Source organism: Osmerus mordax, chromosome 8 (genome assembly GCF_038355195.1).
Source record: "Osmerus mordax isolate fOsmMor3 chromosome 8, fOsmMor3.pri, whole genome shotgun sequence".
NCBI classification, from domain to species: domain Eukaryota; kingdom Metazoa; phylum Chordata; class Actinopteri; order Osmeriformes; family Osmeridae; genus Osmerus; species Osmerus mordax.
Genome location: NC_090057.1, coordinates 16,116,615 through 16,260,793, shown reverse-complemented (window position 1 = coordinate 16,260,793; position 144,179 = coordinate 16,116,615). Strand labels below are relative to the sequence as shown.

Here is a 144,179-nt window from a genome sequence, read left to right as displayed (position 1 = left end):
ACTTGTCAGAGTAAAGATCGTCGCCCAAGCGTCGCCCGAGTGTCGCCGAGTGGTCTTTCGGCCAAAGTAACTTTCCTATATTATTTAGACATGTAAACGTCCATATATGTTCATGAAATTTTACACGTAGATTGTTTGGTATGCCTAAAATAATACTACTTACACTTTGCTGGCGATAGCAAAAGAAAATGCTGGCAAAAAGACCGGAAACTGAGTGTCCAAACCCCGTTCAGGTTTGGACACTCAACTCATGTGTCCAACTCATGAGTTGAAAAATCCCAGGACATCCCAACTCGGACTTTTCACAGCTAATAATAAAACCCTCCGCGATGAAACATTCGCGTTGATACAAGTAACCATAACAACAGGGACGAGTCAAAGCCTCCATTTACAATTTCGAAAGACTTTAACAAGCTAACTTGTATTTACAACAATGAGTGACTTCAATATTGATTTTAACCTATTTGAAAAATGTTTCTTTTCAGAATGTACTGTGTCAGTGTCACGTAACCGCTCATCTCACATCCCATTCACTATTCACCTCGCTAGTCAATCTACTTCAGACAGGCTGCGGCCAACACGACAGTAGCAGCAACTCTACACATGGCCGATTATTTTCTTCTTAAAAATCTTGATTTTATTTGGGGACAATGACATGGCTCGATAGCTGGCTAGTCTTGTTGTTAAACATACTGTCAAATTATAATTACTGTTTGGAGAAAATTTCAACTTTGATGCGGTCATCTCACATCCATTTGCTGTACTGTACTGTATTCAACTCGCTCCACAGGCTGCGGCCGTACTGTACTAGTAGCCTAGCTAACTATATGGCCGATACTTTTTTCGTGAAAATCTTGATATCGATTTTGGGACAGTGACATGGCTGGTTAGCTAGCAAATCTTCTCGTCAAACGTACTGTAATGTTTCAATTGGTTCTCAGGCACGGTAAACTTTAGTAAATGTATATGTCTCGGTTACAATAGTTTGCGTCTCATTGTAACACCGCCATATTTATTTTTCTTCTCCCGCTGCTTCTGCAGTCTCAACACCACAAACCAAACTAAAACGCCCTCTTGTGGACGAAATAAAACAATGTCTCCTTACAAACTGAGACACATCACATGTGGAGATATTCTAACAATTCTAACACCACATGTTATAAATCATGAACATTACACATACTGTAAAATTATATTTACTGTTTGTCAACCGTACACAATGTTATTGCCTTTGAATCTTGCTAGCATAACGTTAGCTTTCGGGCTAATAGCTCACTCAGCTGACGTTGACAATTGAACTATTTTTTTTCGTTGCGGAGGAACAATGGCGAAATAAACATGTTTTTAATCAATAACTTTGTGTTTAAATGTTACCAAGTATCTCATAATTATGACTTACGTATCTCATAATTTCGATTTAGTATCTCATAATTATGATTTACGTATCTCATAATTTCGATTTAGTATCTCATAATTATGACTTAATTAGTGGACACGCACTGTATCTCATAATTGTTGGAATCTTTTTTTTTTTTACTGGCGGAAATGGGCTTCCATAGTTTGAATATTCATACTGCAAAAATAAAGCATCCATTAGGTTTTTAAAATACAAACAGCCTACAATAATAGCCTATTATTTAGGAATATTAGGTCAATTGTATGTATCTAATCCATACATATCGTTAATGTATCTGAAGTATTTACAATTAGTGAATAAGTTGTAAATTGCTTAAAATGTATTGTATTATAGGCTAGTTGAACTATACTAGTAATATACTAGTATTTATTTTTGTCACGGTGCGACTTGTCAGTTTGAAGATTCACACTGCAAAAAGAAAGCATCCACTAGGTTTTAAAAATACAAACAGCCCTACTATGGCTTAGCATACATATCATAACATATTGAAATGTATCTAAGTAGTGAATAAGTTGTACATTGCTTAAAATGAATTGTATTATAGGCTAGTTGAACTGTAGGGAAACCGTGTCAGAATTTATATCTTCATGGAATATATTTACATTTAGTCATTTAGCAGACGCTCTTATCCAGAGCGAATACAGTAAGTACAGGGACATTCCCCCGAGACAAGTAGTGTGAAGTGCCTTGCCCAAGGACACAACATCATTTTGATTACTAGCCCGATTCCCTTACCGCTCAGCCACCTGACATATTGAACAGTTTACAGTATTATAGCCTACAGACTTTGTTGATACACTTTTAATGTAAAGTGCTAAAGGAACTGTATGGTCTCCCTCATCTTTGTCATTCATTATAGTAACATGTACAGTGCGTCCACTTTTCATCTGTTTATATTTATTCTATTAAATTAATTTTAATCATTAATATCTAAATAATTAGATATAGATTAGTCTGTTGCATTATTTAAACGCAACGGTGCAAAACACAGTCTTGTCAGCTAGTAATAGCTTGGATTTAGATTTAAAGCCATTGACCACTACTTTCTCACTGACAGAGGTGGGCTGAACTGGCTGCCAGACACATTTCCTTCAGTACATTTAGCTGTAGGACATTCAGTCAGTATTGGGCTTGCATTTTACAGCAGCCCTTGCAGTGTCCCCTCAAGGTGTATGGCGTGGTTGGGCAGGCACAGAAAGAACAGGTGGTGGAGGTTAGCAACAGCTCATCAGGCTGTCCACCCACACATCTCCTGTTCTGGGGGCCCTATCTCCCCTTGGCAGTGACCAGTCGCACTAACACATGCCAGGGCTAGTGAGAAAGAGCATTTTGTGTTCCATGACAGGTGAACCTAGAATTTCAACGGCTGTCATTGTGCTCAGGAACAATGTCTTCCTCTTTCTCTTACACACATTACACAAATGACATTGCATTACATTACATACATTTAGTCATTTAGCAGACGCTCTTATCCAGAGCGAATACAGTAAGTACAGGGACATTCCCCCGAGGAAAGTAGGGTGAAGTGCCTTGCCCAAGGACACAATATCATTTTGCACGGTCAGGAATCGAACCGGCAACCTTCTGATAAATAGCCTGATTCCCTAACCATGTATACACTTACAGAAAGTACACATGCAAGTGCACAAATGTAAATTTATGGACACACACATTTCAGACACACAGTGTCTCTACTACTGTATAAACAGACGCTCACAAACAAACTTTCTGCTACACATGAACAACACTGTGATACTGTATGGACTATCACCTCGTGATTTCTCTTGAACTGACATTGATTGCATTGTACATGTCAGTGCAATAGCCAGAGGCATATCAAACAAGGTCAGCACTCAGGACCACACTCAGTCACCAGCCAACAGAAACCCACACATTGCCTCCGAAAATACATTTAGACAGTTTAATAAACAGACCATCTTGCCAAAAAGGAAAATATACTGTACATAGTTATCATACAGTAATCATTACATTTTAAGAATCTTTCAAACAGGTCCCTCTTCCTAGATAAAATGCACAAGTCTTGTCTAGCTAAAGTACTGGACTGCTTTTCAGTTACATAGATTGGTGTTGAATTACACACCAACAATTGTGGCAACAGGACACAGGACACTTAATCCCTTACCCTCCCTTTCCCCTCTCTCAATTTAGGATTTGGATTTTCAACCAATGACTGTCTATAAATAAGGAGAGCCCTTCTGGTTATCCTTGGAAAATAAACTGCAGAGAATACAGTGGTGCAGCATTATAGATAGATTTTAGATTTTTGACAGTGTGCACAAAACCAGGGGTTGGGTGATTCAGAATCACATGTTTTTTGGAGTGCAATTTGAAGAGGTCTATCCTTAAACCATTGATCAGTTAACAACAATTAAAGATAGTGATTACTTTATTACTTCTATATTGTTTCAAATGTTCTGAATATAATAAACAATGTTTGATCTATACCTTGCAATATTAAGCTCATGAGCACATAACCCTTGGTTATGTCCAGGAGAGAAATATGCCTATCTATAAATTATGTTTCTTGTATCATTGATAGAATTATACTGTTTTATAATGCCTGCATAGCCATAAGTTGAGTCTTTGTAAGAAGCAACTAGGAAATGCCTGTGACACTAGGGTAGATCAGAGGTGACAATATTACCAAAGTGTATAATGCCATGCAACTTTGAATGAGGAAAATAGGAGTGGCAAGGCCATTTCTAGGAGCCCTATCTAAAGACCTAAACAAAAGCTATCTAGCATACAGTGTCCTTTTTCAGTGCCTGCATGGCAATGTTAAATCATCTTGTATCCTCCCATATTGTGATACCATATACTCTCTTGATTTCCTGTATGCATTGTCCAGTTTTCTGTGATACTCAACTTCAGTGTACCAGACACTTGCACCACACATTTGTGTAATAAATACATTGATTTTGTCTTGAACTTGTCTTGAACTCATCTTAACAATTCCTTTCATTGACTAATACGGCTTCATTTGGCGAGCCGTGCTAGGAGTGCAACATCCATGGTTGGTGATTTCCCATCGAATTCCTCAAAGCCCGCTTAGTCGTATACGCACCATTAAAAAAAGGTAAGAACTTTCTTGAGCTTGTGGACAGTACCTGTTGATTTCGAATACTGTTTTAGAAGGGCTGAGAGAAAGGAGAAGGGGAAGTCCCACTGTGGTGACGCACAGCGAACTATATTTCTGTGGTCCTAATTGTGCCGGGTCAATGTGGGATTGTTGAAGTGGAGAGTGTGTTTTGTTGTGCTACATTTTAGTTTTATTTGGGAAACTGCAAAGAAGGCAACTCGAGATAACCGCAAAAACTGTGGGCTCGAGAGACCGCACATAGATTGCGGCTGGTGTGTTATGTGTATACGGAATCTGCAAAGGCAGCTTGAGTTTGAGAAGGATTCAAGAGACCGCAGAAGAAAGGTCTGAGATTGATGTTTTGGATTACTCTTTAAAAGGCTTGAGTTCATCATAGGTTCTGGACTGCTCTGAGCTTTGGGTTTTGTTTAGTTACATTGTATTTTGGATAATAGCTATTGTGGATACATGGATATTGTGATTCTGTACTAAGCTTTGTGGATTACATATTCTGTTAGGCCGTATTGAAGATACATAGTTATTGTGATACTGTACTAAGCTTTGTGGATTAAATATTGACATTGTAGCTGTTGTGTTCAGACTGTACAGTGCCATAAACACAGTGTGTTAGAATATAATAGTTAAAAAAACTGTCAGACACCTGAGTGTAATACAGGCAGAAAGAGGATTTGTATACTAGCAGGAGCTTGTGAATGAGTTTCTTATATACTAGTGTAATAATTGGACCAATACGCTGTTCCTATTGGTCCAGAAGACGTTCTCAAAAGTTAATAAATCCGTTTATATACCTCCTGAAAGTTCGCAGAGGTAAATAAGAATGTCGAATGTCGAATAAGAAATTAACTTCACCTCGCTAGGTAAATAAACGTTTTTACGGACATAGCAACAAGCGGTTGCCTTGGAGATGTAGCCATTGACCTTAACAACGTGGCATCTGCTCGGCAAGAAAGTAGCCTAAATTGCAAAAAAAAAAAAAACTAAAACAACTACATATGTTTTTTGCACAGGTCCGCAAACTCCCCGCAATCGCTTCCCGTTTTAAAGAAGTATCTGAAGCAGACAGAAGAATTGATGTTGTTGATATGTTGCCTTGGAGATGTAGTTACGTCACCAGTGCAAGTGCAGCTGATTGCTCTGACAACATGCACTCACAGAAATATTTAAGCCTAATCTTTTAGATTTATGTAATTTAATTGCATATAGAATTTCCATTCATTTACATTACATAGTTTGAATTTAAACAAACTAATAAACTTAATATGATTCGTATGTGTCAATGTAATAAAACGTATTAGTTTGAAATGCATAAAAGCAGGTTTATGTTAATAAAGACTATTTGTTTAAAATGCATTATAGGCAGGTTTACAGGATAAACCCTATTTATTCAAAATGGATAAGATGCATGTACTTTTTATTAATAGCCTAAGGATTTTAAATCCCATAAAATTTACGCTAAAAAACTGGCAGCTGTGGTTGCCTGAAATCTACTGTAAAAAATATGGTCGAAATGTTCTTCTGTTAACAGTATACTTAAAAGTGAACTGTAACATTTACAGTAAAAACTGGCAGTTTTGGTTGCTACAAAAAACATTAAAAACTGGTATGAAAAGCAAATACTTTTTTATTTACATTTATTCATTATTTAAATACCACAAAGTCAATACATACTTTGGACGTTGGCTTCAGCTTGCAGAACAAACATTTTGAATAATTGCAATCTTTACCAGAAAGCCACACATTCAATAACCTTAAGACAACGCATTTTACCGAATGGATTAATGAACCAAATTCTTGGGTTAGGGTTAGAACTTTGTTATGGGCGGGTGGTGGGGGGTTCGGACAGACCTTCCCCAACTGCTAAAAAAAATTATAGGAAACACTGCATAAGTACACATAAACATAACTTGCTATAGCCATCCTTTTCTAAACCAAACACTGCAATATAAAGGAAAACCCAGGCCCATTCCAACCTATTGAGTTTACAGGCTTACGATAAACAGCCTGCTGTAAAAGCATTTAGGACACACAATATGCTATAACTTATAACAGTGATATATTCTCAGGCTAAACATATTTTTATGCATCTTCACCCCAACTGATGTTCTGGGCGTTGATGGTTGTTTGTTGTGTGGTCAAGGCCAGAGGTAACATCTGACGCACTCTCCCTAGTAGGCTACATAAATGTTGGCTGCTCAAATACCATACCATTAGTACTATAGAATAGAATATCTTTTCTAAGTTTAATCTTTTGTACAATGACAATAAAGATATTCTATTCTACTAATGGTATGGTACTATAAGGAAAACCATAAAATACATAAAAACATGTCTTCACTGTGGGAATCTGAAGCCAAGAGAAAGAGAGAGTTGAGTATTGGGGGGTCAGATGGATGAGCGGTTAGGGAAGCGGGCTATTAATCTGAAGGTTGCCGGTTTGATTCCTGGCTGTGCCAATGACTGTGTCCTTGGGCAAGGCACTTCACCCTACTTGCCTCGGGGGAATGTCCTGTACTTTCTGTAAGTCACTCTGGATAAGAGTGTCTGCTAAATGTAAATGTATTGCAAAAAAAAATCTAAGGAGACCTGTTGCTAACGACTATAAAAAATCCATAAAAAAACAATGTGCCAAGATTTTTGAACAATGTATCTACATATATATATATCTGGTAAAGGGCCGTAGCATGGGCCAACATAATTATGACCATGATTCGTCATTAGGCTCCTTAACATCACTGCAAAAGAGCTGCAGTTCCTGTGCAGCCAGGAGAACCTAGCAGAACAACCATCTCTCCAACTCTCCATCGCAGCCAAAGCCCACCTGAGAGATCACGACAGCTAGCCAGACTCGTTAGATCAGAGAGGTATATTACCATCGCATCGTTTGAGTATCATAAAAGTCGAGACTTCAGGACCCCGGGTTCTGGACTGAATGGAGTGCTACAGAGATGGCGTTCTGCTAGGTTCTCCTGTCTGCACAGGAACACTGAAGCTATGTAGGAGTGTCTCTTTTTAGTACAGGTTTACTGTGCAACACTAGTTCACTCCATACAAATATATATATATATATATATACACATGGAATAGTAAAATTCTAATTGTCTAGAGCTGTACTGTAATTACAACTCTAAAACACTGTACTGGTTGTACCAAAACCAGTCTGCAACACCACTCAGTCCTGGAATGTAGAGTCTACAATGTACCATGTTCTCTACTCATACTGGAACAGAAGGGAAAGAAGGGGTGGGGGGGAGAACAATAAGGTCTCTTCACTGGCATAGCTTTGTTTTCCAGCTATGAGCCTTTCTTGACAGTTCACCCGCATCCAGCTCCATGATGATCTTCTGAAATGTCTTAAACGTGTAGCAGAGCTTTGTAGGGTACTGCATGTTCAAGGTAGCCTGACGTTGTCATACTCATAATTCTAGTCAGAATATTAGTCTGATACCGCTCAGTTGGGCTGTGAGTATGGGGCGTGTTTCAACCGAACTCAGAAAAAAATGCCTCTTCGCTCAATTGGATAGACCTACAACCAATTAGAGCAACGTAGTATGTTGTTTGCTGAAAACGAATTCAACCCAAGCGCTCTTTGGTGATGTGGTTGATTACGTTTCTGTTGATCATCTGTCCATCATCGTATAAAGCCCACCCTGACAATTCGATTGGTCCGAACAGCTCTTGTTCGGACATAGTTTTCCCCTAACCGAGCGACCCCAGACCCAACTTCCTGACCAATTGTTTTGTGGGCGGGGCTAAGTTCGGCTGGCACCCAGGCTATTTTCAAGGCATAAAAGAGCCCAAACAACATTGCAGAAGCAAGTGCTACACTCTCAAGATCTTGAAGCACCATCACACCCTCGAGGACTATCCTGACGTCAGAAGGTTCACTGCTGGCAGTGTCTTTCACGACATAGATCCCCACTGTCATTCTCTCTGTGGCACTGAGGAAATCGTCTCAGCCATTTCTTGGTGAAAAGAACATACAATGCAATTCTTTAATGATGGGTTCAGCATTTTGTCACTTGGCTTGTAAACAATCCAACAGGGTGATCATTTCTACCTTTAGCAAGGATAAACTTTATCTTATCTGAAAATAGACAAAAAACTTAAATAAATCCACTGTTTATAACCTCCTACCCAGGCAAAACCGCTGCAGGTCGGAAGGTATGTTTTCTCTCCTGTGTGTGTTTGAATGTTGGTCTGTATGTGTGTGAACACATAAAAAAAACTACCAGACCGATTTGTATGAAACTTGGTGAAGGGGTGTAGCATGGGCCAACATAATTATGACCATGATTCTTCATTAGGCTCCTTAACAATCACTGCAAAAGAGATGCAGTTCCTGTGCAGACAGGAGAACCTAGCAGAACAACCATCTCTCCAGCTCTCCATCGTAGCCAAAGCCCACCTGAGAGGTCACGACAGCTAGCCAGACTCGTTAGATCAGAGAGGTATATTAACATCGCATCGTTTGAGTATCGTAAAAGTCGAGACTTCAGGACCCCGGGTTCTGGACTGGATGGAGTGCTACAGAGATGGCGTTCTGCTAGGTTCTCCTGTCTGCACAGGAACTGCAGCTCTTCTGCAGTGATTGTCTCCTATGTATGCACAAGAACACTGAAGTTCTACAGAGACACGTGTCTCTGTAGTACAGGTTTACAGTAAACCTGTAAAGTTCACTCCAATGTTAATACTTAGCTCTAAAAATAGCATTTTCATTCGCCTGACCCACAGCTGAGTTAGCTAATAGTTAATCCTAAATTTGGAGCCGGGAAAACCTACACATTTGTATATATAATTTGAACAGTACTTGCTACGAGTCTCTAGCTCAGGCAACATACTCTATGTTCCTATTTTACTGACGCCAGACGCAAATTAGCCACCCTATCTGAAGGTTCTAGCATCGACCATGTGAGACTTAGAGTTAGCTATGAATTTCCTACTTGTGGATAATAAAGTTTACCTAGATATCAAACTAGACGAAAATGTTTGGTATCATGACGGATTTACTGGATTTGATTATTCAAAATAATGTTGTACGGTATTAACTGCACAAGTAAAACATAAGTACGCACACGGATTACTAGCAGATAAATTGGATGACTGCAGATATCTTACCGTTACAGAGCAAAAGTCACGATCCCGGCAGGCAGAGCTGAGTTGAAATGGTGGAAAAGAAAAACGGTTGGGAAAGCGCGAAATCTGACGTAATTTCCACCTCAAAACGATTTCACTTCCCGAAAATTGCATGTGAACCAATCTCATACGTTTTAACCACTTGAATCTTGCTTGTTTCACAGTTAACCATATTTAAAACATTTTAGTATGTTTTAATTGATTATGTTTAATATATTTAAGAATTAATAGACTTATGCTATATCTAAGGAATTTTAATGAATATATTTTGAGACAATGACTATTTAAATAAAATCTAATAGATGTAAATACTTAATTATAAAATATGCCATGATTCATTTCTGTGAGTGTGGCGTCTGCTCCAGATTCGACGTGTTTGATTTGGGATCTTCCCACGTATTGTTGTAGAATATAAGAAACCAAATGTTTACTCCTCGACAGGTCAACAAACACTTTGTCGCCTCGATTTGTTAAAACGTTTGTTAACCGAGACCGTAGGATCTCGGTTTACAAAGGCGTTTGCAGACCTGTCGAGGAGTAAACATTTGCTGTTTATTGAATAAGAAGAGTAGATCTTTAGAGATATGGCAACAAGCAAATTTAAAATGGAGACTAAACCTTTGGAGTTTTTGAAAACTACTATTCCATCTGAAGAAGCCAGGAAAAAGTTACAGAAAACTAGTCTAAAGTGGGCTAGGTGGACCAGAGACAAACCCTGCCCCTGGCCAAAAGAAGGATCATTTGAGACCAGTGATGCGTTACTAAGTAACGCGTTACTCTAATCTGACCACTTTTTTCAGTAACGAGTACTCTAACGCGTTACTATTTCCAAACCAGTAATCAGATTAAAGTTACTTGTCCAAGTCACTGTGCGTTACTATTTTGTCATTAATAGTAAAATATATATTTGATTTTTTCTTGCGTCTCTGGGAGTGAAGTCATGTAGCCTATGCGACAATTAAAGGCCGAATTATACTACTCCGGGTCCGTTACGGAGAGACGGACGGAGTCAGACGGATTCGTTGAATTTATAGTACTCCGAAGGCTGTGGGTGCTGAAAACAATTCACCGCCAGAAGAGTAGGTGGCGCTGCACTGCGATCAGTGGTGTAGTGGTAAAAATAGAGGTGGGTGAATTTGATTATTTATTTACAGGGTCGTCAAGCACCCCCCCCCCCCCCCCCGAGACGAGCTTTCACGTCTGTTTCAACCCCCCCCCCCCCCCCACACACACACATTGACCGTGAGACACACACATTTCAGCCCCTTCACAGAGGCTTGAGAACCCAGTTTATTTATTCATTTTTACGTTTCATTAGGCCTATTTGGATGGAACCGGTAAGGTTGGCTTGTATCTGCATCATCGTATTTAAAAGAACGTTAATAATAGTAGGCTAGACGTTTGTCCCTGTGTTAATGCGATGTTGTGCAAACCAAAACAAGGTTTACAAACGTGAATTGATCTTACTCTGTACTTGAGGCCTTCTGCGGGCATCTGTGGGAGTGGGAGCACTCGATGGTCTCTTCAAAAATAGCCTGATATCCATGGCTAATTAATCCATTCTGAACAGGTAGACTAATCCACAACGTGTATGTGTGTACATACTTCGTGGATCCTGATTGGTGTCGCCGCCGCAGCCGCAACGCATTGATTGTAGGGTCACAGACCATACAGCGCAGATGAAATGATTCAGACTACAGCGTTTATATGTTAAACAATATGAAATTTATTCTTTGGTGTTTTAAAATTACACCAAATTTATTTAGGATAATTCCAATGGCAGAATACGAGGCGCAGGGAACTTAGATGTGTGTAAACGCGCATAAATGCAATTTAGAGGTGGATAAACGCTATTTCCGAATTTCGGGAGGTGCGTAAATGACGTTTACGTGCGTTTAGCCCCCACTATATCCCTGACTGCGATGCTAGCTAGGTTATCGAAAAGTATGAGCAAATTTACAAACTATCCGTTTCATCTATAAAATAAGCACATTTTCAGCAACTACACTGCCCATTTCTCATCACATTTTAATTCAGATGCTGATTTACATGTACTGTTTAGCTGAAATATGAATTGTAAACACTTACAGCAATGGCGGTCAAAGGATTCTGTTCGTCTTGTTGGTCACGACAACCCTGACGCAAGCGGTTCTTAATACGGACCAATCACAGCCAAGGGGTATCCGTAAAATGACATAGGGACGGATAGTCAGGAAAATCAGGAGGTGCACTTAGAGCTCTCCGAGGGGCTCGGAGAGGGCGTTCCACGCCGGAGAGGGCGTTCCCTTTGTTCCTTGAAAACGGAGTAGTATAAATCGGCCTTTAGTCACGTTTTCAGCATGAGGGTCACGTCACGTGTATATACATAGACCTACCACTCCCAGTGACTCTTGAGTCGCCACTTTCTTCAAGCCATTTTGCTCCGGTGCCATCTCGATTTGATTATATGTGACACATAAGAAAGACAAACAAGCTTAATAAACGATTACATCAACAAATGCAACGAACCGCAACTAAATCCATGTTTTTTCTAAAAGTAATGGTTCGCAAATGATCTCAGATTTACTGTACTCGGCGCGTTTTTTATGGTTTGTTTTTTTCCCCAAGTAGGCCTACGACTTGAGTCGTTTTTCCAAGTGCGTTCTTAGGTCAACATTTCAAAAGAAACTCTTGTCTATAAATCAGCATTACACTTGTGTCTTGCTTCATCGGCTAAGTTACAGTGGAGATGTTTGGAGACAATTGAAGTACCACGCAGCGACACAAACAACAATGGAGGAGGAGAGAGATGCGCATTTTCGAGTTGGAAATACAATCAATATTTTGAGTATTTGTCAGCTAAAGATGGAAATATCAAGGTTCGTTGTTCACATTCATTGTTGTTGTGTACATTACTGTTAAAAATGCACTTCGAATAAAGTGAGTGTTGGCAAAACCGGTTGTCATTTTTATGTTGAGGCGGCGGGGGTGTTGTCGGCAGCTGTAACTAATAAAGTAACTTGTAATCTAATTAGTCACTTTTAAAATCAAGTAATCTGTAAAGTAACTAAGTTACTTTTTAAAGGAGTAATCAGTAATCACATTACTTTTTCAAAGTAACTGTGGCAACACTGTTTGAGAGACAGACACTAGCAACCTTGGCAAAATACTTAGATAAGAGAGGAACAGATAGTTCAAAAACAAAGAAGAAATATTGGTTGTGAAGTGAGTGCTTTTATTGCATGTGGATGACGGAAATCAGAAACAGCAGGGACACCCATTGCAGAGAGGGAAAGGAAGAGATAAAGCCTTGCCCCCACCCGGATATGCAATCTACTACCCTTTTGCCAGTCACAAAAGGTGGCCCGTCTGACGTCACAGTATGTGGCACTCTGAAGACCAGAGATGCAGGGAGAAACACAGTCCATCTTGATGCATGTGAACAGGCCTGAACCCAGCAGGGCCGTACTCAGGGCCTCTATGAGTTCTCTGGTGACCCCTGAACTTGACCGAATCCTCTCCGGGGTCCCTGATACCTTGTGGGCAGAGACAGGAAATGATGTTGGCCTGATGAAACCTGATTAAATCAGCAACACCTATACATGTTACCTTGCAGGAATTATTATATTCAGACAGGACCTAGAAAGAACCAGGCCCCATGTCCCCAGAGGGAAAGCTATGTATTAAGGAAACTATCAATGGGTTGCTAGAGGCTGGTGTCCTGGTACACACTGTTAGCACATGTAACACCCCCATCCTGCCAGTGGCCAAGCCAAACGGGAAGTGACGGATGGTCCAAGACCTCCGCATGTTAAACGATGCAGTGATATCAGAATACCCCATTGTAGCCGACCCCACCACCATTTTGTCAAACATTCCACCGACCGCTAATACTTTCACAGTTGTAGATTAGTACTCCACCTTCTTTTCCATACCATTAGCACAGGAGTCACAGTATCTCTTTGCATTCACCTATGATGGGAGACAATACACACATACTAGACTCCCACAGTGGTTCCGTGATTCGCCATCCATCTTCCACCGTGTTCTCCAGGAAGACTTGGCAGGGTTGGAGTTGCCTAACAACTCGGTTCTCGTATCATATGTAGATGATCTATTAATCTCTACAGAAAACCCAGAGTCATGCCAAGCAGACTCACTGGCACTGCTAAAAATCCTAGCGGACAAGGGACATAGAGTAGTCAAGACAAAGATGGTGCCAGGAGGAGGTATTGTTCCTTGATTAGCCATAACGCTAAGCGCTTCTCCCCAGATAGGATATCAGCCATCCAAAACATGCCAAAACCATGCACCATTAAAGAACTCCAGTCGTTTCTAGAATGTTGCAATTACTGTAGAGTGTGGGTCTGTGATTATGTCAGGAATATTAATCTATCAAGCATTGCACAGTCAGCCGGTGAACAAGTTTAAGAAAGCTTTATTGCTTGCGGCCGGCCCACAAGGAGACAAAAACATCACACGCCATTGTGCTACAAAGTTTGTCTGCTAGCATGTTGCGCTAGCTACCTATTTATGCAGCCCCGCTCTTTACAGTCATTGGTTAAGACAAAGGCATGCAAATGTCCCATGGCTCTTCTTCATTGGCTCCTTGCATAGACCTGGCGCGCGTGTGTGTGCGTGCGTGTTAGAGTGTGTGCGTGTTTACGACATCAACCCTGATTGAAACAACAGGATCTCCGGTCCTGGGGTCATAAAAGTTCCTTCACATAGGTGTCAACAAATGGTCACCAGACCTTGCGTCTCCACCTATAGTCCTTGTCACAAAGTATTTCCTTAAAACAACCAAACCAACCCCCTTCTTCCTAGTCCTCAGCCCCAAGATAAGGGTCTTGTATGTTTACCCAGAGTTCAGATTTGGGGTTAGGCCTCTCTTTGCACCCAAGGAATACTGAACACAGAATCATTCTTAAACAGGATAATGTGTTACATCTTCAATTTTTCCAACAGATTATGCTGAGATAGCCAGGCCCTTTCGAGAACTTACTACTGGTAAGGAATGTCCGACAACCTTAACATGGTCACCCAAGACAGAGGAGGCTTTTATGACATTGTTGTTTTATGACAACAGTTGGCAAGTGTACCTGCGTTAGGACTACTAAACTACTCAAAAGATTTGAACCTCTTTGTAGCAGAGAAACAGGGTATCTGTAACTCAGTTTTAGCTCAGAAAGAACAGGAAAAGTACAGACCGATAGGTTACTACTCGACCAGGCTAGACGGGACAGCCAGAGGGCTACACACATGTGAGAGGGCCTTGGCAACAACAGCAGTCGCAGTGGAGAAAACAGCATGTCTAGTGATGGGCCACCTGTTGACAGTCTATGTAAGCCATGCTGTACTCGCCCTACTAAACTCCAGACTTTCACTTCTCACCCCAAGGTGGCACGCTGCTCATGAGGTGATTTTGACTCAGACACACATCACATTGAGATGATGCACTGTAGTAAACCCGGCAGAGTTACTGACAACAGAAGACGAGGGTGATGATCATCAGAGACATGACTGCCTGGCCACCATGGAAAAGGAATCAAAGGCCCGACCAGACTTATCCACCATAGCATTAAAGGATTCTGACTTTACCTTGTTTGTAGACGGATCATCATGGATAGACCAGGCCTCAGGGATAAGCTACACAGGTTATGGGATTGTAGACAGTGTGGGGGACAGTGAGTGAGTTGTAAAGAATGTATAATACATTACAACACATATTCTAGAACTGTAATCACCAGCTGCATATCAGGCACGACACTAACTATGATCCCAGTTATTAATATGTGTGGCATTTTAATCACTGAATGCATCACGGGCACTGTGCACGAGTGAATATAACAACAGGATTTATGAAGGAGGCATGTCTTAAAGAATATATTGTGCTTATTAAAGTTATGCATTGTGCTTATTAAAGTTATGAACTTAGAAGTGTGCCCAGGCTTAAACATTGGATCTCACACTGAGTGTGGGAAGCAGGCTGTTCTTTGTGTCTCTATCTTTTCATTTTCAGAAACAACCTTGAATCTGGGTGGAGATGGCACCCGAGCAGGTGGGACGCGGAGGCAAGAACAACTCCCTGATGCAGGAGAGAACAAGCTCAACCCTCTTTTCATCTTTCTGTTTTAATTGCACTGTATATGCTGGGGATGGACAGATAGCCAGTTGGACTTCGTGAACCAGCCCAAACTCTGTTGCGGGTAGGGAAACGTAGACAACCCCAGAGCTCTGTACTTGTTGATTTCCAACTGCTGCATTAAAGCTGATATTATGGGACCTCTGCGACTCCAGACCACTCTTTCTAGAACACAGATTTGTGTCATTGAATACTATCATTACATATTGGAATAGACACATAGATATATGAATCCTTCAAATGGTGACCCCGACGCTGAAAAGAGGGAGTCCAGAGAGTTCCGGCCCGACCGACAGATCGGGAGAAAGATCCATACACCGGTACGAGGAGGCAGACGTAATCGTCAGAGGCGCCTCAACATAAAAAAAAAGGTAAGCAGACACCTGTTAATTCAAAGTACTGCTATTCGGAACTGAGAACCAAATTTAGACGATTACTATGTTTCATCGTACCTAGTCAAACGAACAGTGGTGGGAAATCAACCGTTTTTAAGTTTTGTCTTCGTCAAGGGGAGGTTAGAGTCCTCTCCAAAAGGGTGGAAGTCCCTACACGTTTGTCTTCGTCAAGGGGAGGTTAGAGTCCTCTCCAAAAGGGTGGAAGTCCCTACACGTGTTTTGTCTTGTCAAGGAGAGGTTAGAGTCCTCTTCAAATGGGTGAGAGTCCCTATATATGTTTTGTCTTGTCAAGGAGAGGTTAGAGTCCTCTTCAAAGGGGTGAGAGTCCTAACACGTGGTTTGTCTTTGTCAAGGAGAGGTTAGAGTCCTCTTCAAAAAGGGTGAGAGTCCCTGTAGGCCTACGTGTTTTATGTTTAAAAAAGGAGAGGTTAAAATACACTCCAAGGGTTAGAGTCCCTGAACTTGTTTTGTGTTTAAAAAAGGAGCACTCCAAGGGTTAGAGTCCCTGAATTTGTTGTGTGTGTGTTTATTTTTCCTTTGTCCTCTCCGGTACAAAAGGGTCACAGTCCCTGAAAAAGTAATATTTGTGTGGAATCGGGTTGAGTTGAATGGTATTTTAAACAGATCTGTCGTTCTTTATAAATAAATAAATCCACTAGGTGCCCTCCAAGGACCATAATTGCCTTCACTGCAAAGTCTAACAAGTTTTCAAATTGTGAAATCACTCACTTATCAATCTTGTGCTTTTTTCTTGTGCAATCACTCACTTTTATCAATCTCGTGCTTTTTTCTTGTGCAATCACTCACTTTTACTAATCTCGTGCTTTTTTCTTTGACCAAGAAGTTACAGAAATCCCGAGGAGAGTTGGAGAAAGGTGGGGGCTAAAAGAGTCCAGTTACGTTGAGATCTTACAAAGGTGATCCCAGAGGGTATACCCCTGGTTTATAAATTGGTTCGAATACAATTGGAAGAGTTATACTAGAGCAAACCAGCTGTGTTGGTCAAAGAATGGTTTGAGGAAATGTATGTGAAAAATTATGAGGAAGCAATTGGAAAGGTATATGGATAACATTTTAAGTCAAAATAGTAAAATCTAGGGTTTTTAAGAGTTTTGATAAAGGTATTAGATATAATTTGGTTAAAAATGAGAAAGAGAAAATAACTAAATGTACTTTTATTTGGAGTTTAATTGTAATTTGGTTTTAAGTTTTATTTGAGAGTTTTATCAGAGCCTGGCATACTGTTTGGGATAAACAGTTAGGCTGTGATAATGTTGTATTATGAAGAGGGTTATTATAACATTCAGTTCTGAAATAATTTGGGAAGACTCATCAAGTCTGATAAATTGTGGTTATGATGGTTTGAGCTAATTGGCTCGTTTTGAACTGCAGCAAAACGAGTTATGAAGTTCTACCTATCTGACCTTTATAGAAAATATAGTTGGGAAAAATGTTTGGTTAATAGCTACATTAAGAACATTATTTGGTTTATATTTCATTTAACCCTTGTGTTATCTTCGGGTCGTTCTGACCCATCAGTCATTGTGACCCACCGTCGTATTGCGACAACTTTACCGCATACAAAAACAAAGTGAAGCATTTTCTTTTAACCGTTGGGCTGTCTCAGACCCCCCACATTGCGAATGTTAAAAGAAAATTATTTTTATTTGTTTTTGTATTGGGTAAAATTGGGTAAACACAACGATGGTTCGTTATGAACCTTTGGGTCATGTGACCCGAAGGCAGCACGAGGGTTAAGAAGCATACGGATTCTGGTTTGGCATAATGAAAATTGCTTTGATCATATCTTTGATAAAAAGAGCTGTGATTTGGTAAAATAGAGAATCTAAAACAATATTGGTCTTAAACTTAACTGTTTTAAAAGACAGAAAAGGTTTTTTGGAGTGAAAGAAATTAGACTAACAGTTGATTTTCTAAAGAAGGGAACAAAGAAACAGATTGTCATTTCTAGGCATGACTAATAGGAGTTGACTATCAAATGATGATGTATGGTCTTATTAGATGCTGTTACATGTGTTTGCTCAACAATAAGAAAACTGAAGGGTCAATACTGCCTGGTAATTATAGATACAGTATGTTTACTATGTGAATTGAAGTCTTTCCCAGTCCTATACCAGATGCATAACACCATTTGAATTGATTTATTGGAGATCATATGTAATACCACAACTTAAACCTTTCACATAGCATGATGAAGAGGCGAATCAAATGGTTAACCAATTTTATAAAAAATGCTAACTAGAAAAGAGATGTCTTCTGCTAAATTCTGTTCCAGGTGAAGCAGTAAACCAAAGAGTGGAGGAGTCAAACGAGGAGATTGGGTATTGATTAAAGTTATCAATGAAAGGAGGGATCTTATGAAAACTTTAAAATATCCTGTCTAATTTCTGGTTTTTCTATTTGTTTCGAATTTATTTTATTTTATTACAATTCTAAAAGCTTGGCTGAAGTTGTATGTATGTGGTGAAGGGGGCCTGTGAGCATGTCCAGGTCTGCCGTGGATACATGGATGTCGAATGTCCACTCTGTGGAGTGACGGTGGGTTTTCCCCTATAACATCATTAGGGTTTTCCCACTGTGTCCAGTGTGTCCTCACCACTTGGCCATAACGCTGCATAGTCTCATCATTATTGTTGATTTGTATGCCAACATTGTGTAATCAGTAATGGGATATTTTTAAATTTGTGTTTGTTGTCACACCCTAAAAGGGTGTGAAAGGAGGGATTTATTTGAACTTTAAAAATATCCACTTTAAATCCTTAAATGGGTTCTTGATTTCAATATCTGTGTTTAATCATTGGTGTTCGACTGTTCGCATCTCATTTGACTCAGTTACTGCTTGATCATGGGAGATAAGGTGATGCTGGGACTGTAACTCTTTTCTGCCTCAGGACGAGTCAGACCGGTGGGTCTGACTACCTAACCCCTGTTCTAAGGCCCCATTCCCCTGGAGACCCTGCCCCATCTGCCCCTATGCCTCATCAGACCTATGAGTGGTCTGCCCCCCCCTTCCCCTTGAAGACCCTGTCCCACCTGCCCCAATACATCATCAGATGTTCGGGGAAGCCTGTTGTACATTTATGGACAAGACCATTCAAGGTCATCGAGAGAACCTTGCACGCCCTAAGGGTGCTGGGGAAAGGAAGTACGTGGTACCACTGGAGCATGTGTTGTGCTGCTCCAGAATCCAGTTGTACGTTGCAGGAGTTGGTGGAGAAGGGCCAGTGAACCTTTTGCTATTGCTACGAATGTGAGAGTCCGGAAAAGAGGGTTACGACTAGGCCAAGAGTGATACTGCTTGACCACACTAGAATTGTACTGGACTAAGAAGGTTTCCGCTATTTTACTTAAGAGTGTGCTATATCAATATCAACATGACTGTTGCTGTATCCCATGTATCAGGTCCCTGTGTAACAGGATCATTGTCTCGGCTGAGGATAACCCGACGAAGGGGTTCCAAATGCCGTTGCTGGGGCTGGCTGACCAGGACAAGGAGGCGGTGGTTGGTCCGGGCTATGTTGATTGATCTCTGGTGTTTTCAGAGATCAAAAGAGGGATTAAAGAATGTATAATACATTACAACACATATTCTAGAACTGTAATCACCAGCTGCATATCAGGCACGACACTAACTATGATCCCAGTTATTAATATGTGTGGCATTTTAATCACTGAATGCATCACGGGCACTGTGCACGAGTGAATATAACAACAGGATTTATGAAGGAGGCATGTCTTAAAGAATATATTGTGCTTATTAAAGTTATGCATTGTGCTTATTAAAGTTATGAACTTAGAAGTGTGCCCAGGCTTAAACATTGGATCTCACACTGAGTGTGGGAAGCAGGCTGTTCTTTGTGTCTCTATCTTTTCATTTTCAGAAACAACCTTGAATCTGGGTGGAGATGGCACCCGAGCAGGTGGGACGCGGAGGCAAGAACAACTCCCTGATGCAGGAGAGAACAAGCTCAACCCTCTTTTCATCTTTCTGTTTTAATTGCACTGTATAAATATATGCTGGGGATGGACAGATAGCCAGTTGGACTTCGTGAACCAGCCCAAACTCTGTTGCGGGTAGGGAAACGTAGACAACCCCAGAGCTCTGTACTTGTTGATTTCCAACTGCTGCATTAAAGCTGATATTATGGGACCTCTGCGACTCCAGACCACTCTTTCTAGAACACAGATTTGTGTCATTGAATACTATCATTACATATTGGAATAGACACATAGATATATGAATCCTTCAGTTGGCTATGTGTATTTACACATAGCCAACTCACTGCCGGCCTATTACTCTGCACAAGCAGCAGAACTAATAGTGTTAACAGAAGTTTGTAGGTTGGCACAAGGAAAGGATTTGACTGTTTATTCTGATTCATCTTATGCCACAGGTGTAGTGTGTAGCTGGGCCCAGGTTCGGGCAGCAACAGATTTCAAAACAGCATCTACATTTACATTTATAAATTCAGCAGACGCTTTTATCCAAAGCGACTTCCAAGAGAGAGCTTTACAAAAGTGCATAGGTCACTGAACATAACAACAAGATAGCCCCAAACATTGTGGGTAACCGAACATGAAGCATACATTGTGAAAACCAAATAAGTCCCAAAGGGAAGAACCATAAGAGCATGTAGTTAGACAAGTTACAATTAAACAGCATGAACCTCAAAAGTGCAAGGGTGTACCTGTGGAAAAAGCAAGCAACAATAATATATTTCACAGCATCTGGAACAAAGATCAAGAATGCTAGCTTGGTTAAGGAGCTTTTGACTGCAATGCGACTTCCCAGCAAACTATCCATAGTGAAGTGCGCAGCCCACACCAATGCAACTGACCCCATTTCAGAGGGGAACGCAAGGGCTGACAGGGCCACAAAAGAGGGGAGTCAGTATCCCTCACTCATGACCATGACTCCTGATTCTCACAGATTGCCTAGATGTCTCTCACATTTTAGACTTACATAACAAGACTGATGAAGCGCAGAAAACGTTTTGGGCCTCACAAGGCTGTGCTCTGGATCCCCAAACAGGCCTTTGGTTGCACTATCCTACAAGAAGGGTGGTGGCACCGACTGATTTGATTAGTGAACTTTGCAGCGATGCCCGCAGTGTAACACATCGTGGAAGAGGGGAGATGGTGGAGATACTGAGTAAAAATTGGTTTATCCCTTTCTGTCGAGACCACTGTGACAACCACCTTAGAAGCTGTACAATATGCTTAGCATACAATGTAAAGAAAGGGATTAAGGTAAAACCTGGACAGGTACCACCACCAAAAGGCCCATTTACAAATCTCTGCATGGATTTCATAGATTTAGCAGATAGAAAGGAAGGGAAGAGATATTGTCTGGTGATATTAGATGAGTTTACAAGGTGGATAGAGGCCTTTCCCTGTAACAAAGCAGACGCTTTGTTGCTAAAGCACAAACACGCGAGATCTTCCCTCGCTTTGGCAGACACCAAAGCACTTGCATTCTGACAATGGCACTCACTTCACTGGCATGGACGTGGTAAAACCATGCCAGCAATTGGGCATCCGACAAACATTTTCCTGTGTCTACCACCCTGAAGTCAACGGGATGGTAGATCGAGCAAATAGAACGTTAAAGGCGACACTCTCTAAGTGCTGCAAAGAGACAGGTCTAGCATGGCCAGCCTGTCTGCCTTTAGCACTAATGCGAATGAGAAGCGCCGTGAGTAGAGGAACGGGACTTTCCCCAAACAAAATTATAAGACCACCAGCTCCATCCTCCAAAAATCTGGAAGAGCTAAGTACAGATTTGTCTGAATATGTTAGGGCTCTAACATTGTCTTTGAGGTGTCTGTTTGCCAATGTTTACCAGGCACAGGAGAAAGGCGCACCTGATGACCCAGACAAAACCATCAGATTCATCCCAGGTGACCAGGTGTACGTGAAGGTGTCCAAACAGAAATTTAATCAACCTCAATGGACGGGTCCTCACAGAGTGAACTTGGACATTCCATCCAACGTCAAGCTGGTAGGTCGGAGTGGGTGGATTCACTTAGCACGTCTAAGTGAATCTATAGGTCTACAGGTCGCCGCCGTTGTCTTCCTCATCGGAGGCATAGCATGCCTCCACATCACCACTGATGAGCATGAAAGGAGACTTCACCCCCCCTCTTCCGGATGCCACCGTTGTAGCCCCCACCCCTGGTTTCGACACCCCACTTCCCCTTGTCGACAGCCCCCACCCCAGAAAGAAGAGACATAGTAGTGACCAGTTCACCACCAAAAAATGTATTAAACTGAACGTGACTGATGGGTTTGGATGTCCGATCACCTGTAACTATAAACCTACAAATCGAACCTTTTCCAGTATACCTCCTGTATCTCTTGCCAATGATGTAATCAAAGATGTAATGCCTCCGCTGTGTGTGTGTAGTATAGGGGAAATACCATAAACACAAAATAAAACTTCTATCTGAAGTGTGGTGAAGTAGGACAACGTTTTTTGTTCCCGGGGGTGCCATGGTGGATCCTAGTATCGGAGCTCCATTGATGTTGGCTTTTAATAGTTCTCATGCCCGCGCTTAACTCAGAGTTGACGTAGTCCAAGTTGAGTTAACAAATTCAAATCCGCTTTTCTGGAACCGAGTTTTCGGAATTTCCCATTTTAGAGTAACTCAACTCAGTTCAGAGTTCAGGGTTAGGCTCAGAGTTTGTTAAACCCGCTACCTGGAATTTCCCCCAGATGTGTTGTAGACCATAGTATATGTAAAGAATCATGTATACAGATACAACAAAATCTAAAAAAGAACTTAATACATTCCTATGTTGGAGACTAAGGAGCCGGACTCTGAACAATGCGTTGTTGATGTGGGTTTTGAGTAGGTGGATGGACAATAAATTTATCGTATCTCAAATATGCAATGTAACCTCTCTCTCGAGCTGCCTTCATTGCTGGGAGTAGTTATTTTCTTCTTCGGCGGATGGATTCAGGGAAGTCCTCGTTGATAAAGATGCCTGAGCCCTTCAGATGTTTAGCTTTATGTAGAACAGAGAGTTTATCCTGTAGCCTTAGAAATCTGACCACAATGGGTCGGGGCCTGTGTGCAGCTGGAATCTGCTTTCCAACCCGATGGGTCCCATCCAACTTTATTTTCAGATGATCCAATCTTAGTTTTTCACTGAAGAGTTTTCTCACCTTTTCTTCACACTCTTTGATGCCATCCACCACAATATTATCAGATTTGTCTGAGATTGAGATCAAACTTTTGCAGATTGTGTCCAAACCTGTCTTGGTTTCATTAACAATTTTGAAAACAGTTTTACATGACATTTTTAAATCATCAAAATCCTTTTGAGTCATTTCTAGACTCACTTTAAGACCATAGGCCTGTTTTGAGAGATCAATCAACTATGATCTGTACACATGTTTTGAAGCTTTTTTCCTGTTGTTCAAGCAACGTTTTATAGAAGTCTTTTTGCTGGTCCAACAATTCACGCACTTTAGCCATGGTGACGTATTCCTCAGTGGCATTGTTAGAAGCTTTGGGTGGCATGGCGTGGTCCTTAGGCTTCACGGTCTACCAGACCTGAAGATCAGCAGGATGAAGCCTGAAACCTGTAACAAAGTTCGTGTTCGGGACTCCGTCAAGTTTCCTCTCCCGCACAGGTGAAGCCGCGGAGCGTGAACAGGTGAACAATGAACGCTTCTTTAGCTGAACAATGGCGTTAGCCGGGTAGCTTCGTCAACCAGCTTGAGAGAGAAAGCGAACTTCCTCAAGCTACAATTTCGTAAACCTTCCCTGTGTTATAGAAAGCTATCTTTTTCCAAAACGAGTGAAGAACGAACAGTTGGGTCTGTACATTTGAACAGTTTCGTTGGTTCCTTGGTTATGTCCAGGAGAGAAATATGTATTGAAATATCTATTACCGTATTTCTTCAAATAAACGCTGCGGCGTTTATTTAATAACGTTCATTTTTGGTGCAGATTTTATTCGAGAGCGGCATTTATTCAAGGGCGGCATTTAATTAGTAAGGGTGATCTTGTTAATTGTAGCTGCAGTGCAGCCATAGACAACTTTGTTGCTGGCATTGTGACAAATGAATCATGCTGCTAAAAACACAGGTTTCATTTACTACCGTTGACCTCCTTGTCTATTCTTTGTTTGTCTATGAGTGCGGCAACTGACTTTCTCATTGGCTATCAATTAGGTGTGCGTTGGTAGTACAACTGTCTGAAATACAGGTGTTCTACGTTGTGTAGAAATCTGAAGCAGCATTCCTAAATGTTCATACACGTTAGCTTTCAAACAGAAAGTTATGTACATGTGTAATAAATACTGGTGTTGAATTTAACCAATTAAATAACCGTTTTCAGATTTTTTTGGTTTATTACACAACGTTCATTTTTGGTGCAGCGTTTATTCAAGGGCGCCGTTTATTCGAGGGCGGCATTTATTCGAAGAAATACGGTAATTATGTTTCTTGTATCATTGATAAACTGTCATTATCCTTTTTTTTATGCCTGCATAGCCATAAGTTGGGTCTTTGTAAGAAGCGACTAAGAAATGCCTGTGACACTAGGGTAGATCAGAGGTCACAATATTACCAAAGTGCATAATGCCATGCAACTTTGAATGAGGAAAATAGGAGTGACAAGGCCATTTCTAGGAGCCCTATCTAAAGACCTAAACAAAAGCTATCTAGCATACAGTGTCCTTTTTCAGTGCCTGTGAAGGCAATGTTAAATCATCTTGTATCCTCCCATATTGTGATACCATATACTCTCTTGATTTCCTGTATGCATTGTCCAGTCTTCTGTGATACTCAACTTCAGTGTACCATACACCTGCACCACACATTTGTGTAATAAATACATTGATTTTGTGTTGAACTTGTCTTGAACTCATCTTAACAATTATTTTCATTGACTTGGTACTTTCAGACCAATTGGGTATTATCTAATACGTCTTCAAATTTCAAAGCTTAAAGTTCCAGATTCCTTTTCAGCATTTTCCTCCTCATCTTGGTTTGACATATATTTTCAGAAGTGAGAATGGAAAAAGTAATCTCCTGCCAGATTTTTGCATTGTGAAAACTTCTGCAGAAGCTGTTACAATTACTTCTTTTTTTTCCCCAGAAAAAAAGTTTAAAAGCTTGAACAGGTGTCCTATGGAGCGGTTTGACTCAGCTAGAGTCAAACTGTCTCACATTGCGAGACAATAATTATGAAGATTAAATCTGACCTTTCTGAAAGCAGTGAAATTATATAGTAGACTAGACCTCCAAGAAAACAATTGCATGCCATTATCTCAAACAATTCTCTAGTCTTTCTCTGTCCAAATCCTTTATGGTAGAGCGATTTCTTCCTCTTGGCCAAGGTTTAAAAACAGCCCATGGGTACAGTAGAAATGTATAGAGAGGGCTGTTGTACAAAATACAAATCCATTCCACAAGAAGTATTAAGGACGTGAGCAGTACCGGTCCTAGCACATTTGGCAAGATTTATCACGAGCACCCCCCCCCAGATAATCAGATCAAATAAATGTAATAAAATCCATAATAAGGACCATCAAAACATAAGTTCCAGACTGAGAATACTGTTAATACAGCACTCATTTGAAACCAACACTTTACTAGACACATTTAAATGTAATAGGTGCATGAGCATAAAACATCCAACATGAATTGTTGTAAATTGCCAGTTGGATTGATTAATATCTATATTTCTATACCGTTTATACCAAGTTTTGTCAGAAGAGAAAAACAAGTGCACATGGCTAGTTGACATGTCTTTGCAGCTAGGAAATGGTACAAGGAACAGTCCCACAGGATACCACCATATAAAACCAACTTTATTGGACAGCTATATGAAGACTTTGTGTAAAGATAAGTGATCAGTCCCATCAAAATATTAAAATGACTTGTACAATTTGCTTAAAATGTGTCTCCAAAATATTCACTTTAAAAGAAGCAAACTTTGCTGTCAAACATCAAGTCATGGACAATTAACCACCCACACATGTATTTGCACAAATGCATTTACACCAATTGCTGTACAGCTCTAAAGGTGTCTGAGCATTTAGTCTTCTGTCACCTATCTGACCCACATCTCTCCTTCCCACAGCTTGTTGTGTTGCACTCTTGACAGACAGACAGTTTGAAAATGCTTTATAGAAGGCATATTTCATAGAAGGCATATTGGAGTCAGTTGGCTGAGCAGTGAGGGAATCGGGCTAGTAATCCGAAGGTTGCCAGTTCGATTCCCGGTCATGCCTCTCACACCAGGCATGTTGTCCGAATGGTATTTCAATTCACCTGATAAATGGATAGACATCTTATTAAGAAAATGGACCATGATAGATTGAGACTGTCATGATGGATCAAGTTGCTAATCATTCTACTGCCAAAGTTTCACATTTTATATACTGTAACATCGCTTTCCAATCTCTTTTTGTATTGCACAATGATTCATAATTATTCATTGCAGGCATATAAGCAAATTGAGTTTGTTTCATATAACTTATTCCTCCTATGGGCCTCTCAAATTTACAAGCAATGTGTTAACCAGAAGTGAAAGTGTTACAACCACGTTTGCATGCATGTAAACAGCTCCAGGCTATTGCTAGAGGGTAATCTAACGTCTCCCTAACTCTGGATGCAAATGGGCAAACTATGTAAACTAGAGAGGGTACAATTTCTGGGGAAATTGTAGGGTGTGCTTGCTTGCGTCGGTTGCACAGGGGTCCGTTTTTGAATGACATTTTTACAACTGATATTTCTGTATATTTTATATAAAAATGCATACTTATTATTTATAAAGATTAAATAGATTTAAAAGCATTTTTTTTTTGCTGCTCATTTACAACTGAAAATACGAGTGAAGTATAGAATGAAATAGATGTCTTCTCATTTCCCCTGCAAGAGGCAGCCTCAACGTTGAATCAAAACGAATACATTTGGCAGACCGGTGTAAAAATTGACCTAATCTCTATGACTTAAACGTCATATTTTCAGGCATTTAGCCTACTCATTGCATTCATTCATTAATAAAGAACCCCCTTTGAAGATTATTCTACGACGTTACCCGGTAGTAGAAGATGGAATCGCGATTCAAACAGTACCATCTGCTAACTGAAAATATGCCCCCCAAAACGTAAATAAGCTTGACATTTATTTAGTGGAAAATCACTCATTCATAAAAAGCTCACTGGTAGCGATCATTGTCAGTAACAACGCAAAATGCGATATAGCCCTGTGTGGAGAATCTGCCCCAGTAAATTGTACTACTACTGTACAGTACTAGACTACTGCTGTGTTCGTCTTGGTAGCGATTGCGTTGGTTGAATTGGATTTAACGTTCCGTTGTACAGTTTAAGCTGAAATTAATTATTTTCATGAACAGATTGACAACGTTTAGGCTGTGGCAATGAAGTTTAGGTTAGTAGTTAGACTTTTGATTTAAGTAAGGGGAGTGCCGAACATGTTCTGTCGCTGTTTGACTTCCTAAACAGCTGTGTAGTGTATATGTTTTTGTAGTGTGTCTCGCGTAAGCTACAGCGTTGCAGTGAGCTACACTGGTTTGAAACCACAGGTAATGGTAATTTCACCAACAAATCGTTTTCTAATGTCAGAATAAATCCTACAACGAAAATGTATATGTGAGGAATGTTTATTTTAACGATTGAAAACAGATAACGCTACATCATAGACCACTGTAGTATGTGTTGCCCGGGCAACACAGGCTAATGTCATGATGCTAATACTTCAGTGAAATAGTAGACTACTGTTTCCGAAAGTAGATGTACTTCCTTAATAATATCAGCTTATATTGTACATTACACATCACAATTGTGTGTCATATCACAAAGTAAAATGAGTAAATAGTTATCACCTTGGCCTCTTTTCTTGTGGCGTTTCTGCAGCTGCCTTGCAGTAAAGCTATAGTTAGCCTAGCTATCCCCCAAGTTAACAGATGCGAAACGAATGTTCTGCCAAAGGTAGTCACGCGTGTTTTCGTGACGTTAGTGACGCAGTGACGTTAGTAACGTCAGTGACTGTGGCTAGCTAATTAGCCACCGTTAGCTTCACTTTTCGCCACAAAAACTTAACTGAAGCCTAAACCATGCAACGGAACGTAAATTCCAATAGAAGCAACTCAATCGCTACCAAGACGAAACTTTTGACACCTACGTTGTCTATGTAGGCCAAATATTGACTGAGTTTTAGGGGGGCAAAAAGAAAAAAAATAAATAATAATAATATATATGTGAGAGAACAAAGGTTGTGCTCTCGCCGAAGGCTTGAGCACACCCAATAACACTTTAGCAAATGCATGGGAAGAGAACATCTCTGTCGCACATACCAGGGGACCTCAGTATCCTAAAAACAAGAACCATACCGTAGAAGACCAAAGAGGCCACAAACTGACTGCAATAAGACAGCATCAACAACAGCTTAGAGGTCAGATATAGACAACTGGGTAAATCCCAACAGGATAAAAGATTTCAAAGACAGTCACATTTATAGGACATTCTACAAGACGAGCTTGGTGGTCAAGCACCAGATCTACCTAATCTCAGTATTACAAAAGACAAAAACATGACTCCCAGTAGTCCTTTCCTACTTATCCCAAATCTATCTAACAAAGGGCACAGGGAAGAGTTAAAAGCCCAGCTAAGCTGTATCATTGCTTGAGTGAAACTCGACTAAACTGACAAAGCTTTGTCCTTCTACAGTGTTTTTAACAGGATGTTTACAGATGGACACCAATATGGAAATCTGCCTACCCTTAGGAGTAGTAGGGGAAGTGGCCCCAATAAGTGGCCCCATAAAGGTGGATACAAAAAAATAATAACAATCTTGGTAGATGTAGAATCTATGTTTGAGACTGAAGTGACATTCGAAAGGGGTCGATACATAGAAACTTAAATGCCAATTACAGGGGAAACAATAAAAGAGCTGCATGGTCATTCATCAATTGGATTCAATAAAAATAGGGGTGGAAGAAGTCCAGACTGTGCTTCTTGTTTCTTTGTTGGAGAGAGAGAATGAAGAGGGTCTTATGTTTTTTTGTGTTGAAACGGCGGCATTGATCCCTCCAAGAATAGTTCTTTAAAGCTTTACACTTCTCCTCTCCAGTTACAGCATGTCCTCTGACAGTCTATGATGGTGTTAAATTCCAAGTCCAACATCCCCTGTCTCATCAGGTGATTGTTTTGGCAGCGTTTAGCTGTGCAAGGGTAAATGATATGATAATGCCTGGGTAAAATGATATTTTTTGCATATCTTTTATAAGTGGCAACTGCAAAAACAGTATTTTCAATCAATCAATTTGTGCAGAAATATTTACACTCACTATGACACAATTAATTGACACACTTGAGATACATGCAATTAGAGATCATAACTGTAATGGCCCTCTTGTTACATACCTGTGTATGAGACTAAAAATTGCTAATATTTTTACTGACAAATTAATAGATTAGTAGTTGGAGGTTATAAAGACAGATTGATCATCCTCAACGTTAATAGTGTATTAATGTGTCTTACTCTGTCTGTGGCAATTTAAAAGCCTTCATCAAAGCTGTTTTCCCTTCCATAAAACTGGCCAGATTTGTTTTGTGGTGTAACAAGCACCCTTAATGGACTGGATGCAATACCTCCATTTCTCATTGGTCATTTAGAATATTCAGTTAATGGGTGATGGAGCCTACCGTCCTCTCTTTCTGAAGTTAACTGTTAATTGTTAAAAATACTTAAATGTTCTGCTGTTTTTACATGGATTGACGGTTAATGACAATGACACATGGAAGTTAAGCATGAAAAAAAATGAAACCAAACTGGATAAAACATTTTTTGACATTAGCGTCTGATATGCAGATTTTCTATACATATGTGAGGTTGTCTCTTGCTGTGGTCAAGAGGTCACGTAGCAGGCCTTTGACAATACACATATAGATCAGGGAATGTGCTCCGTTCAACCAGAGTTCAGATTTGGGGGTAGGCCTCTCTCACCCAAGGCATACTGAACACAGAATCATTCTTATACAGGATAACAGTTACATCTTCAATTTTCCTAACAATAAGTAAAAGGTTTCTCATAATTGTCCCTTAGACGCTGATCAAAAATGTGAATGCAAAATGCTACCATTTAACATATTGTAACGACATCGCTCTTGGTTCCTAGCATGCCTTTTGGCAAGACAAAAGGGACACATTTGCGGGATTTACCATTTACTTATGGTATAAGGAGTGTACGTGCCTTAGAGTTTTTTTGTGATTATGGGATGTGTATAGTCAGCTAGGTGGGTGGTACCGTAAGGGGGGAGGCTATCCAAGCTAAACACAAGTTGAACAAATGGCTGTGCGTGGGTTATTATGCAGAGTTAATTCACTTGGTACAAAAAAACCTGGCACCATTATCAAACCTTGAAAGAACAGGATTAGCTTGTACATCTTAAACCAATATACAATATAAATCACATTTCCAACTTTTCACAAGTTACAACTCTAGCATGGAGATGCCTGTAGATGCACAGCGTAGTCAGTGTGTCATGTGGTTGGGGAAAGTAAGGGAGAGTGTGTGAGGGTGGAGGGGCACAGTTTCTGAGGGGGCTTCAATTTCTCTTCTTGCATTGTAATGCACAGAAACTCCTTGAAGCAGCAACTACTCTCACTCAGCTGCAGGTAGGGTTTTAATGAGTCTGACATCCCCCAACAATTTTTAAGAGAGCTTTGAACATTGCCAACGCAAAAGGTGACCGTCATCCCAAGGTCGATGACAGCAGACGTGTGTAGTTATAATTTATGTTTTGCTGCAGTGCAGCTGAAGACAATGAAGTTCCTTTTCTTCGCCGCAGAGATACCTTGAAAAACATATCGTACTGGTACACGTTAGCCCTTGAACCCATACGCTTGTTGTCTTTTGTTGTGTATTTATATCAGCGTGTCTGGTAATTGGGTGTGCTTTACCTTCGGCAAGGGCACAACCCTTGTTAAATTTAGTCATTTAGCAGACACTTTAGCAGACATCAAGAGCGACTTACAGTAAGTACAGGGACATTCCCCCCAAGGCAAGTAGGGTGGCACAGCCGGAAATTGAACCAGCAACCTTCTGATTACTAGCCCGATTCCCTAACCATTCAGCCATCTGACATCACATGTATATTATTATTCTTTCTTTCCCCACCCCTAAGCCTCAGTCAATATTTGGACTACATAGACAACGTAGGTGTCAAAAGTTTCATCTTGGTAGCAATTGAGTTGCTTGTATTTTTAATTAAGTTTCGTTGCATGGTTTAAGTTTAAATTAAGTTTTTGAGGCAAAAAAGTGCCTTATGTCAACGAAGAGTACTCAGTAATAGCCTACGTCACAATGTCGGCACACGTTAGCAACGACGCATTAGATACGACGTGCATGATAGAGACTGTTGCACAGCAAGTATCGTATCGTGCCGTGGTGTACTAGCAGCATTATACATTTAAGCAATTCAAGACTTGCATGTACAGTAAGTAATGTCACATTAAAGAATGTATTTAAACTCAAGCTTATGTGGTGCGTCGCTGTCTTCAATGCCACAGCCTAAACTTTATGTAAAAAAGAAAGGTTTAATTTCTGTCGCATTCAAACAATCCCCTCCATGTAGTTTGGCTAGCAACAGCAGCTAGGCTACAGTAGCTTGCTCGTAGCACAATTCAGCTGCTCCAGGCAGGGCTCTAGACTGAGACCAAAAAGTCGCTTTTGGCTTTGTTACTGACAATGATCGCTTCCAGCAAACTTTTTTTGAATTAGTCATTACCCCTAAATAAATATCAAGCTTATTTACGTGTTTGGGGGCATATTTTCAGTCAGCAGATGGTACAGTTTGAATCGCGATTCCATCTGAGATAGCTCTACTGCCGGTAACGTCGTTGTTGGAATAATCTTCAAAGGGGGTTCTTTATTAATGAATGAGTGCAATATGAGTAGGCTAAATGCCTGAAAATATCACGAGAAAGGAAAAACTTGAAAGGACGTTTAAGTCATAGAGTCATTTTACACCGGTCTAATATATTCGTTTTACATTTACATTTACATTTATTCATTTAGCAGACGCTTTTATCCAAAGCGACTTCCAAGAGAGAGCTTTACAAAGTGCATAGGTCACTGATCATAACAACAAGATAGCCAAAAAACATCGCGAGTAGCCAAAACATGAAGCACACATTGTGAACAACCAAAGTAAGTGCCAAAGGGAAGAACCATAAGAGCATGTAGTTAAACAAGTCACAACCAAACAACATGAACAGCTATAAGTGCAAGTGTACCTGTGGAAAAAAGCAAGAAACAGTAATAAAACAATATATCACAGCGAGAACCAAAAATTTAAATCAGTTACCACTAACCACAAGAGCAACAAGTCTCTAAGCAAGAGTCATTGTGATCCTTGAGGAAACTAGTTTTGATCCAACTATGAGGCTTCTGATCACCATTCCCTCTTGGGAAATGAGAAGACAACTATTTCATTCTACACTTCCCTCTTAGTATTTTGAGCTGTAAATTAGCAGCAAAAAAAAATATGCTTTTAAATCTATGTAATCTTTATAAATAATAAGTATGCGTTTTTATATAAAATATACTGAAATATCAGTTGTAAAAATGTCATTAAAAAAATTGTACCCTCTCTAGTTTGTTATACAATGACACCACGTTATCAAACTGGAGCCAAAAACATAATGAAGATTAAACTTTAAATTAAAACTTGTCTTCTATAAATGTATTTTTTCAACTGACTGACCTTGTTGTCCCTGATCACACATGCAAAGTTTGATAACCCAGCAAACCCATCCAGCAAATGTAATTTTACTTCACCTTGTCTTCCAAGGGGTGGAAATTCAGTATGGCCAGACATTTTATGGACATGAAAAATAGTGACAAATAGTGAATGAAAACTCAAATTAAAATGTATTTCCATTGTCATTAGAGCGTACACCATAGCTGCCAAAATCCATGTTCCATCTGTCCATGCTGATCAGCAAGGAAGGTCACCATTGAGTATAGCAAGGGTAACTGAATTGGGTAAACTCACTCCATAGTATAAATAACGCCCATCACACCATCAAAGAGCTAGCTTTTTGGGTGGTGTAGCTGGTTAAATCTGTGTTTATATAAGGTGGTTGTCATGTTCATAGGTCAGAGGGCCCAAGTTTGAACCTGGTGTGGGCAGGATCGGGAGAAAACAATACTGATGGCCTACTTAACTACATCTGTGACATAAAGTTGGATAGGAAATGAGAGCTGCTCCGTGCCTCCATATATGGACTCCAAGTTTCCTCCCTGACAGCATTTATGATCAGGGTTTAATTTTCTTAAGTAGCCGCCTTAGGAGAAAGCTAGGAGAAAGCCCTCTTTACAGGAATCATAAATAATTGGCTTTCTCACTCACTGTGATCAGGGCTTCTTAAGAACACAGAGGCACGTACCTACTTAGAGGACAAAGACATGCACACATACACACTTAAATACACCACACTTCACAAATACACACACACACACACAGGCAGGGATGACGGGAGTTAGAGAGTTATGAAAAGAGTGAGATGCAAACAAACAGAGGCCTACATTTCCGTAAAAAAAAATAATCATGACCTGCCCACAAATTGCTCACACACTCCCACACACACATGGATTCTAACATCATTAAAGACAAAATAGGAGAAAGCTTTTGTTCAAGGAGAAAATTAGGACAAACATTTTTTTTATCAAAGAGAAGACAAATATGTACTTCTTGAGACTGAACCAATGCTTTATTGGGCAAAATATTATATTATACAATACATTTTTGTTGTATTTACCGATCGTCTTTCCTCAGACATTTCTCTTGCAAAAAACATTAAGCATCTAATTCCATCTAGTGGCTTGAGAAATAGCTTTCCTTATTTTCTATTTATTTGTATATATATATTTTTTTTTTATAAGTACGTTTTTCAAAAAGGGTATGGGACAGTCAATCAATTACAGATATTCACTGACACAGTCAAGTTTTCAAATCCAGCAGCAAAACTTATCTACTTTAGATCAGTATGAGTTTGATATAGTATTGATAAAATAGGAATAGAAAAAATAAGAGTGGGTATGTATTCTTGACTTAAACAAGCTCACTTTTGGTCAATGATAGAACTGGACGCTCTTTTAAGGACTTGGGACTGGCACATGTGGTGTTTTCTACCAGGAAGGTTTTCTCCTTGTTCTTCTGCAGCCACCTCCAAAGGTACTCCATCTTTCCATCACACACCCATGGGTTGAGAGTAAGGTCCAGTCCAATACATTCCAGAGATATGAGATGGTCCAGGACACCAGGAGGGATGTGACTTAACCGGTTGTCATTCAGACTAAGGTCCTTAAGACTGTGGAGCCCTTCGAAGACATCTAGGGGAAGCTTCTCCAGTCGGTTTTCTGACAGGTACAGGTGAGTCAGATTCCCGTTGGTGCTGAAGGTTCCTGGCTCTAGACTGCTCAGTTTGTTTCCCTGCAAGTTGAGTCTCTCAAGCTTGGTCAGAGGGCTTAGTGAATCACTAGCCAACTTCTCCAGGCGGTTGTGGGAGAGGTCTAGAATCTCTAGGTGGTGAAGCCTCTACAGAAGGGCTGTTGGTGCAGCATTTAAGCGGTTCTTTGATAAATCCAGCCAGGTTGTTGTGGAGACTATGTTCTCTGGTCAGTAATGCTTAGAAGCCACTGTGGTGCATCTGATTAAAATGCCGGAGATGATGTACTGTTCCAAAGTTTTTTTATTGTAAAGTTGAGAGGAATGGTGTTGGTTAGATTTGCCTTTAAGGGTGTGTTTTGTGTGTGTGTCTGTGTGTGTGTGTGTGTGTGTGTGGTTCTGTAAAGAAACAGCATACAACGGATAATTAGCATAATACAATAATAGGCATCTCAATATATATTGCTAGTGAATACCTCACATCAATAATAGCCATATTATTATAACATTCTTGTAACGACGTTACTGCAGTGACACTACTGTCTATACTGTCTGTTGTTCCACGTAGACATACCAGCCGCTAAAACAGCGCGAGTAAACATGTCGCTTGCTGGCTAACAACGATTACATAGCATTGCTACAGTAACCACCACTCCGGCATCAGAAAACACATTTAACTGCTACAATAACGTATCTAACAAACACAGACTCATAATGACATAACTAGACATAACAAGAAGAATCAGAAATACTTACATGTATATGAACGCACACAATACAACATTTTTTTACTCTCCTCAATAAACTAATGTCCGCACCAGAAACAAGGCAGTCCACTACTCCGCTATTCCCGCCACTGGGTATCGTCAGCGCGAGCATCCCCAAAACTGCATTCCGATTGGCTATACCAGTGGAGCCATAAGGGGTGCATGCACTAACGGCATGACCCAACAGCAGCGAAAGGGGCTGTTCACGTGCACAGCCTAAGGGGGCAAAACCATCAGTCCTTCGCAACACAGGTGACATTACTGTCCTCTGGCAACCACCCAGCATCTGCACTCTGGATCAAGTTTCTTTTGAGCACCAGACTTTTCAGTGGAGCATGACTGAAGACCTTTTCGGGGAGATGATTTAGCTGGTTTCCTGTGAGGTCCACAATGCGCAGGCGTGGAACCCCACGGAAAAGATTGGAGGGAAGCCTCTTCAGTTGGTTGTGATACAGGTGCAGCTCTTCCAAAGCAGGTAGAGCAGTGAGTTGGTCTTCAGAGATGAAGCTGATGTTGGTGAACTGGATGGACAAAGAAGTGGTGTTTCTGGAGAGATCTTCAGAAGGAAAGTCTGTGAGAGGGACCTCATTACAGACCACCTCAGCCCTTCTTGGGTAGCATGTGCAAAGTTCTGGACATGAGATAGTTCCATGGCAACAGTATACCAAGAGCAACAGAACAAGGAGGAATTTCATTGCTAAAATTTGAAAAAAGAAGTAGACACATTTAACCTCTGACCTATTTACTCTCCATGATGATCATAAAGATTAAATTTTAACAAACAAAAAAATTACCAAACTAATTCAAACAGCCTGGTATGATACAGAAACTAATCCAACTGAAAAATAAAACACATCCTTGATCGATTTTTGTATGTATCTCTATGTATTTTTACATGTCGTGGCATTATGGAAGCCCATAGAGGACTATATTCAAATGATACTGCAATTTCAGAAATGCATGATCATTTTCAATATATGTAAGTGTTATTTGAGACAGTATTCAAATGCCCATGTCATATGGGCGTTCTATGACAAACTGAAAAAGATGTACCCCTCTTTGCAGTAGACTATATTCAAACGTTAATGCAAATGTGAAAATATAAATGAAATATAAACAAGGTAACCAATTTTTCCATTTGTGCAAGACTTATTTGTATCTCAATTAAAATTCAAATGCAGTTTTTAACTATTTGAAAATGGAAATTAAAACGGCATTTGAAAGACTAGAAAGTGCTGTACAGCTTACCACGGTAATGCAGTAAACTGAATAGCGCCATTTCTTTTGAATATTGTCTCTAATAACACCTACATATATTTTCCCTTATGGACTTCCATATGGCATTAAGTAACATTTCTTTAGACAAAACTTACTTTCCTATTATAGTTCAAAGGGAAATAGTTGTTTCACCTACTTCAGTTTTATGCTAAAACTGCACAACTGGCCCTTTATATAAACAGACCACAGTCATTATTTGATTACGCAAATATTGACATTTCAGTGGACTTTAGATTTGTGCCAAACAAGCTCTTTGCATGAACATGCAAACATGCACACACACAGAGGGAATAAATACAATGTTAAAAAACAAGGTTATAATGTAGAGCTCATCCAATAAATAATAATAAATGTCCACATCCATGAATAAATACATAAATACATAAATAAAATGAATACATACATCGATTTAAACCTAAGTAAGGATAACATTTTTGAGTGAGAAAATGTAAAAAAGATTATAGATAATTGGTTCCCTTTAACACCAATATTTCTATATTTTTATATTCATATATTTTTTTATTTCTGCATTTATTTTGTTATTTATTCATTCATTCATTTCTGTATTTCTTCATCTCAATATGTTAATAAGATCTGTCAATCAAAAATAGGTAGGCGGTATTTGACACACCATTGGCTAATCGTTGTATTCGATTATGTCCATACATCCATCCTTGCTGTCCTGGACGACATAAATAGAGCAATTGCCAGAGACTTGGCCAGGCTGGCCGACCTCGTTGAAAACGAAGATTTATGTTCCGGCTTCCTACTGTTCCGTGTAATGCCTGGGACACCAGTGGCGATTTTAAACTCTTTTTAGGGGTGCTCAAGCACACCTAAATTTAATCTCAGCACCCCTAAAAATAATAATATTAAAAAATATATATATATTATCATGAATTATTATCTTAAATAAGTTTTAGTTCTCTAACGTGTTAAAACAATGTTTATTTATTGTTGACAAATCTTTGTCGTTTCATTTGATGAAGAAAGGGACTTTCTTCATTTTTTCATTCATTCAATATTTTGCATAATATTATTATTATTATTATTATGCAATAAAATAATGTATTAATTGTTATCCAGTAAAATTAGTGATTTATTAGCAAGGGGGTTTAACACTTTTGCAAAGCACTGTATCCATGTCACATTCTCATTGAGGGCTGAGTCCCCCTAAAGGTCTGAGAATCGCCTAGAATCGCCCCTGTGGGACACACTGGCTGCCAAGTGCCGCGATTAGCTGCGAAGTGTCTGGAAGCACCGCCTATGTTATCAAATTGGACCGGCCACACAGGCTGCGTGGCGTGGCGCTGCGTGGCGCTTGAAAAAAAAAAAGGTTTTCATTCAAATATAGATTTTACTACATTAATTGTAGACTACGGTGAACATTTGTAAAGTTGTAGACTTTATAATAATTTTTTTAATATTACTTTGGAGGCCTACGTATACTTTATCAATATTCACCCTATATAAAAACTAACTAGGGCCTACACAATGTTGGTAACGAACGGCCGTTCCATGTGGTTACCCTGATAAAAACAAATGAATATAGACAAATTTACCTGTTGAGCCAGCATGCCCGTAGTTGTTTTGTTTGTTTGAGAGAAACGAGTTGTCATGCGTTGCACACAATGCTCACGCGTGCAGACATAGCCTACCGAGAGAGAACCCCCAAGTCGATTTTGAAAATCAGCGAGAAATTCAAGTAGATGGACGACATCAAATTAATTCTCGAAGTTGAAAAGCACAGGGAGTTGTATGACCCCCAGCACCAATTTTACAAGGACAACGTAGAGAAGGATCAATGCTGGGATGCTGTTGGGGCGGCTGAATAACACATATACATTATACAAATATATAAATACATTAACATGTACTTATGTATTTATTTGTGTATTTATGTATGTATTTATTTATTAATTTGTGTATTTATTTGTGTATTTATTTGTGTATTTATTTGTGTATTTATTTGTGTATTTATTTGTGTATTTATTTGTGTATTTATTTGTGTTTTTATTTGTGTATTTATTTGTGTATTCATTTATTTATTCGTTCATTCATTCAGTCATTCATTCATTGTTCCCAATAGGGAAGGCCAGACAGTGTGGAAACTGGCTTTCAGACATTGCAATAAATCCAGAGATTCAATCTAGCTAACGCCTGGGACACACTATCTGCTCAACATTTTATAGCCAATTCCTTGGCCTTAATACGTCCACTGCAAATATTTATAATATTCTCATGTATATGTTAGTGCATGTAAACCAGCAGATACTATTTTAAAAGAAAAATTCCCGCATTAAAGTAATGCATCATGACAGTTTTTATGATTTGAAATGGTCATTTATTGGGTGTGCTCAAGCCTTCGGCGAGAGCACAACCTTTGTTCTCTCACATATATATTATTGGGTGTGCTCAAGCCTTCGGCGAGAGCACAACCTTTGTTCTCTCACATATATATTATTATTATTATTATTTTTTATTTTATTTCTTTTTGCCCCCCTAAAACTCAGTAAATACTTGGCCTACATAGACAACGTAGGTGTCAAAAGTTTCGTCTTGGTAGCGATTGAGTTGCTTCTATTGGAATTTACGTTCCGTTGCATGGTTTAAGCTTAAGTTAAGTTTTTGTGGCGAAAAGTGAAGCTAACGGTGGCTAATTTGCTAGCCACAGTCACTGACGTTACTAACGTCACTGCGTCACTAACGTCACGAAAACACGCGTGACTACCTTTGCCAGAACATTCGTTTAGCATCTGTTAACTTGGGGGATAGCTAGGCTAACTATAGCTTTACTGCAAGGCAGCTGCAGAAACGCCACAAGAAAAGAGGCCAGGGTGATAACTATTTACTCATTTTACTTTGTGATATGACACACAATTGTGATGTGTAATGTACAATATAAGCTGATATTATTAAGGAAGTACATCTACTTTCGGAAACAGTAGTCTACTATTTCACTGAAGTATTAGCATCATGACATTAGCCTGTGTTGCCCGGGCAACACATACTACAGTGGTCTATGATGTAGCGTTATCTGTTTTCAATCGTTAAAATAAACATTCCTCACATATACATTTTCGTTGTAGGATTTATTCTGACATTAGAAAACGAATTGTTGGTGAAATTACCATTACCTGTGGTTTCAAACCTGTGTAGCTCACTGCAACGCTGTAGTTTACGCGAGACACACTACAAAAACATCTACACTAAACAGCTGTTTAGGAAGTCAAACGGCGACAGAACATGTTTGGCACTCCCCTTACTTAAATCAAAAGTCTATCTAACTACTAACCTGAACTTCATTGCCACAGCCTAAACGTTGTCAATCTGTTCATGAAAATAATTAATTTCAGCTTAAACCGTGCAACGGAACGTTAAATCCAATTCAACCAACGCAATCGCTACCAAGACGAACACAGCAGTAGTCTAGTACTGTACCGTAGTAGTACAATTTACCGGGGCAGCTTCTCCACACAGGGCTATATCGCATTTTGCGTTGTTACTGACAATGATCGCTACCACTGAGCTTTTTATGAATGAGCGATTTTCCACTAAATAAATGTCAAGCTTATTTACGTTTTGGGGGGCATATTTTCAGTTAGCAGATGGTACTGTTTGAATCGCGATTCCATCTTCTACTGCCGGGTAACGTTGTAGAATAATCTTCAAAGGGGGTTCTTTATTAATTAATTAATGCAATGAGTAGGCTAAATGCCTGAATGAATGCAATGAGTAGGCTAAATGCCTGAAAATATCATGAGAAGGGAAAACTTAAAATGACGTTTAAGTCATAGAGATTAGGTCAATTTTTACACCGGTCTGCCCAATTTATTCGTTTTGTTTCAACGATGAGGCTGCCTCTTGCAGGGGAAATGAGAAGACATCTATTTCATTCTACACTTCACTAGTATTTTCAGTTTTAAATGAGCAGCAAAAAAAATATGCTTTTAAATCTATGTCATCTTTATAAATAATCAGTATGCATTTTTATATAAAATATACAGAAATATCAGTTGTAAAAATGTCATTCAAAAACGGACCCCTGTGCAACCGACGCAAGCAAGCACACCCTACAATTTCCCCAGAAATTGTACCCTCTCTAGTTACACTAGCATTTAATTATCATGGCAAACAATTACACTGCACTGAACTGTAAGTAAAGTACAAAAAAGTTAAAATAACAAAACCTTTTATTACTTGTGAACGAATATCATTCACGTCTTAGTCACCTGAAAGTGAATGAGGTAACGTGTTTTATAATGTATAAATTACAAGTAACTATTGATTGACAATTGTGCAATCATTAATAAATTAATTCATTTATTTATGTCTAAATGCATGGACCAGCAACTATCAGCACATTTGTTCTGTGTCTGGTTATCAAACTCCCTCAGATAATTATTGTGATGAAAACCAAGACATCTAAATGGGTTTGCCTGGGAGGCTTGCTATTGGAATTAACTGGCGAACTCTCTCCGATCACAATGCATGTTCAAAAAGATCATAAATTTTTTAATCCTGTAGTGTCGCATGTAATTTATGATGTAAAACCAGCCTTTCCCACCCATGAAGGACTGTACATTGTGTGCTACTAGTGTTTATATTACTCAAAGTTTTTACTTTTAGGACTACATTAAGCAGAGGTTCAAGACATTCTAATGCCCCCTCCCCTGTATGAAATGTGAGATCATATTTACTGTCACCCAGATGTCCTCTACTGTCATTTTGAAATAAAGTTATTTTTAAAAAAGTTGTTAACTCCACCAGAGATGAAAAGCGGAGAGGAGCCTTAACTGGGGGGTTAAACTGTGTATTCTATACCGTTCTAAGTATAGCCATGCAGCTAGGGTGACTGTCACACTCCCCAAAAGATGAGAAGTGGGGGTAGTATCAGCTGACAACATTGTAAGGGCAAGACCACAGATCATGTTCCCCCAGGCTGCCATCTGACTCCCTCATTCTAATGCCACCCACTGAGCCTCACAATTATGTGTGTTGGCATCCAAGCTCCCACATGTGTTATGTGGCTGTGTAGTAAGTTCCTGAATAGTCAAAACACTGTTTGTCTCGTTCTTTGATTTCAGATACATTGTGTTTGTCTCTTACCAGCTTTACCATGATTATCCAACCTCCACGTATCTGGAATACCCTATACTATTTGTTAGGTATTTTCTATTTGTAAGGTACTGTAACCTGTAGTCTACATTTCCCATCAAGCGTAGAGCCCAAAATCAATAAGAGTCAAGGAGTGAATATGCATGTAACTCTAAACCAATCTGTAGATGATTGAGAAATGCTCAATGTACTCAATAACCTATCAACACATAGTTATAGGTAAGTTACCATCAACTAACCCTTAATTCATACCCTAATTAACCAGTTTTTGAGTATCAGTATAATTGTAGCTGACAATCTGTTTAAGTGTAACCTCAATGGGTTTCATGTGAATGTGTTTTTCTACAACCAAGTCCTGTATGGTGTGCTTAATGCCTGAGTGGTCAAAAAGTGTTTGATTTGGGGATTTTATTATTATGAAAAATGTATGGCCTATTGTGTATTTTGATTTGTTCTAGTCACCACCCTGCTTCTTCTCATCCTTCACTATAATGGCAATTTTACAATTTATCATGACTGAAATGAATTTTTGTTTTCTGTTGGTAGTTAGCTAACAATTAGAGTGAGCCCTGAAAGACAGGTACTGGACATAACCTGACATAAATGTGGTTTATAAAAGTTTATAAACTCCTTCACCGGACTCTTATTTGTAACAGGTACGAGTCTGTAACAAGTATATGTCAGTAGTCCACATACTAAAACTTATATATAGTCACAACATAAATTTAAGCTGTGTGTGTGTATTTCTTGCCAGGACTTGCCACTGTTCAACAGAATGATGTCTTTAAGTTACATCACTGATTTTGAATAAAAATACAAGGAATTTGGCAGGGATCAAATAACTGAAAACTATACATCAGTTGCAAAATATTTATGTACTAAAAGTAACTCGAACATAATAATTTCTCCCCAAAAGATCAATCAAAAGTATCCACCACACATTATATATCTTCATATGCTTGTTCTATATTTATTATTAGGGTTCCTCCGGTAGGAGGGAACCTATTGTTTTTGATAGTATTCCTATTATTATTATTTTTCCTCTTCTCCACTAAATGGCTCAATAGCTCAAAAAGTCCTCGACCCGATTTTTTCCAATTTGTCCCAATGATACAACAGGTCACTCACTACTCCCAGACGGCTAGTGGCCCATGTACGCCCATAGGTAGCGATATAAGCCACGCCCAAAGTGAAGAAAGAAAATTGGTATACTTGCCTTATTTCTCATGGTGAACAAAAAAGCCTCAAGGACCCATAAGGTCCGTCATGATTTTTTTTGCTGTACTGTCCCAATTTGGTACAACCTTCAAAACCCTTCTCCTCATGAACCATAGATCCAATCGACTTGAAATTTGTTAGAAATTTGTAGAATACATGTTTTTCTATATGGTCAAATTGAATAAGGAATGCAATACAAAATGGCTGAAAGAAGTGTATTTATGTAAATGTACACATTGCCACAATATATTTGTGTTAATACATCAAATATAAATTTGACTGATGGTTTTTCAAATGTTAGTGCCTTCAAGTTGACATCATTCTGAAGTACCATATGCAATTTCACCTTGATATGTCAATATATGATTGAATTCAATTGAATTGCTCCACAGCACGCGTGCTCCAAATTCTCAGACTCATCCTGCCCCTTGACACTAGGGTGACCACCTGTCGCGCTTTGCGTTGTGTCGCACAGCATTTTCACCCCTTGTCCCTCACGTCCCATATTGAAAATGCTGTACGATACAGCGCAAAGCGGGACATGTGGTCACCCTACTTGACACACGCGCGAGCTTGGCGAGACGCACACACATCCTTTCTGGAAATTGTGTGCTGACCAAGCCCCCACCCTTTTTAGCTCCTGTTTCATTTCGCTTCCAATCGCAGCTCGCCGTTACGAATATAAATAATTTTTCGGCGGCCATTGTTGTTTTAAACTGGAATCGCCTGATAGTGTTGGAGGCCGCCACGTTCGGTAAGTCCTATTTTTACACATTTTAAGCAAGAATCAATGATTGGTTTCATGAAAGTACACTACTCTTGAATTATGGTGAAGGTTTTAGCACTTTTAGACCTTTAGATCGTGAGTCTGAAGTGACGGAAAACCGAACTCGAAAAGTAGCTACTGTAGCTCAAGCTTTTTTCCTCTGTGTTTCTAATTAGTGAGTCATTTTGCATCTCGGCGAATTGTTCATCAAAAAGGTCGAGGAGGGCAGCCTTTAGGAGAAAAAGCAATTCCCCACAGACCTGTCGGCTCAGAATTTTGATTTGGGGCGTGAAAGTCTTTGTAATAAGCCTATGTGCCAGGGAGACCGCATAGGCTTGAGCGGCAGCCATGTTTTGGTCGCATCATCTTCATAAGTTCACCATTTTACAGTAAGGTCTACACGAAAAAGGTCGAGGAGGGCAGCCTTTAGGAGATGTGGGAATTGTGCTTTTAGCCAGATGCTCCGATTATTTTTGTGATTTGTGGACTTGCAATTGGAGTGATACTGCGTCCCGGGGGTACATTGTTTTGACGTTAGCCTCAGAGTCAGACTCGGCTTGCCCACTGGCAGTGTGTAAACAATTTTGTATTTCACACAATTCTACTCCAAAAACGTCAGGAAGGACTGCTTATTGTAGACAAGGGCCTGCTAAAGATGGCCAGTATATCTGATTTTTCAAGGCGAGCCTGTTTCATTCGTCATATGCCCTGAGAAAGCGACCTACGTTAGCCAGGCTAGTTTTGCCAATTTCAGTAAGTCAGGCTATTTAAAGGTCTCTGACAGTCAGAATCAATGTTTACAGGCAAAGGTCGAGCTGGTCTTTTGTCAGATGTGTATATATTGACCAGTTTAGAGCTAAATACTCTTGCCGGAGCCTGGAATCGAACCCGTGTTTTGAGTGACTTTGCATGGATCTCCATCAGGTCAACATATTTGGACTCAAGTTCAAGTAATGCCACTGCATTTCACAGTCAAAACTGTAGTTTTTGTCAAGTGTAGATGGAAAAAGCTGCATTTTTCACAACTGAACTGACATGGATCCTTTCTTCACTTTTACAGGTCTGGAGGGTCATGCAGAGACCTGCTCAACAGAGTTCAATAGAGGATGCTGAGAGCAACAACAGAGAATGCTGAGAGCATCACAGACCCCTTGCTGGACTATCCCTCTCTAGCTGGACAGCTTCATTCAGCTGGCCTGCCCTCCTTGCCCCTGCCTGCCAGCCCTCCAGAGACAGACAGTCACCCCACAGACACAGTAGCTCTGCAGACTGCTTTTTTGAGGACATTGATGAAAAAGGACAAACCAGCATGTTTTACTTTGATGAAAGTCTAAATGTTTAATCCTTTCCATGTCCCAGTATGCCAAGCTGCTGACTTTGAGTGTCTTAAGTGATGAAACCAGTTTAAGTGATAGACTTTTGACCTGAATCCAATGATTATTCATATGAATAAAAACCACTCAAGAGAAGTACTGCTTCTTTATAACTAGTATTTATGTATATATAATTGCGCAGCTACCCTGTCAATGATCTAGCACCTCCTCAGCACCTGTATGAAAAATTCTCTGGCGCTGTCCCTGACCAGGGTTGATTGTAACTGGTGTTGGAAAACACATGTAGTAGGGCAGAATAGAGGGACTGGGCAAAGGGTGCTGGTGTGCAAAGTCCCCAAAAACTGTGCAGAATGGGCAGAAAATATTAGATGACATTGTATCGAGGCCCAATTGGAGAAGAAGCCATAGGATATTTACAATTGTAGAAGGCCATTAGATCTGTTTTAAAAGTTCAGGGGTGTAGTTTGTTGGATATGAAGCCCCCACCCTCCACTCCAGAGACAGTTGGTGACGGAGAGTTGCAGACATTAAGTTAAACATAGTCATGCGTTAAGAGTAGAGTCAAAAATACATATCCCCCTTTTCTGAATAAAGAAAGGGGCTTGACTGATCTGATTTGTTTCTGTTGCTATGAAAACTAAGCTAACTAACATTGTTTTTAGCTAGCTTGCATTACCATTCAATAGCTCACAAAACACTAAAAATAGCTTGCTAATCGAGCAGAACTTGTTAATGCAGGAGACTCAGAGACCTTAGCGCGTCACTAGCATCTCGTCATATCACGCAGTAGGAACACAGCTAGATAATCCGCTGTCAGCGCTCTTGAGTATCCAGCATGCAGTGTGGCATGTCAAAAAACGCAAAGACTTGTGGAAAATAGTTCGGTTACAACGGCGAGGGATTTCAGTTGTTGTCTTCGTTCAGTTAGATGTTTGTAATGTTATTGTTTGTTAGTTAATATAATCTTGTTGGTCACCCTGAGTGTGCATGTCGTGTAGTTTAATGGGAAGAGTCTGCTATTTCACTATCAGAGGCTACACTCGCAAGGAGCTCGACGTGGGCTGTACCCTAGCCAGTTGCCTATGAGGCTATTCTTGAGATCTACTCAAAGAAAGTGAACATCCGTGGTTTTCAAGCCATCTTTGAGAAAGTTTGAAAACAATGTTGCGGGTTGATATGTATTGATTGTGGGAGGTAATTTTTGGACTACATCTAAACCTCATGCGGCTGCTGCAGCATTTCTGCTTTGGCATGACCTGCGCTGGGAGAGAGGGAAATAGCATGGATGGGGATAGTGTGCGGGCAGATGTGTCTTTATATAGGGTGAAATGGAATGAGAAATGCAATACAAAATGTCTGAAAGGGGTGTATTTATGTAAGTGTCCACATTGCCTCGATATCTTTGTGTCAATAAATCAAATATAATTTTGACTGATGGTTTTTCAAACCTTATTGGCTTCAGGTGACATCATTCTGATGTACCATGCGCAATTTTATGCAATTTTACCTTGAAATGTCAACCGTTTCTTAACCCTTGTCTCAAAGCTGACCAAAGCTAATACTCTTCCCTTTCTATTCATAAAAGCTCAACAGTTGGTGTCTAGCAGAGAGGATAGAGAGACTGACTTGTAACCTCATGTTCATGAGTTCAAATCTCCATTCAGCCTATTGTTGTTGGCCAAACATGAAGTAGTTTTGCTCTCGTGTTCCAACTCTTGACCTTCTACAATGTACATTTTTGTAATATTTTGCCATTTTGCGGAGGAACCCGCATCGCTGCTTGCAGCTATATTTTTATATTGTTATTATTATTGTTATAAAATGTCATTGCGGAGCTCTGGTAGGCTACCTTTTGCGCTGTTCACGGCTGTACTAACAACCAGAAATACAAACGGCTGGGTGATCATGTGTTGCTGGACCAGGGCACTACTAACCCACAAAAATTCCTAAATGAACACTTGCATCCCACCTTTACTGGCAGTACTGCAACTAAATCTGTGAAGGTCTTTCGTAGCCCAAACACAAAGTAGGATGCACATTTCCTCCGTCGGCTTTTAGTCCACAAAATGAAACGAGTACACATAAGATACAGTGTTTAGGGTGGTCTCTTCAAGGCTAGGTTTTTCAGCTACATTATTTGGTATTCCTCATCTGTTGGCAGGCGATGGAAACTGTACCGTTTGTCACAAGAACAATCCCTTTTTGTTGTGAGTGTGTGTTCAACACACTGTCGTTGAAGCCACAGAAGCTAGTCTGGTTAGTCTGGTTGTTAGTAAGCCACGAACAGCGCAACAGGTACCAGAGCTCCGCAATTACATTTTATAACAATAATAATAACAATATAAATAACATATGTTTAAACACAAACCAGTTTTAGTTAAATTATAGTAGAAATTACTTTAGAAAGAATCACTGTTAACAGATGGGTGGGACTAACGTATAGCAAACCGCAACTTCTGCTATCTCAGCGGAAGTTGCACCCATAATCATTTCTACAGTAGACCCCTTGAGAATAAGGTGGATAGTTCCAAACATTGTATTTTCCACCGTTGAACCCCATTCATTTTCAGTGTCTCCGAAACAAGTTAGCTGGTAAATTGATGAAAACCCTGCATTATTTTATATTTCTACCACCACATATCAATTGTTATTAGTAGTATTTCATATAGCCAGCTTTAGATAATATTTATCGTAAGATTATAGCTTGTTAGATTCTGAATGCAGTTAGAGCTAGACTGTAGGTCTAGTATCTAATGTAAGCAACACTTTTAATGTAGCTAGCTAGAGAGCACGTGTATCATAACCAGAAGTCCGTTGATTTATAGTCTGTCAAATTAGTTCTAGTTATTGGTGTTCTCTAGCTTTTTTCCTGTGTTTCACTGGCAGTGAGTGTTCACAATGTTGTATTTCACTCCATTCTACACCAAAAACATCAGGGAGATACAAGTCTGCTGAAGATAGCCAGAATATCGGGTTTCTTTAACTGAGCCTGTTTCATTCGTCATATGCCTGAGAAAGCGACTTCCGTTGGCCAGCTTAATTGAAAACCATTCAAACAGGTTGACAGCAGTGGGTTTTTTTGGAACGACAGCAAGCTACTTGAACCACGTGATCACGTGTCGGCGAGATCAAAACGTGTCGCAACTCTCTTTTTCTATGGCTCTGGGGCTGACCAAGACCCCACCCTCATTCCTTGCTCCTGTTTCATTTCGCTTCCAATCGTAACTCGCCGTTACGAATATTTTTTTCTTCGGAGGCCATTGTTGTTTTCAACTGGAATCGCCTGATAGCCGTGTTAGAGGCAGCCACGTTCGGTAAGTCATATCACCTATTTTTACACATTTTAAGCTAGAATCAATGATTGGGTTTGTGAAAGTACACTAGTCTTGAATTATGGTGAAGGTTTGAGCACTTTTAGACTTTTAAATCGTGATTTTGAAGTGACGGAGACCGAACTCGAAAAGTAGAGCTTTTTTCCTCTGTGTAATAATATGTGAATCATTTTGCATCTCGGCGAATTCTTCACCAGTGTGCTTTTAGCCAGATGCTCCGATTATTTTTGTGATTTATGGGAAACTTGCAATTGAAGTGAGACTGTGTCCCGGGGGTAGCCTACATTGTTTTGATGTTAGCCTTAGAGTCAGACTCGGCTCACTCACTGGCAGTGTGTAAACAATTTTGTATTTCACTCAATTCTACTCTAAAAACGTCAGGGAGGACTGCTTTTTGTAGAAAAGAGTCTGATAAAGATAGCCAGTATCTCAGATTTTTCAAGGCGAGCCTGTTTCATTCGTCACATGCCCTGAGAAAGCGAGCTACGTTAGCCAGGCTATAGTTTTGTCAATTTCACTAGGTCAGGCTATTTAAAGGTCTCTGACAGTCAGAATCACTGTTTACAGGCAAAGGTTGAGCTGGTCTTTGCTAAATACTCTTGCCAGAGCCTGGAATCGAACCCGTGTTTTGCGTGACTTTGCATGGGTCTCCATCAGGTTAACACATTTGGATTCAAGTTTGAACTAGTGCTACTGCATTTCACAGTCAAAACTGTAGTTTATATCAGGTGTAGATACTACTGACATGAACCCTTTCTTCACTTTGACAGGTCTGGAGGGTCATGCAGAGGCCTGCTCAACAGAGTTCAACAGAGGATGCTGAGAGCAACAACAGAGGATGCTAAGCGTAACAGAGGATGCAACAGAGGATGCTGAGAGCAACACAGACCCCTTGCTGGACTACCCCTCTCTAGCTGGACAGCTTCTTTTCAGCTCTGACCCCAGGACAGCTTCATCCAGCTGGCCTGCCCTGCCTGCCTGCCTGCCTGCAGGCCCTGCTTTCCCCTGCCTGCCAGCCCTCCAGAGACAGACAGTCACCCCACAGACACAGTAGCTCTGCAGACTGCTTTTTTGAGGATATTGACGAAAAAGGACAAACCAGCATTTTTTACTTTGATGAAAGTCTAAATTTTTAATCCTTTCCATGTCCCAGCATGTCAAGCTGTTGACTTTTAGTGTCTTACGTGATGAAACCAGTTCAAGTGATAAACTTTTGACCTGAATCCAATTCATCTGAATAAAAACAACATCTCAGACAGGTGCCTTTGTTTCCATGGGATTCATGGAATTGCTAGTTTATGCTCCACCATTTCCACAATAGTGTAATAATAAATATAATTTAGGACAGCAATTACATTTTTGTGTCATCCTTTCGCATTACACACATTTAGTCAATGTTCTTAAACTCAACCGATTATTGTCATTTTACCATATTGTTCATATTGAACAGACATCAGTCTTTACTTGGAAAGATTACTGTATATTTCCACTTTTGATTTGTATTTTCATTGTAAGTTTGGTCTTTAATTTCATTTGGAAGTGGTATTAAAAGGTCTTAAAAAGTCTTAGATTTAACTTGTTTATACCTGTAGACACCCTGTGAAGCCCCCACCCCCCACTCCAGAGACAGTTGGTGACAGAGACGTGCAGACATTAAGTTAAACATAGTCATGCCTTAAGAGTACGGTAAAAAATAGAGACTAAATGTGTAAATGGATGTTGAAACTCAGCTCTCTGAGTTGGTGCATGTCAGTTTAGGCAAAGGCTAACTTTTAAACAGTGTGCGAATTATACAATGACAATCGGGGGGTCAACTCAGTGCTTGCTTGCAATCAGTCAATTCAATCGCAAATAAAACATTAGTAAAAATAGCTTGCTAATCGGGCAGAACTTGTTAATGCAGGAGACTCCGAGACCTTAGCGCGTCACTAGCATCTCGTGATGTCACACAGTCGGAAAATAGTTTGGTTACAACAACCATGGGCGTCAGGTGGCTGAGCGGTTAGAGAATCGGGCTAGTAACCAGAAGGTCGCTGGTTCGATTCCCGGCAGTGCGACATGACGTTGTGTCCTTGGGCAAGGCACTTCACCCTACTTGCCTCGGGGGAATGTCCCTCTACTTACTGTAAGTCACTCTGGATAAGAGCGTCTGCTCTTATCCAGCTAAATGACTAAATGTAATGTAAACCATACGAGGGATTTCAGTTGTTGTGTTCGTTCAGTTAGATGTTTGTAATATTATTGTTTTTTAGTTAATATAATCGTGTTGGTCACCCACATGACTATTGTTAAGTGTGCATTGACTGAGATTCTGGAAAGAGATCAACTCAAGAAGAGGTTTAATATCCGCGGTTTTCAAGCCGTCTTCGGGAAAGTTTGAGATTTGGTTAATAGGCTTTAAGGTGACACCCCCCTGAAGTACCATGCGCAATTTCATGCAATATTATATTAAAATGCCAACCGTTTCTTAACATTTGTCCCAAAGCTCACAAAAGCTAATACTCTGCCCTTTCTATTCTTAAAATCTCAACAGTTGGTGTGTAGCAGAGAGGATAGAGAGACTGACTTGTAACTTAATTCTCATAAGTTCAAATCCCCATCCAGCCTATTGTTGTTGGCCAAACATGAAGTAGTTTTGCTCTCTTGTTGTCCAACTCTCCATCTTCAACAGTGTACATGTTTATAATATTTTGCAATTTTGCGGAGGAACCCGCATCGCTGCTTGCAGCTATATTTTATTGCATATTTTTCCAATCAAAAGCATTTACTACAATGCAATCATGTTACTTCAGGCCCATTGCCGATTCTCTTGATTCCATCAATCGCAGAGCGTCTCCACGCTCATCAGTGCCAGTAATAAGTTTGCACAGCTCCGGTGCTTATGGGAGTCCAAGGACTCTACCAAGGTCAGTTCCCTATCTTGGGCCATGTCCACTTACACCTGCCTGGGTAAGTATCGAAGCTATCTTTCCCAATTAGCCCTTGTGCTGAGATTTTTCATGACTCATTTGAGGAAATGGAAAGGTGTTTTATATTACCATGCCTTCTGTGTTTCAGCGAGGATGCTCACTACAGTGCTGACAACATTTGACATGCAGGGTCAGTATACTGGCCGAGGGGGTCTGAAACTGTAGCACTTCTCTAGACCGTTTCCAGTGGCATGGCATAGACTGAAGCGTTGAGTGTGTGCATTACAAACACCTTCCTAGAACAGATGCCAGACCCAGTTTTCTTGCAAAAATATATTTAACAGTAATACCTTAAATAGGATGTAATCAGTTTATTGAAAAACAATGCAAGAACGTGAAGAATGTATTGCTATCAACCATCTCTCACTACGTTTAGATGCTTTCACATCTACTCTGGTTGTATTTGTTTTATTGTTCTGACCAGGAACATTACGGATCCTAACTCTTGGTTTACTTGTTTTCTCTAGTTGTTTTACGGTTCTTTGTCTTGACCATGCTCAATGGTTGGGTCCTGGCTACCATTGTCCTCTACAGACGAGGCAGCAAGAAGCAGGAATGATGAGATCCAGAATAACATTGTTAGTTAACCAACAACGTTTACACCATCAAAGGCATCAGAAGTCTTACATGTTGGTTTTAGTCTATGGTCCTACTGGGTGGTTTTGCTGGTGGTAATAGCACTGATGGGTATCGGTGTTATCTCCATACATAAAAGCTGACCGTGGGCCTGGTAACCTTCAGAACATAGAAAAGGTCTTAACTTGTCTCAGGTTTTTGCAAGTATACTGTAAACGTGTTTTAAAACATCTTAATGGGTTAAGAGCTAATACAAAACAAGCAAACATGCAATCAAAAGATTTTTGAGCAAACATGGCTATACTTTTATGAATGCACAATAAAACCTTCCACATAACATTTATTTATCTTTTTTCAAACATGATAGGTAGTGGACAGATAGTTATACATAACATACTCAGTTCTTTGTCTGGCTGTGTACACGGCAATGACACAGCAAAAAGTGTTTCTTTTCACATTTCCCTGTTAAATGGACACGTACTTTTCTGAATAACAGCAAAAATATGTATTGTGTATACATAGAATTCTGACAGCTGACAACAATTTCAATGTTGTACTTTCATCCATTTTGCAGGTCTTGTGATGTACAGAATATGAGGAAAGTAATATTTTGTCTTCATAAAAATAAAACGAACACATGAAATGACACATGCTTGAGGGTAATCTCTATGTGGCAATACACCTTATAGACCATTCACTCTTATTTACAAACTCTCACTGACTTTGCCAGTACTTTACAAACCACCAAATGACACTTGAAGAAGGGCAGGTAGATAAGATATTTTGGTTTGTAGACAAAAATGATTATAATTTTCAAAATTTATATTGGACTTTCTATATTGCACAATATTTGGTTGACGCGACCATTATTGAATAAGAAATGTCAATTTCGGGCATTTTGAAGTGACAATGTCCATGTGACAGGACGTAGCACTCCTCCATGTAAACAAGGTTAGCTGTGAAGAGAAAACAACAATTTTAAAAACAAAAGTCAATGGTTATCTGATCTTTTCTTAGTCTATACCCTAACTCGTGTATATATATATTTATTTATTTATATATTTATTGCACTCTCTCACTACATGCAATATATTAGCTACAACAGACCAGTTAACATCCTTTTGTCAGACTTCAAGTACCATGCGTCTTTACCTCAGTATTGACTCTTCTTGTTTGGTTGGAAGAGAAGTGGAAGTCTCTCAGATAATCAAGTTTGAGTTTCAAACCACAAAAACTTGGCACATTACAAGATAGTAGATCATTCTAAGAGGTTATACTATCCAAGCCACTCAAAACATGCAGGCCTCAAGGCCTATGCATCCCAGCAAGCACTGCTGAGTTACCCTCAGTTTCCTTCTTTAGAAGTCAAACACATCGTCATCCTCGTCCTCATCCAGTGACCAATTCCAGTCCTTAAGGCCAAACTCAAGCAACCTGAAACAGTCCATATTCACCCTGATCTCAATTTACTGCACTGGTTCTCAATCCTGGTCCTCATGCCCCTTGCCCTGCATGTTTTAGATGTTTCCCTGCTACAACCTGATTCAAATGAATGGTTCAGTATCAGGCTTCTTGTGAGCCTGATAATGAACTATTAATATGAATGATGACACAGTTCATGCGCAGACAACTTGATGGCAGGATTGAGGCATTGTGGTTTGTTTGTTTTTACCAGTGAATTACATACAACATGACGGTAAAGCTCACAGTAAGAGATGAGGAAAGGATTGGTTGGTTAAAAGAGAATACACAGCAGCAAATGAACAGGCAGACAGACAAACAGAAAGACAAGCAGGCAGGCAGACAAACTGCGGTCTGCTACTTACTTTCTACCACAGAAAAACAAAAATGGTGAGTGGTCAGTGAGATGAGGTTGTCAGTGCAGGATAATTCGGAGCATAGGGCCACAGCTGGGTATGGGGGGGGGGGGGGGGGGGAGTGACAGAGTTAGACTAGCTCTCTATGGAAGCAGTTAAGAGTACAGAGCAGCTAGTAAAGCTACAGTAGTGAAGGATGTGTGTTGTCTACGGCATACAATGTTGAGCACATTGTCCCGGAAACTGAGAGAATATATTTTATGTTCAGCCACATACATCGGACTGCTTGATATTCTACCATTTATCTCTCATGGTAGAGGTAGAGGGATATCTACAGTCAACAGATGTGTTTCAACATCTGTTGAAACACATTTCAACAGATGTGATGTAATGTGAACGCTGAATAATCAACATGTCCATGACTTGCAATATTGAGTGCTGAGTTGAAAAACATGGTGAGTCACCACCGTTAAAATTACAACATTGCTTTAACCCTCGTGTAGTCAAAACATTCTGTGTACTCCCCATGTCCTAAAGGACATTTGTCAGGTAATTTTTAACATGACACATTTTTGACTTAGGACAACACAAAGATCAAATAACCACCCACTTTGAAAACCAACCACAAAGCCCTTCTCCTCCCCTCACCTGGGCTTCTCTACAGGTTGTTGTCGGCTGGGCTGCAACTTGATTGCCATGCGGTGGGTGGACAGGGCAGGGGAGTTCCTGGGGGAGGGCCGGGTTGAGATCCGGGGAGATGAGTGGGCTGCCGGCTGCAATGGGGAGCTTCTGCCCGCCGGGACGGTGGTGGGGTGTTTTCTAGGTATGCGTTTGATCAGACGGCTGACCCATCGCTGCTGTTCTTCTTGGGAACCCGCCAACAGGAGGAGGTGTTTGGCTGTTGACATGTCGTAGTTCACTGAGAAGGAAGGAGAGGATGAGAGTAGGAGAAGAGGTAGCCAGAGTGAGAGAGGTTTTAGGGTTCAGGTTTGCATCATTGCCGATAAGCTTACAAAGCTGTTCCACAATATTGGTTTTCCATACTGTGCATGGATAGGTGTTATATCATGTCTCTATGCTAGAAGAAACATGACAAAAACAGTATGAAAACATGCTGTAAAAGAAATTGGATTTCCTATGTACTTATGTTAATTACAATCAGTATATCAGCTGATATTACGTTATCATGAATTCATATATTCTCTCTTATTATCCATTTATATGTTTTCCTACTGTAACCTACTGTGTTCTGATGTCGCAGTTCTATGGTGCAGTATCTGCCTGCCTATAATAACAAACACCTATTGGCTGTATGTTATCTTTGTTTTTCTCTATCCACTCAACACCGTCCTCTGGCTTTCAGAGCTGAGAGACATGATTGACTGAAGCCTGGTGTTGTCATTTATTGTCAGAGGTCTAGTTTCCTCTCCCAATCTGCAGATTTCTAATACTTATAAAACCCCGAAGTCATTGAACTTAGTCACTCTGTTAATGAATAAAAGGAACACTTTCATCAATTGACTCTTGTTCTGGCTGCTGCCAATGCCTCAAAACACCACCTTCATCATATCCTTGTGTCGAAAGCCACCGGACTATCTGCCTCGTGGGTACTCACCCTTACAGGGGGCAATGACCTCTTCCTTTCTTTCCAGGTGGTCTTTGTGGCACTTGGTGTGGCAGCGGCGGCACTCGAGAGCAGGCGGAGGCTTAAAGACGTTCCAGAGGGGCCGCGTGCACGCCTCGCAGCTGGAGGGAAAGTGGTAGAGTGTGGGGATGAACTCGTGACCTTTGTGGCCAATGTAGGATGCGCGCTCACTCGGAGGCAGGGGCTCCACTGCTAACTCCTGCTCCCGCTTGCTCTCACCCTCGTTGGCGTACAAGATCTGAAGGGGTGGAGAGGGGAGAGGATGGGATCAGGTGTTAACAAGCTGGTTCTGCAGATGCTGATGGCGTTAGATCCTGGGAGAAGAATGTTCTCTAAACCTTTTCAAAATCCTGTTAAATTTGCCTGAAAACGCCTAAACAGCATACCCAAAGTAAATTGAAAGCTGTACTTGAACCATTTGGAGTACATGCTTGTAAATGGTCTCTTTTGAAAGCTGACACTCTGAAGTTATTTCCCCTGTTGTCAGGACCCCTGTCAGTCCTACTAGTGTTGAGTAATAGAAGCTTGAACACAAGGAAAGTGAAAGTTTCCATTTCCGCCTAGATTTTGTTTTGAAAACAGAGGCCTGAAGAGGCCTAGAGGTGGTAGGTATTAGCTGGAAGACAAAATTGGACCACAGGTTGAAGCCTCACCCAATTCAAATCAAAAGTCAAACATAATACCACAATATATTCATATTTGACACATGTTTTATAAGAGTACATCCAGGCGTTTTCTAAAAGGGCCTTTTGGAGACTCCAAAATGACCTTTTGTAACCAAGGTCAAATACTTAGGATAAAAAGGTATTATTTTTCATAATTGTTATCTCTAATGAAAGGTGGTACTTAGAACTATCATATACAATAGCTAAATCCCTAATTAGTATTACTGAAACACAAAAACTGAAGCATGAACACATTGGAGTGCTTTATCTGATTCCCAGGATTGGCGCACAAAGAACACTGATTCTGTCAACCATATTGCGCAATCGACTTTTATTTTGAAGGCTCCACAGAGACATACATATGAGGTATTAGCATTTGCAGCTAGCTCTCAGCTATAAGGCTAACGAGCTAATTTCAGAGCCCGTCAAAGCCAGTTAAAGAAATATGTTTAGAAAAAGTGTGTGTGTGTGTGTGGGGGGGGGGACAGACCTAGTTGGCTTTAGAGGGCTGTCAACGGGGCATAGAAGCTCCTATTGGGTCAACCAAGGTATCAATCGAAAGGGCAGAGTGTAGCGGACATTTTGAGACCATCCACTCCTAAGTACTCGAACCACATCTCCTCCTATGAGCGATAGTGCGTGAGAGACTGAAATAAAAAATTATTGGAGAAGGAAGAATGAAGCAACAAGATCGTGGTTGTGTGGATATAATTCGGTAACCCTTCCTTTTACAGTCCCTTAAATACTAGGTATTTACATAGAAAGTAAAGGGTACGTTATGTGTTTTATTGGGTATTACTGATTGGTACCAAGGTGGTAAATACATAGATAATTCGAAGTATTTACCCATTAACTAAATACTAACGTGATGGAGCTCGGTAAAGTTGGCATGACATTCAGAGATTCAAACTTCCGGGATCAATAACTCTCTAGCGAAATGTTATTAAATCACAAATAACGCATATTTCGTACTGTAGTAAGGTAAAGAACGAGCTACAAAGTCATTTTCATCAAAACGAGCCGTCCTGCAACCTGAAGAAATAACATTGGTCTCTACAAGCAGCGCGTAAGACGAGCGCTCAGGGACTGTCTACAAACTACAACAGCGAAAAGAGATACACATTTTTTTTTTTTTTAATGTTTAAATAAGGTAGCATTTCCAAACGTACCTCAATTATAACTTGTCTCCTGCTGGTTGTAGGCTACTACAGCACTTACTTTTCAAAAATAGGCATAATCCTATTTTGGGGGAATATTTTTTGCCAAAAACGTTTAATAGTTTAATCATTAAATAGGTTGTGTCTTTAAACTTTCCTCACACATCAATAGTCTTATGTTGGTTGTACTACAGCCCTTTTCAAAAATAAGCATAATCCTATTTTTGGGGAATATTTTTTGCCAAAAACGTTTAATAGTTTAATCATTAAATACAGTTGTGTCTTTAAACTTTCCTCACACATAAATACTCTTCTACTGGTTGTACTACAGCACTTACTTTTCAAAAATAAGCATCATCACAATTTATGGGAATATCGCTTGCACAAAACGTTTAATAGTTTAATCATTAAATACAGTTGTGTCTTTAAACTTTCCTCACACATCAATAGTCTTATGTTAGTTGTACTACAGACCTTACTTTTCAAAAATAAACGTTTAATAGTTTTATAATTAAATACAGTTGTGTTTTTAAACTTGCCTCACACATAAATACTCTTCTACTGGTTGTACTACAGCACTTACTTTTCAAAAATAGGCATAATCCTATTTTTGGGGAATATTTTTTTGCCAAAAACGTTTAATAGTTTAATAATTAAATACAGTTGTGTCTTTAAACTTTCCTCACACATCAATAGTCTTATGTTGGTTGTACTACAGCATTTACATATCAAAAATAAGCAAATAAGCATAATCTTAATTTATGGGAATATCTTTTGCCAAAAACGTTTAATAGTTTTATAATTAAATACAGTTGTGTTTTTAAACTTGCCTCACACATAAATACTCTTCTACTGGTTGTACTACAGCACTTACTTTTCAAAATACGTATAATCCTAATTTTGGGGAATATTTTTTGCCAAAAACGTTTAATAGTTTAATCATTAAATACAGTTGTGTCTTTAAACTTTCCTTACACATAAATAGTCTTATGTTGGTTGTACTACAGCACTTACTTAAAAAAATAAGTGTAATCCTAATTTGGGGGAATATTTTTTGCCAAAAATGTTTAATAGTTTAATCATTAAATACAGTTGTGTCTTTTAACTTTCCTCACACATAGTCTTATATTGGTTGTACTACAGCACTTACTTTTCAAAAATAAGCATCATCACAATTTATGGGAATATCGCTTGCACAAAACGTTTAATAGTTTAATCATTAAATACAGTTGTGTCTTTAAACTTTCCTCACACATCAATAGTCTTATGTTAGTTGTACTACAGCACTTACTTTTCAAAATACGTATAATCCTAATTTTGGGGAATATTTTTTGCCAAAAACGTTTAATAGTTTAATAATTAAATACAGCTGTGTCTTTTAACTTTCCTCACACATAAATAGTCTTATGTTGGTTGTACTACAGCACTTACTTTTCAAAAATAGGCATAATCCTATTTTTGGGGAATATTTTTTGCCAAAAACGTTTAATAGTTTAATCATTAAATACAGTTGTGTCTTTAAACTTTCCTCACACATCAATAGTCTTATGTTGGTTGTACTACAGCACTTTTCGAAAATAAGCATAATCCTAATTTATGGGAATATCTTTTGCACAAAACGTTTAATAGTTTAATCGTTAAATACAGTTGTGTCTTTAAACTTTCCTCACACTTAAATAGTCTTATGTTGGTTGTACTACAGCACTTACTTTTCAAAACTAAGCATAATCCTAATTTGGGGGAATATTTTTTGCCAAAAACCTTTACTATATGTCATTATTACAAAGCGTCATGTATCCAAAACTACTCCACACATAGTGAGCCCCCTGCTGGTTGTACTACATCACTTAACTTAAAACAAAAAGTGTTTGTATCATTTGTGAGGACATTTATTGTAAAAAATACTGAATAATTGAATAATTATGTAGAATATTGTCTCCAAATCGACTTCACACATAGGTGGTTTGTTGTTGGTTGACAAAGCCATTCTGGTTAGTTTAAATGAGTATAATTTTCTTATGGTTAATGTAATATATCATAGGGCTGTCCGGTCTGCTGAGTTAATCATCGGCAGGAAGCTCCCAGCCTTACAGGACACCTACCACATACGATGCCTCAAGAAAGTTGGCAGGACTCTAAGAGACTTTTACCACCCATACTTCAGTCTTTTTACCCCGTTGCCTTCTGGCAGGCGATACCAAAGCATTCGGTCTCGCACATGCAGACTGGACAACAGTTTCTTTCCAAGGGCCATCAGGCTTCTGAATGGACATTGATATGGACACTGATACACTTCTCACTAGTTACTTTACACACTGTCACTTTCAGCTACTGGTTGCACTATCATTAACATTGCACTATTGTACTTCACTTGTCTTAGGTAAGTATAGGTTTTTAAGGTTAGTATAGGTTATTATGTGTATTATGTGTATGTAGAGGTTTAGTATACTGTATTGAATATTGTATATTAGGAGGTTTACTATATTTCAGCTTATTATAGATGTAATTTATGTTCTGTGTACTTGTGTATGTTATGTTATGCCAGGTTGCTTTGCGTTGTCTTGTCCTACGAATTTCAGGGACCAGTCTGACCCATATTGTCAGATGCACAGAACAACACAGTTCTGTGCATCTGACAATAAAAGACTTGAACTTGAACTTTCAGTGTGTGCAAATCCAGGCAAAAATACACTACATAGACAAATAATACTAAACTTCAGGGCATAAACTATTGCTATTTGACACCAATGAAATAATTTCTTGAAGAAGAACTTGCTGATCGAAACATTTCTTTATTAAGAAAATAAACTATTTAATTGTTAAGCAGTGTGCAAACCTCCTTTCTGCCCTCCTAATAGATCATCTCATCACTACATGGCCACTGTCATTAAACCAATGGAATGAAGGATGCATAGGGTGACAAACCAATCAGGAACAACCTCAATTAAGTTCTACCTGCAGTGATCACATATTATCAGGGGTGTCAAGGGGCCACATACTGCCCACTTTGATCTCAAGTGGGCCAGACCAGTAAAATCATAGCATAATAATGCATACATAACGACAATATGTCTTGATGTTTAAATCATTGGTAAAGGTATTTGATGATAAACCCTATTTTAAGGTCTTTCTACAATAAACCAGAAACATAAAGACCAAAAACTCAGACATCAGCCCACTGTTTATCTGCCTGAGCTCTCCTCTGCTGATTCCCGCGTCACAAAGCGAGCAGCGAGCGCTGCTGCCTGTGGCAATGAGCGCTTCTGCCTACGGAGCACACATCGCATTTACACTGTTTTTGAAGCAATTACTGGATCGATGAAAAAAATTAAAACGTTTGTAGTCATAAATGTCCATATTCTTAAGACATTTGGATTCAGAATAGCAGTTACTTTTATAGAAATGCAATTAATGTCTTTCTGTAATTTTCAAACTTAGCAAAGACATCCGACGGGCCAAACTGCACGCCCTGGCGGCCGTATGTTTGACACCTCTGCATTAGATCATCTCCTCACTGCATGTTCACTGCCTTTTAACCAATGAAATGAAGAGTGCACAGGGTGACAATGTCACCAGCCAATCAGGAGCAACCTTCAATTATGTTTTATAGCGAGTTTCTGCAGTAATCACACATTATTTTAGTCTTGCTGCAAAACCACTACGATGGTTGGACGTTTACTTGACGATTTGCTACCACTCCCGTTCCATGGTTATATGTAAGTAATCTTTTATTTTTATTGTATTTTCATTGTAGTTAACCTTAAGAATGTTGTGTTTTTTTGTGTTCTGTTTATTGCCTTTATTGATGAGACAGAGTAACATAGAAAAATGGGGGAGAGAATAAAAAATATGTTTTGTTGCTTTTATTGCCTTTATTGATAGGATGGATTAAATGGGAGATGGAGAGGGAATGACATGCAGCAAATGGCCTTAGGTCAGACAAGTCTGCAACAAGGACTGAGCCTCTGTGTATATAAAAGTTGTGTTATTTTTTTATTTATTTTTACCTGTTCTTGAAATTGGGTATTTTGATATTTCTGTATACTGAGGTCCTTAAACACTCTTGCAATTGCATAAACTGGATATGACTGGAAAGCTAAGACTGATGAAGATGATTTTATAAGCCAAATTGTAACCATTCCTTATAATCCTTGTCTCAAGTAGCCATTTCATTGTAGTGAGTCACTTTTTTAAAACTTAGAGTATATATTGACCTATTGTGACCTTGAGGATAACCACAGCCTCATTAAACTTTGCAAGCACAAAGCATTCAGATAGTGTATTGCTTTTATACATTGAGAATAAGAGTGTTAGGGGCTGGTTCTGTCAAAAGTATTGGATACAGGGGTGTCTATATAGCTCAACTGGTTGAGCCTGTGCCCCCATGTACAGAGGCTCAGTCCTGCTGCTGCTGCAGCTGCAGGTTCAATGCCTACCTGCAGCGCTTTGCTGGATGTCATTCCCCTCTCTCTCCCCTTTCATGTAGGTTATTAAACTCAAATAAAGGGCTAAAATGGCCAAAATATAATTCTTAAAATACAAAAAGTATTCGATACAAAATTACATCATGAACTTTCAACCTTTATAGCAGTTTTGTAGTAATAGAAAAATGTTTAATTTACAGTGTAGTAGAGTATAGTATCAAACCAGAAATTGATCCAATAGAGACATCATTTTACATGGGATATATATATATACTGTGTGTGTGGCACAAACTGTTAACCTGCTGTCTTTAGGGATGTTGAGTTGTGTTAAATGTGATGTTTAAGTACTGTTTGGAGTGCCAATTGTATCTTTACATATTGGGCAACCTTATTTTACTTCCCAAAGTATAGTTTACTACTAAAACTCACTTTATCTGGACAAAAGGTTCAAGCTTTGCCTGTCCCCTTTTCCCTAGATTAAAGGCAATGTGAAGACAATGGGGATACTTAAAAAAGGAAAGAAAGCTCAGAGGAAATGCTTATGGGAAATAGCTGGTGGAATTGAAGCTTTAGTAAAATCTCTGAAGAGTGCTAACATTACAACCCGAGATACAGGGTATTCCTCGGAAATCTGGTCTGAACTGTTTATTAACTTATTTGGAGAAGATGATAAGAAAAACCATCATTGGCTGTGGGTCATATGGACAAAAAATCTAAATGGAGTGAGAGATTTGATCGTTAAACAGGAAAAGTCATCAGAGATAAACAAAGCTCCAGTAAAGAAAAAAATTATAGATTGTTAAAGTAAGGAGCCAAAACAACAAAGCCAAGTTAGAGAGGCACGTTCTGAAGACAGTGGGTCAGAGGACCAGCCTCTGATCTCGATTCCAAATATCGAACAAAAATCAGATAATGAAACAGCATTAGAGAATAAGGCAGAAGAAAAGCAAAACATTAAAGTAGAGGAAACAGTCACAGATGAAGACCTATATGATGCTGAAGACAATCAACAGAATACGTTGACTGGAGTTCAAATAGAGGAAGAAGTAACAGATGAATCCTCATGTCACGATGCTGAAGACAAGCAACAGAATACGTTGAGTGGAGTTCAAATAGAGGAAGAAGTAACAGATGAATCCTCATGTCACGATGCTGAAGATAAGCAACAGAATACGTTGAGTGGAGTTAAAATAGAGGAAGAAGTAACAGATGAATCCTCATGTCACGATGCTGAAGACAAGCAACAGAATACGTTGTTGCAGAGTGGAACACAACCTGGACTTGGAAAGACATGGAACCATAAAAAATGGAGAAAGTTGCCAGTGATTTCTAAGAAGTTCACAATTACAGTGAATCAAAAGAAATGGACAAGAATTGTTCCACTGCATGGTTCAACAAAACTAAGGCAACCATGGACCAATGTGTTGTACAACAGTTTCAGGGGAAAAAATCCCTGTTGTACACTTGCTTTCAAGAACCAGCACATTAAAACTCCTCACAGTCGAAAAACGAATTGTCCTTACTTAAACATAAGAGCAGTTTGTACATTCCCTTCCTGCAGTGCAAAATACCTCTTTAAATGGAAAAGGGAGCCATTGGGAGAAACCCTGGTTAAGATATCTGTGCTACAAAGTGGAAAAATGACACACAAAACAACAGAAAAAAATTCAGACAAGCATCACATACGAGAAGAGGAAGAATTGCACAAGCTCTACGTAAAGGCGTCAGCACACTCTTCTATGACAAACTTAGAAAAACAACCGTTGTTGAACTGATTTCTGGTAACATAACACGCAGTCTGAACAAAACATTTCTTAAGGTTATCAGTTCAGAGGCTAGGAAAAGTAAAAGGATCCATGACGATGTTTTGATGGAGATGTACATCACCCAGAACATCATGAAGGAATGTGACTCCAAATTCCACAAGATGCCTGGGTACATACAGCACTTTCAAGTTGACCCCTTTGGTGTTCATATGTATACAGAAACAGGAATAAGCTTAGTTGTGCAACACCTGAGAAAAAGGACCCCACTGACCTTATACCTAGATGCTACAGGTAATGTTGCATCCAAAGTTCCCGGTCAGACCAAAAGGGTACCCTACTATGCACTCACTCTTCCTGGAGGTGGTCAAAATGCACCTCCCCTTCCAGTCTGTGAAATGCTGACAAATGAGCACTCCATACCACCAATCACTTTCTGGCTCATGCAGTTCCTCCGAAAACTGTCACAGTACACTAAACTGAGAGTAAACCAGGTTGAAACTGATTACAGCTGGGCACTACTCCAAAGTGTTCTTCTGTCTTTCAACAGGGAGAGCATTGTGAGCTACTTGGACAGGGCATTTGCAGTTTGTTCAAAACTGAAGACATGGAAGGAGATCAAAATGTTTACAGTGCTACACATATGTTCTGCCCATGTGATCAAAGCTGTCACCCAGTCAATTGGGAGAAAAACAGCAGACAAAGGTTTAAAAGATTTAGCAACATTTGCATTTGCTAGGTTGCAAAACACTACATTCATGCAAACAGCACTCAAAATCTTCCGTTCACTGTGCACGGTTGTAACTGGAAAACATAACACAGAAACTGTCCTGAGTCATTTGAAGGCCATGCAAGACTTAATAAAAACATGCAAGATTCCCGACATGGAAAAAGTACAAGACAGCCCCTTAGCTCAGGAGGAAGATGATGACGACAGAAGAAATGCCCAGACAATTGTTGGTAGATCTCCCTTCACATATGAGTTCAAGAAAGTCTTGGAGGAAGTGAAGGGAGAGCTGGAAAAAAAGGATGCTGAGAGTGCAGTTGAAGAGGAGAATCCATACTACTGCCCAGACATTGTTGATGTCTTATTTGACAATTACCTTGGCATTTTCCCCCTTTGGAGTGGTCTGCTATTGGGGAATTTGAAAAGGTATGCATCTGACAAAGAAGATGACAACTTTGACACAAGTAAAACAAGATGGTTTGGAATAGTCAAACATTCTATTCTGAAAAAGCAGAAGCGACTGAGGCCAGGGACCTTTGTCAGGAAGATGTTTGGCTCTCTACAGGGGAGATACAGAGAACACATCATGTGTCATAACTTCTCCGACCAGTTACTCCTTAAACCAGTGCTTCCAGACATCAATCAATCTCATGAGGGTTGGGCAAAGAGAGATGGAACAAAGCCAAACAAGGCCAGCTCCAAATTTTACACTGCTCCAACATCTGTTCCAGTTCCAAAGAGAGCTAAGTCAACCCACAAACAATCACTGACTCTTGTACAGAGGAGCACAGATGACAAGAACAGCAGCAATGACCTCACAAGTCAACGATCCTGGCCTGCAACAGAGGTAATTGTTTGCTAATCACTAAAATGAAATGTACGCTCTACATGCAATAAAGACATTGTTAAGGAAACATTAAATAAGTTAAAGCATCAGTGAGACAGCTGTATTCACTCAATGACCCAGTTTGAGTCCTTTAATAACTTAACTATAAACATATCGTTACGTATTAACATAAATATCAAAAATGCATACATTTTAATAAGGTGAAAAATATTAATGAATACAAAATGAGGTGGGCTTGTTCAATGGCAACTTTCTGTGCCAGGACTGTGCAGCTACAGTTTGAAAAACGTAATTCTTTTATGAGTTTGCAAATGATTTATGAAGTGATTACATATTTTTGTTCATATGCTTGTAGGTTGATGCCCTTTGGATGCGCAAACCAACTGAAGTTGTTGTGGCTGTTGTGAGATATGCTAAACAGAAGCTTGATTTCACCCTTCGGCACAGAGAATTTCTTTTAAGACCTGATGAACTGCTCATGGGCGAGGCAAGTATATCATTCAAACTGTTGTCCCACATTGTTTATGTCAAATGTATTTATCTGTTTACCAAATTTATCTGAAAATGAAATAACTTGTTTTGCATAAAATGATATAAAACAAGAATGTCACACTAGAAGGTCTGGGGTGTGACTTCAGAAAAGGTTTGAGCAAAGGTTTTGCAATATTGATCAATTCTCAGACATTTTGACAGTAGCATGATTTAAAACAGCTTAAAATTAGCCCCTCATTTACAGATTTTGTTATGTTTAATTTCCACTACAATTTCTCCAAAAGGTGATTGGGTGCTACATTCAAGCGATCCTCAATTCAAACAAGTCTGCTGGCCGACTGTACAACATGAATCACTATGTAATGGGACTAATTTTACATGGCACAAGAGAGGAGATGGCCAGGCAAGGGTTGACAAATGTAAGTAAAAGTTTCATCGTGTATTATTTCTTCTTATCTTTTTTTTTGCTTCTGTACAGAAACAATACAGTACTTCCAGTCCCAATTTTATGACAATTTTATTTTGTTATCCCTATCTTCATGAAATCATTTCCAAGTATTGTCCAAACAAAGCACTGTGATCATCCAACAGTATTTCATTTGTGTTATAATATTTTCTGTTGTTGCAGACAGATTTCTTGAAAATTGCACGGTTTAATGATATGTTACTTTTTCGAACAGTATCTTCATGCCCTCTCAAGCCGCATTTTTGTGGTTGATCCTCTGCAGGGACAAATGAAGTTGAGGACTCCAGAAAGGCTGGCCACAGATTTGGGTAATATCAAATAGATTAATGGAAATAGATAGGTAACACACACCTTTTGTTAAAGCCATAGAGTAGACGCAAAGGTTAACCAAAATAGATTTTCCTTTCTTCCTGTAGACAATATTTCAAGATGCGCCGGAACAGACTTGGAAAGGAGGACTGGGTTAACATCAAGTGGAAACCTGGCAAGATAACCCACACCTTTCAGAAAGACCCCACCAGTTGTGGGGTCTTTGTCATGCAGGTGATTCTGTACAACATGCTGTCTTTATGATAGATCTATCACTTTGTTTTAGTATGTAAAATTATACAAAACGTATGTGTTGTTTTGCCATCCGTACAGATGGCCAAGATGACAGTGATGGAGTTTCCAAAGATGCCACAGTCGTTTCAGATTAACTCATCAAAACAGTCTCTTAAAAAACAAAGAAGACTCATGGCAGAAGAAATTCAGAGCATCAGGTATCTTTCATAATATTTAATATGATAAAAACTTCCTACAAATTTAACAGTAATATACTTTATATACCTTTATCATTATTATTCTTTATCAGTTTCAAAGGATGACTTCTGTTCCTTCTGTGGAAATAAGAAACTGCCAAAACCTGCTGTAGATGATGTTTGGGTGAGACTTAATGTTTATTTGATTAACCCTTGTGTTATCTTCGGGTCATTCTGACCCATCAGTCATTGTGACCCACCGTCATATTGCGACAACTTTACCGCATACAAAAACAAAGTGAAGCATTTTCTTTTAACCGTTGGGCTGTCTCAGACCGTCGACATTGCAAAGGTTAAAAGAAAATTATTTTTATTTGTTTTTGTATTGGGTAAAATTGGGTAAACACAACGATGGTTCGTTATGAACCATTGGGTCAAGTGACCCGAAGGCAGCACAACGGTTAAAAACATCAATAAATAATATGAATACTGGATAATCTGGTGATAATTTGGAGTAAAATTCCAGAAAAAACATTTAAGTAATCAAATAATGTCTAATTTTATACATCACCGGTTTTCTAATGTTTACATTTTCTTATTTTTATCCATGTGTAGATTCAGTGTGGAACTTGCACAAGATGGTTTCACACGAAGTGCCTTGGAATGGCAGCTGCACAAATACCAAACAAAGATACCCCTTGGGATTATGTGTTTTGTCACAGCCCTAGCTAAAGAGGCTGTAGGTGAGTTTGGGGTTTGGGTCTGGATAACTAAATGATCCAAAATGTCAACTACTGCAACGATGGTAATTGTACACAAACTGCATATAAAGAACATTAAACCCACCCAGAAAAAGAAAACAAAAGCTAGAAAATGTGTACTTAATTTGTGTTTTTCCATTATTATATAATACAGATCAGAAAATATTTTCTATGTGAAGATTAACATTATGGATGTGTTCAATATGAATGTGTGATATTTCTATTTTTGTTTCAGTTTGCATAAAATTTTAGGTAACATTTTTACGTACTAAATGTTCAGTCTCAAATCATATTTTAAGGCACCAACATCTACACTTTAAGTTTTTTTTGTAGTTCAACCAGCTTCTCTAGAGTATTTTGTCAGACATTCTCTATGTAATTATGACATATTTCTTGGAATAAAAAATACCCAAAAATTATGCATGTCTATTTTTGAAAAGTAATCGTTATAGTTCAATCATTAGGTGAGCAGTTACAGTGAGGTAAGTATAAAAACACTTATCTTTGTAATTATTAAAGTATTTAATGATATGTATATGTTTTTAGCAATAAATATTCCATAAAATTATGGATGTGCTTATTTTTGAAAAGTAAGTGATGTAGTACAACCAACATAAGACTAGTTATGTGTGATGCAATTTCAGAGACACAACTGTATTTAAATATAAAAATATTAAACGTTTTTGGCAAAAAGTATTCCCCAAAATTAGGATTATACGTATTTTGAAAAGTAAGTGCTGCAGTACAACCAGTAGAAGAGTATTTATGTGTGAGGCAAGTTTAAAGACACAACTGTATTTAATTATAAAACTATTAAACGTTTTTGGCATAAAATATTCCCCAAAAATAGGATTATGCTTATTTTTGAAAAGTAAGGGCTGTAGTACAACCAACATAAGACTATTGATGTGTGAGGAAAGTTTAAAGACACAACTGTATTTAATGATTAAACTATTAAACGTTTTTGGCAAAAAATATTCCCCCAAAATAGGATTATGCCTATTTTTGAAAAGTAAGTGCTGTAGTAGCCTACAACCAGCAGGAGACAAGTTATAATTGAGGTACGTTTGGAAATGCTACCTTATTTAAACATTAAATAAAAAAATATTTTTGTTGTATCTTTTCGCTGTTGTAGTTTGTAGACGGTCCCTGAGCGCTCGTCTTACTGCCGGCTGCTCGTAGAGACCAATGTTATTTCTTCAGGTTACAGGACAGCTCGTTTTGATGAAAATGACTTTGTAGCTCGTTCTTTACCTTACTACAGTACGAAATATGCGTTATTTGTGATTTAATAACATTTCTCTATAGAGTTATTGATCCCGGAAATTTGAATCTGTGAATGTCATGCCAACTTTACCGAGCTACGTGCTGGTCATTACTGGGTATGTTTTCTGTATTATTGTGTATTACCGATTGGTACCACGGTGGTAAAGACCTAGATAATTCGAAGTATTTACCCATTAACTAAATACTAACGTGCTGGTTATTACTGGGTAATTTTCACTGGTCCTAATTAGGTAAAGACAGAAGACAAAACTTAGTATTTACCTGGAAACTTATAAATATTACTATTTAAATACCGCTGGTAGTAAGTTGGTAACTACGGGAGATATATATGGTAAATTATAACGTGTTATTGGGTAAATACCACTGCAACTAAGTAGGTAAAGACGGCCAAGCTCCAGCAGAATTAGAACAAAATACTCTACTATTACCCTGCAGTTACCTAAGGTTTATGTCGGTAACAGTCCACGTCTAATGAGAATATAAGATAGTACTTTACAATAAAATACCTTTTCAGATACATTTATCGATGATGGCCTCATTTACTTGGCTGGTATAACGTTACCTACCTCTGCGGGAAGAGTTTTCCTATACTGTCATGGTAAGCAGATCCCTGTCAAGTGTTTCTACCTTTTCTTATAATTAGGATTCCTCCGTAAGGAGGAATCCTAATTATTCTACTCCTAAGCATACTCCTCCTAAATTTTTTTGTCATATCTTCTTCAAAATGACCAGAGATGATCTTCAGACCAAGCCTCACAAAAGTTATCCCATGGCGTTTTGATTTTCTAAATCTAGCCAGTTGAGGTGGCTCGGGCATCTGATAAGGATGCCTCCTGGACGCCTCCCTGGTGAGGTGTTCTGGGCACGTCCCACTGGGAAGAGGCCCCGGGGAAGACCCAGGACACGTTGGAGGGACTATGTCTCTCTGCTGGCCTGGGAACGCCTCGGGGTCCCCCAGGAAGAGCTGGTGGAAGTGGCCGGGGAGAGGAAAGTCTGGGCCTCCCTGCTTAGGTTGCTGCCCCCGCGACCCGACCCCCGGACAAGCGGAAGATGATGGATGGATGGATGCATGCTTGGCTAATTGCTAACGAAATTTCCAATGAAATGTCTCCCCTGCTCTTCAGCGTGCGCGTGCTCCACATTCTCACACACTCAGCCATTCCCTTGACACACGCGCGGCTTGGCGAGACGCATACACAACATTTCAGGCAATTGTGGGCTGACCAAGCCCCCACTCATTCCTTGGCTTGAAGTGAAGGCCCTTGTGGATCTTGATGGTAATGCATTTTAGAAAAAGTTCTCAAAATCCTGAAACATAGATAGTATAGGCCAGGAGTAACTACCACACCACAAATGACGCACCATTATCCATAGGTGGCGCTACGGCCAAGCCCCAATTGTCCATTTACAAAGTGATGCCATTCGCATCCCATTTGTCCCAAAATTCAGAAATTCATTAGATATGTCTTATTTCTCATGAGGAACAAAAAAGCCTCAATAACCTATAACGGCCGCCATATTGGATCTTTTTGTACAATAAAGATTTAGGAAACACGTTTTTTCGCTACAAGGCTTTCTGGAATGGGTAGGCTCACTAACCCCCCTCCCTTCACTCCTTGGCTTGAAATAAAGGCCCTTGTGGATCTTGATGGTATTGCATTTCAGATTTGGTATCGCATTGGTAAGTCTGCAGCATGGATTTTTATATACAGTGACAATTTGTAAAGAATATACATTTTTCAATGGTTTGCAATGTTTGGAGGAATCCGCCATTGCTGCTTGCAGCTATATTTTAAGCTGTTATTGTATAAGTCTATAGTTCTTGCAAATTTAAATCAAGTTAACTGGTGATTTTCGTTGTTTGTATTCAGCCCCTGCTAGCTAAATTGTCTGTTGATTCGATAGCGATTGCTGCCCTTGCTCAGGTTTGTATTTTAGGTGCATTATTATGCTGAAGTAGTTTTAATTAATTAAAAGTGGGTTTATTGTTATTATTTGCTACAGAATACTTAGCCTATCAAGATCAAATGAAGCAGGCAGTGTACATGCTTCAGAGTGGCCTACCTTAATCGATAGGCTAGGCTATTGACCATTTACAATACGTTGTTACGTCAATTATTAATTTGCAGCATGTATGCCATTTAGAACATACTTCATGAGTGTATGGTGTCTTTAAGTAGCCAAACTTCATTGCTTTAGGGGAAATAGGACGAACATATGTGCAAAACACCTGGGAATAAATACATTGATTAGAAAAAATAAAATACAAAATATATATATACATATATATTTTTTTGGAGCACCGAAGACCCATTTTGACCCGGTAAAAACCCTGCTTTGTAAGCGAATACCACTTTGTCAACGCTACCCTTAGTATGAACTTGTACTATACGTTCCAAGGCAATACCAGGTAAAACATGGCTATTTACTCAGTAAGTAATCTGAAACTGGACTGTAAAAGGAAGCCGTGTTTGTTTCCATGGTGTTACCAGGCTCTTACCATATCCTTTGTAAGCGAATACCACTTTGTCAACGTTACCCTTAGTGTGAACTTGTACTATACGTTCCAAGGCGATACCAGGTAAAACATGGCTATTTACTCAGTAAGTAATCTGAAACTGGACTGTAAAAGGAAGCCGTGTTTGTTTCCATGGTGTTACCAGGCTCTTACCATACCCTTTGTAAGCGAATACCTACGGTGGCCGACATGTGCAAACCCGGCTCCAAGGACCCGACTTAAGTAGGCAAGATAACGATTCACAGGTGAAATCAATACAACCAAATGACAGCCCAAAACACAGAACATACAAACGAAAAACTAGACAGTGAAAACCAAAACCCACACAACCAGCGGTTTTTAAATAGTAATATTTATAAGTTTCCAGGTAAATACTAAGTTTTGTCTTCTGTCTTTACCTAATTAGGACCAGTGAAAATTACCCAGTTATAACCAGCACGTTAGTATTTAGTTAATGGGTAAATACTTCAAATTATCTAGGTATTTACCACCTTGGTACCAATCGGTAATACCCAATAATACAGAAAACATACCCAGTAATGACCAGCAAGTTAGTATTTAGTTAATGCGTAAATACTTCGAATTATCTAGGTATTTACCACCTTGGTACCAATCGGTAATACCCAATAATACAGAAAACATACCCAGTAATGACCAGCACGTTAGTATTTAGTTAATGGGTAAATACTTCGAATTATCTAGGTATTTACCACCTCGGTACCAATCGGTAATACCCAATAAAATACATAACATACCCTTTACTTTCTATGTAAATACCTAGTACTTAAGGGACTGTAAAAGGAAGGGTTACCTATAATTCATTGTTTGGACAACTACTCGACATGGTTATATACTTTGGACCTTTGGGAAAGTAAGAAAATTAGGTTTTGATGGGTTGTTTGCATTCCTGGACCATTCCGAAGTAATGGTAGGTAAGTACAACTTTTTCCTCTGGCTTTGTTGAAATATTGGTCACCGGACAAAGACGTTGCCTGTACTTGCTGTTGCGACTTGATCTTCGGGCCCGCGGGCGGGCCTGGACAAAAACAGGCTAAACCATATATTTTTAACCCACCTGAAATATCCTTGGTATCTCTCGGGCATCAGCACGGTAAACATCTGTTTGAGTGACTGGTCGAACATGGAACAGCTTACTGTAAGGAATAGAGTAGTGACAATGTACAGAAAGAGGAGAGATGGAGTAGTGTGTGAGAGAGGAGGGGGGGCATGAACATTTTTAGAAAGTACACACACAATACAAATGGCTCAGACTTGAAAGTCAGAGGGATTACTTTTCTACTTCTGAACCTTAATTTTTTAATGCATTTTCTATATGCACTATTTGTATATTGCTTTGAAGAAAATAATCTGCTAAATTAATAAAATATAATAAGATCAAATGTAAACATTAAAACAGCACAGGATCAGCAGTGTGATGCGTTCTCAAATATACACAGTGAGATCTAAAATTGTCAAGACCACTTGTCAAGATACTTCCATTTTGCTTTCATTAAATATCTCAACTTCATAACTAATGTTTCTGTGGTACTTATTTTCAGGTTTACGTGAATTCTTTTTCGATTTTCATGTGGTCTCAGAATTTTGGACCCTACTGTACATAAGTGCACATATATACATGTGTGTTTGTGTATGTTTATGTATGATGGGGTCAGAGGACTCACTCAATATCAAGGATCAAGAAGGGGTTGGACTGCTCTCGGTCTACCTCGCTGTTGTAGAACAGAATCTTCCTACTGCTCATAACCACGTACTTTAGAGCAACAGACAAACACAAGCTGTTAGTGTTACCACCCCACACATCATCCACCTTAGGGACAACCCAAGAGCAATTCTGGCCTTGTGAGTTACTGCTGATACCTTTCTTTCCCAGCCAAACCTCTTGGTGTTCTTGGAAGGAAGTGACAGCCAGCCTTCCAACCTGGCATCTGGAAAAACAGGAAGCGTGATGTTATGTTTGATGCTGAGAAAGGATTCACAAAGCACACACTACTCTGGAACATTGTCCAACATATTACTCTAGAACAATTATAGTCCACTGACGAGGTAGTACATTTTGCATATGCATTTCATGTTAACAATGCCATACAACATTTGAAGTGTGAGGGTTAACACACACACAAAAACGACAAGCATTTGCAAGCTCACAAATTCACTCATTTGCATGCATGCACCCACACATAAAGACACCTGCATACATTAGCATGTATACACACACACAGGCTGAGGAGGGCGAGCAAAAGTGAGTGTGAGAGGGGCCAAAGGGCATAGATTCCACTGTTGCATCTGAGCCACCATGCTGGGTCACCTGCGTGCTGAGGCTCAAGGGATTGGTCATGGGTGAAAGCCAAGGGCAGGTGACCATGATTTGACCGGCTACCCCCTCCGCACTCTTCCTCCTCCTCAGAGTCAGATTCAAAGAGGGTGTGAGCGGCTCTGAGGTTGGGTCGGGTGTCGATGCAGACAGATTGGTGGGTGCGCTGGTATTTGAAGGACATGGACTCAGAGGTGTGGGAGTGAGTGATACGCACTGCACCACCCCAGAGGGAAGGGAGGAAGAAAGGCAGAGTGGAGGGGAAAAGAAGAAGGAACAGTCAAAGCTGAAAGGTTTAGGGACAACAAAAGTCAGTGACTGGAGTGTGCAAAGAGCACAGACAAGAGGTTGCCAAAGAAAAGGAAAAGGTCTTGACCTTTTGACATGCATGTCATCATGGAGTTCAGAAACTGATTTAGATTTGTCTATCATTATGTTTAGTATGTGTGTGTGTTTGTATGTATACACAAGTAAGCAGCATGTGTGTACTGTAGACGTTGACAGTAAGTGTTTGTACATTGTTACCTGGGTAGGTGTCATCCATGTCCAGGTCGTTACCACTGCTGATGCTGGTGGACTCCAGAGAAAGGACACTGAGAGAGCTGATCTGACAGCGAAGCTGTTCAATATCACTGTCCTTACTGTCCAGAGCCATCTGCAGCTCCAGACGCACCTGGCTGTCGTCTGAAATCAACTACAGAACAGACACACACATGTTCAACTAAGTGAATTTACTTTGCTTCAACAAAGTCAAGCAATTCATTTGGTGTACGTGGGCAAGTGTACAGCAGTTAGCTAAAGTTGGGTCATGTGATACAGGAAGTAATATAGATATTTAAAGTGCAAGTAATTTTGCCAATTTAGGCTTCAACCTGCCCCTTAATATAAAACAAATGGGTAAATAATTTATTTTGGAGCTTCCCTTAAATGCTCGAAGTAATACACAAACACGACCAAATAACACAACCTGAGATGCAAATTTATTCAACTGTTTTTTGACCACTAGAATCAAAACGTGCCAGGACTTACCACCAAAAATCTCAAATAACATTTTTGCAAAGATTTGTTTGTGCATGGGTATGTGGTTACCTCAATAAAGAGGGTTTGGAGTTTATTTACAATTTAAAGACAGACCCACTTATAAAAACTTCACTTTCAAACACGTGGAGGGGCATACACCAGATAATATCTAGAAATGAGACACTCAATTATACTGTCAGTACCTGTGGAAATAACTTAATAAAAACAAAGGCATGGGCCAACAGACACTGAACAAACATTTGTTACTTCACCTGTAGAGGGTAATGCCCCTTGTTGTTTAGAGTCTGCCTTTAACTGGAGCTCTGACTCTCATTGGTCAGTGTACAGCATGTTTGGAGGTGGGTGTGTTAATACTGACCGCCTGCATGTCGTTGATCTCTTTCTGGTATTTGATGATGGTGCTGTTGAGCTTCTCACGCTCTGACCTCAGCTCCAGCTGCAGCTTCCTGTTCTCCTTCTCTTTCCTGTGGACGTCCGTGTCTACGCTGCTGACTCGGCGACCGCCACGCACCCCCTCCTTCCGGTTCATGATCTCCGCCAGCTTGTTGACAGCCTTGGAGGCATAGACAGAAGATACAGCTATGGAGACGTCCATACACTAATTATGCCCAGCCTGGCACACATTATGTATAATGTATGTCAAGAATATGTGTCAGAAATATTAATCTATCAAGCATTGCACAGTCAGTTGGTGAATACGTTTAAGAAAGCTTTATTGCTTGCGGCCGCAAGGAGACAAAACATCACATGCCATTGTGCTACAAAGTTTGTCCGCTAGCATGTTGTGCTAGCTACCTATTCAAACACACCCACTCTTTACAGTGATTGGCTAAAACAAATGCATGCAAATGTCCCAAGGCTCTTCTTTCATTGGCTCCCTTGCATAGCCCTGGCGCGCATGTGTGCGTGAGTGTGTGCGCTCTCTGACCCCTCTAAGTTTGACCATATGATTAACTCTTTTATAGCCTCTCCAGTAAGATAGTGGTCAAGCCCAGGTCCCCTTGTTTACGTAAGCCTAGTGTTACCCAGAGTTCAGATTTGGGGGTAGGCCTCTCTTTGCACACAAGAAATACTGAACACAGAATCATTCTTATACAGGATAACAGTTACATCTTTAACTTTTCTAACAATATGGAGATCTCTGGCAGAAAATATTAAACTGTTTCCAAGTGGTGAGTCCATACACCTGCAGTGTAAGCCTCAAACACACACAGACACTCTCATACGTACATCACGTCATCTGTGCAAAAGTCACAAATACAAAAATGTATACTAAAGTAACAATGCTTTAAGACATAAGGAAATGAAGAGACTAAACAAAAGGTTTCTCAACATTGCACTTTTGTACTGCAGCACAAAAACAGAAGTCAAAAAATACATATTTAAGAAAATATTAAATATAATATTCAAAAAACCTTGGCTGCCTAATACTTTTCTACAGTACATACATATGCACACCTGGATTTTGAGAGTCCTCTCATTCTGTAGCTGCTTCTCAAAGGAGAGCTTCACAGAGTTCATCTGCCTCTCCTCCTCCTTGGACTTCTGGAGCTCTGTACCCAACAAAGGGAACAACCATCACCAAACCCCGAACATACTTCCACCACCCCTCTTCTAGATGGATAAACTAAGACAGTTCGAGGATGGATGAAAGCTAGGAAAGAAGGATGCATTTTTGGAGATACCAAAAAGCGAGAGGACACATGGAGAGAGAGGTAAATTCAAAGAGTAAGGAGTAGAACTAGAGAGGGTACAATTTCTGGGGAAATTGTAGGGTGTGCTTGCTTGCGTCGGTTGCACAGGGGTCCGTTTTTGAATGACATTTTTACAACTGATATTTCTGTATATTTTATATAAAAATGCATACTTATTATTTATAAAGATTACATAGATTTAAAAGCTTTTTTTCTGCTCATTTACAACTGAAAATACTAGTGAAGTGTAGAATGAAATAGATGTCTTCTCATTTCCCCTGCAAAAGGCATCCTCATCGTTGAATCAAAACAAATAAATTTGGCAGACCGGTGTAAAAATTGACCTAATCTCTATGATTTAAACGTCCTTTTAAGTTTTTCCCTTCTCGTGATATTTTAAGGCATTTAGCCTACTCATATTGCATTCATTCATGAATAAAGAACCCCCTTTGAAGATTATTCTACGACGTTACCGGCAGTAGAAGATTGAATCGCGATTCAAACAGTACCATCTGCTAACTGAAAATATGCCACCAAAAACGTAAATAAGCTTGACATTTATTTAGTGGAAAATCGCTTTCATAAAAAGCTCACTGGTAGCGATCATTGTCAGTAACAACGCAAAGTGCGATATAGCCCTGTGTGGAGAAGCTGCCCGGTAAATTGTACTACTACAGTACAGTAGACTACTGCTGTGTTCGTCTTGGAAGCGATTGCGTTGGTTGAATTGGATTTAACGTTCCGTTTCATGAACAGGTTGACAAAGTTTAGGCTGTGGCAATGAAGTTAAGGTTAGTAGTTAGATAGACTTTTGATTTAAGTAAGGGGAGTGCCGAACATGTTCTGTCGCCGTTTGACTTCCTACAGCTGTGTAGATGTTTTTGTAGTGTCTCGCCTAGGCTACAGCGTTGCAGTGAGCAACACTGGTTTGAAACCACAGGTAATGATCATTTCACCCACAAATCGTTTACTTGTAATGTAATGTCATAATAAATCCTACAACGAAAATTTATTTGTGAGGAATGTTTATTATAAAGATTGAAAACAGATGCATCATAGACCACTGTAGTATGTGTTGCCCGGGCAACAGAGGCTAATGTCATGATGCTAATGCTTCAGTGAAATAGTAGACTACCGTTTCCGAAAGTAGATGTGGGCCTACTTCCTTAATACTATCAGCTAAAATTGTACATTACATTTCACAATTGTGTTTCACATCACAAAGTAAAATGAGTAAATAGTTATCACCCTGGCCTCTTTGCTTGTGGCATTTCTGCAGCTGCCTTGCAGTAAAGCTATAGTTAGCCTAGCTATCCCCCAAGTTAACAGCATAGAGTTAATATAACTAGAGGAAGCAAATTTTGTCTTCCAAGATGGCGTCCCCATTCATTTCTATGAAAAGTGCTCAGTGGCGCAGTGAGGCAAGCGAGAGTACGAAACTGGACCGCGCCATCTTTCCACTTCCGACTCTTCCGGTCTAGCTTTAAACAGTGGCTCTTTTTTTCCCTAGCTCCGAGACCTCGTGCACGCTTACAACTAGCTGTACACGTCATACTTTGCGACAACCAGTCGCCAGCATAGATTTATATGGTTGCGAGCGTGTGAGCTAGTTCACACTGCAGCGGAGCGGGCGGCACGCGGCGTCGGCTTCCAATTCATTTTCAATTAAACCAGGCGTTGACGCCCGCGTAGGGCATTGTGGGAAGGAGAGCGGAGCGTTGCAAGTTGGATTTTCTCAACTTTATGTAAATGAGGAGCGTGAAAACGCTAGCGTTGGCCAATCGGATTGGTTTCTTGTTTCTTGTAACGTAGCAACGGTTGGTCATGATAAACATTTCTAGGTTTCACAATTTCAAGATGGAGGAGAAACCTTTCGTATGTGTCTGCACACCCAGTTCTGTTCAGAACAAATTTACTAATGTGACGAGGCTGAATTTAAAGATTACATTAAACTAATAATGCATGGTGCATGGTTGCCGATGTCGTCATTGTTCCTAGTGTGTTTTTATAGCCTACTTTTAAATTCAGTCTCGTCACATTACGTGACTGTTCTGTGCCACTGCTAGCTCGCTAGCCCAGCCTACAAACGACTGGTTGAGTGACCGGTGGCGTAACATGTATTCTACTGTAATCTTGCACTAGCAAAATCTTGCACTTACATAAATGTTGTGTAAAAGTGGTATTTTGATCGATATTGTGAGTACATGAACCCAAATCTGCACGCTTGGCCATGACTACAACAGTGACCTTAGAGAACTACAACTCTGTATTAACTTGTCTAACACGCCCCCGAGCGTGGTGTACTGTGGGAAGGCGAGCGATGCAGAGCGTTAAAAAACGCTGCAGTGTGAACCCAGCGTAAGGCATTGCAGTGGCAGAATGGGGTACAAGTCCGATAAGAATCAGAGACATGATGCAAACTTTACGGAAATTCATGCTGTCACTGTATAGTATTCCTTTCACTTGTTTTTTTAGAAATAGGCTATAGGGCTAAATATACATTACATTTAGTCATTTAGCAGACGCCCTTATCCAGAGCGACTTACAGTAAGTACAGGGACATTCCCCCGAGGCAAGTAGGGTGAAGTGCCTTGCCTAAGGACACAACGTCAGTTGGCATGACTGGGAATCGAACTGGAAACCTTCGGATTACTAGCCCGATTCCCTCACCGCTCAGCCACCTGACTCCCCAACTCCCAAATATAGGGCTATTCTAGATGGAACTCATCACATGTTGTTTTTTTTCTTCGTGATTTGAGTATGATTTCCAACGCATTGTATCGGATTAAATAAACTGTTAACATGAACACTTAGCTCCGTAGTTTTTTCTCGCCAGGCAAAGAAAGCTTATTTTTGTAACAGAAAAGTTATTTTTGTAACAGAAATCTTCCATAATGCAGATTTACCATAGCTTACTGTCAACTTTATATTCAAACGAAATGCCACGAAAATCACACTGACTTAAATTTAACATCAGTGTAGAAATGTGGCTTGTGTTTTATATGTTCAACCTACAAAACCAATAACCCTAACCCAAACGCCTATTAATGGATATAACGTGATCTAACAAGACTTGGTAATAATGTAATAAATTGAGAAGTGTGTCTAAAATATAATCTACTTTATTGAATGTGGTTTTGAAAGGGGCATATTAACAGAACTATATACAAGACGTTTCCATCAGATATTTAAGTGGGGGTGAAACAGAGTCACTGAGGACCTTCATTGTCCCACAAAAGCAGTCTGGCTTTGACACGATCAAAAAAAGAATAATGAGTGTGTTTAACAAAAGCTTCTGAAGGCAAGACTAATATTATTTAAATATATATATCATTTCCTATTGTGGTTATCAGTTAAAGTACTATTAATCTTCGTCTTTCCTACAGATAGACATGTCAACAATCTATGCTCACGCTTAACATAATATAATATTTGCCAAAAAAATCTAATCTATTTTAAAATAACGGGAATAAACTATATTAACAACATTTCATGTATGTGTGACAACCATTTGCTAAACTTGCTACAACAGGGCAGGCAACTCAAGCCATTTCTTTCAGCTCCAGGTAAATCGGCGATCGGCCAATGTGAACTTTTGTGCTCGTGCCCTGTTAGTATCCGCGAGCACATTTGCAGGCAACATTTATTGACGTAAGCAAATAAATGGGGTGCTAGTTTACCCAAAAAATTATTCTATGAAAAAGCTAGTAGTATGAGCCAGGTTCGAGAATCGAACAAATATTATTGGGGGAGATAGCTTTGCAAATGTTGACTGGAGTTAATAGAATAAAAACGACCGGAAGAGTCGGAAGTCAAACACGAAATGCAATACCACCTACATCCACCGTAGCTTCAAGCTGAGGGGCGAGGATTTGGTTAACAGATGCAAAACAAATGTTTTGCTACAGGTAGTCATGCGTTTTTGTGACATTAGTGACGTGGTGACGTTAGTAACGTCAGTGACTGTGGCTAGCAAATTAGCCACCGTTAGCTTCACTTTTCACCACAAAAACGCAATTTCTACTTAAACCATGCAACGGAACGGAAATAAAAATACAACCAACGCAATCGCTACCAATACGAAACTTTTGACACCTAGGTTGTCTATGTAGTCCAAATATTGACTGATCCTTAGGGGGGCGAAAATAAATAAATAATATATATGTGAGAGAACAAAGGTTGTGCCCTTGCCGAAGGCAAAGCACACCCAATTAATAAAATAGAGGAGGAAGAGAAGAGACTCACGCTGCTGCTTCTCCTTCAGCTGGTTGTTCAGCTCTTCTTTTTCATTGGCCAGGTTGGCCACGTCCACTGTCAGCGTGCGGTTGGACTCTTCCAGCTGTAGGGGGCAGCACAGGACAAAAGAGTTGAGTATAGGGAGAATAATCTGTTTGCCTAATCCAGATGTACACACTGCACAGGCAGACGTCATACATGTGTGAAATTACTACCAATGCAACTATAAAGGCAGGTATCTCTGTCTATCTGTGTGCGTGTCTGTGGCTCAATGATCTTGAGAAGCGGGCACCTGTGTGAAGTTGAAAATGGGCTGATGTATCGCTCAAGACCCAAGGACAAGTTGTTTGGATGAGCGCTGAAATGTGTTCAACACCATGTTGAGCTGCAATAATCCATGGAGCCTTGGATCTCATGAGACATAAATATGACAGCATTGAGCTGCACTTAGAGACGGATCCATGGATATGGCGAGCCATCAACGAACACTGCACGAGCATTCACCACATGGACACTGAAAATGAGCATTGCACTCGTAACTTCAAGAAAAGCTCTTCAATCTCACGTCAATGTTTGGATCCCTAAAGTGCAGGACACCTTGTCTTTCAGTCTTCCTCTCTCAGACCAGATTTATGTCCCACACTCCCTTTGCATTGTTGCTTGCTAATGTGCCGCTCTCACAGGCTTTCAATTACCCCCTTTTTCCTCCTCCCCTTCCCTCTCACCCCTCTATCTCTCCTGCATTCCTACTCCCGAGCCCCCTCTCCCCTGTGTGCTTCCTACAGAGCTGATGGTGGCCTCCTTGTCTCCCAGCTCCTGTCGGTGACGGGCTATCATATCCTTGATCTCCAGCTCCTTCATGATCTTCTCCTTCTCCAGGTCTGAGTATTGCTCCTCGGCTATGGAGCGGGCAAGCTGCTCAGAATCTGCCTTGGTAAGGCTCACCTCCAACTGGGCAGCCAAGGAGTCCCTGTAGGCAGAGGGGGAAAATCCCAGTTCACTAGGATAAACCAGGAACGTGGACAATCTGGGATTGATTGTGCACAGTAGCTGAACATCAATATATTGCGTTAAATCCCACTACAATTAATGGAACTACTAAAAAGTTCAGGAGCAAGCACTAGATGATCACTGAAAGTATCAAAATAATACAAAATAATAATCACCTCATATATATTTATTATTATTTTCCCACCCTTAGAACTCTGTAAATCTTTGCACTGCATACACAATGTTGGTGTCAAAATGTTCGAATTGGTCCTGATTGGGTTGGTTGTATCTCCTCGAATGATCCATAGACAAACGTCCCTAACTTCACAACGTCACAAGCCCATGCACGATAACCTATAGTAGAACATCAGTTTAGTAGCTGTTAACTTCTGGGAGATCTTCTATCTTATACAGAAATATAGCTGCAAGCAGCAATGAGGGGGCCAAGCAGGTTAAATGACAAAAAAACATTTTAGACATCCACGGAAAAGGGTTCTGAATACACGTAGCAAGTTTGGTGTGAATCCATCAAAGATTTGCAGAGATATGACCCAACTTCCTGTTTGGCGGAACTGCTGCCAATTTTGATTGGCTGTAGCGGACAAACGGTTTCCAAAATCTAAAAACCGTGTGATAACATTTGTGAGGGTTGGTCTGTAGATGACCCATGCCAAATATTTATTTATTGCAGCACCTCCTAGAGGTCAAATGCACAAACGTTTTTGGACGTCTTTAGAACAGGGTCCCGAGTCCATATACCAAGGATGGGTATATGGGTATATGGATGGGTATAGGTTAGATCCAAGATGGCGCCGATGATAGCTGCCTCGGTCGTTAGGTGCGCCCTTTTTTGTCTTGTTTTGTCTGTTAATTCAGTGTTCTGCCAAGATTTCCGGGGTTCTCTAACTAGAGAAGTACTTCTAAACATCAGGACTACAACTCCTGTGGATTTATTTCCCACTTTTCTGCTTCCAGCGGCAGAATTAGTGGGAATTATAGTCAAAGCCACCCTCGGCTTTGTCCTAGCAGCGAAGCGCCGTAGGAGAGGCAAACGAGCCGGTGCTCTGGTGTGACTCCGTCGGCGTGGGGCACGCACAGCGTTACCGGGGATATTCATCTCCAATGTGCGTTCACTGAGCAACAATCAGAATCAGAAGAATCAGAATCAGAAAGGGATTTATTCGCCATGAAAGTTTGCACAGACAAGGAATTTGCTTTGGCAGGAAGGTGCATACAATAAACATATACCTAAAATTTAAATATGTGGACTAACTATACTAAGGGTACATAAACTAGCAGTACTAAGTGGGATTAGAATAGAATTAAATATACAATAAAATATAAGTTGCCGTAAATTACAATATAAAAATACAAAAATACAAATATTACAAAAAATACAAATGTACAAGATACCATGTTGTAATGCAGTGCAAAAAGCAGAGTGTTTTAAGCAAGAAGTCATTTGAGTCAGTGTGGTCCCTTGGCCTTGTTGAAGAGGCCAACAGCGGAAGGGAAGAAACTGTTTTTGTGGCGTGAGGTATTGGTCCTGATAGACCGCAGCCTTCAAACTGGATGAACTTCAGCTACTGGTGTGGAAAAACAGAGACTTTCATTCATCTTCCGTTTTGTGCTTTACGGAGACATGGCTGAGTGAACTGATCCCAGACTCTGCGCTACAGCTAGCAGGTTTCAAACTGCTGAGAGCGGATCGTAACCCTGTGCTCTCTGGCAAAACGAAAGGCGGTGGTATTTGTTTTTACATTAACAGTGGCTGGTGTGAAGATGTGACAGTGATTCTGCAGCACTGTTCTCCTGATCTGGAATCATTTTTTATTAACTGTAGATCTTTTTACTCGCCACGAGAGTTTGCATCATTCATTCTGGTTGGCGTCTACATGCCTCCGCAGGCTAGCGTCAACGAGGCTCAACGTGTGCTCGCCAGCCAGATACTGAGTGTGGAGCATGAAAATCCGGATTCCTTGGTTATTGTGCTAGGCGACTTTAACAAAGGCAATCTCACTCAAGAACTCCCAAAATATAGACAATTCATCAAATGCCCTACCAGAGAAGGAAACACCCTGGATCACTGCTACTCTACAATCAGCAAAGCATACCATGCGGTCCCCCGAGCAGCACTGGGTCACTCTGACCACGCCATGGTCCACCTGATTCCTGCATACAGGCAGAAGCTAAAGCGCTGTAAGCCTGCTGTGAGGACATCAAAACAGTGGACCAGTGAAGCTATGGAGGATCTGCGGGCGTGCTTGGACTGCACTGACTGGGACATGTTCACGACTGCTACCAATAGTCTGGATGAGCTCACAGAGGCTGTGACATCATACATCAGCTTCTGTGAGGACTGCTGTATACCAACACGCACCAGGGTAAGCTACAACAACGACAAACCCTGGTTTACAGCTAGACTCAGAAGGTTGAGGTCAGAGAAAGAGGCCGCGTTTAGGAGTGGGGACAAAGACAGTTTCAAGGAGTCAAAGAACAGGTTTAGCAAGGCGGTGAGGGAGGCTAAACGACTGTACTCAGAGAGACTAAAACACCAATTCTCTGCAAACGACTCTGCTTCTGTCTGGAGAGGGCTCAGGCAGATTACCAACTACAAGCCCAGAGCCCCCCACTCCACTAACGACTCCCGCCTGGCCAACGACCTGAATGAGTTCTACTGCAGATTTGAAAGACAATTGGACAGTCCTGAACTACCCCTTCCCACCCAGGAGGCCTCCCACCTCCCCCCCTCTACAGTGACGACTCTCTCCATTCAGGAGGGTGAATTTAACAGACTTTTCAAGAGGCAGAATCCCCGCAAAGCAGCTGGGCCAGACTCTGTCTCTCCAGCCACCCTCAAGCACTGCGCTGACCAGCTGTCTCCGGTGTTTACCTACATCTTTAACACCTCCCTTGAGACATGCCATGCCAGCCTGTCTCAAGTCCTCCACCATCATCCCTGTGCCCAAAAAGCCAAGGCCAACAGAACATAATGACTACAGACCCGTCGCCCTGACCTCTGTGGTAATGAAGTCTTTCGAGCGCCTGGTGCTGGCACACCTTAAATCCATCACTGACCCTCTACTGGACCCCCTGCAGTTTGCCTACAGAGCCAACAGGTCTGTGGACGATGCAGTTAACATGGCCCTCCACTTCACCCTACAGCACCTGGACTCTCCAGCATCCTATGCCAGGATCCTGTTTGTGGACTTCAGCTCTGCCTTCAATACCATCATCCCCGCCCTGCTTCAGGACAAGCTCTCCCAGCTGAACGTGCCTGATTCCACCTGCAGGTGGATCACAGACTTCCTGTCTGACAGGAAGCAGTGCGTTAAGCTGGGAACACAAGTCTCTGACTCCCGGTCCATCAGCACCGGATCACTTCAGGGCTGTGTCCTTTCTCCTCTGCTCTACGCCAACAGTTGAATCAGAATCAGAATGGGTTTTTATTCGCCATGAAAGTTTGCACAGACAAGGAATTTACTTCGGTAGGAGAGCCTACCTAGGCAGCCAATTTCGGCGCCACTAGAAAGTTACAGCATAACATGAGGAGAGAGGAGGAGAGAAAAAGGCAACACCCAGACAATGCTCCTAGAGGAGTACAGTGTGGGAACAGACAAAAACCTCAGCACATAAGCACAACAACATTTACAAAAACACGATACTTGCAACGAGTGGGGGGGGGGGGGGGGTAGACAAGCAGCATCTGGACCTGCAGCCATGTAGGCGCTGGACACAGAACCGCCAGCCACCCTGGGGAAACAAGCAGGCGAAGGCGTTGGATGGGGGTGGGGGGGTGGTGATATCTGTAGTAGGTGAAAGTTAATGTGTGAGTAAGTCTGGGTTGGCGCCCTCGACCTAGGCCACAATCAGTCCGATTCTCCCTATGCAGATTGTGTTGGCCAGGAGACATCCTTGGTCATGACCCGGGAAGAGACCAAACCACAGATGTCGGTGGGGGGGGGGAAGGGAGGAGCAAGATAGTCTCGCTTCAGCGCTCTCCAGGGGAGTTGTTTTCCAGCAACGACCTTGGCCAGGCCTTGTGCTGGTTACGGGGCCGAAAGAGGATAAGATTGGGGTAGTTGTTTTGACGAGTAGCCGCAACTCAATTTTCGCGTCCACCCTTCAGGAAGGTCTCCAAGTCCTGCATCTTCCTCTGCAGAGCCGCAAACTTATCCCTGTTGTAATCAATGCTGCGTTGTAAGTTCACAGACTGAGCTCCAGCAACTCTGCCCACCGCTTCAATCATATCGGGCAGTCTAACGGGGCTTTTGACGGCTGCAGCCGTTTCCTTGATTTTACGATATACAAAGCCAGCGCCTATTCCAAACAGCAGAAAGCCTGTAATCATGGTTCCGAATATGAAGATGTCTTCAACGTCCTCCACGGAAAGCGCCGTTAGACACACGACACGCCAATTCTCCCACGCGTCCATCGTGTAGCCAGCTGCGAACGTCCCGTCCGGACAGTTGGGTTCCCCCGCACCCGAGCTTCTCTTCGAGAAGATGGTGTCAATAGTATTAAGAGACCAGCTAATTAATTCCATGCTTCTAGTTTCGGAGAGTGATGATGAGAGAGTATCTTGAGACAAGACAAGACACAGACACAGCCAAGCAGGGAAGGTCAGGGAGGGGAGGATAGAAAAATGCGACCGCCTTCGTCAAGAGCAAGAGTCAGAAATACCTCCAGTCGTCCGTCAAACTCCTGAAGTTTGCGGATGACACCACCCTTATTGGGCTCATCTCTGGTGGAGACGAGTCTGATTATAGGTGGGAAGCGGCCAACCTGGTGACCTGGTGCAGCCAGAACAACTTAGAGCTCAATGCTCTTAAGACAGTGGAGATGGTTGTGGACTTCAGGAGGAACACAGCCCCACTCACCCCCATCACCCTGTGTGACTCCCCAGTCAACACTGTGGAGTCCTTCCGCTTCCTGGGCACTATCCTCTCCCAGGACCTCAAGTGGGAACTGAACATCAGCTCCCTCATCAAGAAAGCACAACAGAGGATGTACTTCCTTCGGCAGCTGACGAAGTTCAACCTGCCAAAGACAATGATGGTGTACTTCTACTCAGCCATCATTGAGTCCATCCTCACCTCCTCCATCACCGTCTGGTACGCTGCTGCCACTGCCAAGGACAAGAGCAGACTGCAGCGTATCATCCGCACTGCTGAGAAGGTGATTGGCTGCAATCTGCCTACCCTCGAGGACCTGCACACCTCGAGGACCCTGAGGCGAGCGAGGAAGATTGTTGCCGACTCCTCCCACCCTGGACACTCCCTGTTTCAGTCACTCCCCTCTGGCAGAAGGCTGCGGTCCATCAAGACCAATACCTCACGCCACAAAAACAGTTTCTTCCCTTCCGCTGTTGGCCTCTTCAACAAGGCCAAGGGACCACACTGACTCTAATGACTTCTTGCTTAAAACACACTGCTTTTTGCACTGCATTACAATAATGGTATCTTGTACATTTGTATTTTTTGTAATATTTGTATTTTTGTATTTTTATATTGTAATTTACGGCAACTTATATTTTATTTTATTGTATATTTAATTATATTCTAATCACACTTAGTACTGCTAGTTTATGTACCCTTAGTATAGATAGTCCACATATTTAAATTGTAGGTATATGTTTATTGTATGCACCTTCCTGCCAAAGCAAATTCCTTGTCTGTGCAAACTTTCATGGCGAATAAATCCCATTCTGATTCTGATGGGGTCAATGCAGCAAAGATCTGCTGAGAAATTACCTTGCTACCTTTTTGGAGGCTTCGTTGCAGACTTTGATTTGGCTGTACCGTACATACAGTTTAGAAAATCTAAAAACCATGTGATAATTTTTTTTTTTGTCTCACAAAAACAAATTTAATTTAATTTTTACATTTAAAATGGCAGTCGCAACAATTCGGCTGGTATCGCAAGTTGACATGTGTCAGCGATGGGATCTCCCAAGTTATTGGCTGAATCAGATTTGCTGAGATATGGCCTCACTTCCCTTTTGCCGGCCCAGTTGCTGAATTTGATTGGCTGTAATTGACGAACTATTTTGAAAATCAAAAATCCATACAATAACTTTTATAAGGCTCGGTCTGAAAATCATCTCTAGCAATTCTGAAGAACATTTAACAAGAATTGGAGGAGGAGTAGCGAAAAAAAGTTTTTCCTTCAAATTAATAATGGCTGAAAATCAAAATAACTGGGACGTTATAGAGTGCGTTGGACTCGTCTTGATCCAGGGAATACAATGATACCTCATTTTGGAAAATGAGGCATGCGGTTCAAAAGTAACATGTGTAAACACACCTTCAACTTTGACCCATTGGTGGCGCTACAGGGTTTGAACGGGAGACATGAAACTTTGTGAAATTGATGAGGGGACTGGCCCCAAAGAGTCAAATTTCACAACTTCTGACCATTTGGTTCTAGGGGCTGCCATAGACTCCCATGGCAGAAGAAGATGTATAATAATAATAAATATAGCTGCAAGCAGCAATGTGGTGGCCAAGCAGGTCAGATAAACCAGAAGAAACTTTCGACATCTAGTGACTGCGGTGTAACTGGCTTCCTTTGCAGTGGCTTATAGACTCGCTAAACAGAGAAATGACAAGCTTGTCAGCTTTGGCTGGATTTGAACCTCTGACGTTGACGTAGCCAGGACACCAATTTATCCTAGTGAGCTATTCTCAGTGCTGGAAATCAGATTTCAGTGACTGCGTAAAAATATAAGGAATTTTTCCTGTGGCAAGCGGTTGTCAGATTTGTCCCAAGTTTAAACAGCTGTAATTCAGTTCTATTTTGACATGTCAAGGTGACTGTGGTCTGAAGATAATCTGTGCCAAATTAAGTGAATATTTGGTATTCACCAAAAACGTTTTATTCATTCATTCAAAATGGCGGCCTGACCCTAACCCTATTTCCTGAGATATGTTCTTCATCGCCGACTTTGATCAGCTTTACCGGAATGTGAAAAGGTTTGTGAGGCTTGATCTGAAGATAAATGGTGCTAATTTTTGCTTATTGCAGCGCCACCTAGAGGTGAAATGGCATGACCTATTTTGGACTTCTTTAGAACAGAGTCCCTAGTCCTTATACCACATTTGGTGTCAATGCAGTAAAAGAGGTGCTGAGATATGACCTCACTTCTTTTATGGTGGCCTGGTTGACGACTTTGATTGGCTGTTCCAGTCAAAAGGTTTAGATAATCAAAAAACATGTGATGTCTTTTGTGAGGCTTGGTCTGAAGATAAATGGTGCCAAATCTGGTGAAGATTGGACAAACTTTATAGGAGAGGTAGCGAAAAAACGTTATATTCAAAATGGCGGCCACATCAATTCAGCCACATCAATTTGATTGGCTGTAACTAACAAACGGTTGCGAAAATCAAAGCTCCAGGGGATAAATTTTGTGAGGCTTTGTCTGAAGATCATCTGTGGCAATTTTGAAGAAGATTCGTCAAGAATTGTAGGAGGAGTAGCGAAAAAACGCTTTTCGTTAACATTCAAAATGGCGGAGAATCTATATGACTGGGTATGACGTCATAGAGTGCGTTGAACTTTTCTTGATCCACGGAATCCAATGATACCTCATTTTGGAAAATGCGGCATATGGTTCAAAGGTAACGTGTGTAAACACAACTTCAACTTTGACCCATTGGTGGCACTAGAGGGTTGGAATGGGAGACATGAAACTTGGTGAAAGTGATGAGGGGACAGGTCCCAAAGAGTGTGCCAAATTTCACAACTTCTGACCATGTGGTTCTAGGGGCTTCCATAGACTCCCATGGCAGATGTATAATAATAGAAAGAAGAAACTTTCGACATCCTCAGAAGAGTGTTCCAAGTACATGCAGCAAGTTTGGCGTGAATCCATCAAAGATTTGCTGAGATACGACAACTTTCTGTTTGGCGGCTCTGCTGCCGATTTCGATTGGCTGTACCGGACAAACGGTTTCGAAAATATAAAATCATTTTGATATTTTGTGTGAGGATTGCATAGCTTGTAGCTTGACTACAGGTAACTAGCGACTGCGGTGTACCTGGCTTCCTTTGCAGTGGCTTACAGTCTCGCTAAACAGAGAATCAGAGACATGACAAGCTCGTCGGCTTTGGCTGGATTCAAACCTCTGACGTTGCTGTTGCCAGGACACCAACTTATCCTAGTGAGCGATTCTCAGTGCTGCAAATCACAGTTCAGTTACTGGGTAAAAATATTATCAATTCAGTCCTATTTTGACATGTCAAGGTGATTGTGGTCTGAAGATAATCTGTCCCAAATTTGGTGAATATTTGATACATTTTGTAGGAGGAGTGAACAAAAACGTTTTATTAATTCATTCAAAATGACGGCATCAATTCAGCTGGTATCACAAGTTAATGTGTCAGACACAGGATCGCCCCCCTAGAGGTTAGAGGACACATATCTACAAAGCACAATAAATCTGACTCTTCTTGAGTATAGATCCCCTGAGAATGAAACATGATCATTACCATTATACCGTTAGACAGCTACTGTGGCATACCTGGCTTCACTAAACAGATAAACCAGTATCATGACATGCTTGATGACTGTGGCTGGGTTCGAACCTATGACCTTGCACTTCAGAGGAACCCGTCTTATCCCAGTGAGCTATTCTCACTGCAGGGAAATGCTGTGTTCAGTTACTGTATAAAAAAGTAAGCAGTTTCTCCTGTGGGAAGCGTTGTCAGATTTGACCCAAGTATAAAAAGCTGTAATTCAGTCCTATTTTGACATGTCAAGGTGATTGTGGTCTGAAAATGATTTGATTACATGTCCATGAAAATAGGAGCAACGGCGAACGAGGAGTTTGTTTTTATGAAAATTCCAAATGGCAGACGCCCAAAATGGCAGACACGGGACAGTGTGATATATTTCGACTTAGTATGCCACGTAGAATCAGAAGAGACCAATCTTGTGATTTATGACAAATCTGTTCAGAAGTTATGATGCAAGAAATCCGATGCACTGGCTAGATGTAGCATCACTATATCGACAAAGCACAATAAATCTGACTGAGTATAAATCCCCTGAGAATGAAACATTATCGTGACCATTATGATTATACTGCTCGACAGCTACTGTCGCATACCTGGCATCACTAAACAGATAAACCAGTATCATGACATGCTTGAGACTTTGGCTGGATTCGAACCTACGACCTTGCACTTCAAAGGAGCCCGTCTTATCCCAGTGAGCCATTTTCAGCGCTGGGAATTGCTGTGTACAGTTACTGTATACAAAAAGTAAGCCATTTCTCCTGTGGCACGCGTGGTCAGATTCGGCCCAAATTGTTGCCCCAACAGCTGTAATTCAGTCCTATTTTGACATGTCAAGGTGATTGTGGTCTGAAGATAATCTGTGCCAAATATGGTGAATATTGGATACATTGTGTAGGTGTAGGGAAAAAAGTTTCATTTATTCATTCAAAATGGCGGCCTCATCAATTCGTCTGGTATCATGCGTTAACATGCGTCAGACAAGGGATCTAAGATATCACGAGACATAGGAATCACTTAAATACAACAAACAAATCAACAGTTATTGGTCAAAACACAGTTTTGCCTATTGTAGCGCCCCCTAGAGCTCAAATGACCCTACCTTTTTCGGACCTCTTAATAACAGGGTCATGAATCCATACACCAAGTTTGGAGTCAATGCATCAAAGATTCACTAAGATATGACCTCACTTCCCTTTTTCCGGATCAGTTGCTGAATTTGATTTGAATTTTTGGCTGAAAGTAACAAACGGTTGCGAAAATCAAAGCTCCAGGGGATAACTGTGAGGCTTGGTCTGAAGATCATCTGTGGCAATTTTGAAGAAGATTCGACAAGAATTGTAGGAGGAGTAGCGAAAAAACTTTCTCCTTAACATTCACAATGGCGGAGAATCTATATGACTGGGTATGACGTTGAACTTGTCTTGATCCAGGGAATCCAATGATACCTCATTTTGGAAAATGGTTCAAAGGTAACGTGTGTAAACACACCTTCAACTTTGACCCATTGGTGGCACTAGAGGGTTGGAATGGGAGACATGAAACTTGGTGAAAGTGATGAGGGGACAGGTCCCAAAGAGTGCGCCAAATTTCACAACTTCTGACCATGTGGTTCTAGGGACTGCCATAGACTCCCATGGCAGAAGTATAATAATAATAATAATAATTATAAGAAAAGGTAGAAACACTTGAGGTGGCTGCGCCGCCGGGAAATTTCCCTAGCAATTAGCCAAGCATGCATGTTTCAAATATTCACAAAAAATCTACTTTTCATCTTACAGTCAACTTTTTCTCAGATTTGTGTACTAAACATTCTCAAGTCTTCATATGAACTTGTGATTGAATCAGAGTATCAGTTTTGGACCGGCGAATGTGTAAAGCGTTATTTTAGCATTAGCGATAAATTAGATTTCCTTTATTTCAATCATTTTTGAAGATATTATGTTGCCTTTGCACATGGGAACATGTTGTAGTGTCTTCCACGTGACACACCAAGTTTGGTGTTGATATCAAAAACATTTGCTGAGATTTGACCCAACTTCCTGTTTGGTTGCTTTTTTGCCAACTTTGATTGGCTGTACCAGACAAACGGCTGTGAAAATCAAAAATGTGTTGAAGAATTGAGTGAGGGTTGCTCTGAAGATGATGTGTGCCAATTCTGGGGAAGATTGGACAAAAATTGAAGGAGGAGTAGCGAAACAACGTGTTTCCTGAAGTTTTATTGTACAGAAAAATCCAATATGGCGGCCGTTATAGGTTCTTGAGGCTTTTTTGTTCCTCATGAGAAATAAGGCATATCTATTGAATTTCAGAATTTTGGGACAAATTGGATGCAAATGGCATCACTTTTTAAATGGACAATTGGGGCGTGGCCGTAGCGCGACCTATGGATAATGGTGCGTCATTTGTGGTGTGGTAGTTACTCTTAACCTATACTATCAATGTTTCAGGATTTGGAGAACTTTTTACCATCGCATACAAAATCGGAAATGCAATACCATCAAGATCCACATGGGCCTTTGCTAAAGACCAAGCAATGAGTGGGGGCTTGGTCAGCCTACAATTGCCTGAAATGTTGTGTATGCGTCTCGCCAAGCTTGCGCGTGTGTCAAGGGAAAGGCTGAGTGTGTGAGAATGTGGAGTGCGCACGCTGAGGAGCAGGGGAGACATTTCATTGGAAATTTCCTTAACAATTAGCCAAGCATGCATGTTTCAAATATTCACAAAAAATCGACTTTTCATGTTACAGTCAACTTTTTCTCAGATTTGTGTACTCAACATTCTCAAGAGAGTCAGGTGGCTGAGCGGTGAGGGAATCGGGCTAGTAATCAGAAGGTTTCTAGTTCGATTCCTGGCTATGCTAACCAAATGACGTTGTGTCCTTGGGCAAGGCACTTCACCCTACTTGCCTCGGGGGAATGTCCCTGTACTTACTGTAAGTTGCTCTGGATAAGAGCGTCTGCTAAATGACTAAATGTAAATGTAATGTAAGAGTCTTCATATGAACTTGTGATTGAATCAGAGTATCAGTTTTTGGCCGGCGGATGTGTAAAGCATTATTTTAGCGTTAGCGATATATCCGATTTGCTTTATATCAGTCATTTTTGGAGGTATGAAGTTGCCTTTGCACATGGTAACATGTTGTAGTGCCTTCCACGGATGTACCAACTTTGGTGTTGATATCTCAAAGATTTGCTGAGATTTGACCCAAATTCCTGTTTGGTTGCTTTGTTGCCAGTTTTGATTGGCTGTACCGGACAAACGGTTTTGAAAATCCAATATAAAAGTAATACCTGAGTGAGGATTGGAAAACAATTGTAGGAGGAGTAGGCTTTCAAAGGTTTTTGATAAAACCGTAAATGGCGGAAAATCTATATAACCGGAAATTGACGTCATTGTTGAACTCGTCTTGATCCAGGGAATCCAATGGTACCTCAAAATTTGAAAATCAGTCATACGGTTCAAAGGTTGCGTGTGTAAACACAAGTCCAACTTTGACCCATTGGTGGCGCTAGAGTGGTCTAATGGGATACATGAAACTTCGTGTAGGTATAGAAGGAACTGTCCTTAAAGAGTGTGCCAAATTTCACAAAAGGTTATCCAAGGGTTCTAGGGGCTGCCATTGACTCCCATGGAACTAGAATAATAATAATAAAACTAACAATAACAATAGGTTTTCTCCTTACAGAGGAATCCTAATAATAACAAATATAAGAAAAGGTAGAAACACTTCTACCTGAAAATGGACTACGGTGGTAAATGAAGTGTTCCAGGCTGTACAGGGAATGCTGACACTTTTCAGAGTCTTCCTAAAGAACCAAACACTCGACGGGCTGTGATGTTTGTCTATGAGAAGATCCCTGTGCAGTTCGACCCTCAAATACACATTTGGTCGAACCATTTCACCGAGGACAGTTTTGAATAAAAACCTTGGACAATTTAAAGAAGGATTTGCTAAGCCGCTGTTGCTGAACCATATGCTCATCACAAACGCAAGCTGTAAGTATGATTTTGTTGATAACAGTTAGCAATGCTAAGGTCTCCTGTATCTAGCATAGGTAGAATGCTAAATAAGTTTCTAAACACATCAATATACCTTACTTAGCAAATGACTCCAGCTAGACTAGCTGTAGTCGGCATTAGAAGGGAAGCTTCCGAAAAAATAGCCAGAAAACGAATAGCAGTCTAGCCTATTGCTAACGCCTGTCAAGATTATCTATTTGAAATAACTGGAGAAAGGCAGGTGCTAGATACAGGATACGTTACCATTGTTAATAACTGTTACCGACAAAATCATACTACAGCTTGCGGTTGTGATGAACATAAGGTCGGAACCGACCTCTTTTCAGCAACAGCAACAAATCCTGCTTTACATTGTCCCAGGTTTTCTAAACCGTCCTTGGTAAAATGGTTCGCGCAAATGTGTCGAGGGTCAAACTGCACAGGGATCTTCTACGCTACGGTATACTAGACAAACATCATGCCCGTCTAGTCAATGTTGGCTAGACTCTAGCTCATCTGCTTTTTATTAACGCTGATTTGCAAGGATTGTAGATACAGCTAGCTAGCGAAAACACCTAGACTGTAAACTAGTTTAACTTGCTAACGCAAGAGCATAGGTAGAATGTGTGATGATTTAGCCTAGTTTATTGGCAAAGGGGCTAACGTTATTTCATGTTCCTGATTGTTTCATTCAAATAAATAAAACGTGTTGTCATGTAAATCTACAATTCAAGATACATGTTTGTCCAGATCTATTTTTCAGCAAGATAGCTAGAGCTAACTGAAGCTGAGTTTAATCACGATAGTTTGTTTGCTAAGCTGTAGTGCTAACGTTACCCACCTAAGGCGATCCTGTTTGCTTCGACAACAGAAGTTTATATGTTTATTGTATGCACCTTCCTGCCAAAGCAAATTCCTTGTCTGTGCAAACTTTCATGGCGAATAAATCCCATTCTGATTCTGATTCTGAAGTGGAAACAACTAACGTAATCATTTCAAATGATATCTAGTCAATCTGTTGAAAACAGTGTTGTGTAGACACAATAGATTTATTTGTACGTTTTTATTTCAAGTCTCCACCTTCATGTTTCAGTGAGTGTTGGTAGTGTTGCGTCTTTGCTCCGCAGTTTCATTCGTTGTAAACCAACCAATCAACGCGCAGCTCATGTATATATTCATGAGCATACCATAAAAGGAGAAAACCTAGAATTTTTTTCCCAGGAAAATTTCACTGGATGTATAAGGGGGCATAGAACAGCACCCGGGCCATTTTCAGCCCAACCAATGTTACATACCCTATTCGGAGACCTTAAGGAACAGTGTGAAATACCCCAAAAACCAAGTCAATAACCCCTTTAACGATTGAAAACAGATGCATCATAGAACACTGTAGTATGTGTTGCCCGGGCAACAGACGCTAATGTCATGATGCTAATACTTCAGTGAAATAGTAGACAACTGTTTCCGAAAGTAGATGTTCTTCCTTAATAATATCAGCTTATATTGTACATTACACATCACAATTGTGTGTCATATCACAAAGTAAAATGAGTAAATAGTTATCACCCTGGCCTCTTTGCTTGTGGCGTTTCTGCAGCTGCCTTGCAGTAAAGCTATAGTTAGCCTAGCTATCCCCCAAGTTAACAGATGCGAAACGAATGTACTGCCAAAGGTAGTCACGCGTGTTTTCGTGACGTTAGTGACGTAAGTAACGTCAGTGACTGTGGCTAGCAAATTAGCCACCGTTAGCTTCACTTTTCGCCACAAAAACTTAACTTAAGCCTAAACCCAATAGAAGCAACTCAATCGCTACCAAGACGAAACTTTTGACACCTAGGTTGTCTATGTAGGCCAAATATTGACTGAGTTTTAGGGGGGCAAAAAGAAATAAAAATAATAATAATATATACGTGAGAGAACAAAGGTTGTGCCCTTGCCGAAGGCAAAGCACACCCAATAATACATATATATGTAAGAAAACAAAGGTTGTGCCCTTGCCGAAGGCAAGCACACCCAATAAGAAAAGGTAGAAACACTTAAGTGGCTCCGCAGCTTCGCTGCTTGGCCACCAATAAAAAGAAAAGGTAGAAACACTTAACTGGCTCCGCAGCTTCGCTGCTTGGCCACCAATAATAATAAAACGAATAATAACAATATAGCTGCAAGCAGCGATGCGGGTTCCTCCGCAAAATGGCAAAATATTTATACTGTAGAAGATCGAGACTTGAATGGGGATTTGGACTCATGAGCATAGGTTTCAAGTCAGTCTCTCTAGCCTCTCTGCTACACACCAACTGCTGAGATTTTATGAATATAAATGGCAGAGTTAGCTTTTTGTAGGATATTGAAACTCTTCTTGAGTTGATCTCTTTCCAGAATCTCAGTTAATGCACAACTAACAATAGTCATGTGGGAAACAGGGCTAGGCAGAGCTCATGTTCAGCTGCTTGCGAAAATCTCTTGTGATATTATAGCAGCCGACTCTCGGCTCCATTAAACTACACAACATGCACAATCAGGGTGACCAACAAGATTATATTAACTAACAAACAATAACATTACAAACATCTAACTGAACGAACACACCAACTGAAATCCCTTGCACGGCTGTTGTAACCAAACTATTTTCTACAAGTCTTTGCGTTTTTTAACAAGCAGCTAAATAACAATAGGCGCCTCGCAGCTTCGCTGCTTGGCCTCTAATAATACTTACAAATACAATAGGTGCCTCACAGCTTCGCTGCTTGGCCCCTAATAATACTAACAAATACAATAGGTGCCAAATATCAGTTAAGTACACCCTTGAAAATTCTCCAAATGTTTGGATTTTGGTCTAAACAATAGGTTTGGAGGTGAAAACAGAAAGAAAACTTCCCCAGGTGCAACTGACGCAACCACACCTCACAACTTCCCCAGAAATGGTACCCTCTCTAGTTTTAAACTCAAGCCACACAACTAAAACACAAGAGACCACAACAAATGTTGGACCCAGTATAATTTGACCAATAATGGAACAAACAGGTACATGGATTTCTCAGCTCTCAGTTTCTCAGCTCTCAGCTCCTATTGATCTAATAACACCAAATCCTCCTTACTGGCTGTGAGGTGATTTACTTATTAGTGTAAGCTAATACCGAAGCTAGCTTTTAAAGACAATTCATGTTAGATCCTTAAAATGTCTGTGGAGATTTTGTCTACTGCCCAGGTACAGTAACACTTGATCATCACTAATCCTTGATCATCAGCTGTACTTTCTATATGCACTATTTGTACGTGGCTTTGGATAAAAGCATCTGCTAAATTGTAAAAGATTATGTAAAATCTGATATAGCTGGCTATTCAAGTATACCCCCCACAGCACAGAAAACCACTGTCAAGTGCCAAGCAGAGCATTGGGTCATTTTCACATCGATCATTTTTCTATGACTCCCCTACCTTTCAATGTCAGTCCTGTGAGTTGGTGACAGTATAACTGCTGAAGTATTCTGGGCACGTTGTACGTCTTGGATATTACTAGTTTCTTACCTCTCCTCCTGATACTCTTCCAGTCTTTGCTGAACGTCCTTATACAGTTTATTCTTCTCATCACTTTCCTCCTTTAGCTCCCGGATCTGAGTCTTATACAGGGTCTGGAACATAGAAACAACTGGGCTTCAACATGCTTCCAGTGAATACACACAGTAGGACTGTACGTTATTGACAGATTAGATTACTGAATTGATTTGCTTTACAAAAACGTAGCACAAACCAGTATCAATGATATTTCACGTGTTCTAGGAATGCTTTGCCCGTCGATGATATAGCAGGTACGGCATGTTTTATATAAGTCCAAGTAGGTACTGTAGGAATTATTATAAAATAATAATTCATTTATGGGGTGAAAAGTACCGTGAAATACTGCTCTGCCTCCAGCTGGTCTTTTAGTTCCTTCAGTTGTCCGTCAGCCTCTTGCCTCTCCCTGGGATTGGACAAGCCTGCCATCAATCACTGTCATCGACTAATTGTAAAGAACAACTAACCAACCAGTATTGCAAACCACAAGAGAAGAAGTGTGTGTGTCTGTGAAGGTGAGATTACAAGTGAGTAAGTGATTGTGTGTGTGAATATCCCTGTAAGATAGCCTGGCTCTGCCCTCCTATGTACTTCCGCTCAATTTTGATTTTGCTTCTGTACTAGGTCTGGCCATGAGGTAAGTAAGTCAGATGTCTCCGGTTAATTTTCTAACGGCCAATCAGCGAAAAGAGGGAGTGGCTGTCGTGCGCTAGTTTGTGTTGTGGTTCCGTAATGGCGGTGGAGAAAGATGCGAGCGAAGCCATTCGGTCCGTTGTGGCAATGCTGCCGAATATCCATAAGCAAAAGCCAGAGCAAGAACAAGTTTTGCTGAGTTTTGTTGGTGGCCATGATGTTGTGGCCCTCCTCCCCACGGGGTTCGGGAACAGTTTGATTTTCCAGCTATGGCAGCTAGCTCTGTTACAGTAGTGGTGAAGGAATTGGCTAAGGCGAATGCTAGCGATTGGTTATGGCAGATCAGAGTGGCTCTGGGCAGATCCAATAGTTTTAAACTTCAACAGAGTACCCGCCTACAAGGAAGTCAACGCTTGTCAATGGAGCGAGGCTAGACTCTCTGTACAAATGAAATGTACGAGAGTCTGGTTAGGACCAGGCTACCTGTAAGACCCCTTGTTGTAAAATTACAATGTCACTTTTAGCTCTTTAATTGCTTATTTCTTTTTTTTGAAAGACTACATTTATCCAATAGCATTGCAAGGCAAGACAATAGGATCCATTGGCTATGTAAATGTGGTCTTTGAAAAAAAATCTTATTTGCAAAGTGTTTTTTGGAGAGCTAAAAGTGATGTTGTAATTTTAAACCGGAGTGATTAAAACAGACTGTGTGTGTGAGAGATTTTCTGTGCTTATATATGTGTGATCTCCATCTACCCTGACCTGCGTAGCTCCTGGTTCTGTTTCTCCAGGCTGTGCTTCTTGTCCAGCAGGTGATTACATTCCTGCTTAAACTGCTTCTCAGAGGAGCGTAGCACTGTGACCTGCTGGGTCTGTACCTTCAGGTCAGTCTGGGTAAGTCTACGATTCTGCATCTCCTGCTCCAGGAGCAGCGTCAAATTTGATGCCTGGGGAGATGGGCAGAAGGCCAGGGAGCCAAAAAAGGTTGGGTTGAAACAAGAATGTGAAGGAAGCGATATAACGTTTGAGAGAATGAGAAAGAAAGGGAGAAAGAGAGAGAGAGAAAATGGCGAGGGAAAATACAGAGACTCACAAACACAGAGACATCCACTGATGGGCAGAAAACATGTTCAGAGACCCCCCTCCCACCCCCCTCCCACCCCCACCCCCACACCCACACCCACACACACACCTCCTCGGTGAGCTTGTCCTTGGTTGTGTGCAGTTCTTCCAGAATGTTCTGGGCCTGCTTGTAGTCACAGACCAGCAGGGAGTGGTCTTTCTCGAGCTGCAGAAGTTGGCCCTCCAGCTGCAGCTTAGAGTTACGTTCCTCTTGTAGGCTCCTCTCCATCACTGCTCAGATAGTACAGTTTACACATTTATGTAGAGATGTATGTTGCATATCATACTACAAAAAACATTTGACAGACACACATCCTTCTTTACTCCCTCTCATACTTTCACTCTACATATCACACACTATCTTGAAGTATTTATGGTCCAATGTTCTTCTCACCTTTGAGGGCTTCAGATTTGGCCTCCTCAATTGATTGGTTGATCTGGCTCTTGTCCGCTAGTTTTGCCTTTGTGGCCTTGTGCTCTGCCTCTTCCTGCTCCAGACATTGTTGGAGGGACTTGAGCTTGAAGGTCAGATCGATTGCCTGGTTGCTCTTGTCCTGAGGATCCACCAGAGGTTTGGACAAATTTGCTCATGTATGATCTCTCAGTTAAGGCAGGTGGATTAAACGGAAGTGATTCAGATGTGTTAAGTATTTCATTTTCCAGCAAATTCTGCTGCAGCTTTATATTGACTTGAATTTTCCATGCCATGGTTGTCAAATTATAATTATTTGAAGTTACAAGAAGGAAACAATAGTCTGAACCCTAACCCCAAATATTACCGTTTAACACGAGGGGTTATGTTATTTAGGTATATGAGAGGATGATATGATTAAGGAGGCCTAACTCAGAATTGTTCTTACTCTTTCCAGGTCTGCAAGCTTCTGCTGTAGCCTTTTCTCCTCAGTCTGGGCCAGGGAAAGAGAGATCTTCATCTGCTTAACCTCATTCTCCTGAACTGATAAACACCCTGTAGGACAGAGAAAGAAGTGGAAGGAGTCAAAGAGGTGCAAAGGACAGTAAGGTAGAGTGAGAGTGAGAGTGAGAGTGAGAGTGAGAGTGAGAGTGAGAGTGAGAGTGAGAGTGAGAGTGAGAGTGAGAGTGAGAGTGAGAGTGAGAGTGAGAGTGAGAGTGAGAGTGAGAGAGAGAGAGAGAGAGAGAGAGAGAGAGAGAGAGAGAGAAAGGCTGAAGAGAACTGCCAACTTGCACCTGCTAAACTCTGCTTTCTGAGTCAGGTTGGGACATTAACTAATGCACCTCCATCCATTCCTGACTGTGTATGTCTAAACAACAAGCATCAATGTTTATTTTCACTGCCACCAACCACCAACTCCACCCTAGTGGGTACTTGGAAAAAAGATGCTTGTTTAAACAAGCAATGTGCCTATTAGAATATGTGCCCATGGAGTTATGAGAGCAGGCCACACATTGTCCATGCTGAATGTTCAAATGTTCTCACAGTGGCTAACACCTATATGTATTGCAAAACAGGAATAAGCTTTACTTTAATAAAAACTTGCTTGTGGTCAAGGCTGCAGTAGTCATGTGGCTCTTCGTGACATTTCCAGCTTTGATGCAATCTTTATCTTGTGCAAGACCAAACAGTGAGTCTCTAAACTCACGTGTTTTTGTCTGCATGCTACTTTAGGGAACTAAATATTGTAGTCTACATGTTAATCCAAGTTTATATCTGGTCTCATTCTTCTCCATAGTTCATTCCATAGTTATACTCTAAAACCTAGTCCTTATTAAAGGGGCATCTCTTTATTCTGAGAAAATAAATCTGCCATTCTACACTCCCTGTCTAAACTCTCATCCCAGTCATACTGAAAGTTAGCCTGGGAAACAGACCAATCTGCAAGCGTATAGTTTACTTGCTCTGGCAGATAGGTCTGGCTACTTACCATTCAAACAGATTTCCCTCAGGCATGAAAAGTGCTGGGTCATTTGCAACCATGTTTGATATGGGCAGGTTTAATGCAATGACTGTACAGAGGAGCGCCACTGAGGAATTTTCCTAAACCACCAAGATGATGTTTTGTTGCTCTGATTGGTTGTATTTATCAAAATCTACAATTGCGTCCAGAGGCATTTTGGTCAGCGTCCGTTGATAACGCACGCCCCTTGGATCAAGAAATAAACTGAGAAGTTCCAGACAAATACGCGTTTTCTATTTAGTCTGTCAATGCCAGGCTAACTCGTTGAGGTCTGGAAATGTTTATTTAAATGCCTCTAAGCTTAAGGCAAACCTTTAGTCCCCAGACCTAAGCTTTAATCCCCAGACTCACCCTGCAGGTCAGCAATGGTCTCCGACCCTTGGCTGCGGTCTCTCCTCTCTGCCTCTAGGGCTGCCTGGAGGCTGATCAGCTGCTGCTCCAGCTCCATCTTGCTGTTATCCAGCAGGCTGAGCTTATCCTGGTGATCACGGAGGCTGAGCTCCCGAATTTGGGTCTGCTTTTGAGCCTCCATCTGGCTCTTTTTCAGCCTCTCCCCGGCCTCCTGTTCCCCCTGGAGCAATGCTGTAGCCTCCTCCAGCTGGGGTTTGATTAAAAAGAAAAAGGGACAAAAAAGGAGGGACAGGAGAGAAATAAGGGGGAGAGGGAAGAGAGGCAGAAGCTCTAAATAACCATAATACTGTATTGTTCTAGAATAATGGATAGTTTGTCTGAAGTCTAGTTTTGTTTGACATGGCTTCCCTGAAAGCGTTCTCAGTCTGAATGGAACTGCGCCGATCAAAAAAGTAATCCAGTTTCAACAAAGATGTAATTCAAATCCCGTCAAAGTGTTTCTATCAGGGCGGACTGACCTGTTTCTGCAGGTGGATGTTTTTCTCATTGAAGACCTGAGAGTTGTGATTCCTCCTCTTTAGCTCCTCTAGCTGGTCTCGCAGGCTGTTGACTAAATATTGAGATACTAATGAGTTGGTATCAGAGTTGACAAAGAGATAAGAAGTTCCTACACTCAGATCCAGATCTGACCTGTGGAGCGTTAGCATTACCAGATTCATCTCTGGTTGATATAATACAAATTTCGGATTATAATTAAGAACCTGCTTATTGGTTAATAAAACCTACTGATGTGAAACTGAATTGTGTTAAGTATGTGCCACTGCGGAGGCAAACCTTCGTTCTCTAGGGTGCGTTTACGTTCCGTCTCAAGCTCAACCCTGCGGAGGTTCTCTGAGCTCTGGTGTTGCAGTAGAGCTCTCTCTCTCTCCAGCTGCCTCAGGGACAACTCAACCTTCTGTCTGCTACTCATCTGGGTAGGAGGATAAGGTAAAGATGGTAAGAATCCCAAAATGACAAATAGTACATTAATGAATGAATGTTGTAACTTATCCATTCAGTGGTCTGTCCTTGCCTCCTCGTCAAGTTCTCTGACCAGTTTCCCTAAACGGCTGGTGGCATTTCTGGGGGACAGAGAGGGTGTATTGGGACTTTAATGAGTAAAAAAGTGTTTGTGTTGAGTTGCACTTTATTTTTAGCAGTTTCATACTTGAACTAAATACAGATGTTAAAGAAGTGGATATTATGTACTTGGGCCTCAAAAGGAAAAGCGAAACCAGCTTCTTGACTTTAACTTTTACTTTTTATACTGTTGATACAATACAATAACGTGATCTGTAGTTAAGAGTATTCAAACAAAACAACTCAGCTGATTTTAGATGGTATCACTGAGGTAAAAAACTAGTATGTTGTACAAGTTTTTGTGATTCTGTAAGCATGTGTGTGTGTCCTATACCTGCACTTGAGCTCCAGATCGTCTTTAGCCTGCATCTCATGGTTGAGTTGTTCCTCGAGATGATGACATTTCTTCCGCAGATCAGGCTTTGAAAGTGTCAAAATCAAGTCATATTTTATTACAAATTATATTCAAAAACACAATACAGAGTTAATTTACAGCATCCCAGATGTTGATGTTGCACTACTATACCTACCACTCACCCAAACTGAAGTAAACAATACCAGCATACGCAAGGACTAAGCAAGGAATAGTTGTGTATTTACCTTTTTGTCTTCAGAGAGGTCCTCTTGTTTCTTAAAGCAATCCACAACGTTCTCTGTTTCTTCTGTTTCTAAAGTGCCCCCTATTTTTCCTCTTAGTAGCCTAAAAGACAGGAAGAGAGAGAGAGAGAAGACCAAAAATGAGAGAAAGAGCACGAGGGAGTGCAAGAAGTAGAGGGAAAACATGAGTGAGAAATGGGTTCATCTGAGGAGCCCTGCCAACCCATGCCAAACACCATCCCTAACCTCCTGATCTGATCACTACTGCCACTGCTTGTATTCACACCCTGCCCAGCCCCATGTCTACTACAATCCCCATTCACTGGTCTCAGTCAGGCCTAGGACCAGTCCTGGGTATGAGTCTGGGGGTCTTAGTAAAAAGCCTCATCTGAACAAGGTGGCAGTGTAGGACTATAACAGTCTTTCAGTGTCTGGCTGACTTCACAGTATTACAGGTTTTGGGGGTGAAGCAGTCAGACTCTACTGTAGCTCTCTCCTTCTCCTCACTGCGAGCATAGGGCCTGTGCAGAACACGTTTCCTGTACTGCATAAAGAGTCGAACCATTCCAGTTCAAACACAGATATCCATAAAAACGAATACATTTATAGAGCGAATTTTGCTTGCCATGAAACCTACAAGACAAAAAATAAGGCTTTGAAAGAATGCAGAGGCTTTGATAGGCCTATAATAAATTCCCAGGACCAAAACATGCCAGAGACTGTTCCAAAGAAAATGTCATGCATGAAAACTGATTACATATTCATACGACGATAAAATAAATGACATCTTACTCGTCTTCCTTGAAGTAAGTAAAGCCCACGAAAGGCAGGTGGTTTCCCACAAAGGCTCTGGGAGGAGGGAAGGTCTCTGCGTCTCCTTTATCATCCTCAATCTCATCAAAGTTGCTGGTGTCTATGTCACTGTTCAGCTCTGGCACCACTGGAGCCACCGCTGAGAGCGGCAAAGAGGGAGAGAGGTATGAGTGAGCGAGAAAGAGAGGGAGAGAGGAGTGAGATGGAAAGTGAAAGGGAATAACAGAGGGTGAGAGACTAGGAGAGGAAGAGGTAGAGAAGGGAAAAGAGAGAAAGGGAAAACGAGGTAGAGTATGCGAGAGGAAAGAGTATGTTTGGGAAAAACAGTCCTCATGTGACTCTCTAATACTTGCACAGTCCACGTGTGATAAAACGTAAGTGTGTGTGTGTGAGTCTTTTCCAAGCTCCAGCTCCCAGGTGTGTATGCTGAGCCAACATAGGCCCAAGCAGCATGAGAGGTAGCAGTGAACAGCAAGCTGACGGCACTCCTCTCCTCCTTCCCACAGTACACGCTTTGTGCTCTGCACACACTGTGCCTTTCAGACACACACCCACATACACTCAGAGAAAAAAACTATCCTACTTGTCCCCACTCAAGAGTAACAGAGTATCTTTAATGGCGTTTCAACTGTAGGCTCTCATAAATGTGTCAAAGGTCCAGAGAGCAGAGATATGTTTTGGACCCAAATTCTTGTGAATCTTGGGGTCAAATATCAAATTCCGTGTTCATTCATTCATTCATTCATTAACAAATGCATGAGGAAAAAACTGAAAAACTCTGTCTATTAAGGTTTTTGTGAGATTTATAAACACAGCATACGTTAACGGTAGGCCCATTTGTCTTCATAGATCCTTGTCCACAACCCCGTCAACTCCGATATTTTTTTCCTCACATGGTTGTTAAAACAGCCATAATTTGTCTGATTTAACAAAAATGTCTCACTGAAGACAAGTTATTTAAGAAAAATTTGAAAAATAAAACATTCGAGATGTGAAAAGTCAGAGAAGTGTCTTGTTTGGTGGCCTTAGGGTCACAAACAACATCAAGCAGATTCATTCAACAGAAACTATTGGATAAGTAAAGTTAATTATATGAAAAACAAATGATACATTGGAAAATGGCATTGCTACAATCGGGCAAGTGTTACGTCCACTGGTGGTCTATCTCACATTTACATTTTACATTTAGTCATTTAGCAGACGCTCTTATCCAGAGCGACTTACAGTAAGTACAGGGACATTCTCCCCGAGGCAAGTAGGGTGAAGTGCCTTGCCCAAGGACACAACGTCAGTTGGCATGACCGGGAATCGAACTGGCAACCTTCGGATTACTAGCCCGCTTCCCTAACCGCTCAGCCACCTGACTCCCGTCTCCCCATCTTCCAGGGAAATAGTATGTCCACCATTCTAGATGTGTGCCATTCTAGACAACACCGTTATCAGTGGAATAGTGGGAAAGGAGAGAATATTGCACCTTGACACACCGCCTCTAATAAATTACACGCTTTAGAGCAGGTGCTTTTATCCAAAGCAACGAGAGTACTGCACATTTAAGTGCTGTATATGGTGCCATGCCAATCAACTGATACGTCCATCATTTTCAGAAGAGTTCATTCTACCACTGGCATAATTCACCAGTGGCCCAAATGAACAAGAATTCTTTCATATTGTAAAAATAAATAACTTATTACTATTTATGTTTTTAGCAATGGCTTTATCGGTAACAACTAATCAGTGTGGACATAGTAACCCTTACAAAAAATAAGTATATTAAAGTATACTATAAGTATACTAAAATATGGATAGTACGCTTTTAGTTCACTTTTGATATACTTTTAATAAGTATGTTTAGAAAATAGTTCATTTTTAATATACTTTTAAGAAATATACTTAGAAAATAGTTCACTTTTGATCAGTGGCGAAAATCTGCTATCAATTTTGTGGGGGACAATTATAAGACATTTTCTAGAGAGCAATTCCTGAGGGGGACACCAAAATTACTGCTGTAACATTGTATTATGTTAAATGTATATTATTAAAATGTCCTTATGTTTACAGTGATTTATTGGGGGGGACAAATCCTATTCTTCTCAGGATGGGGGGGTCGTGTCCCCCCCGGGATTTCCGCCTATGCTTTTGATATACTTTTAAGTATGCTTTGAAAATAGTTCTTTTGATATACTTTTGAGTATATTTAGAAAATCATTCACTTTTGATATGCTTAGAAACAGAAAATGGTATACATTTCTTCTGGAGTAAGATGTACGTTTTCTATTATTACACAGCAAAAACAGTCAAAATAATTTAAAAGTACAATACAGGTTACATTTTTTAGATCCATCTCATTCTAATTATTAATGTCTAGGAAAGTCTATTATGCATTGCACATTGAATCTTTTTTGTTACTGAAGCTGCAACCTTAATTACTGCCAAAACATTCTGAAACCCTATACTCTTATACTAATAATTATCAATAGGAGTGTTAATGGAAAAAACGAAAAAGCTACTAGAGAAAGAAGCAGGCAGAAGGGTTGCATTTGAAGGTTATACTGTCAAACTGACTGAAGTATGAAATGACGTGAAAAAATGAAGATAGCGTGACTCATGAATTTCGTTTTTTAAATGTGTCTGCTTAGAATGAAGTGTTTTGTTGAGTGGAAATTGTCATTGTTGTGCTGGTTTGCCATTGTAGCCATGAGTTAAATGACTGTTACGTTTCATAAGAAGAGCTGGATTATTAAACCAATAGTGTTTACGCAGTAATTAGCTTCTTTCAGCTAAGAATCTGCCGTGTCACTTTGCGAGGACCCGCCAAGTGACGCAAGATCAGCGGCGTTTGAGGGGCCCCTGAATATTTAAATATATATAACTAGATCATAGTAAATGGACGTTTATTAAGTTTATTCTTGAAGTACTTTCAATAATTCAAAGTGCACTTGAAAGTATTGCGAAGTATACTTCTGAGGCACTAAAGGAAGTATAGTTCATGAACTGAAAGTGCACTACACAGGTTACTTTAGAGTATTCCAAAGTATACTTTTAAGTACTTTAGGAAGTATACTTTATGAATTGAAAGTGCACTACACAGGCTACTTTACAGTATTCCAAAGTAAACCTCAAATACACTATAAGTGTACTTCAAAGTGTACTAAATGACCTAAAAAGTGGGCCAATTCAGTTTACTTAGTACAAAAATAGTATATAAAAGTACACTGCTAGTATACTTTAAGTTAGATGATAATAGTATACTTTTTTATACTAAGTATACTTACAAAATAAACTTGAAGTATACTTCTTTTTTGTAAGGGAAACTTATCTCTATTAAGCAATTCTCACTTTGCTTTTTGGCCAGTGTCATCTTGACACATGCGTGGAGTTAAACTGTGTAGAAACAGCATGTTTCGGAGGATTTTTTTTTGTACGCTGCTTCATACATTTGACCCATGCCCTTTGCATGTAAATGCTAGTGCTGTCTACGAGACATCATTGGGATCTAAGTATCTAGGAAACCAGAAGCCATTTTTGATTTTATCTATCTAAAGTGGCTCCATCTATCTCCAGCCAGAAGACTCAAAGTACTCACATAACTAAAGCTCAATAACGTAATTTAAAATGGTACAACAGACTTGAGACGGATAGGGGGAATAAAAGAAAACAGAATGAAAGGGAAAGAACTAAGAGACGCACAGTGTGTGGTGAGACAGAGATACAAGCCACTCCAAGGAGGCCCCTTGTGGCTCGGCTTTTTCCAGCATGCTCTCTGATAGGGGCTCACTAATGACAGGCAGCTGTGGCCGCAGTGAGAGTGAGGAAGAGGGACCAGCTCTCAATCTGAAGCACCCTTTCTCATTATGCCAATCCACAACGCCAGCCCCACCCGCCACCCTCGCCGTCTCTCACTCACTCACTCCCCAGTCACCCACATCCGAGGGTTTCATTTAGAGCAATAAGGAATGGGCTGGTTTCACCCCGGTGAATGAGAGGACTGGGTTGCGAGCATCCTAGGCCTCTGTTGTTGGCTGCGGCATAAATACGTGCGCATGCACACAGATAACGCGTGCTTCAATAGTCGTTGGTTCTGTTTGAAGCACATTAGGAGAAAGTAATGATGAAAACAGTGGGGTTTGATAACACACACACACACACACAGGTGTTCAGTGGTGGTTTAGTGTTACGCCCGCCTTGGCAATGGTCTGGAGTTATGACTCGTTCTTAATCAGAGCCAGGTGAAAGAAAGAGAGAGCAAGAGGGAGAGAGACCAAAGAAATATACACTTCCTTTTCCCTGTCCAAGGTGACTTGAGGTATTTTAAATAACAGGAGTAGAGCCGGCAATGTCTCCACCGCGGATCCCTGGTGTGCAATGATTAAAATAGGCAAACAACTAAGCAACGTAAGGAAAGAATGAAGGACGAAAGAAAGCATGAAAGGAAAGAAAGAAAGAAAAAAATTAAGAAAGTAAGGAACTGTTCCAAAAATCCTACACATTCATGTGTGTTATTGTAAAGATTGCAAGTATGTTTTACTCAGGGTGTACATAGTATCTATACAGTGCTGAGCAGTCTGGTAGGCATATTCTTTTTTCTATGGCCTCACTGGCTCCAGCATTGGGAATGAACTACGTGCAGAGTAGAGCAGAAGAAGAAGGTGACTGGTAGGAATATATGGAAACATGCGCAAACACCTGCACCCACATACGAACAAATGCAATACGGTCATTGTCAGATTAACTGGCATACAGAGTTTATACATGCATAGAAGTACATAGACACACAAGAACACACACACAAACGCATACATACTCTCTCGGATGGTCTCGAAGGTCCACTGGTCGTTCCTGAAGAAGGGGTGTTTCTTGATCTCGTCCACACCGTTGCGACCCAGACGCACCTCTCTGTACATAGCAATTGGACGGAGCTGTCAGACAGTCCTAGCCCAACGGCTCTGCAACCTCGACACGAAGAGCACTATCCCCAAGGCCGGTATAACCACTAGGTTCTGACCATTGACCAGGCTGTGCAATCAAATCAACCACACAATTGCAGCAATGGCAGTGAATGACAGCCCTCTGACCTCTGTGTCTACTGCACAAACCAGGAAGGAGCAGGGAAACGAAAATAGATTTTTGATCCGAGAAGATGGTGAGAATAGACGCCAAAGGCTGGAGCAAGGGTACGGTAGTGAGGCAGTACTAAGACAACATCAACACCACTGACTCTCTCTCTTTTTCCTCCTCCCTCCTCTGCATTGGGTAAAAGACTGAAGGGGTGCGGCAGTTTGGGCTGCCACGTGTGGGACATTCCAGCCCCAGCCAAGAGGAAGAGAGGATTGTGGGTGGGGGGCTGCACAGAGCAGAGGAGAGAAGGGGGTTATCGAGCCAAATAGAACTAAATCTGAACACCCAAGGTAGACACAGACAACAGAGACAGCGGGAGAGGGAGCAAGAGGAAATGAGAATGGGATAGTAATGAGTGAGTGTGTGAGTGAATGAGTTCGAAACAGAGAGATTCAGAGAAAGGGTGAGAGAGCGAGAGAAATAGAGGAGTGGAAAACAGAAAACTTGAACTCATTGAGAGGCAGACTAGAAACAGTAAAACCAGAAAAAGTTGAAAAAGAGGTGCTGAAACACAAGTCTACTATAAGTTTAGAATAGACTAAAGAACTAAATGTATGAAGGAGTGAGTCAGTGAATGAGCATAAGGTGACTGAGCAAGTCACAATGTACACTGAATGAATACATTTTATTCTTTTTACATTTACAAAAGGTAAATGTACACTGTGCGTAGGAACAGAGAGTGTGTGTGTGTGGGTGTGATGAGTGATGGTGGAGTGAGTAAGAAAATAAATAAATGGAGAGAGAGCAAGTAAAAGGCAGGCTTGTGCTGCAGCAGAAGGGCTCAGTGTTCGATCCCTCCAGTAGCCCTCCCACTTCCTCTCCTGGGGCATGGCTACTAATGTAAACAGGAAATGGGCTCTACCTGAGGGCAGGGCTCCTGACCTTCCCCAACACCCCATTCAGTCTTCCTGTCTTCATTAACCTATAGCTACTTCCAACACTACTGCTAGAAATACAGTTATTACAACATTTATTAGTAAACCATCTCCATTTTCACTACTATCACTAATGTGCACTACTAATAATCTACTATAATTTAAACTCATTCAATCCAATCACAGTCTTTATTCGATGAATTTTTTTGTGATGTCATGGAACATACATAGCTAAAAGTAACTATTTTGGCCAGCTTTCCTTTCATCATCTGACCCTCAACTTTTCTCTCACGCACACCACACTCTCCTTCCCCCTCTCACTTCAAGAAGAGTACTATGACTTCACAGGAAGGTGTGACTAAGGTCATCCTGCCAGGTGAGAGAGGTCAACCAGGATGGAACTGTGGTATGCCATGGTGAAAATACTAATCTGTCCTAATTTGTTCTCATCTGGCACAACTGGACCATTGTGCAATTCTCTGCAGACACAAACTGCCACCTATGGTGCCTAACAGCCACCGTCAGACTCCAGTAAATGCAATGAACCAGTAAATATGCAAAAGGATTTCAAATTGTTTTTGTTTGTCCTGTACCTGTCAGATAGGAAGGCACAGATGAGGTCCTTGGCATTCTGCGACATCTCCATGTCTTCTGGGAAGTAAAGGGAGTTCTGATGGTCCATGATCTTTCCGTAGGTTCCCACCAGTGAATCTGCGTAGAATGGAGTTTCACCTGAGAGAGATGGAAAGAGAGAAAGTCTTATATTATAAAAAGCCAAGACATACGGTAGAGAAATTATAAAGAGAGAGGAAAAAGTGACATGGACAAGCAGAAACTGTCTGTTTTTACATGCATTTTACATGATTAAGCACGTCAAAGTGGTAAAAGTCAAAACAAACAAAACAACAGGAAGCAACCACATCTCTAATCCAGCTAACACAGATGATTTGGGACACAATATACAAGTCTTGTGATAAGAGGTGGAAGTGAAATCACTCACCGACTAGCATCTCAAAGACGAAGACACCCACAGACCACCAGTCACACTCACGGCCGTAGTACCCGTCACCACCCTGAGACTTCAGGACCTCTGGGGAAATGTAGTCTGGTGTGCCCACAGCCGTGTCACAGTGCACCATGCCCGTCTGAGACAGAACACACACACCTCAGCTCATTTGGTACTCCGTGTTGGTCTTGGGACTGGGTCATTCCTACTGCCACGCAATTTTTATTTTGTTCACTCTTGAGTTAATTCACCCCCTCCCTCCCCCCACATGCAAAAAATAATAATAATTACAATCTAAATGCAAGGAATTTTCTGTGTCCTTTCAGAACTTGAAATTATTGGAAATAATATTCTACCAAAAGCTTTTGCCAAGTAGTACATTGAAGAGTTAGTTAAAATGAAATCCTGTTATTTTTGTACATTTTCTCTTGCGGCTGGTACTATGTCTGTAAAAGTGCAACTTGCCCCCCAATATCAGTCAAGTATGATTAAAGTCTGCTCTACTCCCTCAGCATGTTAATATCTAGGACCTGCCCATATATATAAAGTTGTATTTCTGACCCCAAATAACTCACTGAGTCCATCTTCATGCAGGTACCGAAATCGGCCAGTTTGAGGTGTCCTTTCCCATCCAGTAGCATATTGTCTGGCTTCACATCCCGGTGGATGAAGCCCATGGAGTGGATGGCGTCCAGAGCTAGAACCACCTCAGCCAAGTAGAAGCGAGCCCACTTCTCTGGCATGTCGTAGTTCATCGTCAAGGTGACTAGGTCCCCGCCGGGCATGAACTCCATGACCATGTAGAGATAACGGTCATCTTGGAAGGCACAGCACAGCTAGGGATGGTACAGAAATGCTGATTGGCTTCAGTCTTAGTTATATTATAGGAAGGTAGATACTGTTTTGGGATGTGTGTGTGTGTGGGGGGTACATGTCCCACCTGGACTACCCAGGGACTGTTGGAGAAGGCCATGATGTCTCGCTCCTCCCAGAAGAAGGCAGAGTCGGAGCGTTTGATCATCTCAAACTTGCTGAGTTGTTTCATTGCATACACATTTCTGGAGGCCTTGTGTCGTACCTGTGGTCAGGGCAGAGAGACATGATGAAACGCACACATACACACCCAGACAATGACAACATGGATCACAAACACACATGTCAGAATAGCAAAAACCCACATGGAGGACAGCCCCCCCCCCCCCCCCCCCCCAACTCCACCAATCTTTCGCTGAACACTTCAAACAAGGAATGAATCTCTCTTTTCTCCTACGTCCTAAGCCTGTCCAAACTAGTTTTGATTACAAGGAGAGACACGGAAGAGGAAAAGCAGATGCCCATGGCTCTACACAGAAAAACAGGAACTTGTCCCCTCCTCCACAATCATCTCATCCCTTTAAGAAGCTCCTTTAAAGGAGCTTATGATATAGAGAAACAACTCACCAGTTGCACCTCCCCGTAGGCTCCTCGGCCTATCAGCTTCACCCTTTCAAAGTCCTCCAGTTTAACCTGCAGCTCGCGCAGGCGACCCACCACCTTCTCATCTATGGGAAAGGAGACACACTGTGTCACACAGGTTACAATACAACTGTATCCCCAAAATAAATGTTGGGCACAAACAACATACAGAGTAAGACTGTGCTGTATATTATTGCTTCAAAAAGCTTTGTTAGTGTTGGACACTTTGTCAGATGGTATTACCTATGGCCATTTAGAGGTCAAGAATACTGTAATCGTAATTCAATACATCCCACTTCAGTACATATATATCCACAAACTGAGCACAATCAATACCTATATAAAGGCAGAGCTAGAAAGACTTCACTACATACCCCCTTTCAGTCGAGCCAACCCATTCCATTTAAAATGAATGTCTTCTTCTCTACAAACTTGTTGATAAACAATGCCTATGTACTTAAGCCCCTGAAAACATTTGTATCAATGTTTTTGGGGGGTAAATAGATTATGGTAATTTGCAGAGTTAGGGATACTTCGGAAGCAGTGTAAATATCCTCAACAGTCTCTGAAGAATGTATGTAGACATGTATTTACATCTAAACGTTTATATGGAGCATCTAAAATATGCTTAGTATGCATAAAATATGCATACAACATTAATGAGAGGAGTTACATCTGTTCAGAAAGGCCTCTATGTTTTTGTTTTTCCGTAGCGCTGGGTAGTCCAAGTCCACAGCCAAGGCATTCATAGAATCCTGAAAGAAAACAAAACAAAATGGACATGATCAGACTTCACACGCTCACTGTGGTGTGGTAGGTCATGCTACTAGATGATACAGTAAAAAGGGGCATTTGTAACTAGAAACTGCATTTCCTGCAGAAAATGCGTTGGAATGCTGAAAGCTGAAATACATTTTAAAATATTGAAAAAGGTTGAACAGATATCAAAAAGCTGATCTTTTTTTCATAGTGTAGGGTTTTTTCAACATTTTAACATTATAACATTATAACATTTTCAAGTTTAAATGGTGGCTGTATCTGAAAGATTGAGGAAGAAGAAGGATTTAAAAGTTGGATTTAAGAGGATTTGAAAAAAAAACTCCTTTGGAAAACCTTGTAAAAAATAATATGAATATTGATTTATATTAATCAAGCATAAGAGCTGAAAACTCATAGCTGGAAACCCCTGAAACTGCTGAATTTTTCGATAGCTGAACGGTTAACAGCTGAAAATTTGAAGGAGCTGAAAGGTGTGACAGAAGAAATAGAATAATAATAATATGAAGAAGTTGAATAACGATTCGAAGAACAATAGTGCTGTTGATGAAGCAGCATTCCAACAATAATAAAAGAGGACATCCGAAAAATATGGGGCCTCAAAGACTTGAGCTTGGGGGATGCACAGATGCACATACTTTGAACTAGTTTCTGAGTGTTCTGAGATCATTGTAATTAAACCCTTCCTAAAACCATCCGCTTCCGCCCCTTGCCCCCGTCTGCCCTCCATAACAGTGTTCAACCAAATGCAACACACACCCACTAGAGAAGACGACACAACATAACAATGAAATGCTGCAGTGTCAATGTGTGCGCAAGTTCTGCCTGGTTCCACCCAGGTTCTACCTGATGCTAGTTTCCTCCAGGATCACAATGACTCTTATTGAGAGACTTGTTGCTCTTGTTGGTTAGTTGTAACTGATTTAAAATCATTGTACTCGCTGTGAAATATTTTACTGTTGAATGCTTTTCTACAGGTACACTCTTGCACTTTTTGAGGTTCATGTTGTTTAATTGTAACTTGTTTAATTACATGCTCTTATGGTTCTTCCCTTTGGCACTTATACATTTTTTTCACAATAGATGTTTTGGCTACCCGTTATGTTTGGGCTACCCGTTATCTCGTTGTTATGATCAGTGACCTATGCACTTTTGTAAAGCCCTCTCTTAGAAGTTGCTTTGGATAAAAGCGTCTGCTAAATGAATAAATGTAATGTAAATGTAATTTCTGATTAATAAACAACACAATTACCAGAATTCTGTACATCTTTCAGATAAAGTCCTGGTGACATGAAACAGACCCCATCCTGACTCAAGTCTACTATACTACCAACTACTATAGACAGTATACAGTACTAACAAGGACATAAGGGTTCCCCAATAATGTTTATTTGTAGCATTGTTTGTCATCTAGTGTGGGGTTTTAAATTAGTGTTTGTTTGTTGTGTTTCAGTGGAGTTCTGGGCATGAGAGCTATAATGAGTTGCTAAATGAGTATTGGTTTAGAGAAACCTGAATTCAGACCCTGAACCAGCTCAAATGAGTGGAACAGGAAGGGGTTTATATTATCTCCCCCGGAGAAGGCTCAACTGGAATCAACACGGGGATGTTGTATCAGCATCTGAGGGTCTGACCCTCATCTCAGGCCAGGTGAGAGTTTGATTGTCCCTGGCATGTGGAACAATTCTGAGCCTTTAAATAGAGAGATTGGTAGCCAGAGCTGGAGAGAGAAAAGAGAGCTGAAGAATAATAAAGATTTAGGGGAAAAAGAGGGATGATTAGATAAACAATAGGAGGTAGATACAGAAAGGTCACTTGGTAATGGTGGCAGTTGGAAATAGACTAAAGAATCTGTGTCTAAAATAGACAAACAGCTTCTCAGAGTCCAGACTTTACTGGGCATTCTGTTCTGGGAGATCTGGAATAGGATCCGTTTGTGTGTGTGTGTACGTACATTCTCCACACAAATCCTGATTAAGTTACCTCCCAAATTCATACAAATATCAACAGTTTGTCCACCAGAAAACAGAAGACAAAAATAAACGTGAACAAACAGGAAATAGTTTGTTCACTTCCTGTGGTAGTGTGTGTGTGTACATTATGGGAGAGTGTGTGTGTGGGGGGGGGGTTGTTTTTTCATTGTTAGACCCTTGTCTACAAAGGAGCTTTGACACCAACTCCTTATATCTCCCCAATCACATCTAACATCACAACGAATACATATTTCGCTTTTTGTCTCCATCTATGGCTACATTAGTGGTTGGGTAAAGAGAGGGAATAGAATGATGATGATGATTAGCGGGTTTTGAGGTAGGGATAGCAGGCCTTGGCTAAAGAAAATCGTTTTACTGTCATAGTCAGTCACCACTACAGACTACAAAGGGCAATCTTTTCAGAGCATCACTGGTTTATTCTAGAGGGTTCTCTTGGCCTCTCTCAAGCAGTGACTCATGATGTCCTTTAATAACCCACTAGTCAGCTGTGTATTTTTGGAGGAAGACTTGTTTTCACATAGGACCCACATGCGTGAAGCACCATCTCAGCCTGACTCATCGTGTAAGAGTCCTCTCTAAGGTCAGCATGAGTCAGAAGTTGTATGTTAATCTAGTTTGTCAGTGTCTGACTTTAATCCCATAACAATGCAATCTGTCTGACAATCAGTTTAACATTTTAATTTGTAGCACCTATTTAAGATTCTTGAGAGAATGAATGGGGACTGAGGACATATTTAGCCCGATTACTTTAGCCTTACCTCAAGTCCTTTTTGTGCTGACAGAAACATGAAGTGAGGGGAACGATTTCCTCAAGTATTAGTATGTTTGCAGACAAAGGCAGGAGAGTGACTACAGTACAGTTCCGTACGGTGCAGTACATGACTGGCACTCTAGAAAATCACGTTTATCCAGTCTACATTTTTGTTTGTGTATTATTTCAAAAGGTATTTACAAAAACTTGTGTTACATGCTCCACAAAAATTGCAGATGATAGAGGAACTAGAGAGGGTACAATTTCTGGGGAAATTGTAGGGTGTGCTTGCTTGCGTCGGTTGCACAGGGGTCCGTTTTTGAATGACATTTTTACAACTGATATTTCTGTATATTTTATCTAAAAATGCATACTTATTATTTATAAAGATGACATAGATTTAAAAGCATTTTTTTTTGCTGCTCATTTACAACTGAAAATACGAGTGAAGTGTAGAATGAAATAGATGTCTTCTCATTTCCCCTGCAAGAGGCAGCCTCATCGTTGAAACAAAACGAATAAATTGGGCAGACCGGTGTACAAACTGACCTAATCTCTATGACTTAAACGTCATTTTAAGTTTTTCCCTTCTCATGATATTTTCAGGCATTTAGCCTACTCATTGCATTCATTCATTAATAAAGAACCCCCTTTGAACATTATTCTACGACGTTACCCGGCAGTAGAAGATGGAATCGCGATTCAAACAGTACCATCTGCTAACTGAAAATATGCCCCCCAAAACGTAAATAAGCTTGACATTTATTTAGTGGAAAATCGCTCATTCATAAAAAGCTCACTGGTAGCGATCATTGCCAGTAACAACGCAAAATGCGATATAGCCCTGTGTGGAGAAGCTGCCCCGGTAAATTGTACTACTACGGTACAGTACTAGTAGACTACTGCTGTGTTCGTCTTGGTAGCGATAGCGTTGGTTGAATTGGATTTAACGTTCCGTTGTACGGTTTAGGCTGAAATTAATTATTTTCATGAACAGATTGGCAACGTTTAGGCTGTGGCAATGAAGTTCAGGTTAGTAGTTAGATAGACTGATTAAGTAAGGGGAGTGCCGAACATGTTCTGTCGCCGTTTGACTTCCTACAGCTGTGTAGATGTTTTTGTAGTGTCTCGCGTAGGCTACAGCATTGCAGTGAGCAACACTGGTTTGAAACCACAGGTAATGATAATTTCACCCACAAATCGTTTACTTGTAATGTAATGTCATAATAAATCCTACAACGAAAATGTATTTGTGAGGAATGTTTATTTTAAAGATTGAAAACAGATGCATCATAGACCACTATAGTATGCGTTGCCCGGGCAACAGAGGCTAATGTCATGATGCTAATGCTTCAGTGAAATAGTAGACTACCGTTTCCAAAAGTAGATGTGGGCCTACTTCCTTAATAATATCAGCTAATATTGTACATTACATTTCATAATTGTGTTTCACATCACAAAGTAAAATGAGTAAATAGTTATCACCCTGGCCTCTTTGCTTGTGGCGTTCCTGCAGCTGCCTTGCAGTAAAGCTATAGTTAGCCTAGCTATCCCCCAAGTTAACAGATGTGAAACGAATGTTCTGCTACAGGTAGTCACGCGTGTTTTCGTGACGTTAGTGACGTAGTGACGTTAGTAACGTCAGTGACTGTGGCTAGCAAATTAGCCACCGTTAGCTTCACTTTTCACCACAAAAACGCAATTTCTACTTAAACCATGCAACGGAACGTAAATAAAAATACAACCAACGCAATCGCTACCAAGACGAACCTTTTGACACCGCCGTTGTGTATGTAGTCCAAATATTGACTGATCCTTAGGGGGGCGAAAATAAATAATAAATAAATAAATAAATATATATGTGAGAGAACAAAGGTTGTGCTCTCGCCGAAGGCTTGAGCACACCCAATTACAAGACTTTTGTCCAAACTATGTAAATAGAGACAAAGATAAAAGTTGTGGCTTCAATGTGGATGACCTGTGCTAACATTTGACTTCAGATGAAAACATATGACTGTAAACAAACAGAGCCTACATATCAGATACCCTGTTTGTTGTCAAAGACTTCCAAAGCTGCACATGGGGTAACTTTGTTATAGGGACATTCTTTGAGGGGTCATGACTTTAAACAGCAACCAGCTAGGTATGCATTGGAGCAGGTCCACCCAAAGGAGGTATGTCTCTCAGAGATAATGTAGGTGCCAAACATAGGGCTATTGTGTTTTCTTGTGTTTTCTTGTTTGAACTGTAGAACTGCTGATCTAGGAACACTTTGGAATGAATGGGGAAGTTTTGGTCTGGTTGCACTTGAAGTTTTTACATGTGTTAGTGTTACTTTAAGTCTTATTTACCATTACTCTATGAAGTTCATTTCTTTTATTTGGAAAGGTTTTCACTGAAAGACTGCCAGTCTTAATGAATACCCTGAGCGTTCATTAAGTTATCCTGAACATACATAAAACAAAAACTTACCAGAAGGCTTTCCAAATTCAATACAGACTTCGGATCAGTGATCATCGATTCTAGCTTTCTTAGCCGGCTTTCTAGTCTCCTCTCCGCTCCAGACGACATAGCAGCAATTTGATGAATCCAGGTCCTTCAACTGTCGGCTGTAAAAATTCTAAATGCCCGAGAACAGCTTGGCAGTACCTGCAATCAACGGACGAGGTCTGTGTTGCTGTTTTACAGCTTGCTACGAGATTTATTTAATGATCAATACCACCTCCAAACACGATTTATGACGGTTTCATGAACAAATTCGGTTCTTAAGCGCTCGTCTCCACTGAAATGACCTAATCCGTTTTTGTTTGAGTCCTGGTGTAGAATTGATTCTTCTTCAAGTCACTTTCAAATCCAAGCTCTTCTTTTCACAATGTTGCCAACCTGAGTTCCAAATGCATAGATTAGCACTAGATCAATGCAATGACACTTTCTCTGTCTGAAACAGGTAGACTATATGGCGGTCGTAGGCTCAATATCGGTCTCACACACACACCTCTCCCTAACAACTCCGCACATTGCTACCCACAAACCCTAGCTGTAGCGGGAATTCCTCTCCTCTTATCTCATTGATCTCTTTCAACGTTGGCTCGCCACAAGTAGGTATTTTTGGAACGTTGATGCGTTGCTTTTACTGGTCGCCACTCGGACTATAAATAGAGGATTAGCCTACATATTGCGGAGCTAACATAGATATTTCCTTCAGTAGCCTCTCCTATTGGTGGCATTGGTACTTTTCATTTCTTACTCGTCATGAATTTATTGATAGCTACAGTGGCCGTTTAGCATTTGTATCCTGGCCTGGGGATTATGCTGCCGTCAAATTCATCTCAGATTTATGACAACAATTGTAGGCCTACATTTCTACAAATTAACCACAACACGTGTGTTGCTCATAACCTTTATTTACTTTACAAACGGTTCCCAGTTTAATTATTATTGAATTATTATGCAAATACAAACAATCTGTAAATGATCATACAATAGCCTAGGATAAATGTTTAACAAGTCTTTAGAGATTGTACTGGTAACGTTGGACAAAGTGGATACGCAGGCTAATGGCGATGGCGATTAGAGATGTGCAACATGATAATGGCAGTTTGTGTAGTTTTCGGCCACATGAGGCAAAGTTAACGTACCACCTTCTCACACTAGCCTACGTGTATGGAGGAAGTCACAACAGTCACTCCCCCAGACTGTTGTCTGGAATGAGCTGGGCTATAATGAAGTGTGTTGAATTCGCCGTCGCATTTCATGCATTTTGCCTGAGCTTGTGGAATGCGTTTTTTATGAGGTGAGAAACTGGATATATTCTAGATCATGACTTGAGCACCGAGGATAACAATATGGTCTCTTTTCGCAAAGAGAAGCCCCGAAAACACATGAACATGCATTTTCCGGTAATGTTGGAGCAATGTTTTATTTTGTCGAGACAATGGCAACAGATGATATTTTTGGTGTTGGATCAAGGTGTAGAAAACGTTATCACCTAACTGTCAAAAAAAATAATGTTGGCACTGAATGCAACGTTTTTGCATATGCATACATGTCTACATTGGCGTGTATGCATGGGTTTTTCAGACAGTTTTCCATTCAGGCAAAGTGCTGTGCTCCAAACTAAAGCAAACACTGTCCTCTAGTGTACATGGTAATACAAGCAAACATTTCGACACTGATAATTTGAGTTTGGGCACTCATGAAATATAATCCTAAAACAACAACCACTTTGTAAAAGATCTTACAGAGGCATAGTCCATAAGTTAATATTGTCAAAGTAGTATCTTTGTGTAAGAAAACAGAAGTTAAATCTTTCGCTTTGTAACATGTCTTGGCAAATGCCTCTAGAAGGAATTTTGTCATACATCCCCATGCTAAGGGTATCTGTAATACTGATGGCCTTTGATGGTTCAAAATAATAGTAATACCATGAATGGTAAAATTACTACCCTGTTGTTGAAAATACTCTGGTGGGGGACTGGCTACATATTCTCTATGAAAGGTTTGGTGCAAGAAAGGTGAGCTCCCTCTTGTTCAAAGGCAGACTGCCAGTGTCACGGAAATCACTACAACCTCTCATCCCTGCTGTCACAGGTTCACCCACTTTTGGCATGAATGTTTGGGGAGTTGCAGGGATCTCTCTTGCACTCCCTTTCTCCTCCTCTTTCTCACTGTCTCTCTTTTACTGATCGTTTTTCACAACCAAATTTTCCCTCTGTTTACCCCAAGTGAATCCTCCCCACATCCGAGCATCCTGGATGTTGTCTTCACCATGAAAGGGTAAGGGTGTGGGAGGGGACGGGGGCAGGGACAAGGAGTTGGACATTGCATGGGCATAAGGTGAGAAGGAATTGGGAGAAAGATGAGGGGAAAAAGTGTGTGTCTATGTGAGGGGAGCAGGGGCAAGGGAGTACATATATTCCTGGCCTCTGCAAAAGAAAACTTAAAAAAAAGCTCCTGAAGCCTGAACACCATTGGCCAGGCAACCAAAAACCTGGAGTGGGGAGTCAACGTGGTATATGTGGAGAGGAACAATGTAGCTCTTTGTGTGAGCCAGGCAGAGAAAACAAACCGTTTCCCCTGGAAAGAGATCATGTTCAGTCTCCATCTGAGAAGACCACACAAGGTTGATCAGAGTCTTGTCTGTTGCTACTGCTTGACAGAGGAGCGCATCTGGGAAGTCTTGCCACCCAAACACAAACAAAAATATGCAGACACACACACACACAACCACATAAAGTCACACATATGCACACACAACACACTGGCTTTCTCTCTTTCTCTCTCACACGCATTCAGAGAAGCACACACATTCAGAGTGACTGGAAGGCAGAGATACTGAGACATACACAATCAGTGATGAACATAGAGGACAACTAATGTTTTGGTCCTAGAATAAATGCTTCTCTGGGTTCCATCTGACTTGTGCTGGATGTCCTTGTTTCTTGATGATATGACTGGTGGAAGTGCTTCCTGGATTGGCACCCTTGTCGTCAAAGGGATGGTAGAGCAAGATCCCTCTGGAGGCTGTCTAATGGGTTAGTGCTGGTGATGGCCACTAGAGGGAGTGGAGCTGAATCTGGCACCACTGTACAGTGTAAAACAATGAGTCTGTTCGAGAGAGAGAGAGGGGGAGGGGGGGGGAGAGTGAGATAACAAGGAAGGGAGAAAAGAGAAATCACACATTAGCAGTCCCATTCTATTGAATTTGCATCTCCGATGTATCCGATGACGGCCGCTCCTACTCTGTCCTTCCTTAATACACTCACTCAACATGAACACTGTGAGATGAGGCTTTTAGACATGTCAACACCCAGATAACTGTCGTAAAGGGCACTATCAAACCAAGAACATTGGTTCTTTCTCTCCCTCTCTCTCTTTCTTACTCTTTCCCCAAGCTCTCTCACCCACACACACACATGCTCACACATATAGACACAAACACACACTCGCATGTGTGGTTCTTTCCCCCAGCACTGACCCCCTCCCACCCTTCCCGTTTAAGTTTCAAACTCTCAGCGAATACCCATGTTGAGGGGTCAAGTCAGAGAAAACTGAGACCAGAACCCAGGCTATTTCCTGAGGTGAAATTCTCGTTAGCCTCTGATCCTGTCTGATTCTGTTGGTGCCAGAGGGTTTTTTTTATTTATTTTTTGATCCTTTTAGCAGTGGATAGTATGGAAACGGACAGCCATATTCACCTGTACGCAGGCTCTAAGCGAAAGTCACTGGAGTATGAACTCCGGCTCCCGTTACACAGAACACAAGATCATAAATCCGCCTGTGCTAGGCCGGCAACATGCTGTGATTTCATATGTATTGGTTACAAAGTGGTTGCTGGAAAGCATAACCAATGACAAAAGGCAGAAGTGGGACCTCATCTAGAGAAAGGTGATCGTCGATGTTTCGTCTTCGTATTAGATAGAGTGTTTCCCTCTGTGCCAACTGCCATGGTTCATTTTCCATTATTCAGTTGACCCTTGACCTTTAAAAGGACCTGGTGTGTTATGTCCCGCCAGGGGTAAATCAGGCCTTTGTGTGTCACTTTGTAATCACTTGGTGAGCTATGTGAAATGAGTCAGCCACTAGCTTGTCGAGATTCTTGGAATTTTACCTTTGAAATAGTATGCCTTCTTTGGACTTCATGTACCCAGCATTGCACAGTGGGCTCAATCAACCTGTGCAATACATACAGACAAAGAAGAAAGGAACCAGAATGGTAAGATGTCATCTTCTACCTCAAGTCTATAGTCTTAGGACCATACGATTTTGTGAAATCCTCATCTGTTTTGTCATTCCAGGTTGAGCCAAGGATATGAACTTGAAACAAGACCACATCAGTGCTAATGGTGTAAACAATGAGTTGGTAAGGGCTATTCGAATAAACATTCGAAAGTGAAAACAAGGTTTTTGGATTGGTCAGAAGGGATGGGAGGTCAGGGTTGTTTGGCCATACAACAACATCTGGTAGGCAGAACATTGCAGGGAGTGCAGGGAAGGGAAACCAGAGAAGGGAGGGCTAAACTCATACATGCGAGAGAGACACAGATTAGCCCCGGTATAGCATGTCATTATGACACAAAACCAGATTGCTCTGGTTCTGCTGCTGTATTCTAATAAAGCCACAGAGCTGGCTCTTGTATTTGCCTCCGCCTCACAGTCTTCCTGACGATCGCTTCTGTCTCCACGGCAACCTCAGAAAGAGGGCTGCTTCATCGGAGGAGATCTAAAGAGCTCAAATCAAGCAACAGTGCACTTTCTGTCTCTCGCTCTCGCTCTCTCTCGCTCTCGCTCTCACACACACAAACACACACACACCTTCATGCCCTGACAGAGGATGAACCAGGCTGCCGTCGTCCAAACAAAGCACTGTCACAGTCAGACCTTGTTGTAGTGATCTCCTTTCAAAGTGACTCCCACCGTCTGTGCTCTCCTCCTCTCTTCCTTTCCTCTCGCTTCCTCTGCAGTAACCCTAGAGCTGAGTGGAGTGCCAAGTTACTTGGATTTTCTGTCTTTGGCGCCTTTCTGTTTTGTGGCCACGAGTGTATTGTGGGAGCCCTCTTCTCGCTAGCCTCAGTGTGTATGTGTGAGAGAGAGAGAAGGAGAGAGAGAAAGAGAAGGAGAGAGGTCAAGAGAGTGTGTACGTTTGTGTGTGAGTGAATGTGAGAAAGTGTACGTATAAGTATTACTCTGTACTGTGTGTTTGCAATAATGCTTTCACTGTAAGCATGTTTAACCTTTATTTATCCTACCACAAAAGGAAGTTCTGTTAGGACCAACAACAAAAATGCGTCGCTCACTCACCTTTCCATCCTCTACTTGTTCTGATCTCGGATGCGAAGGCAGCGTCTCTTCAGGGCAGGCTCCAGGTCCCCAGGCCCCATGCTGGCCACGCTAGCCGGGTTCCTCAGGGCCCCCTTATCCCTGAGCTTGGGAAGGAGCAATGTGGTGGGGGTGTCCCCTGTCCTGGGTGCAGTAGGCAAGGCATAAGCATGGTCCTCATCAGGGACATGTGGATCATCTCCCTCTCTGCAGGCCACAATCTCCTCTGAATAGCCAGCAGTGCTTTCAGCCCGCACCTGGCTCACAGTCCCAGAGAAGCTGTTTTCTTTGACTGCTTCTAGCTCATTGAGGGTAGGGTCCGTGGGCAAAACTGCCCTCTGGGGATGAGTGTCCAGGCTGGGAGGGTCCGGGGGTGAGATCTCCGGGTCAGGCCTGCTTAGGGTACACGGGGTGGGGGAGTCTCCATCACAGGGAGAGCCCTCCCCGTGGGGGCCAGGGGGGCTATTTGTGTTTGGATGGTTGGGTGTGTCATGTGAAGGGAACTGGGGGGATCTGGTGCTGTCATAGAGCCCTGCCCTGGTGCTCTTTCTAGCTTTTGGCTCCCCTGGTCCAGATAAGTCCACCACTCCCTGGATATTGGGCTCCTGCTTCACCTGGGTCCTCTGGAGCACCCTCTGGATAACCTGTCTCTCTGCCTGCTGCAGGGACTGATGAACCGGCTGAAGGTCTGTCATCCCTTCAGGCCCCGGGCCTGAGCAGGGGGAGATGTTATAACGTGTGCTAGGGGAAGACTCTCCGCTATGGGGTGTGCATGTAGAGGCAGGGTGCTGCCTTTCAGACTTTACCCAGTCTGTGTCCCACCAGGGCAGGCCTGAAGGCGAAGCGAGCCTCTGGTTGTTGGTCAGGCCCACCCTGTTGAAAACCTGTCTGTTCTCTCCTGAAGGTATCCCCAGATAGGGCTGCCGGACACCCATGGAGCTGGCTTTCTCCGCCCCCTCCGGTACAGGCTGGATGACCCCGCTGTGGCCTGGGGCCTCCGGGCCGGCCTTGGACCCAACTGGGATGGGGATGGGGATGGGGATGGGGATAGGGACTGGGAGGGGGACGATGATGGGGTAGGGCACCAGCACAGTGGGCTGGGGGAGGAGGGGGCCAAAGGTGGGGATGCTGAAGTTCATCATGGGGTGCATGGGTACATGGCCATGGGGTATTATGTTGATGGGTGGCGAATGCAGGCCAGGGAAGTATGCTCCAGGGTAGGGGTGCACTAGACTTGGGGGGTTCATGGAGGAGGCTATGGGGGGCTGCAGGTGGGGGGAATGTGGGGGACGGTGGATGGGGCTGGATGGTGGTCCTGAGTGTCTGGGGGGGTTGGAGATGGGGCTTTTGAGGCCCTGTGCATGAAGAGGGGGCCTGATAAAGGACAGGGGTATTTGGGGAAGAGGCTGAGCCGGGTGGTGCTCCATGTGGGGGCGAGGAGGGTGCACGGGTTGGCTCATCATCTCCGGGGCCGGGGGTGGAGGCGGGGGCTGTGGGGGTCTCTCCGGGGGCCGGGGGCCCGGGAGGGGGACCTTGGAGGAGGAGGCCTCTGAGGGGGACATGGATGCGGACGCTGCCGTCCCGTGGATGGGCGTGGGTCCTTTCGGGGACAGGGTCCTCTGGCGGGTGTCCCCTCCCCCACTGTTCCAGGATTCAGGAGTGAGGAGTTGCTGGGCTCCTCCCTCGGGCTTCCCCTCTGTGGGGGGTCTGGCTGGGCTGGAGCTGGTGAGAGCAGCTCGGGCCTCCCTGTAAAACACGTCCATCTTGTACTGGTTCAGACACTTGGTGCTGCAGAACTGGAGTCTCTCCTGTCCTGCACCAAAGTCCAGGTACTCCTTGGTGTGGCGGACATGCTTGCACCAGTCACACACCTGAGGTACAGGAGAGAGAGACTGTGGAGGGTCACCAGCTTGTCACGAAATCCATTCCATTCCAAGAGTCCATTCTTTACTATAAAGTGCATCAATACTTTATCTGTATTTTTTACAAACCAGTGCTGTGCAGTGCCACAGTGTTTCCATAATAAAGATCCAAACAGATGCCCACTAAGTTTCAGTGTCCGGTGTTTGGGAGCAACACAGCATTATATAGCATGCCTTACAAGTCCTTTAGCTTGGTTAATTTCATGCATGGCCGTGGGAACTAGCGGTGCTGAGGGTGCTGCAGCACCCCTTGCTGACAGCACGAGAATTTAAAATGATATGACTTGAAAATCCACCACCGTGGCACCACCCCGCAACATTAAGCCCCCCCCAGCACCCCCCTGATAAAATATGTTCCCTCGGCTATGATTTCATGTTGCAATTTGGATGGGAAAATGTGTCCAAACTTTTGACTGGTACTGTATATTGATTGGGTGTAGATAAGCGTTACAAAAAGTTGTGGAAGTTGTGGTTTCTTACTCTGGCACTGCTGTTTTTCAGAACCAGCCTTGGAGAATCCTCGGGGTGGGGGGGGTGTTGTGGGGACCTCTCCCCATGCAGGTCCTCATCTCGGGCCTAATGTTGGGACAGTGGGGGGGAAAAGGGTGGGGAGTTTGGATGGCACATGACCACACAGATCACTGAATATTTCCAGATAATTTGTCTCCCGGTTTTATGAAAGTGTGCCTGTTGGGGTACAAGAGGGTAAGGGAAACCATTGTAGATGTGTATGTGTGTGTGTGGGGGGATTGATATATAATAATTTTCTCCCCAATTTATGTAAGATGATCCACCATGATCCACCCCCCTCCCCCCTCGTTGTCTCTGTGACCCAATGAGTCACGTTGAGTTACGAAACATGAGGCAGCTGCAGGTAAGGTATGCACTGAAAGTGGACACCTCGCCCCCCCAGGCCCCCTTGCCGTTCCTCTCCACAGACAAGCAGGGACAGGCCAACAGCAGCGTGTTCATCCCTTCCTCAACAGAAACCCCAGAGGGTTTATTGCAAGGAGGGGGAATTCACCATTTCCCTTCCTTTCATCTCTGTTGTTGTGTGACTGCGACGAACGTAGAGCAAACAACAGGTACGGTGAAAAGCGATACCCTGCTGACATTGCGCGCCTCTAGCCTCTAAGAGGGGTATCCGTTTCGTAATGGAGGGTAAAAATGCTTTTGTAATGTGTGTTAGACAGTAGTAGACTCTATAGCTACTACTTCCCTGTCCTCTGTACAGAAGCCTCTTGTGACTTCTCAAACTGATATCAAGTGTCCCCTGTGAACGTTGACCTCACTCCCACCATCCAAAAACCGGCCTCTTTGTTATAGAAATGTATACAGCGAGTGTAACACGCTTTTTCAAATAATTTAGATTTTAAATGAATATCGCTGCGTTTAGAACTGGGGTATTGTGCGTCGGAGGGTCTGTTTATCTGCCTGCCATCTCCTTTTACTTTTTAAGTGTGCGTTTATGTACGGACACCCATGGTGCCATAATAATAATTAGTTGTTGTACGTATGTCCGGTGTCAGGGAGTCAGGTGGCTGAGAGGTTAGGGAATCGGGCTAGTAATCTGAAGGTTGCCAGTACTGTACTTACTAGGGATGGGTATCGAGAACCGGTTCTTGTTTGGAACCGGTTCCCAGTGAATCGATGCCTTGGAATCGTTAGCAAAATTCCTTAACGATTCTGTTAACGATTCTCTGTGCCGTTGCGCATGCGCAAACTTTTATAGTTTATTTAGACAGACTGCAGCAAACATGGCAACTAGGAAGAAGCGTTCTAAAGTTTGGTTGTATTTCACACGACAAAATGACAACAACACCACTTGTAACGAGTGTAAAAAGTCTATTTCGTCGAAGGGAGGAAATACTACAAATACGAAGAAGCATTTGAACACACAGCATGGAATGAAGTTACTGGAACGTCATGTGTTCGATGCATGCAGCAGCGCAGCTAACGTTCGCGCTTCATCTCTAACTATCTAAGGTAGAGCTAAACTGCTCAAAAGTGATCACAACCACTTGTTACTGTGTGAAGCAATTTGCCTTTGTAGTCGATCTAGTTATCTTCTGTCCCGTCGTTTGAAGCATACATTTTAGCTCCGGCATTCGTCTCCCATTAGTATTGATCTTATTGATCATTTCACGTTATCGGGGCGGCGTGTGTTATCAGCAAACGTTCGCGTGTCCCATTATTAAACTGAGCATATCGATTTTTAATCCATTATTAAACTTAGCATTTTAATTGTTAAACCTTTTAATAGTCCTGTTAAATGTGCCTGAAAACGCCTAAACAACACACCCAAAGGACATTGAAAGCTGTTGTTGAACCATTTGGAGTACATGCATGTAAATGGTCTCTTTTGAAAGGTGACACTGAAGTTATTTCCCCTGTTGTTAGGACCCCTGTAAGTCCTACTGGTGTTGAGTAATAGAAGCTTGAACACAAGGAAACTGAAAGTTTCTATTTCCGACTAGATTTTGTTTTGAAAACAGAGGCCTGAAAAGGCCTAGAGGTGGTAGGTATTAGCTCATTTCAGAGCCAGTCAAAGTCAGTTTGAGAAATTTGTTTAGAACAAGTGTGTGTGTGGGGGGGGTGCAGGACGCACAGACCTAGTTGGCTGTAGAGGGGAGAATTGATAAGAGAATCGATAGGGAATCGAATCGATAAGCAGGAATTGATAAGGAGTCGGAATCGTTAAAATCTTATCAATACGCATCCCTAGTACTTACTGTAAGTCGCTCTGGATAAGAGCGTCTGCTAAATGACTAAATGTAATGTAAATGTATGTCTGTCAAGCTGTCTGTCTTTCAATCTGAACAGAGCTCAAACTGTGGTGTGGATTGAGGGGTCTCCTATGAGAATTACTTAACCCCCTCCCCAATGCCAACACCCTGGGAGCCTACTGTAATGTAGGTAGAGGTTTCTCACCTTGTTGCGTTTGAAGTAGGCTCGTCGGCAGGCTGCAAAGCACTTCTCGCTGCAGAAACTCTTCAGCTCCGAGCCCATGCACAGAGAGTAGCGTTTCACACCTTCTTTCTGACACCACACGCACACTATCTGCACATTCTGCACATCATCCACTGCAAAAGGAAGAGGGCAAATATGGGAAACCAGTGTATGACTGGCACAGTGTGTGTGTGTGTGTGTTTTGAGGGGGAAGGGACATGACGTGTAGGTAATTCTCACCTGCGGAGGGTTTTATGAGTGGAACGATGACAGGGGAACTCTTGTGCTCCTTGGGGCTGGTCATGGAGGAGCTGGGGGAGGAGGAGGGGACGCTGGGAGACTCTCTCTCTCCGCTCCTCATGGCCAGAGCCGATGGACTGGTCTTATTGTTAAAACTCTTCAGTTTTGGCACTGTGTTTTCTGCAGGATACAGCACAAGCAAGTATTTTTTATATATTTTTGAAACACATGATTTTATACCATATGCAATACTATACTAAACTACAAGATCGTGCCGAACAGAGCCCACTTTGAAGAACAACTATGTCTAGCAAAACTGTAAGGTGATTCAAGAAATCCACTGAACAACCTGTATTGTCTGTCGCAGGGTTACTTTTGAATTCTGTATGACCTCTGAAAGGACATGTCAGTGGCTGCTGACGTGTGTATATGTGGGTATATGGGGCCCTCTTTTGAATAAGGGTGGGGTTTGTTGTAAATAACGTTTTTGGGAATCATTTCGACCCCCCCAAAATGCCCTTGTTTTCTAGTGAGGGGAGACTGCAACTAATGGAATGTTTATTGAATTCAATGAAACTCTATTAACCCTTGTGTTATCTTTGGGTCATTCTGACCCATCAGTCATTGTGACCCACCGTCGTATTGCGACAAATTTACCTCATACAAAAACAAAGTGAAGCATTTTCTTTTAACTGTCGGGCTGTCTCAGACCCCCCACATAGGAATGGTTAAAAGAAAATTATTTTATTTGTTTTTGTATTGGGTAAAATTTGGTAAACACAACGATGGTTCGTTATGAACCTTTGGGTCATGTGACCCGAAGGCAGCACGAGGGTTAAGATGGCAAGTTGGTGTGGGCATTGACCAGGAGGTCCTTCGTGGCTGTGGGACCTTGCATGCAACACTGTTCTCCTCATAAGGCCTTCATTCTCACCTTTTAGAACCGACACATGCTGCCGTCTGTCTCGGTTGGGGTAGCTGCGGATCTCTGAGGCTTCGGAGTCTCTGAGCTCGACTTTATCGTAGCCATACCAGCCCAGAAGCTCGTTCATTGTGCTCTCTGCGAAAGTCTGCATGATGGAAAAAATATCCCTGATTATCATTACATGTGAGAGGGGTTGCCAAGGCACCACCCTCCATTAGGGGAAACAGTGACCTTATATCCAAAGTTTGTTAGTGGAACTTTTTAATCCGACTCTTAAATATAAATCAGACCTTCCTACCCTGCATTCTCTTTTAGCTGTGTCCCTCCCATGGAAATGAATACGAGCACAGTGAAGTACAGTGTGACACTTTTTCCATGATGTATTCAAGCTGTTTACTTTTGCTAAATCGGATACGGAAAAGTTTAGAACCTAATACCAGTGTGAAATATATGATTCATCGTTTGTTTATCTCTTTCAATTGGGGAAAAAAGAGAGAGAAAAGAACTGTTCTCTGCAGATGAGTTGCGAAGTTCTTTTTTTATTGCGACCAGATGAAAAAAACACAAAGGTCTCTCTCTCTTTACCCACCCGCCTCACTCCATAGCTCTGGGAGAGCGTGATTGGAGACGAAATCCGATCCGGACGGGCCAGAAATCAGAGTGGGACACCCTATACCGCTGCTTGGTCCCACGCTTCTCGGAAATGCCCCGCTCCCCCTCTACCCTCTACCCTCTCTTTCACACTCTTCTCCCTGATGAGCTGGAGCTCTCTCCAGTCCTCTCTGTCCTGCCACCCCCACCCCTTGCCTTGGCCCACAACGCCCTGCCATAACCCTCCTCCACCCCCAACACTCACCCCACCCCGGCCTCCACCCGGCACCTTCCAGCCCTGACACCCAACACGACTCCCTATCTCAGGTTTCAGCCCTTTCCAGCAGAGCCAGTCTGCTGTGGTGGTGTTGTGTAGTGCTGTAGTACCGACTGCACATTCTTTCCCCTTCCTGCTGTACTCCTACCTCAGCTCGGCACTAGAGCCTCAAAGAAACGGAGCTTGTGTGTAAGTGAGTGATTGAGTGAGCAACAGTCTATGTGTGTATGACTGTGCACCCATGCGTGTGTGTGTGTGGTGCACACGTTGAGGTATCATATCCAGCTAAATATGCCTAATGATGATTAAAGTCAAGTACAGTATCTGGTGTCTACTCTGTGCTCTACGGTCTGGTGTGGAGGTACTGGGTCTGACTGTGGTGTTGAAACAGATCCATTACTGAGACAACACAAGGCCCTGGGCTCCGCCGTAGCAGAAATCACAGTGTCTCTCTGCCTGTCTGTCTTCTATCCCTCTCCCTCCCTATTTGAGAACCTAACACCCTGCACTGGGACCTGGACCTCTGGGCTCAGACTCCCAGCTCATTAGCTCTGTAACCCAAATCTTGTTTCCTAAATTTCACATGCATCGGAAATCATGTCCGCAAATCACAAAATAAGTTCCGATCCTGCTACAGTGGGACAGTGGAAGGGAAGTCTATATCATTACAACTCTGCTACATTACATTTTACTGAGTTTTGTTTTGTCTCCTCATTAGTGAAAGCCAGGCATTCCCTGCCTCCCTCCCCTTACTCTCCCAACAATGTTGTTTTTGTTTCTTTTTGGCAGTTCAGACAAACATCTGCTTTGTGAGAGTGACAAGCCATATCCCAAACCACAGAGAGGGTCCCAGCCAAAGGCAACAAACTGAGTCGACCCCCAGATCCCGCCCCGGCAGACTTACATCAAGTACGGATTGCATTTCGCCTGTTTTGATAAAAATTTGTTAACTTGTCATCCTACACCCCCCACTGGATATCAAAATCTACTGCCCAATCCACTTATACAGAAAGATAACTTTTCCTTTCTTATGAAGAACAGAGAACCCTAAATCTGTGTCTTTAAGCTTTTTCGGGTTGTTTGGGTGTCCATTACCTTTGACTCATGAGTTTCAAATTCCCAATGTCCAAACCCAAGACTGTTAGCAGAGAAACCTTGGTTTGTATCAAAATAGTGATTGGGAGAGGAAACGAAAAGCACGGTTTTAAAATTTCATATATTATCGGCCTATATTTGCCTGAGTCACTTTTAAAGGTATTCGTGCGCATGTTACTGAGTTGGAAGAATAGATTACTACAACTCAAAAATAGTTCAAAGTTAACACGCAAAGACCTTTCGATTTGAAACGTGTAGGCTAATGTACTTTCTTACAACAAGTGCGAAGGAAGAGGTGATTGCGTTCTTGCCGTCTGGTGTGACGCACATCTGGAACACCACTGGACACGAATGCGCAAGCGGTCACTGCTGGTCTGATTTGGCGTAACTTCAGGAAAGGGGTAGCCTAAATAGAGCTGGTTTGTCGTACACAAAGTCGAATTATATTACAAGTTAACTTAGTCTAATTATATAACTAGGACCTCTCTTTTATTTGATTCAGAAATAGTTTTTTCGACACAGATTATCACATGCTTAACCCATAGGCATATTTTAAACCGTTTTAAAATCCTGAAAACGCTTTCATTTGCGGGTATTGCAGAGGCTTTTCCCGACTCGTGACTTGAAAGCAGAAAATAAAGAAAAAAAGTTGCATCGCGTCTCCATAAACACTGATTTCTGCGCGCAAAATCAAAATACATTGATTGGAAATGGCCAATTATTCTTCAAACTGTACCCTGAATACGTAAGTCGATATACTGAATACTGTCGAAAGTGACCTGGTTACATGCGCTCACCTTCATCTCTTGGTTAATCTCCCTCTTGACGGGGTGTGCGGGTTTCCTACTGCGTTTATTTTCCGGTGGTCTCACTTTCTCCATCTCTGGCATAATTCTGACTGGATCCGTGTCACTGTATGGAGAACGAGGGACGCGTCACTTTGGGGCTAGTCGAGGGACAGAGAGCGAAAGCTGTCACTCTTGGTGACAGCGGCTGTCATTCCCAGACGTTTGCGTCCGTCATCCAGGGCTTCATCCATTGAGTCCACTGAACATTCGTACACTGTGGGCTGGTGCAGCCGTGGAACAATCTATCTCGCTCTCTCTCTCTCTCTGGGTCCGGAGAGCAGGGAGGGGCCTCCGTTGTAACCCAACACCTGGCACTCACCCCTCCCAAATCTCAACAGATACATTTCACGTGGAATGCAAGGACTGTGTTTTATCTCTCTGGACACAGTCTGTTATATTCTTTAAATAAAGAGATGAAAAGCCTTGTGAGTAAAACGATACAATGGCAGAATGTTTGGAGTTTCTCAAATGGAATTTGTTTGATCAAAGAGATTGAGAGGCAGAGCGCAAGTGAGAGAGGAATAGAGTGGTCAAAATAGCAATCCCTAGCAGTAGGCAGTACCACTACAGAGCAAAACATTTTAAGTCGTGAACCAAATAGACAGTGCAGTCTCTTCAGCGTCTTGCCTTGCACGTGGTAAAGAAACAGACGTCCTGTTCCGTGTCCAGAGAGAGAGAGAGAGAGAGAGAGAGAGAGAGAGAGAGAGAGAGAGAGAGAGAGAGAGAGAGAGAGAGAGAGAGAGAGAGAGAGAGAGAGAGAGAGAGAGAGAGAGAGAGAGAGAGAGAGAGAGAGAGAGAGAGAGAGAGAGAGAGAGAGAGAGAGAGAGAGAGAGAGAGGAGAGAGAGAGAGAGAGAGAGAGAGAGAGAGAGAGAGAGAGAGAGAGAGAGAGAGAGAGAGAGAGAGAGAGAGAGAGAGAGAGAGAGAGAGAGAGAGAGAGAGAGAGAGAGAGGGTCTACTGAATGGCCTACTATACATTTACCCCTTGCGTTCTCCCATGTAAAGGGCAGACGTGTTTACTGTTACTCTTTCTCTTTCTTTCTCCACTGTCTCTTCCTTTCCATAATGTCCTCCATTCTTGTTCTATCTTGAATCCTCTCTATGTATTCTAAAACTGAGACTGGCAGAGAGACAGACCCGGGTAGAAGAAACGTTTGGTGTCTCTAAAACCTTCTTCTCCCTCCGCCACACTCTGATTCGAGGAATCCAGAGACCACGCTCGTGTAAACAGAAATCTGATCCAGACCGCGGGGCTCCGGTTTAGTCCCCGCGTAGACTCGCTGTTGACATACGATACGCCCGGGCTTTGGGAACCGGGCTTATCTGATGCCTTACAAAAGGCTCCTCTCTCTGCCTCTCAATAACAGAGCACATCTGGTGGCTCTGTAGGGAGTCCTGTATGTCCCCTTGGGTCCTTAAGGGGGTGGGATAGTGGGGGGAATCAGAAAGGCTAACACTATCCCCACATAATCTATTTACCAAAATGGCAGGGGACCACATACGGGTATTTATAGGCCTACAGTTACAATCCTCAACATCTGGATCTAATAATTAAACAACCAGTTGAGCCCGTTACGTATCTTTTTTTGCATTACTGCGTCCACAGATAATTATAGTTTATTAAGGGTGTCAATTAAGAGCATGATATATCTTTTTTTTTCTTGTCATTTCTAAGAATGAGTGGAGGATAAGGATGTCGTGACACCCCTACCCTCCACCAGGGGGAAACATTCTGCCAATTTGTTGTGTAGTTAGTGCCTCAAAAGAAAGATTCGCTTTTGAGATCAATCTTCATGGATATTTTCATACATTATTCATAGAGATTCATGAAAGGAAAGCCGTTAGCTATTCAAATACAATGACTACAAACAACTTGAAAACAAGTGTATTTTATGAAGTATTTTTGGGAAATTAGTTTGAGGGTAACTGAACCACGAGGAGAAAACTTTAATTTAGCTTCGGGAGAATTTAAATGAAGTGCAAGTCTCCAATTGCTAAAATTTACTTTATAATGTGTGCCATGTCAGACTACGGACGCCAGACGTCGCTGCTTTTTAAAATACTGTTTTACAAGCGCAACAAGTTGTTGTTGTTGGTTCAGTACGATCATGCGTCTGAACATTTTCATTAGATATATTCAATTTTCATTGATGTATGCTTTTATGTTTTTTTCAGAGATAACGCAGGAAACCCGTTTCACACTGCTTTGTATTGTGTACGTAGTTTGACTATAAAATCCCAAGGTGCGTCCATTTGCATTAAACGTTTGCCTATGTCATGTGTTACATAGGCTACATGCCTACATCATATATTTTTCCATTGCTGTCCTACCCGTCTATGCTGTGTGTGCGACCGCGCAACACGTCACATCGATGCTGGTATAAAAAGGTCCGGCAAATACAGTGGTCACTTTCGAGAGAGAGACGGTGTCCGAGGCAGTGTGCGTTACCTGGCCAAATCATCACGACAATGTCTAAAATGACGATGGCTTATCTCGGAGTGATTATGTTCGCCATATGTTTATCAACACAGGTAACGATTCATTTATTTTTTATTTGATTTTGGAGGATGGGAGAACATTATGTTTTATTGCTTTATATAGATCTTTCTGATTCTTGTTTGATTTAAAGGCCAATTGTCGTATGGAAGAAATTAAAGCGTATACTTCGGGTTAGATCTTTGGAAATCAGGTCGATTTGACCCAATTCTTTATGAAAAGGGCATATTAGACTGTTGCATTCATTCTCACTTGGGACCTATAGGACCAATGTGAATACTTAGGCCTATTGGCTGACACTTAATCTACCTGTTTATAATGTCCATTTAATTACATTACAAACCACGTAGCCTACACAGTTTGAATTATGAGTTTTTGAATCTTCATCTTCAAGTCAACATTAGAACACCAAAACGAATGAATGATTTAAAGCCACTGTGTGCTACCTGAGTCTGCCCGTGGGGTAGGCTTAAGTTTCTTTCAATGCAACGCTTCAAACGAAACCTGACACGTACAACGAAGGCAATCCCTTTGCGTGTCTTATTATACAAACTACGAAACGTAGTCACCTAAATGAACACATAGCACCATTAGTTTTCATGCGTTTCAATTTGCATACTTGTGCTGTGACCTGTTTCACACCATTTTACACATTATTTTAATGGTCAAAAAACAATGTTCTGACAAAAAAAACGTTTTTAAGTTGGCTTGTTTACAAACCACCAATATCAACCTATTTTTGAACAGATGTAGGTCGACAGTTGTACATGATCATATGTTATCCAGTGACATAAACCTAATCGTCAAAGCCCCAGACTACTGATTTAGGTTTGGAAGTTTCTGAATGTGGAACACAATTAGCTCAAAGTCCATGAATCATGAAAAAAGCCTTTTCTTTTCATCCTCAGCCCGTGCTCTCTATGAACACAACCATGTCAGGGGACAACCAGACCAACGCAGGCTCAAACGCCACTACCATGGCGACAGGCATCTACAGTAGCTCAGCCAACTTCATCTCTCCTACTGGTACCAGTGTGTCACTGCAGTCAGTCCCTTTCTCCCTCTTGCTCCCAGTTGTCATGGCAACCTCTCTCCTGCACCGTTACTGTTGAACCAAGATACCACCTCCCCCTCCCCTGCCTCTTCCACCTCCACCAACCCACTCTTCATCTGCACTGAACCAAGACCACAAGACCAACATCATCCAGCCGCAAGACCAAGATGGACTCCCACCATGGACCCCCTTCCCAAATAAACCACAATTCAGACTTTTTTTTCTGAGTGAGGGTTGTACAAATTAATGGCTACTCCACAACCTCCTGTCATACCCTCATGGGAAGTAATGTTAGCCCTTGAACCATAGTTCCATGGTTCCTGGCTCCAGGGATCGCCACCACCACTACAACATCAGAGCTACATTTCCCAAACTTGGCTATTTGACATCCTGGCCAACTGTTTTGGACATGCGCTGGGGCCCAAGTGTCACATCACACGTATCAAAACCTGTTGGACCCCTCAAGAGTACAGGAGCTCTGGTATAGTTTTCATTTCATCTGTAAAAAGAACAGAGATGGTTTTGTACGTAGGCTGAATGTCCTGCATCGCAAAACATTATATTGTAAAAGAGAAAGTAAACCCTGTTCAGATTTGAAGTTTTTTTTTTTTTTTTTTCATTTGGTTCTAAGTTCTGTTATTGGAAAATATGTTCTATGTAGCAATTAGCTATTGAGCGTTTGTTGGTTTTGCCTCGTGATTTCTAAAGAGTACAGGCCCTTTATGAGGAGGGTATTACTGGCATCTTTCCCTTTTATATGCCTAGGTTGGTCCTACTGTGCTGTAAACGAGTTAGAAGGGTTGATGTTACATTTATATTTCCCCCGTATAGTTTATATTTTGTATACATGGAAATATTACTGTGTCCTGTTAGTTTGAGTAAGACTGAGTAAAAATAAATGAGAAATGTACAATCAATTATTCAAAAACAATGGCTGGCCTGTGTCTCATTATTTGTTGTTGAATACTAGTGCTAGTGATGGTGATTTATTGGGGGACTTATTAATTTTGTTACAAAACCGTTACTTCCTGTCCTGTTCAGAAGATCTGTTCATGGTCTTCCACACAACATCAGGAAAAATTATTCCTGATCAATATCACCTGCACTCTGACTGAAATCTCCACTGATCTCCAGACCATGACATCCCTTTAGTGCAGTTTGCAGTAGGGGCGTGGCAATGCATTCATTGATACCAATCTGTCAGTGAGTCTAGACAGAGCTGCTGAGCTGGGCTCTGCCTGCCATGATGCCCCCTAGATCCCCTCTGGCTTGGATCTGGCACACACAGCCTGGCTGCTGCAGAGAGCTGTGACTTCCATGTCCTCTCCCAATGTATGAGGTTTCATTCCAAATGCACCAGCACTGAAAAATATGTCAACCCCCTTTCCATTATCAGCCAAAACTCTTTCTTTAGCTAAGTACCTCTCTCTTACCTCCCATGCCCCCATGGTCCCCTGCCTCCTCTCCATTGCAGCTGCTTCATGCCCTCCACCCTCGACCCCCTGTTAAATGTCACATTTTGGTCTCTTACACTTCACTTGCCAAGTGAAGGTAGACCTTTGCAAATGATGGCACATTGGATGAAGCAAAGAGGATATACTGATTGTACTCTTAGTTCGAAGCACACATGCACACACAAACTGTTTGTCCTTGGTTTTACCCCAGTGCTGCATTCACTTTGAAACTTCAAATTCACATGTACATGCAGTTTGGAACAGAACAGTGACTGCATTGTTGTAAACTTTCTTTGAGCAGTAGAATGTGATGTGGAAGAGATTTCTTGATCTTCACCAATAGTGTGGCATCAGTGCATGAATTTGACATTTTGTACACTTAATAGTGACCCTATTCATGCCTGTAGTCTGCAGGTCTATGCAGACTGAGTGGATGTGCATTACATTTACATTTACGCATTTAGCAGACACTTTTATCCAAAGCGACTTCCAAGAGAGAGTTTTACAAAAGTGCATAGGTCACTGATCATAACAACGAGATAGCCCCAAACATTGCGGGTAGCCAAACATGATGCATACATTGTGAAAACCAAATAAGTCCCAAAGGGAAGAACAATAAGAGCATGTAGTTAGACAAGTTACAATTAAACAGCAAGAACCTCAAAAGTGCAAGAGTGTACCTGTGGAAAAAACAAAAATAAAGCAAGCAACAATAATATATTTCACAGTGAGTACAATAGTTTTAAGACAGTTACAACAAACCAACAAAAGCAACAAGTCTCTCAGTAAGAGACATTGTTATCCTGGAGGAAACTAACATCAGGTCCATCCAATCATTCTTAAGTGCCATTGTACTCCCGGAACAAGTGCGTCTTGAGCCTTTTCTTGAAGGTGGGGAGACAGTCAGTGTCCCTGATGGAGGTGGGGAGTTGATTCCACCATTGGGGGGCCAGACAGGAGAAGAGCTTGTGTTTTGACCGGGCGTTCTTGAGCGGTGGGACCACCAGACGGTTGTCAGAAGAAGACCGTAGGTGGCGGGTGGGGGTGTAAGGCTGAAGGAGAGACTTGATGTAGTCGGGTGCAGTCCCGTTCACCGCTCGGAAGGTCAGTACCAGGGTCTTGAATCTGATACGGGCCGTGATGGGAAGCCAGTGGAGGGAGATGAGGAGCGGGGTAACATGAGAGCGTCTGGGTAGATTGAAGACCAGACGGGCTGCCGCGTTCTGAATCCTCTGGAGAGGGCGGGTTGCGCATGCTGGAAGACCGGCGAGCAGCGAGTTGCAGTAGTCCAATTTTGAGAGGACAAGTGCTTGGACTTGCAGCTGGGTGAAATGCTCAGACAAGTATCTCCTGATCTTCCGGATGTTGTAGAGGGTGAATCTACACGGCCTGGAGACCGCAGTGTGATGTCCCAGCCACGTAAAGGCTGGTATCAGCTTGGGTCCAGCCACCGCCCACAAAGGACCACTGGCACCAAGGACAGCTCCTCCTGAGTTTACGCCTCTCATTGCGCACGGCTGGCGAGGGATAATGAGAAGTCACACCTGCACCAAATTAGACCTCGTCAGCCATGCCATAAAGGAAGAAGCGAGACCAGTCCAGGGTTGGGTGAGAACACAGCGCAACGACAGACAGCTACCATACGTTAATCGCTGTCTCTCTTTCCCCAGACTCGGCCGATGAAAGCGGGCACGGCCCCCTCCCTCGCTAACCAACGGAGGCAACCAAAGACGGAACCGGATTCCGTCCTTTTTTGGTTTAATTTTCTGACTTTCGTACTGTTTAACGGGCCACCGGACCCTGTCTGCCGGGTACTTTAAGTTGATTTTTGTTTTTTGTTTCAGCTGCATTAAAAAAAACATTCACTCTCCGCCCGACCGCTTTCTTTGCCACAGCAGCAATGTGGGCTGTGAGGGAGAGCTCGTCATCCATGGTCACCCCGAGGTTCCTGGCAGAGGATGAATGGGTCACCGTCGCAGATCCCAGGGTGATTGAGAGATTGTGGGAGATGGAGGGTTTGACCGGGATGATGAGGAGTTCTGTTTTGGCGAGGTTCAGCTGGAGGTGGTGCTCGGTCATCCATGTGGAGATGTCTGTGAGGCAGGCAGTCCTCGATCCTAGCTGAGATCACCGGATCAGTCGGGGGGAACGACAGGTACAACTGCGTGTCGTCAGCGAAGCAGTGGTAGGAGAAGTCATGGGAGGTGATGATTGGTCCAAGCGAGGTGGTGTACAGGGAGAATAGGAGGGGTCCAAGGACGGAGCCCTGTGCGACACCAGTGGAGTGCTGGCGGGGGCCTGGCACTTAGCCTCCCCAGGAGACCTGGTAGGATCTTCCCGACAGGTAGGATGAGATCCATTGAAGTGCAGTGCCAGTGATGCCCATCTCAGAAAGTCTGGCAAGCAGAATTTGATGGTTAACCGTCAAATCCTGTTGCATGCAACGAGTGTTGAGCTGGAACACTCCCCTCCCCTTCCATCCCCTCCTTTCCAAAACTCAACCTGTTAAGGCCTCTGATGGACCTGGATTCATCCCTAAACTTTCTTTTGGATATGGTCTAACAATTTTTTTTCTCTCTCTTCCTCTCCATTTGTTCTCGTCACTTTTGTTATTTACGGTAACTGTAAACTAGAATGACTTCCTTCAGTGTAAAAAAAACATGTTTTGCCCATGACTCCATTTCCCCTCTTTCCTACTCTTCACCCTCTCCTCCACCAACCCCTTACCCCAGCCATGCACACCTACTGCCCCCTCACACCCTCTAGGGCCTAGGCTCTATGCTCTACCTCACCTTGTAGGGCCCTAAATGTTCATTCCGTCGATAACACATATCCAGCACACAGCCCCCGCACTCACACACTCCCACAGGTGTAAGGTGTGACACATAACATACCTTTAATTATTGATTAAGTTATGAATTATTCAAGTGCTGCCTGAGTTTCTGTTACAGGGGCTATCATAGTTTTACACATAGTTGTGCAGGCACAAAAAAACAGCACACACACACCTGAGCAGACTTCAAGTTTCCCACGCATGCCGTGAAGCAACAGAACTCTGAACTAATTGACTGCACCTTAACAAAGAAGGAGTCTGGCTATCAGTAAGAATAGTTGGGCTGGGTGGAGTTAGTGTAGGTCTCCGACAGGCGACAGTGAGGTCATGAATAATCCAGCATCAGCCGTAGACTGTCACACCTGTCCTGAGCTAGGCTTGTTGCCTAGCACCAGACAGCTGCTGCATGTTTGGGTTTGTTGATGGCCTCGGGGCTGGAGGATGGATGCCAAAGGCTGGGGATTAGAGGTTGAAGGCTGGGGGGCGGGGGGGGTGGGGGGTGGGGGGGCTGTAGCTAGGGCTTTGGATGCTAGATGCTTCATCCTGAAGGCTGGGGCTAAAGCAAGAAGTGTACATATTCTGGAGGTTAAAGGCTGATGGAGGCTGGATATAACAGAGGTCTCCTAAGAAGGTAATTACTGTACAGACCAGCTGCTCACACTGTTTTTCTGAAAGTGGCAAATCCTCTTTGCTTTCACAGTCTAGAAGCCTAAAATTCATCTGACGATTGGTCAGGAAGCGGAAACTTAAGCAATACTGTCATAGGCCAAAGATTATTCTAGCTTAACAGAAGTTAAAACCTAAGCAAAAACTGTTATAGGCCAACGAATATTATAGATATCTTAAAGAAACCATCAAACCCCATCAGTTGTATATTCACTTTGGACATCAACATAATTTCTGGAATGCACAGTCATCCATCCCCCCCATAAATGTAGAAATGGGCAAAGCTTCCGGTTACAGAAAGCTTCATTGTTTAAATGAGAGACAAAAAAGACAACTAATTCCAAAAGTATTTTAAATTCACATTGAGGAATGTGCAATTTTAGCTCAAATTCAAACGCATGTTTTGTTTTTGTAGTTTTTTCAAGCAATGAAGCAACTTGTAGTTCACAATTTCTGCATGTATGTAACACAAAGCCTTCGAGATTTCAATCCTGACTAATGTGATGTCCACATTGATACTGAATACAATCATGGGAGTAAAGATAGAGAATTGCTGCTTGGAATGTTCCAGACTATATCGGGTTAGTACATAATGGGAGGGCAAAGCAAAGTCATTCAAATTGTGATGTATCATTGTGGAGAAACCCCAGACAGGGACAATACTTACTGCTTGGATAAGGCTTAACTTCAGTGAGAACTTTGCATTGATTTACACATTTACAAAGTCAAATTTAAATAATTCTCTGTGTTTTCCTACATTAACCTTTAAGCAGGGTATCAGCCACAAGTCAACAAGTGACTACAAACACTGAAATATAAAATTGTATACATTTTTTTCTTTTTTTCAATAGGAAATCAGCCTGAAACAAAAAGAAAACTCTGAGACCACAGGGATTGTGTCCACCTCTCAGCTATAAAAAACAGAATGCAGAAAAACAGAAGTCTTCCTGCCAGATGTTTTTTTTTTTACTGATTGATGTCATTTACATGTTTGGAAATATGTCGTTGTCAGACACCTTCACTGTGTCAATAGACCATGCACCATGAATCCTAAACTTGCCATGTTCAGAATGTACACAACCTGATCACGTTAATGATATAACATGGTTTTATGTTTAGACAAGAAGTGATTAACGATCACACAATGACTGATGATTGAATGAACTAGCTTCAGGTTGAATTAAACAATTAATTCAATTTATTACGACCACAAACTAGCACTGTTCCAGGGCAGTTTCTTTCCATTTCACACAGTCTCCATGGAAACCTAAGGAAGGAGAAATATTAATGGCTCTTGTGGTTGAAATTTGCATCCTATCAGCTGTGTGTGTCCCAGTCCTTGGGTTGGCTCTCAGGGACTTCTGGGTATTTATCATTACAGACAAGAAAACAGTGGATCTCACATGACCATAAGCCCTGCCAGCCACAACAAGCACTAGTACCTTTAGAAATGGTTGTTCTTGGGCCCAGATGATATTGACATGGTTGTAATAATTACTGTACTGTATGTAACATGGTCATAGACATGGTTGTTCATAAGTACTTGTGTTTCTATGTTGTTATGAATGGAAAACAACATGGCAACATGGCTGTCTGAGTCACAAGAGCGACCTGATTATTATGACGAGTGATAGCCCACTTGGTTAACCTGATTTTATAAGTAATTCAGGTCCCATCCCAGATTAAATTGACTACGGTTGCTCTTAGTGGCTTGATTCCCTGCTGTGAGCCCTCCGAGATGCCTGATCCAGTAACTGCATAACTGGGACAGGCTCTACACTCCCCCGTGTGGCCCTAACCTTTCAGAAGTACATCTGATGCCTCCTGATGGCACCTGTTTGCTGGAAATAGCATCCACCTACTCTGTGATGCGAAATAGGGCCATTTGAGACATATACCCACCATGTATATGGAATATACCTGAGTATGGTAAGAAGCTGAATATACATGGATGTCTGAGCCACTCTGTCCGACCATCTGCCACAACGGAAGTTCTTCAGTAAGGCAACCTGGCTTGCCTGTCCAAAACAACTGACGGGTCTCTATACAACACACTCAAATGTCACACATCAAACTGATCTGTGAAATATCTACTAACTAACAAAGCTGTTGCCAAATAAACAAGATATAGGCCTATGGATTGTAAATGAGTACATTGGAAGCACATAATTTTTACATGAACCGATCCCCCTCCTCTATCTTCATTATCTGCCCTCATTTTCTGACGGTAGTGAGAGGATGTCCTGCATCACTATCTGTTCCATGTGAAATTCGGCAAGAACCCGCTGTGACTGCTGTATGTAGTCTCAGTTCCATCATGGCAGAAGGCCTGGAGAATCTCATTTTCTAAACTGAGACACTCTCACAAGAGAAGAACTGTAAGTGTATGGTATGTATGGTATATTTACAGTAACACCGCTGACAGACCTGAATCATAATTCCTGCAAATGCAAATCAAATTGACTTACATTTATTTGTGAGGGTATGATGAATTATGAATGAGTTTTTCAGCAAAACAGTTGGTTCATTTTCACATGCACATGAAAGCCTTTTCTCTCTCAACACATTTACATTTAGTCATTTAGCAGACACTCTTATCCAGAGCGACTTACAGTAACTACAGGGACATTCCCCCCGAGGCAAGTAGGGTGAAGTGCCTTGCCCAAGGACACAACGTCATTTGGCACGGCTGGGAATCTAACTGGCAACCTTCAGATTACTAGCCCGATTCCCTAACTGCTCAGCCACCTGACTCAACACAAAATGATCACTGACAGGTTACATTAGAAATCA

The 144,179-nt window shown here is 41.4% G+C and overlaps 3 protein-coding genes across 10 annotated transcripts; all 3 read right to left on the bottom strand.

Annotated features, from left to right (window-relative positions):
- Positions 1-34,310: 34,310 nt before the first annotated feature.
- Positions 34,311-36,108, bottom strand: si:dkey-90m5.4 (leucine-rich alpha-2-glycoprotein). The gene is given in 2 exon segments (XM_067242303.1): positions 34,311-34,864; positions 35,664-36,108. Coding segments are annotated over 2 exon segments (999 nt in total).
- Positions 36,109-52,327: 16,219 nt separating this feature from the next.
- LOC136947716 (rho-associated protein kinase 2-like) lies at positions 52,328-119,206 on the bottom strand. Of its 4 annotated transcripts, XR_010877026.1 has the most exons (34): positions 118,692-119,206; positions 113,371-113,452; positions 112,683-112,783; positions 112,183-112,320; positions 111,818-112,078; positions 111,237-111,381; positions 110,830-110,968; positions 109,048-109,139; positions 104,226-104,385; positions 103,437-103,536; positions 103,171-103,256; positions 102,790-102,838; positions 102,552-102,687; positions 102,236-102,327; positions 101,718-101,964; positions 100,293-100,399; positions 99,827-99,986; positions 99,503-99,663; positions 99,073-99,257; positions 98,014-98,083; positions 97,651-97,754; positions 81,400-81,586; positions 80,626-80,719; positions 76,145-76,239; positions 75,045-75,239; positions 74,171-74,339; positions 73,640-73,861; positions 73,192-73,259; positions 72,996-73,084; positions 72,389-72,467; positions 55,437-55,704; positions 54,470-54,740; positions 53,831-53,914; positions 52,328-52,960 (listed from the first exon to the last, which is right to left on the bottom strand). XR_010877026.1 is itself a non-coding variant. In XM_067241867.1 (33 exons), exons 1-33 carry the CDS (start codon positions 118,788-118,790, stop codon positions 53,363-53,365), a joined length of 4,527 nt encoding a protein of 1,508 aa, XP_067097968.1. In that variant the 5' UTR covers positions 118,791-119,206; the 3' UTR covers positions 52,328-53,362. The 4 variants fall into 4 exon arrangements, 3 of the variants coding, with proteins under 3 accessions (XP_067097968.1, XP_067097969.1, XP_067097970.1); XM_067241867.1 differs by lacking the exon at positions 53,831-53,914 and having other exon boundaries at positions 52,328-53,438; XM_067241868.1 differs by lacking the exon at positions 53,831-53,914.
- A 399-nt stretch (positions 119,207-119,605) lies between these two features.
- Positions 119,606-133,055, bottom strand: LOC136947696 (sine oculis-binding protein homolog B-like). Of its 5 annotated transcripts, XR_010877023.1 has the most exons (8): positions 132,834-133,055; positions 130,083-130,218; positions 129,149-129,328; positions 128,891-129,042; positions 126,440-126,535; positions 124,020-125,929; positions 122,830-122,893; positions 119,606-121,826 (listed from the first exon to the last, which is right to left on the bottom strand). XR_010877023.1 is itself a non-coding variant. In XM_067241832.1 (7 exons), exons 1-6 carry the CDS (start codon positions 132,924-132,926, stop codon positions 124,031-124,033), a joined length of 2,556 nt encoding a protein of 851 aa, XP_067097933.1. In that variant the 5' UTR covers positions 132,927-133,055; the 3' UTR covers positions 119,606-121,826; positions 124,020-124,030. The 5 variants fall into 5 exon arrangements, 4 of the variants coding, with proteins under 4 accessions (XP_067097933.1, XP_067097935.1, XP_067097937.1 ...); XM_067241832.1 differs by lacking the exon at positions 122,830-122,893; XM_067241834.1 differs by lacking the exon at positions 122,830-122,893 and having other exon boundaries at positions 124,020-125,908.
- Between the last annotated feature and the right edge of the window lie 11,124 nt (positions 133,056-144,179).

Bases quoted from the DNA above. Each gene is read 5' to 3' on its own strand.
- LOC136947696 (XM_067241832.1), bottom strand. From the start codon at position 132,926: ATGCCAGAGATGGAGAAAGTGAGACCACCGGAAAATAAACGCAGTAGG. The intron at 130,219-132,833 runs GTGAGCGCATGT...TCCATCATGCAG, and splicing joins AGATTAACCAAGAGATGAAG to ACTTTCGCAGAGAGCACAAT. The intron at 129,043-129,148 runs GTGAGAATTACC...TTCCTTTTGCAG, and splicing joins ACTCATAAAACCCTCCGCAG to TGGATGATGTGCAGAATGTG.
- LOC136947716 (XM_067241867.1), bottom strand. From the start codon at position 118,790: ATGTCGTCTGGAGCGGAGAGGAGACTAGAAAGCCGGCTAAGAAAGCTA. The intron at 76,240-80,625 runs GTGAGTCTCTTC...TGTTGGGTACAG, and splicing joins GCTGAAGGAGAAGCAGCAGC to AGCTCCAGAAGTCCAAGGAG. The intron at 53,439-54,469 runs GTGAGGGGAGGA...GGACTGTTTCAG, and splicing joins CAACCTGTAGAGAAGCCCAG to GTTGCTTGAGTTTGGCCTTA.